General features: G+C 37.6%; 15 protein-coding genes and 2 pseudogenes across 21 annotated transcripts; 10 read left to right on the forward strand and 7 right to left on the reverse strand.

The window, feature by feature from the left end:
- Nucleotides 1-42: 42 nt before the first annotated feature.
- On the forward strand, nt 43-3,338 carry LOC125186657 (uncharacterized). The gene is made up of 5 exons (XM_048083071.2): nt 43-416; nt 1,131-1,402; nt 2,281-2,517; nt 2,610-2,827; nt 2,940-3,338. Exons 2-5 carry the CDS (start codon nt 1,145-1,147, stop codon nt 3,196-3,198), a joined length of 972 nt encoding a protein of 323 aa, XP_047939028.1. The 5' UTR covers nt 43-416; nt 1,131-1,144; the 3' UTR covers nt 3,199-3,338.
- A 1,034-nt stretch (nt 3,339-4,372) lies between these two features.
- Nucleotides 4,373-12,626, forward strand: LOC125189221 (methionine S-methyltransferase-like). Of its 2 annotated transcripts, none has more exons than XM_048086508.2 (12): nt 4,373-4,721; nt 5,153-5,346; nt 5,467-5,673; nt 5,834-5,929; nt 6,644-6,832; nt 6,901-7,089; nt 7,186-7,422; nt 8,104-8,238; nt 8,755-9,072; nt 9,874-10,053; nt 11,088-12,053; nt 12,236-12,626. In XM_048086508.2, the coding sequence occupies exons 1-12, from the start codon at nt 4,493-4,495 to the stop codon at nt 12,530-12,532; spliced, it is 3,237 nt and encodes a 1,078-aa protein (XP_047942465.1). In that variant the 5' UTR covers nt 4,373-4,492; the 3' UTR covers nt 12,533-12,626. The 2 variants fall into 2 exon arrangements, with proteins under 2 accessions (XP_047942465.1, XP_047942464.1); XM_048086507.2 differs by having other exon boundaries at nt 4,374-4,721; nt 8,752-9,072.
- A 140-nt stretch (nt 12,627-12,766) lies between these two features.
- On the reverse strand, nt 12,767-16,165 carry GCD1 (ribosomal protein L20). The gene is made up of 4 exons (XM_048086511.2): nt 15,602-16,165; nt 15,069-15,304; nt 13,339-13,528; nt 12,767-13,227 (listed from the first exon to the last, which is right to left on the reverse strand). The coding sequence occupies exons 1-4, from the start codon at nt 16,070-16,072 to the stop codon at nt 13,009-13,011; spliced, it is 1,116 nt and encodes a 371-aa protein (XP_047942468.1). The 5' UTR covers nt 16,073-16,165; the 3' UTR covers nt 12,767-13,008.
- Nucleotides 16,166-23,209: 7,044 nt separating this feature from the next.
- On the forward strand, nt 23,210-25,676 carry LOC125189709 (cation/H(+) antiporter 25 pseudogene; annotated as a pseudogene).
- Nucleotides 25,677-38,058: 12,382 nt separating this feature from the next.
- On the forward strand, nt 38,059-40,456 carry LOC125188476 (exocyst complex component EXO70B1 pseudogene; annotated as a pseudogene).
- An 11,894-nt stretch (nt 40,457-52,350) lies between these two features.
- LOC125188882 (6,7-dimethyl-8-ribityllumazine synthase) lies at nt 52,351-53,178 on the forward strand. Its single transcript, XM_048085956.2, has one exon. The coding sequence runs from the start codon at nt 52,460-52,462 to the stop codon at nt 52,895-52,897; it is 438 nt and encodes a 145-aa protein (XP_047941913.1). The 5' UTR covers nt 52,351-52,459; the 3' UTR covers nt 52,898-53,178.
- Nucleotides 53,179-56,428: 3,250 nt separating this feature from the next.
- LOC125188880 (uncharacterized) lies at nt 56,429-59,697 on the reverse strand. Of its 2 annotated transcripts, none has more exons than XM_048085953.2 (2): nt 59,392-59,697; nt 56,429-58,131 (listed from the first exon to the last, which is right to left on the reverse strand). In XM_048085953.2, the coding sequence occupies exon 2, from the start codon at nt 58,063-58,065 to the stop codon at nt 56,626-56,628; it is 1,440 nt and encodes a 479-aa protein (XP_047941910.1). In that variant the 5' UTR covers nt 58,066-58,131; nt 59,392-59,697; the 3' UTR covers nt 56,429-56,625. The 2 variants fall into 2 exon arrangements, with proteins under 2 accessions (XP_047941910.1, XP_047941909.1); XM_048085952.2 differs by having other exon boundaries at nt 59,470-59,696.
- Nucleotides 59,698-60,888: 1,191 nt separating this feature from the next.
- Nucleotides 60,889-63,643, forward strand: CHX14 (cation/hydrogen exchanger 14). The gene is made up of 3 exons (XM_048084416.2): nt 60,889-61,260; nt 61,339-62,331; nt 62,399-63,643. The coding sequence occupies exons 1-3, from the start codon at nt 61,024-61,026 to the stop codon at nt 63,563-63,565; spliced, it is 2,397 nt and encodes a 798-aa protein (XP_047940373.2). The 5' UTR covers nt 60,889-61,023; the 3' UTR covers nt 63,566-63,643.
- Nucleotides 63,644-68,621: 4,978 nt separating this feature from the next.
- LOC125186184 (putative WRKY transcription factor 26) lies at nt 68,622-70,690 on the reverse strand. The gene is made up of 5 exons (XM_048082532.2): nt 70,352-70,690; nt 70,123-70,269; nt 69,454-70,037; nt 69,223-69,384; nt 68,622-69,154 (listed from the first exon to the last, which is right to left on the reverse strand). The coding sequence occupies exons 1-5, from the start codon at nt 70,607-70,609 to the stop codon at nt 68,845-68,847; spliced, it is 1,461 nt and encodes a 486-aa protein (XP_047938489.1). The 5' UTR covers nt 70,610-70,690; the 3' UTR covers nt 68,622-68,844.
- A 2,189-nt stretch (nt 70,691-72,879) lies between these two features.
- On the forward strand, nt 72,880-78,830 carry LOC125190274 (mitochondrial 28S ribosomal protein S29-like protein). Of its 2 annotated transcripts, XM_089059606.1 has the most exons (8): nt 72,882-73,420; nt 73,830-73,993; nt 74,233-74,444; nt 74,824-75,078; nt 75,182-75,268; nt 75,371-75,451; nt 76,847-77,019; nt 78,367-78,830. In XM_089059606.1, exons 1-8 carry the CDS (start codon nt 73,035-73,037, stop codon nt 78,476-78,478), a joined length of 1,470 nt encoding a protein of 489 aa, XP_088915732.1. In that variant the 5' UTR covers nt 72,882-73,034; the 3' UTR covers nt 78,479-78,830. The 2 variants fall into 2 exon arrangements, with proteins under 2 accessions (XP_047943493.1, XP_088915732.1); XM_048087536.2 differs by lacking the exon at nt 75,371-75,451 and having other exon boundaries at nt 72,880-73,420.
- Nucleotides 78,831-79,634: 804 nt separating this feature from the next.
- Nucleotides 79,635-82,189, reverse strand: LOC125187138 (protein NUCLEAR FUSION DEFECTIVE 4-like). The gene is made up of 2 exons (XM_048083669.2): nt 81,025-82,189; nt 79,635-80,182 (listed from the first exon to the last, which is right to left on the reverse strand). The coding sequence occupies exons 1-2, from the start codon at nt 82,116-82,118 to the stop codon at nt 79,738-79,740; spliced, it is 1,539 nt and encodes a 512-aa protein (XP_047939626.2). The 5' UTR covers nt 82,119-82,189; the 3' UTR covers nt 79,635-79,737.
- A 7,527-nt stretch (nt 82,190-89,716) lies between these two features.
- On the forward strand, nt 89,717-97,475 carry TIC110 (translocon at the inner envelope membrane of chloroplasts 110). Its single transcript, XM_048084724.2, has 15 exons — nt 89,717-90,342; nt 90,897-90,956; nt 91,056-91,179; nt 91,830-91,898; nt 91,992-92,090; nt 92,228-92,294; nt 92,734-92,798; nt 92,978-93,072; nt 93,336-93,454; nt 93,623-93,723; nt 94,992-95,208; nt 95,366-95,523; nt 95,708-95,833; nt 95,965-96,939; nt 97,027-97,475. The coding sequence occupies exons 1-15, from the start codon at nt 89,837-89,839 to the stop codon at nt 97,270-97,272; spliced, it is 3,027 nt and encodes a 1,008-aa protein (XP_047940681.2). The 5' UTR covers nt 89,717-89,836; the 3' UTR covers nt 97,273-97,475.
- A 3,151-nt stretch (nt 97,476-100,626) lies between these two features.
- On the forward strand, nt 100,627-102,346 carry LOC125186884 (cationic peroxidase 1-like). The gene is made up of 4 exons (XM_048083368.2): nt 100,627-100,898; nt 100,973-101,164; nt 101,244-101,409; nt 101,755-102,346. Exons 1-4 carry the CDS (start codon nt 100,680-100,682, stop codon nt 102,141-102,143), a joined length of 966 nt encoding a protein of 321 aa, XP_047939325.1. The 5' UTR covers nt 100,627-100,679; the 3' UTR covers nt 102,144-102,346.
- Nucleotides 102,347-103,172: 826 nt separating this feature from the next.
- On the forward strand, nt 103,173-106,246 carry LOC125186882 (SOS3-interacting protein 1). Of its 2 annotated transcripts, none has more exons than XM_048083365.2 (2): nt 103,173-103,441; nt 104,350-106,246. In XM_048083365.2, exon 2 carries the CDS (start codon nt 104,703-104,705, stop codon nt 106,125-106,127), a length of 1,425 nt encoding a protein of 474 aa, XP_047939322.2. In that variant the 5' UTR covers nt 103,173-103,441; nt 104,350-104,702; the 3' UTR covers nt 106,128-106,246. The 2 variants fall into 2 exon arrangements, with proteins under 2 accessions (XP_047939322.2, XP_047939321.2); XM_048083364.2 differs by having other exon boundaries at nt 104,369-106,246.
- Nucleotides 106,247-106,408: 162 nt separating this feature from the next.
- On the reverse strand, nt 106,409-108,263 carry LOC125186883 (Excinuclease ABC, C subunit, N-terminal). The gene is made up of 4 exons (XM_048083367.2): nt 108,047-108,263; nt 107,812-107,950; nt 107,323-107,456; nt 106,409-107,235 (listed from the first exon to the last, which is right to left on the reverse strand). Exons 1-4 carry the CDS (start codon nt 108,217-108,219, stop codon nt 106,515-106,517), a joined length of 1,167 nt encoding a protein of 388 aa, XP_047939324.2. The 5' UTR covers nt 108,220-108,263; the 3' UTR covers nt 106,409-106,514.
- A 22,282-nt stretch (nt 108,264-130,545) lies between these two features.
- LOC125190428 (uncharacterized) lies at nt 130,546-131,383 on the reverse strand. The gene is made up of 2 exons (XM_048087744.2): nt 131,151-131,383; nt 130,546-130,931 (listed from the first exon to the last, which is right to left on the reverse strand). Exons 1-2 carry the CDS (start codon nt 131,298-131,300, stop codon nt 130,812-130,814), a joined length of 270 nt encoding a protein of 89 aa, XP_047943701.1. The 5' UTR covers nt 131,301-131,383; the 3' UTR covers nt 130,546-130,811.
- A 3,729-nt stretch (nt 131,384-135,112) lies between these two features.
- LOC125191344 (P-loop containing nucleoside triphosphate hydrolases superfamily protein) lies at nt 135,113-140,421 on the reverse strand. 3 transcript variants are annotated; one of them, XM_048088885.2, is made up of 11 exons: nt 140,210-140,421; nt 138,866-139,868; nt 138,209-138,324; nt 137,983-138,102; nt 137,537-137,624; nt 137,145-137,236; nt 136,964-137,068; nt 135,987-136,096; nt 135,623-135,710; nt 135,505-135,540; nt 135,113-135,420 (listed from the first exon to the last, which is right to left on the reverse strand). In XM_048088885.2, exons 2-11 carry the CDS (start codon nt 139,851-139,853, stop codon nt 135,337-135,339), a joined length of 1,827 nt encoding a protein of 608 aa, XP_047944842.1. In that variant the 5' UTR covers nt 139,854-139,868; nt 140,210-140,421; the 3' UTR covers nt 135,113-135,336. The 3 variants fall into 3 exon arrangements, with proteins under 3 accessions (XP_047944842.1, XP_047944841.1, XP_047944843.1); XM_048088884.2 differs by having other exon boundaries at nt 140,132-140,421; XM_048088886.2 differs by lacking the exon at nt 137,983-138,102 and having other exon boundaries at nt 140,132-140,421.
- Nucleotides 140,422-140,888: the final 467 nt, after the last annotated feature.

The following is a 140,888-nucleotide window of genomic DNA, read 5'->3' on the forward strand; positions in this document are numbered from 1 at the left end:
TATCTGGAAGAATATTTATTAATCTATTTAATGTCGAAGAGAAATTTCAAGCGTCAAGTTGGGTGGGCTTGATTTTGATTTTTGATTCTATTGCATTTGTCAAAGCGCGATGGTTGAAAAACAGATCCTCAAATTTTTGAATAAGGAAGAGTAATTGTGAAGCAAAAGCACCACCCTGCTATAAGCTATTGCTCACCACCTACAGCCTACCACTACAATTTCTCCAACGTTTTCAAATTACTTTTTCTCTGTAGCAACAAATTCAACTACCTCCTTCGCCCTCTAACGTGTTTTTTGGGTCATCATCATCTCCAACCAAAACAGAATTTGAAAGAAAACGATCTCACCTGAAAAAAGGTGGAAAAAATTAAATTAATCGGAGTCCAGTTATCCCAGTAGTGGCTCTTCTTTTTCAGGTAGGTCTTTTTTTTTCTCTCTGCGTTCTGTTTTCAAATTTTCAAATTCTTAAATTATGTGCTGGCGTTTCCCTTTAATTTTGTTTCTGTTGATCGTTATGATTAATTGTTTTCTAGTGTAAGTGTATAGTTTGAATCGTAGATATTAATTGACTTATGCTTGGGTGTTTAAATTTCTCGTGTTCTCTCTTTATCTCTCTCCTGTTTGTTTAATTTGAACTTTCTGTTGTTTTTATGTTGATATCGTTGTGTTTTTATGCATTTAGATTACTGAATTTTTCTGGTTTAATTTAAGGGTGGAAAAATCTGATTTTGTTAAGAAGCAACTAAAGTAGGTGCAGAGTGTTGCCTTTTCAATTGTGGTGGTTACTAATATGCTTTAAATTGTGCACCGAGTTTATGAATGAGGAGATAGCTGGAGATTTAATTATTGATGGGAATATGAAGGTTTTATTTATTGAAGCAGAATGTTTCTTTTTGGAGAATATATGTTCTTGTTGCTTTATATGACTATATGTTGCTGGAATCCATCTTTAATCGCACAAAATTAATTTGGGGCTAGCTAAATTAAAAAATTGCCAGAAAAATTGCATCTTTACTTTTTTATAAAAAAATTATTTTAAGGCGTTGGTATACTGCATGGATGCACTGGTATTAAAGATTACAGCTATGATAATGCAATTACATTGGTGCTTATTTTGTTGTCTTTGGCAGATTCTGGTGTCTCAATGAAGATGCCAGATTTGACTGAGGAGCCAGAGAAAATAAAACAGAATGAGAGTAAAGCTCAAGGGAAGGAAGACAGTGAGTATGTGAGATTGGTTGTTCCCGATGAATTAAGGACGCATGAAACATATACAGTATCTCAAACCCCACCAAGAAAAAGATCTTTTGCATGGTGGATCAGGGCCATAATATGGTTTTCACTTACCATGATTTTGCTCCTTGTGTTCGTTAAGTATGGAGTGCCGTTTCTTGTGGAAAAGGTACTTCAGTTTCCACACATTCTGGTGAAATATCTTTCAGCGTTTACTTCTCAAACTTGAAAGCAGCATTAAGGACTTATTTTCTGATTAAATGAAAATTTGATCTAAAGATTTGAAATTCTCCGATGCATAATAGCAATGAACTAATTCAAAGATGAGTTGCATCTGTTCATTGGCTTTGTCACGTGTGATAAACTTTTTTTCATTTTTTTCCCTGTTCTCTCTGTGTGTGTTAGCGGACAACGCCGTGGCACACTTATATGAGAGGAGCAAGGGCTGTGGTGGATTACAGAGGCTGAGGAGTTTTTGTTGGCTGGAGTTATTTAGTTTCTTATAGAGTCAGTCTGCTTATTTGTGTATCGGCTTTCGTTAGGTTCAGGGTTTCCTTTTAGTATTTAGTGGAGTACGTAGGTGTGCAATATCATGCTTTCAAAAATATTGTTGAATACAGCTTCTCGCTGTTGGCATCAATAGAGGAGTTCAGTTAATATATTCCATTCATCGTTCTTTTTCATCTTTCACCTTTACACTACCGCTCCTTTTTCTGATTAGAAAATTACTCTGTCCACAACTTCTCTGCAACTTCAAAAGATTAATGCTAGAGGGGAAGCTTCCAACTGCAGACCTTTCTGTTCGGAGCTCATTATTCTTTGTTTACCATTAACTATTAAGTGGTTTAAAGTTGATAAGTGACGGTGCTTCTGAATTTCCTTGATGGAATTGCACTATTGTTGGCTATTATCTGTTGGAATAAATTTGCACTTGTATATCCAGACAGTTTTACTTTGTCCAATCTCATTTAACGCTAACTAATAATTTACAGAATCTTATGACTTCCATGCTTATTATCTTACCTGCAACTCTTTGTTTCTGGTTAGGTTCTTTTCCCACTCTTGCAATGGGAAGCCACTGCATTTGGCCGTCCGTTGCTGGCGCTTGTAATTGTAGCTTCTTTGGCTTTGTTCCCTGTTTTCCTAATTCCTTCTGGTCCATCCATGTGGCTAGCCGGGATGATTTTTGGATATGGGCTGGGTTTCATCATAATTATGGTGGGAACAACGATTGGGATGGTCCTGCCGTATTTAATTGGTTTAATCTTTCGCGACAGAATTCATGTAAGTCAGAAACTCTCTCTTTGTGAAAGGAAAATATATTTTTAGCTTTCTCTTCCATGTACGTCATTCAGTAAAGTATTTGTTATCCGCAGCAATGGTTGAAAAGATGGCCCCAAAAAGCTGCTATGATAAGGTTGGCCGGAGAAGGAAGCTGGTTCCATCAGTTTAAAGTCGTTGCACTGTTCCGGGTTTCACCATTCCCGTACACAATATTCAATTACGCAGTTGTGGTCACAAGTATGCGATTCTGGCCCTATCTATGGGGTTCAGTCGCAGGCATGATTCCCGAGGCATTCATCTACATCTACAGGTTCTCCCTTCCTCTCTCAGCTGTGCTATAAATATTTATATTTATATGTGTCGTTTTTGCGCAAGGATCATGGCAATCGTCTCAATCTTCTCTGTACGATTGTTTTCTGCAGTGGTCGGCTTATAAGGACGTTGGCAGACGTCCAATATAGGAACTATCATCTCACTCCAGTGGAGATCATTTACAATGTCTTCTCCTTCATAGTTGCAATCATCACTACAGTTGCTTTCACCGTGTACGCTAGAAGAACTTTGGACGAGCTCAAAGCTGCAGAAGCCAGCGGCGAAGATTCAGCTACCAACAGTAGTAGCAGGTTTGAGATGCACAAGCTCCCACTTGAGAAATACAAGAATAGTTTTTCGTTGCCTTAGTCATAGCCTTTCTGATCTCTTGCTGTAAATGTGTTGGAGGATTTGATTTAAATAGGAAAAGGATTTGTCATTCACTTTATCATCTTTGTAAAAATAGACGCAACTGATCATATTGACCAATGTTCCTCTTAATATCTGAATTGGAGCTCAAAAGTACTCGATAGTTTACCAAGCACGACGTCGCTCATTAGCAGTCACAATTATCGACCATGCACTGAGCAACATGTAGCGTACTTGGTAGGTTCTGGCCCCAAATAATTCCCAGAAACGTTTCCAACACGTTACAGAGCAATGTGAGCGCAGTAATGAGTGCTCGGGGTTGTATTTATATTTTTCTGAAAAAAATAAAATTGAAGGGTAAATTATCAAAAAATTATTACTGTCAAGTTTGGTTAAATTCTTGTCAATGGTGCAATTTTCCAATTATGGATGGTTAGATAAGTTTATAAATTTTTTGGTGCAACATTTCTATGAAATAGTAGATGGTTTGAAAATTAAATGTCCATGTGCAAGAGTTGGCCACTTAGATGAAATTGATTGTGTTGTGGTGGTAATAATGGACCTTTTTTACAACTATGCGTCACCCATTAACCACAAAGTCAGTAGCTGTGCTTGTCATAAAGGAAATAGTTTGCTTGTAGCTTTCCGAGCTCAATGTTATAAATAACCATTTAATACAACACAATTTATTTACTTGAGTTTGACTCTTGGGGAAATTTCATCTTTTGATTGGGTATTGTGCAATTTTTTACCCTTATCACTAATACTAGTAATGCTAGTAATTAAATAAAAAGGAAAGTGTGACACTATAGGAGTATTTAAAGAATTGCAATTTGTGAAAATAGGATGAAGTAGAGAGAAATTGTAGAGAGAGCGGAGAGAATTTGAGAAGTTGAAATGATAAATCATTGTCAATAGTCGGTTCCAATTCTGATCTAGAATCCCTATCTAACAGTGCTAGATATATCCAAGTTTATCTTCTGTGTATCACTCTATTTATTCAATGTGATAAAATAAATAAGTATACTACTCCCTCCATTTTAATAGAGTCATTTTGTCATTTTAATACGTTCCATAGAAATAGAGTCAAGAAATACCTCGCGAATAGTAGAAAATAATTCAAAAAAAATTAAATTTGGATTGCTATAAAAAAGTGATGATCACATAACATGGGTTGTATCTGGAATGTCGTGCTTTCTACTATTTGTATAGCATTATCTTTTTGAAGGCGGCACACACTGCGCAAGCATTCCGAGTCCGACGCAGTAGTAGTAGAGCTCTTTTTTTCTTAGCAATGGGAGTTGTGATGGAAGATTTCCTGAAGCAGTGCCAACACTCAGGTGACGCAGCCTACACTGCCATCCGATCACTACTGGAGCGCCTCGAGGATCCGACTACTCGAACCGATGCCCGGATTTTCCTCTCTCAGCTCCACAAACGATTCCACTCCAAGGAAGCCTCCGAGTCCTGTCTGCAGACCTACCATTTTCAAATTCAGGACATATATCTTGAACAACATGAAGGTTAACTCGCAATTTCTGTTTCTGATTGTGTTTCCACGCTAAATTACTGAACTAGTCGACGCTAATTTGTTTGTTTTTTATGAGCTTAACTAGATCTCTTTGGTAGTTTGTGAGAATCCAGACTATTTCAAATCTCCATTTAACACTAGGGATATCACAATATGCTGTTTGATATTTCAAAGTTCCAAGTAACGTTGAGGAACATTTTGTAAATGACATGTTTCTATCTCTTTCCGTGATTACAAATTTCAAATTGGCTACCATATATGTATCTCCATCTTGTTTGTACTCTGCGTTGAGCTTTCTTGTTCTATTTGTTTCATGTAAATCAATCGATCAATGAAGTTTCACGTCACTTTCACTGCTTTGGTTAAGTTTCGTATATTTTCGTACAAACTAGCTGCATTTACAGCCTCTGTCATTGTTCACAGGTTTCCAGAAGAGGAGGAAACTCACCATGATGGTAATACCCAGTATCTTTATGCCAGAGGATTGGTCATTCACCTTTTATGAGGGGATCAACAGGCATCCGGATTCTATTTTTAAGGACAGGACAGTAGCAGAGCTTGGCTGTGGGAATGGATGGATATCCATAGCAATAGCTGACAAGTGTTCACCATTAAAGGTCCATGTCTTAAATCCTACTGCTGTTTATTTTTTACTGCTTTTTATTTGCTTCTAGTGTTCACTGCATGCTTGTGAATTATGTCCCTCTGTGCTGAACAATGTTTTTAACACACTGTAGGTCTACGGGCTTGATATTAATCCAAGAGCAGTTAAGATTTCCTGGATAAATCTGTATATGAATGCTTTGGATGAAAATGGCAACCCAATTTATGACGAGGAGAATAAAACTCTTCTTGACAGAGTTGAATTTCATGAATCTGATTTGCTGTCTTACTGCAGAGATAATAATATTGAACTTGAGCGAATTGTGGGGTGCATACCACAGGTATTATCACCAATTTAATGAATCATTTTGCAAATATTAGCTAATTAATATTCTCTTGTACATAGGCCATGCCAAATTTTTGTTTATATTGGGAGTACAATAACATTGCCATGTTAGACTTTTTCCGTGTTCTGATCATTCTTGTCATTTTCTTTTGCAGATACTTAATCCTAATCCAGATGCAATGTCCAAAATGGTTACTGAAAATGCCAGTGAAGAATTCTTACATTCGCTGAGCAACTATTGTGCTCTCCAGGTTCGATGGTAGTTCAACTTGGGTCATATCTAGATGTTGCAAACAGCATCTACTCTTTCATACTGAAGTATATATGCTTGCTGCGTTTATTTATGTAGCTAAATGTATATGAAATTAAAATGCAGTATGATTAGTCTTTAGCTATACTGGTAGTCTGGTAGCAAAATCTAAAGCAAGAAAAGTGAAAGGCAAACCACTATACTGATAGCTGATGTCTATATGATTTTTCTTATTCAAAATTTTCAAATGAAAGAAACAGCCTGGGACTGGATGTTTTGGTTTATACTTTTTTTGTTCTAACTATCTGGTTAAAAAGAAACCCTTTCACATGGATGAAAAGAATCCAGAACTCAAGTTTCTGTGAGAGGCGTATGGAGTTATAATATTTTAAAAGAACTGAGAAAATTTTTATTCAAATTGGATATTTATTGGTAGACATCGAAATCTTGAACAACTTTACTCTTTGCAACCTAACAAATTTTCTATTGATTGCATTTTCATTCACAATATAAAAATTGGTCCATCTTTCTACCTGTCTGTATTTCTTGCTGGTGGCTTAATACGGAGATAGTTTTTATCCTCTCTGGTATTAGTATTCAATGGTGTATCTGTTCATTCAACTGCAGAAGTTACTTGCCTTTTCTGCCTCTGCCTTGTTGATTATTTCTGGACCAGACTGCTTCTATCACTGTATTGATTCTCCCATGTCTTTAGGGATTTGTTGAAGACCAGTTTGGCTTAGGATTAATTGCTCGTGCAGTTGAAGAAGGTATATCTGTTATAAAACCTCTCGGGATTATGATTTTTAATATGGGAGGCCGCCCAGGACAAGCTGTTTGCAGACGTTTGTTTGAGCGTCGTGGTTTGCGTGTTGACCAGCTATGGCAGACTAAAGTTCTTCAGGTTCTATTACACGTATATTTGTTTGATAACATCCCAAAGTGTACTTTCTTAGATATCTTTCGGTGCAGGCTGCTGATACAGACATTTCAGCTTTGGTTGAAATTGAAAAGAATAGCCCACACCGTTTTGAGTTCTTCATGGGTCTAGCTGGAGACCAACCAATTTGTGCCCGGACAGCATGGGCCTATGCTAAGGCTGGCGGTCGTATTTCTCATGCTCTATCAGTATACAGTTGTCAGCTCCGTCAACCTAATCAGGTAAGACTTATTTGTTGGTACTTACATATGTACAAGGAAGCACATAACAGAAGAATGATAATAGAGGTGGAGCACTGATTACATCTGCTGCAACAGGTGAAAGAGATTTTTGAGTTTCTCAAAAATGGGTTCCATGACATCAGCAGCAGTTTAGATTTGTCATTTCAAGATGACTCTGTTGCTGATGAGAAAATTCCATTCCTAGCTTATCTTGCTAGTGTTCTGAAAAAGAATTCTTTTCTTCCATATGAACAACCAGCTGGAAGTAGACGATTCCGTAATCTTATCTCTGGTTTTATGAGAACATACCATCATATTCCACTAACAGCAGATGTAAGAATATTTTCTCTTCCAATTCCTTTTTATATTCATTTTTATGTTATTCAGTTTTCATAGTGAATTCATTAGCATTTTCGTGGTCTCTGCCTTTTGTATTTCTTTAATGAAACTTATGATAGTAGTAACACCAAGGTGAGAGTGAATGATAAATCACTAAATCAAAAGAAAACACACCCAAAAAGGGCACAGAGCTGAACAGCTCTGCACACAACCTAAGCCGCAAACATAATCCATAAACATAAATGTGACCTAGTGTTGAGAGTGCTTATTAATATTTCTAAGTCTAGCTTAAAGAATGCCAACCTTGTTGACATTAGTTAAATCGATAAAATGTTAGTATCCTTCTACTGAACACGGAAAGCGAATTTGAGGACAAAATTGGTAAAATACTTATAATTATGAACAGTTGATTTTGACATTTTCAGGTATTTTCTGTATTTAGTTATCAAGGAATATATGCCACAAGAGACAAGCCTGCAACACAATACCTCAGACTAGTCCGCTTACTCTATTTCTGTGCATTGCTATATCAACTTCCTAAATACACTGTAATCTTTGTTAATATGAAAGAATATCGCAATACTGTTGGATTTTCATAGAAATTTATAGTTTTCAGTACAAGGTCAAGTGCCTGACTCATCTAATTTGGATTCTTTTTCTCGTTTTCCTGGACAGAATGTTGTTGTATTTCCTTCGAGGACAGTGGCGATAGAAAGTTCTTTACGTCTGTTGTCTCCTCGCCTTGCCATTGTTGATGAGCAATTGTCTCGGAATCTACCAAAACAATGGTTGACATCGCTAAATGTTGGGGTATGGTAATTCTTATATTGTTGAGGTCCCTTTTATCACCTCTTAATCGTTTTCTTTTCTTACTTCTCCACATCTGAAATAGGAGTCCACTTTATAGCCATCACTGGAGTTTGGGACAATGTCAAACCTTCTTAACAGTTTTGTTATTAAGAGAAATACCTGAATAGCAATATTTATAATAATAAGTTAACAACTATGGAGGTTGGTCTTTTCTTCACTTGTAGTAAACCAACAAGATGGATAGTAATCAATATTATGATGACGTTTTATTTATTTATTTTCCTTCGCTTTTGTTTTTGTATGAAAAGAAATGAAGAAATGTACTGTACCAATTTGAAGAGAAGCAAGCAGTATACCTAATATCTACTGTGTTTTTCCCTTGTCCTAGGAGTTTGGCTTAAAAATTAGGACCCTGGGAGTTTTTTTTTTTATTTATTTTAAATTCCAGAAAACATTCAGTGGGAGACAGAAAGTGTACATAATTACTGTTGACAACTTGAATCTCATTTGCAGAAGACAGAAAGTGGGAAACATTCAGTGGGAGGTGTTGCAGTCATTGAAGCACCACGGCAGTCAGATTCAATGGTGGAGCTGATCAGAAAATTGAAGCCAGAGGTGGTAGTCACTGGGATGACTCAATTTGAGTCGGTCACCAGTTCAGCATTTGAGCGTCTTACAGATATCACGCGAGAAATTGGTTGTCGGTTGTTCGTAGATATATCAGACCACTTTGAGCTATCGAGCCTTCCAAGTTCCAACGGTGTCCTTAAATATCTTGCTGGGAATGTTCTTCCTTCACATGTAGCTATTGTATGTGGCTTGCTGAAAAATCAGGTATAATGGCCTAAAATCATTAAAGCTTTTCTAATATTATACTGTATTGTGCTTGGGCTTTGGATTGGGAATTTGACAGTGTGGATCGGAATCACCAGTCTATACCCACTCAAGCATTTCTTATTTGACCCTTGGGAATGGCCTGGTGGTGGCGTGGGTATTCTTGTGATTAACGGGTCGTTTACATTGAGTGATAAGATGGATTGATAAAAAATAATCCAAGCTAATCAACTGTCTGTATCTTTAAATATGCAAACCCATATTTTATCAATCAATCGTATCACTCAAAGTAAACGCCCCCTAAAGGTGTAAAGTTCAAGTCCCAATATCACACCAACACATTATAAGTTGATCATGTTGCCGGAGGTTTGCGTACTGTGGTTTTACCTCTCCTGTGTGGTTAGCTTTGGGGTTACCCAGTGCACACCTCAACTAGCAGCTCTGGCTTTTCCTCATCATCTGAAATTTCTGTTCTCTCTCTCTCTGTGGGTTGAAAATGTTTTGGCTCAAACACTCGCGCAATCTGTTTTAACATCTACATACCTACACAATATTATTCAGATTCCACTTCAATAAATTTATGAATTATTTTTTCCTATGAGTATGTAAAAATGAACTTGAAATGATGATTCAAATAGTCATCCAAACTGCAAAAAATGGATGTGAAATTCTTTCGCAAATACGCATTACTATATCCATTCATTTTGATTCCATGGGTATGGAATCGCTCAGTGCAGTTGGAACCTTAATGATTTCATCCTCTGTTTTATGCTCCCTAATACTCTTTTCTCTATATTCTAGGTTTATTCGGATTTGGAAGTGGCCTTTGTCATATCAGAAGAGGAGGCAATGTTTAAAGCATTATGCAAAACTGTTGAACTCTTACACGGGAACTCTTCAGTTATTAGCCAGTACTATTATGGCTGTCTTTTTCATGAGCTTCTAGCTTTCCAGCTTGCTGATCGGCACTCACTTCCTGAGGTTAGTCTGTATTAATTTTACATAGTGTCATTGCTCATGTCTTTGATGGTGTGCCACTGAGAAATTCAGAAAAGATAGACAATTTATGGAGTTTAGTCTAAACAGATTACCAAAGCAACCTACTTTCTAGTATGATTAAGATCGACATAATGATTTAAATTCTGAAGAAACTAAAATGAGAGTGTGCTCTTCATTCTTTATCAATCTAATTTTGGATATAGTTATTTTAGACCTTCGATTGAGTAAGTGGACTTGTCTTGAGTCATGTTTCTAATTATCATGAATTCAATAAGGTATCTGTCTCACTGTTGCCTTATGATGATATGCTTAAATTTTGCTTGTACTACCTATACTTCAAGTTGTTACTTCGAAGTTATCTTTAAAATTCTAGTAGATGGGCCTCGAGAGCTTGATTTCATGATTCTCTCAACAATAGAATATTTTGAGTCTGTTGCATTTTGCAATTAATGTTTCATAAATTTTATAAATGTCTGTATTAAGAAGACATAATAGATCTTGTTTTAGTGAAATAACTTATAGATGAATCAAAGGGACTCTTAATAGTGAGAATTAGAACTGGAAAAATACCCTTATTAAACTTAAGCTTTTGGCCCTTTTGCTATTCGTTGTTGGCAATGGAAATCCTACGTCTAGAAGCTGAGTTGGATTTTAAGAAAAGAATTATAAAATGAGTTGGCATCAAAACGATGTTGTCGTTTTGATGCAATATTATACAATTTAAAATTCACATCACTCAGTAAACATTTTATTTTTGGCATAAAAATTAACATTTTAATGGGTTAACATTTTGTCATATAAATGAGTTAACATTGTTGACTCATTTTATTTTATTTTTGTTAGCTCAATTTCCAGCATGCCGCATCATTTTTGTCTCTGAAAATCGGACCTCAGGACATTAATTGTTGAAAGATGGATAGTTTGGGTGTCTAACTTTCTTATTTTTTTCGGTAGGAATGTAATTGTGAAAAAAAGTCTTAACACTGAAATATCTTTATCTGATTCTCTCATTCCAGAGAAGTGTTGAGAAGACAAGAGCTTTTGAGGTCAATGGCTTCTCTAGTTCTGCTATCTCCAGACTTGATCATGCTGAGTTGGCAGTGAATGAATCTGATGAATTTCCTGTAGTACATATGGATGTCAACCAAATATTTTTGCCTATAACAACACCAGTCAAGGCTTCCATATTCGAGAGTTTTGCTAGACAGAATATTTCAGATTCTGAAACGGATATTACAAGTGGAATTAGAGAAATGATCAGCACCAGTTATGGCTTTCCATCAGACAGCAACTCTGAGTTCATCTATGCAGACAGTACCGTGGCACTTTTCAATAAGTTGGTACTTTGCTGCATCCAGGAGGGTGGGACATTGTGCTTTCCTACTGGCTCAAATGGAAACTATTTATCTGCTGCGAAATTTTTGAATGCAAAAATTGCAAACATTCCAACCAATCCAGAAGTAGGATACAAGCTGACTGAAAAAACACTTGCTGGCGCAGTCGAGAATATTAATAAACCTTGGGTTTACATCTCTGGTCCTACTATCAGTCCCACTGGCTTGCTTTACAGTAATGAAGAGATCAATAAATTATTATTAGTATGTGCTAAGTTTGGAGCAACGGTTATTCTAGATACTTCATTCTCAGGCGTTGAGTTTAACTCCAAGGGATTCGAGGGTTGGAATTTGACGGGTACCCTGGAGAAACTTTCATCTGCTCACCCAAACTTTTGCACGGCTCTTCTTGGGGGCCTATTCTCTAAGATGCTGACTGGCGGGATAAAATTTGGGTATCTGCTCATCAATCAGCCCTCTCTGATCGAAACATTCCACAGCTTTGCAGGATTAAGCAAACCTCATAGAACTATCAAATACACTGTTAAAAAGTTATTGGATCTTAAAGATCAGAGAACAGGGGATCTACTGAATTCCACTTATGAGCTCACAGAATTCTTGGCAGGCAGATATAAACAATTGAAAGAGGTAAATGAATGCATGTTATAGATGTTATTTAAAGTGTGCTGAAACATCCTGCTTGATTTGATTGTCCATCCGTATCATATGGGCATGTCTTTCCTATTGTATCCATCCTTTGAGTAATTGATGATTTGCTGTCAAGGAGTAACATTGCCTCACACTAATGTTTTTGTGCTCTTCCTGTACAGAGGTTGGAAGCCTGTGGCTGGGAGGTTCTTGAAGCCCAAGCGGGTGTATCCATCATCGCAAAGCCATCAACTCTCCTTGGCAAGACCTTCAAGATAAACAAAGGTGATAGCACTTGTGAGTTTAAGCTTGATGACTCAAATGTCCGAGAAGCCATGCTTAGGGCTACTGGTCTGTGCATCAATAGTGCTTCCTGGACTGGAATTCCTGGTTTTTGCTGTTTGACTATGGCCTTGGACGACAGTGATTTCGAGCGTTCACTAGAATGCATTTCTAACTTTAAAAGCTTGGTATGTTAAGCTTTGAATCACCCTTTGGTTTACTCGTGACTGATTCTGGAATAACATTTTCTTCAGATTGAAGTAATAATATTAGAGGTGTTGCATTGTATCACGAACTTGATTGGTCAGAGTTAATTTTGTTGGTCATATATGCATTGAAAATGCAGTATGAGATGTTGCACACACTGCAATTCCATAGAATCAACTTTATATCAAGTCTACTAAAATTGGAGCCTAAAAATCCACCATATCTAGATCTCAAAATGCATCGATTGACAAATGCGTTGCAAATTTTCGAGCTTCATCAATACAGAGAAGCAGCACAAAATAGACACTTTTATCAAAGCACTTGTCGATGTTCATTTCTAAGATTGCTCGTCTTCTATAAGGAAACCTAAAAATATGAAGGATGCCTCAATCCAGTGTAAAGCATGTAAGAACCACAAGAGATCCAGGCTAAAAAAGTCTAGTCAATTGTACTTATTTGTTGCCTATCATGGGAGGATCTTCCGGCGCCTCTGAGGAGTCTCCCTTTTCACAAACATTTTCTCGTCATCATTTAGAGGCCTGCTGGAGCCATCAGCTTGACTAATGAATTTCCAGCCACCCCCGTTTCCACGCTTGCTTCGTGAACCTAGCTTCTCCACCGTAAAATTCCAACCTTCAGATGGGCGTCTCCTGCTGTATTTGTGGCATTTCACCTTCTTCGCCAACTAAAGACGAGATTGATGATCACAGAGAGAAAAAAGTAATTATTTAAGTCAGTCTCTAAGATATTCTGAATATGATGGTGGTACATTACTAATGACGAACTGACTGGTTACCTTCATTTTGTTGAAATTCATCTTCTGAACAAATTCTTGGTACAACATCTCATCCTCTTTCATTGATATCTCATAGAGGACCTCATCAGGGTCCCGGGTGGTGCCATCCCAACCCTCTGGCATGACCCTGAAGTCTGGTTTATATGGCAGGGAAGCAACATGGAATTCTCTGTCATGAGAGACAAAAAACCTGCATGGCAGCAAGGAGGTATACTTGTCAAATAGAATTCCCTCAACATATCAGAAAGCAAATATTAAAAAAAGTTATGGACTCGTGGCCATAGAAACACCAGCTGATGAATAGGCCATCCAAACATACATCCCAATTAGAATCAAACATTCAACTATTGGACATAATCTGAAAGTTACCAACAAAGGGACAGTCCAGCTTTTAGAAGCACAGTTTGTTACGATCATTTTCTAACCTTAAGTTCTGATTCAATATTTAATCCAGACAACCAAAATTAAAGTGAACCAAAGCTAGACATGCACACAGATAGCACTCCCAAACCATTCAATGTACTCCTGTTGAATGAGAAATACATATTTCTAAGTGAATTCTCTCTTTTAACAGGGTATATGTCAGGCATTTTGTGCTCAAATAGTTTTTATTTTCATATATAAGCTAGCACGCTATGAGAGAAAAATAATGAGTTCAGTAACTATTAAAAGAGCCCCTGCCAAAAAGTAGTATGAACACATACAAGGGTACTCCAGTCAGAAAACATTTACAAATAAGAATTTTGTGATAGTAGTAAGATTGAATAGACAGAGAACAATTTAACCCTAATTCTGATTGGTTATCTGTCCTTGTCACCTTAAAGTGGAAAGAATGTAACTCCTTATTTGACCACGATTCCATGACAGACAGCGCAATTTAACACAAAACTAAGAAGAAAGGTAAACTTAATGAGGTATTCCAAATATATAGCTAAATTTGTGATTCAATCATTAACCACAAAATTCAAATATAATACAATGAGAATCTTACTGGTCCAAAAGAAGATATCAATCCAGCACAAGATTCTCAGAGCAGGTGTAGAAAAAGTTAACATCCACATGATATTATAAGATGAAGCATGGAAAACTCAATCAAGTAATCAACTAGGGTGAAAGTAAAATGAATTAATACATCAAGTGTCTTTCTAAAGACAACCACAACAGAAACTTAAACACAACAGAGGAATTCAGAAACGCCTAGTGCACATATTACAACCTTGTATGGAATGCTACAGGAAAGGGCAGCTGCAGCACATCTTAATTCACAACAATTCAGAATGCTTACCATGATAAAACTAAGCTAAGAAATTGCTCTTATTACTCATTAACAATGTCCATATAATTGGGTAAGAACCAACAAGAAATGCAATCACTTATTTCCAGTCACAGACTATGAGCAGTTCGGCTAGTTCAATATAATCTCTATGAATGGTAGCACTAACAGATAACAGCATGAAAATACAACCACATAGAGATGCAGACTTAGTAACACTTGTAAGTAAGAGAGGAATAGAACGCCCAATCTTGCAGATTATGTATAACTCTTAAAACCAATTTATATAACCCTCAAACCAATTTATGTACAACACACAATGCTATATAAGAACTGAAAAATCATGTGCTCACACACCCCTGCAAGTGTTAAACTACAAATCATATTGCAAGTAGTATAATATAAAATCAGAAAGTGAATGCATCAATCCTCTTACTCAGGGAATAAATCCACTCACTCGGGACAAGTATCAAGCAACATCTCGACAGAGTCATCCAGTGGCCCGTGCTTCTTCTCCTCTTCCTCTTCAAGTTCCTTCAGCCACAATATTGCGTGCACCCTCTGCCTCATAATCTTGTATTCCTTTGCTAACCTTTCCACAGTATACTCCTCTGGATTCTCCTTATGCTTTTTGTACATTTCTGCCTTCTCAGAATCCTTCAAGTACGACCCCCTGGCTCCAGGCTCCCGCACCTTCATTCAAAATATATTCAACCAAATCAAAATCTTAACTTCACTCATTCCTAATTGAAAAACTAAATAAACAGAAGAATTCAAGGATAAATGGATCATACATTAGGATATGCTAATACCCTGCTATGTCAATAATAAGACCACGGAACTTCTAATAACACATTTTGATAGCTGAAGATATTAATCACTCGATCAATTAATAAGTAGCTGAGAACTGGCATTAACAAAACCTACGAAATTCATATCATTTGGAATCTGTTTCATGACAAAAACAGTATGGTTAGCACCAATTCGTACCTGCTTCAGCAACATGGTCGTCTCGTGCATTTTATTATCCCAGCTATCAACAAATCCTTTACCCCAACGGTTCGCGGCCTCCAATTCCCTCATTCTCACGAGTTCATCATCCGTCCACCTTGCATCCGAATAAGCCGGGCGCTGAGTCCGGCCCGATGGGCGAGCGCGGGGCTGGGAATCGGTAGGATCCGGAGCACCCACCTTCTTCCCCACAACTTCACCGTCAAAATGTTCCTTGGTAAGACCAGTGGACCAGGACGAGGAGCCCTCATCCCAGCTCATAGGGTCGGGGCTAGAAGACCCGGCTCCGCCGAAATGGAGCGTCCAATCCGCATCTTTATCGCCACCACCGCCGCCTTGAGTGGAAAAGGGGTTCTGAAAAGTGAGCAGCGGGCGTGGATTGTAAAGCTGCGATGTCTTAGTGTTGGCATTGATGGAGAGCTGCGCGAATGTGCGAAGAAGGCCTCGCATTTTGTTGAGAGAGAAAGAGAGAGGGCGGAGGAGATACAGCTTTAATGGAGGCTCGATTCAAGGTTTTGGGATTTGGGAATTTGGGGGTTTAATCGTGGTACAAGCATTCCTGCACAGGGTACTAATGCTCTTTGGGACACAGAAATAGTCCTTAGAGCATCCCCATCCGTGCTCTTAGCTAAGAGCACGGAAGTAGGTCCGGACCCACTTTTACTCCTTATCCTTAGCTAAGAGCACAACACCCACCTCCGTGCTCTTAGCTAAGGACAAGCTCAAAGGTCCCACCATTCCATTATTCAATTTAAATACTCCAATTATTAAAAACATTTCTACATTATAAAAATACATTCAAAAATAAAAATTACATAATTAAAATCCTAAAAAATAAAAATTACATAATTAAAATCTTTAAAAATAAAAATACATAATTAAAATCCTAGAAAATAAAAAAAATACATAATTAAAATCCTACAAAGATGAGAATATGAGAAAAAAGATGAGAGAATGTAGATGATAAAAAAAAGATGAGAGAATGTGATTTTTTTTGTGTTGAAGTGGAGGTATTTATAGATGAAAATGTGAATTTTGGGGAAAAAAATTGAAAAATAAATTAAAAGTGGGTAGAAAACGAATATAATTTTTTGGGAAGTGGAAAAATATTTTTTTTTATTTAAAAACATTTTTTTAAATAAATTTTGAATTTTAAAAAAATAAAAATAAAAAATCGAATTAGCCGTTGGCCAATCAGACGTTGCCACGTATAGGTGCTCAGCGGCACGGACGTGCTCTTAGTCAATATAGGTAGCGTTCGGTTGCCATGACTAATTATTATGGGACTATCCATCTAGGATTAAGTTGCGAGATTATTTTAGTTGGAGGGGAGAGGCTATGACTAATTATCATGAGACTATCCATTTAGGATTAAGTTGAGGGGGTCAATCTTATGAACCAAACATGATACATATTTAATCATGAGATTTAGTCTTATCAACCGAACATCCCCTATAGGTTGTTATATTATGTCATTAAGTAGTAAATACGTAATTGTGTTTGGTTTATTAAATTAAATCTCATAATTTAGTTTAAGTGGATAATTATATGGTAATAGTGAGTTATAATTACTCTTTTTCAACTAAAAATCTCACAACTTAATTCTAGATTGATAATCGTTATTAGTCATAATAATCGAATGACACCATAATATACTCGCTCCGTCCCATAGAAATAGACCATTTAGGGTTGGTGCGAGTTTAATGTATAATTTGTAAAGTAAGAGAGAATGAGAAAATGTAGTTGAAATTGTAGTGAGGTCCGTAAGATAAAGTAAAAGACAAGAAGAAAAAAATTGTCATAAAAGACTATTTCTATGGAATAGATAAAAAAAGGAAATATGACCTATTTCTAGGCCTGCTTATTCGGCCGGTTCCGGTTCTACCCGGTCCGGTTGACCGGGTACCCGGTTGCAAAATCTCATGAATCTCGGAACCGGAACCGGATCCGGAACCGTCCGGTTCCGGTTTGGAACCGGCCGGTACCGGTTTCGAACCGGAACCGATTTGTAGTTTTAATTTTAATTTAAGTATACTAATTAACGAAAAGTTGTTTATTATTTAGCTAATTTTAATCTGACACTAAACTAGATTTAACTTATATATAACAACAATTACATTATCTCCACTTAGTATCAAGAAATATGATTCTCACGTTAGCCCACGAGTTGTCTGTGATGTCAAACCAGAATTACGGTGTATTCTTTCGCATGTTTCCTCAATTGGTAACCTCCACCTTGACTCCTCTAAGAGCTTTCATGATCTGTTAAAATTATTTTTGTTTAAAGAACTCAAAGTATAATGGTAAATAATGATCCAAACACAAATTGGAAAATTATATTGTCAAACCAAGAGTAGCATTTATTTTAAGCAATATCAAAGTAGCAAAGGAATACATTCAGTAATACTAAAGAATCAAAACCAACCTTGATAATAATAAATGAATTACCATTAATTACTATACTTCAATTTTAGTAAAAAAAAAATAAATTTAATATATATTATTCGGTTTCGGGTAGGAACCGGTCGGTTCCGGATAGAACCGGAACCGGAATTTATGAAAACATTAGAACCGGTACCAGAACCGGAACCGGATTCTTCAGTTCCGGTTCTTCAATTATCCGATCGGTTCCGGTTCCGATTCCGGATACCCGAGAACCGGAGAACCGGTTAAACAGGCCTACCTATTTCAATGGGACGGGAGAGTAATAATAGTAGTACTATGCACTGTCATAAGATGGACGGTTCTAATGAGAACTTTTTAAAATGAATATTTAAAAATTAAAAAATTATACTGCTCTCTAAAATATTAGTATAAGTTTACTTTACAAAACATATTAAATACTAGTAATAATAAATTAAAAATTAATATTCCCTCCGTCCCATGCTACTCGAACTTTTCATTTTAGGCCGTAAATTTGAGATTGATTTTTTGTGTAATTAAATTAGAATTTTAAGTGTAATGAGACGTCACTTAATAAAGGACCTCTTAACTTAAACTAACATATTAATTAAATGCATTAATTCTAACTTAAACTATAAATAACGTAAGGAGTTTGTGACGTGCCGAAAAGTAAAAGTGCAAGTAACATGGGACGAAGGGAGTATGTTTTATTGTGTCAACTGATATTAATATATTGACAAAGGAATACAGGTCTCTAATATCCAACAAAATTGTGATACGGGTTGAAACTCGAGGGTTATAACATTTTGAAATAAATTGAAGAGTACAGACCAAAACTAGTCCTGAACATATGACCATTTTACGATTTTGGTCCTAAACTTTATCTTTTGAATTTTTTGGTACTGCACATTTCAAATCAGATCATAATTGGTCCTCCGTTTACAATTCCGTTAATTTTATAACGGTCAACGGATTTAACTCAATTTTGACCAATTTAAGCATTTTAATTATTTAATAATCAAAATTATTTTCTGTTAAAAATAAATTGAATTTGGTGACATGAGGGTAAATCCAAGTCCAACGACGGTGTAACGCCAACGCCACCGAGCACACCTTCTGGAGTCCTCAAGCGGAACACTTCCGAGAAGTGGCGGCCGCCTGTTGGTACGGCGGGAAGCGTTGGCAGCCCTACCCCCAAATCCGACGCTATAAAGGTGAAACTCCATAACCAAGCACAATTTGTTCATGCCGATGAGGTATCTACTCCCAATTCGGCTAAGCAACAGAAATCAGATAACGATCAGGATTTCCTTGCTACCAGGGTCAGGCTGAGGAGTGTCAACAACAAAGAAAAACTAAATAATTGAATCCAATAGTTTAGGAATTAGTAGGATTTTGTTTTGTTTTTTTCCTTTTGATTCAGTGTTTTTTGGTTCTTGTAATTTCAATTCCTTTTTGCTGAATTCCAAATTGCGATTGAAGCATCGTAAAAAAAATGGAAATTGTACTTTTTTTTGTGTGTGTAATTGAATTGTGAAATGTGAATGTGAAAAACCGCACCGGGGCTCCGCCGCCTGCCTCAACTTCGCCGACTCCGTCTCGCGCCTTCGCATCCCCTTGTAGAAAGACGCCAAGGACCTCAGGAAGGCCGCCGCAGCCACCGCTGAGGCGTTCCGGCTGAGGGAGGGTTTTGCGGGGAAGGGCGCAACGGAGTTCTCGGGGGTGTGCGAGGTGTCGGGAGTGGCGGGGCTGGCGGAGGCGGTTCTTATGTCGCCGCCGCCGTTGTTGGGTGGCGATTCAGCTGGGATGAGGTGGAGAGAGATGCTTAGGACTTAGGAGTAATAAATTAGAATAATAATTAATGATATAATTAGTGAGTTAAAAATAATAATTAAGAGCTTTAATCGGTCAAAATTGAGTTAAATACTTTGACCGTTATAAATTTAACGGAATTGTAAACGGAGGACCAATTGTGATCCGATTTGAAATGTACAGGACCAAAAAATCCAAAAGATAAAGTTTAGGACCAAAATCGTAAAATGGTCATATGTTCAGGACTAGTTTTAGCCTTTACTCTAAATTGAAGTACAATAATAATTTGACACCGTTATAATTTAGTAAGTGGAGTAATATTTTATGAAATTAACACCAAACCAGACATTCCCTAAGCAGTGGGACTGGTAACTTTTAGCACGACACGATAATCTAACTTGAACACGCACAAAATTAATAAGTTTGGGTCATTATCAGGTCTACCCAATAAGAACCCGATGATTTTGAATTAGGTTAGGGATGGATGCAGATTATTCATAAGAGTAAAGGTCTTTTTTGATCCTTAACATATGTCGATTTTTTGATTTTGGCCCATAACATTATCTTTTGAATTATTTGGTCCTTAACAAATAAAAATCAGTCACATTTGGTCCGAATTGGACGAAAATGGTTAAATCTAACGGTCAACTAATATTAATTGAATTTTGACAGGATTAATATTCAATTAACTGTTTTTTTTATTAATATTCAATCAACTATGGCAATGCGCCACCCCTTTCTGGTTCGCCGGCACCGTACCCTCAAATCCCTGAGATTCCAAAACACAATCTCCGGCACACATTCTCCATATCCCTTCCATGGCTCCTCGCTCTATTCCGACACCAAAATCCCTAGCGCCACCGATACCTTCATCGGAGTCCCATACATACTCCATGAAACATTGTCATCAAAATCCCTAGCGGCACAAGCAGTGTGATTCTGTCAAACGACGAATACAGAGAGGGGCACCATTTCGCGGCGAGGCTAATTCGGTTCAATTTCCCCAATTTCAACATCTCCATGTCCAATCTCAACCGATCAGCGAAGAGGTCGGAAATGCAATCGTGCAGAAACCTGAAATCGGCGTCGTGATTGACCGCTCTCCTCGCTATTGCTGAATATTAATTGATTTGTAAAAATAAAAAAACAGTTAATTGAATATTAATCCGGTCAAAATTCAAGTAATATTCGTTGACCGTTAGATTTAACCATTTCCATCCATTTCGGACCAAATGTGATCGATTTTTATTTGTTAAGGACCAAATAATTCAAAAGATAATGTTATGGACCAAAATCAAAAAATCGTCATATGTTAAGGACCAAAAAGGACCTTTACTCTATTCATAAAGGAATAAAATTATTCCCTCCGTCCCCAAAGAGTATGAACTTAGGGTTGAGCACGAGTTTTAATGCATTATTGGTAAAGTAAGAGAGAGGTAGATAGGGAAATTTTTTAAGTATTGTTAGTGGAAAATGAGACCTACCTCATTAGAGAGAAGAGAGTTTCCAAAGTTGGAATGCTCATACTCTTTGGCGACGGACGAAAAAGTAAATAATGCATACTCTTCAGGGACAGAGGAAGTATTATTTTTTATTATTAAATATTACTATACTTTAAATTTAAATCGTGATAAGGTTTTAATCATATTATATTAAGTTTTGATTAAGGTTGAGACCTGATAAGAACCTACCAATTTTTTATGTTGGGTTAGAGTTTGTCCTTAATTATTAGGTTGGGTTGATTTTGTGTTGACTTAATAGTGAACCAATCTGCACGATTTGTCAACCCTGCCTAAGCCTAAAAGGGATTATATAAATTATTAATTCTATAAATTGTTACTAAACACGATTGTTTCAAATTGATTGTTACATTTTATTCCACCAGTCCACAATTACAAGACCAAGTTTGACCGGATATAGATTTTAAGAAATATTTAGGGATGTCAATCGGGCCAGCTCACCGGGTTCAGGGCCAACTCTGCTCGAGTTGCGGTCAATCGGGTGCAGACTAATCGGGTTGTGATTTTTTTTTTGTTATAAAAATTCAACACTAACCCTAAAAGCTCGGGTTTCGGGTTAGCCCATCGGGTTAATCGGGTTGCTACCGATAAAATTAACATGCGATCAATTCAATAAATAATGACAAAAGTTAGTTACATTTGTAAAATATAAAATATTTAATTATGATAAATTTGAGATATATACTTAAACTCAAACACAAATATGATCAAATACAAATATTTGAGATTTGTGCAAAATAAAATATAAATTTAAATATTTTAAAGCATGTTTTAGAAATTTAAATATTTTTTAATGAATTTGAAGTTTCTAATTTATTTATTTACTATTATATTAATAAAAACTTAATATATAATTTATATAATTAATATAAAATTGAAAGTTATTTTATCTAGTTATCTATATTATAAAAATAATCAATGAAGGTGTCCAATTAGGAGTCAAACAAATAGAATAATAAAAATTTTATCGGGTTTTCGGACCAACCCATCGGGTTTTCGGTCAGGCCCTAACGGGTTGCGGGTTAATCGGGTGCGGGCTAATCGGGCTGTGATTTTATTGGGCTACAAATTTTCAACCCTAACCCTATAAATTTTGCGGGCTATTCGGGCCAATCCACGGGTTGCGGACTGCATTGACATCCCTAGAAATACTATAGGAGAAAGTAGGTGGAACAAGTTAGTAGAATATTCATCCTACTTTTATATAGTATTAGTTTTATAGTGATTAGTGAGTGGAATAAAGTTAGTGGAGCGTTGGGTCTATTACCAAAAGTAGAAGCGAAAAACAAATGAGATATTTATTGATAAACGGATGAAAATAGCAAAATGAGACGATTCTTGGTAAACAAAGGGAGTAAATTATTTATAAATAATTATCTTCATACTTATGGTATTATTAAAGATTTTAATTTAAAATTCTTGATAATTTCAACCACGCAGGTTTTCATCAAATCAACTTATCACAATATATCAAAAATCTATTGTTGGTTTAACTTGATTTCTTTTGGGACATAATATATAATAATATTTGCAAAGGAATTCCAAATCCAATTTTTGCAGATTTGAATAATCATTTCAAATTAGGGTTGTTACATTTCGTTTCATATAGTAATACGCAAATAATAAATTTGTTTAATCATTCAAAAACTAAAATGTAATGTATGGTTATTGTGCTAGTATATCAATTAGTCTGTTATAGAGTAAATGTATTTTGAGGTTGTGTGTGATGATATAAATAGCGAAGGAAACGTAATTAAGAGCAAAAAAAATGGCATTTCCAAATGTAGAAGTCTAGAGTTCCGGGTGTCCAAGCTTTGATGTTGTTGTTGATTTGTGGAATATTGCATGAGCGATGACGTCCAACGTTAACCTAACGGAGCCACCTGAGCTGATCAAGAAAGGTCTGGTGATATGCCGGGAGACCCACACCTATCACACCTTCGGCATTTTCTACGGCCAAAATCCCCTGGATTTCTCGTTTCCCCTTTTCCTCCTACAGATTTCCACTCTCCTTCTCATTACTCGCCTCGTCCGTTTCCTCCTCAAGCCCCTCCGCCAGCCCAATGTCGTCTCCGAGATCCTGGGCGGCATCATCTTAGGGCCTTCCGTGTTGAGCCGCAACGACAAGCTACACGCCTATATCTTCCCGCCTGAATACAACTATGTGATCAAGAATGTGGGCTTGCTGGGTCTAATCTATTTCGTCTTCGTCTCCTCCGTCAAAATGGACGTCATGGAATTCAAAAGATCAGACCGAAAAAATTGGTACATTGCCGTCTTCGGGATGTTTGTCCCCCTTTTTTGCAGTGTCACTGTGGGCATGCTCCAAAAGAATTCCTTACATGCAGGCCTTGGAACCTTCTCCGCAATTTGGGGTATCAGCATGAACCTGTCCATCGCCGCTTTCCCCGTCGTCTACCCCATCGTCAAGGAGCTCAATCTTCTCAGCTCCGGCATTGGCCGCATGGCCCTTACAACCACCATGATCTCCGACTTCGTCGGCTTCCATGTGCTCATCGTCTTTGAGATGCTCGTTCAGGGCCAACGCAAGCCCATTTTCTCCCTTTGGTTCTTCCTCTCCTTCATCGGTGTCGCTGTGGCCTGCCTTTCTGGAGCTAAGCAATTTATGGACTGGATCGTTAGAAGCACCCCAGAGGAAAAGCCGGTGGACGAGGCCTATGTCACTGCAATTCTCGTGGCCGTCATAGCGGCCGCGTTTGTCACTGACACTTTCGGGATGTCTGTGGCAAACGGACCCATGTGGATGGGCCTGGTTGTCCCAACAGGGCCTCCTTTGGGGACGGCTTTAGTGCAGAAGATAGAGACCATTGTCACAAACATCCTAATGCCATTTATCTTTATGTACATTGGTTTGGTTTTCGACTTTACCTCCGTCTCCGGGCAATGGTCTCATATGCGCCCGCTCATGCTCATGTTGATCTCCGCTTATACCATGAAGATTCTCTCCACTTTCATAGCTTCGCGCTTTAACCACATGACCATCAGAGACAGCCTCACGCTTACTCTTCTACTTGGGTTGAAGGGCCAAGTGGATTTCCTCATGCTTGTCCGTTTAAATGATTTGAAGATACTTGACACCCCTCATTTCACGGCCATGGCGCTCTCAGCCACCACCATGACCGCCCTGGTGACGCCGCTCATCAGTATCCTCTACGACCCCAGGCGGCCCTACCTGCTCGACAAGAGGAGAAACATCCAGCATTCTTTGCCCAATGCTCAGCTCCATATTCTGGCTTGCATCCACTCCCAAGAGAATCTCTCCGGGCTAATGAGGTTGATCCAGGTCACCAACCCTACAGCATTGACTCCTCTATCGGTCGACGCCCTCTGCCTGGAGGACCTCATTGGCTCCAACCCTGTCCTCATCGACCACCAGGCAGAGGGTGAGGAAGAAACACCCGACAAATCCAACGTCCACAGCGCCTTGAAGACGTTTCAAGACGCCATGGGCGATGACTGCCTCACCATACACTCTTACACCACCATCACCTCAAGGACGAGCATGTACCAGGACATCTGCCAGATGGCGCTCGCAAACAACGCCAGCCTGGTCGTCCTTCCTTCTAGGGACAGCAACCAGTCCCTCAATAACCAGGTGTTGGTCCATGCGCCGTGCTCGGTGGCAATCATCATGGACAAAAGCCCGCACCAAACGCTCGTCCACGGCGCCCTAAGGAGCCCCATGCAGCAACTGGCGATGCTCTTCCTCGGAGGGGCGGATGCAAGAGAGGCTCTGGCATATGCTGACCGCATGGTCGGGAACCCAGATGTGTCTCTGACCGTGGTGCGATTCCTCCCGGGGAACACCAACACCAACACCAACACCAGCGAGGGCGATAATGATATGGAAAAGAAGCTGGATGACGGGCTGGTGACACAGTTCTGGCTCAAGTGTGAAGGGAAGGAGCGGATCTCGTATCGGGAGGTGGTGGTGAACAACGGGGAGGAAACTATTGCTGCTATACAGGCCATGGATAAACAAGTCTACGATTTGTGGATTGTGGGGAGGAAGCATGGTATAAATCCAGTCCTTTTGAGCGGATTGTCAGGTTGGAGCGAGGAGAACGAGTTGGGAGTTATCGGAGAGTATGTCGCCTCTGCAGATTTCAATAGCACGGCTTCTGTTCTCGCTGTGCAACAACAGATTTTACGAGGCCAACAAAAGGTTTCTGCTACTAGTTTCTTTAAAACCTTTCCCTTCTCTACATGTAGGAACAACTTACAATCTCTACATAATTAATTAGTTTGAATTTTTTTATTACATGAGATCAAATATTCTACTTTGAAAGTGAGTGCAAAAATTGAAAATTGATGTATCATTGTTATTCTATTTTTATATATAAATAGGCCAAGTTTGACTGTGTATGAATTTGGTGCGACTACTTGTTCTCAATAATAGTACTATGAGATTCATATAGGCCACCCAATTTAAATAAATAATCATTCTGACGAGAAAAATAAATTAAATATATAAATTTGCTCGTAGAAATTTCGTGGAATTGCATGAGGCCATGAGCTTATCTTGGTTCAAGAATTGAATTATTTATTGCATTCTTTGCCCATGTACGAACTTGGAAGTTGTGCTTACATTGGATGTTCAAAATCGTGGCACGCTAGAGAGAATTTACTTTGGCGATATTCGAATTTTGAGTGAATTTAGAAATAATATTTCCGTAAATAAGAATTTCTTTTGCATTGTGTGAAAGAGGGACACGCCACAGGTATTTAAAGAAAAACATATCAATATTATTGATGCATTCAAATTTTATTTTTAAATGAAACACGTTAATAACTTTGATGTCTTTTTCTTTTAAAGACGCTAATAAATTTGACGTTTTCCCTTTCACAAACAAAAAAGATCATTAAGGCAATCTTTTACCTAAAATCATCCCAACTTTTAAATTTTACTCTACTTTTTTTTTGTTCGATTGTACGATATGATCCGTAAAAAAGTTTATTTAATTAAATACTATTTGATGCATGCTTTCTTCCCACATTTTAAATTTTCTTGTATTGAGTAAAATACGAGATAGATAGATTTTTTGTCAAAAAAGTAAACGATTCAATTATCTTAGAATAATTCAACTAGTTTGAAACTGAGAGAGTATGAAAGACTGAAAGGAATTACTTAAGGTCACAGTTCTCATATTATTTGGCTCTCTTCTACTTCCAACAAAAATCATTACTCTAGTAATCTTAAAATAAATTGGTTTTGTATAGTAAAGTGTTTTTTAAAAAGGTAAGATGATAGCTCTCACGATAAAAGTGTACTTTAAATAGATTTCGGTGTGGATGGAGATTGATTTCTGCTACTAATATTTGTGTGGCGCAAAGAACATTCACATGATATTTTTAAGGTATGATTTCAATATTTAGTGGACTCATCACTCGATGTGGATGTATCCATAATCCATGCATATGCTTACGAAATTATTTTTGAAACCCTGCTAGTATTATTTAGTTACTTTAAGTATTCTTGCCTTTTGTTTCTACTTTCTAGGCTTCAATGTCCCACCTACTTTCTCCGTTTCAGTAGTGGAGATTTGACACATAAATTAAAAAAAATATGTATAGTATATTAAATAAAAAGATAGTAGTAAAGTAGGAGAGATAAAAATATAGAGAAAATAAAGTAGGAGAAAATAAAAAGAAAGAATGAAAAAATGTATTATTTTTTATTAAAAAAGAAAATGAATCTACTATTATAAAATGCCTAAAATGAAAATGACTCCACTATGGAACGAAGGGAGTATAGCATAACACGTCAATTACTTATTTATTTTAAGTTTGGGAGGTCAATATTTTCTTAATTGTATAAATGTTTTATGATTTAAACTCCATTCAGTAGGCTTTTGATTCTTAATGCTAAGGTACGTGTATATAGAAAAACATGTATATAGGACTTGTATTTTAAAATTTTTACTTTTTAGTTTATGAAAATAAATTATCTATATAATATGATTTGCCTTTTATTATTACTAAGTAAATAAAAAATAATAAATAAACTGAATAAACAAATCATTCTTGTAAAGATGTAGAGACTAATCGGTATATCACAGATTCACAGCTTGTTACATAAGATATTTCAGTTGGTTTCTTATAAAAGTAAGATTAAGCATCCCAACCTATATAGTGCGTACAATCTATCATAAACGGTTTAAGTTATTTCATCTTGGATAGTTGATTACATTGGAGGGTGGTAAAGCATTGAATATGATTACGTTGAGATAAATACTTCTTGTTGGATAAACCATGTAACGACCCGCCCATCTAGGGTATAATAAATGCGGCGAGCGTTAACTAGGCAGACTTAAATGCATCAAAAATCATAGGCTAGGGTTCAATTTAAAAATGGATTTAACCAAAGCATTAAATGAACAATTAAGTAGAGGAAGAATAATGCCTTAGCGAAGAAAATCAATAAAAGGCTATCGCAATAAATGCTCATCAGAGTTTCCAAAATAATTCCAACTATTTCATATCCAAAATATTCCCACGAAATAAAAGCATTCATCCCAACCAAAAGATAACAATTTTTCATAAAATATAGCGGAAGCGACCAAGAAAGAAGTGAGGCTATGTATGGAGACACAACGACACTTTAAGTACCAACTGATCATCTTATTATTTCCTACTCAACACCGCCGCCCGCTCGTCACCGCTCAACCTGCACATAGGGAAAACACATGCAGGGCTGAGTACTATAAACATACTCAGTGGACTCATGCCGAAAACAGTTTTATCACAATTATAGTTATCATGCCATTTTCAAGTGTCCATCGGGGTTTTAACTTTAGAAAGACCCGAGGCACCAAAATATATTCTTTCTCAAATATCACGGTCGCGCAACCATTTTTCTCATCGACGTTTACCATATCTCATTCTACATGACAAGGACTGCGGCCGCAATCCAGGTCACTAGACCGGCCGACCCGTACGCCAGCACTCGGTCTAACATTGGTGTACACTAATCCAAGTAGAGTTTGCGGCTCTACAAGGATCCGAATTCGATTAAATCAATAGTGGCATAGCCACGAGGGATAGGCACGACAAAACAAATCAAGGCATGATAACACATATCTCATTCTCATCAATATCAGTTTAGGACAATGTCCTTATTTTAAAAGAAAGCCCACCTCGTCGGCTTAGCTCGAAAGTATTCTCTTCTCCCGTTTATCACGCTGAGAGCGCGAAGTATCACCTTTAAATTAGGCGTATCACAAATCAGTTTCAATCATTGATTTCAAAATCATGCATGTTCCCATGTTTCCCTTTTTTTTCCCATCGATAAATCTTTAATATCATCATCCAAAGTCAAGGTATGATTAGCATATTGTTTTTATTCAAATAACAACTCCAAATTCACCATTAAATCGTGCCACGCGTGAGTGTTCCACACACACAACACACGCACACACCGCACACATGCACGCACGCCGAGGCGTGCACGCACACGCATACACGGCCACACACACACGGCCACACACACACACACATCCATGCATCCCAAAATTCATCAATTTATTTCCCCTTCACTCAATCTAAATGCATGTGGACTCAAGAACACCGATTAATCGGTAGAAGAAGAGGAGATCAAAATTAAAGTACCTTTTTCCAAAAGACAATCGGTAGAAACAAGTTATAGCCTTGATTCTTCAATAAACTCTTGAATTTCAACTTGAATTCTTCTCAATTGATGAAGAAATCTTGGAGAAAAGATGAAGAAAATTTGGAGAGAGTGGGGAGAGAGTGAGAGACGGTTTTTGATAGTGGGAGGAGGCGTGATTTATGATCTAGGGTTTTGGTCTTCTCTCTTATTTATAGAGTGCCAAAATAATATCCAATAATTAAATAAATCAAGATTTGAAAGATTTGTTGGTTGGATGTTGGCGTGAAGTAGAGAGAAATAAGGGGAATTCGAAAATTATAGGCTATTTAATTAGCCTATAATTAAATTCAAATATTTTACGGAGTAGAATATTATATCACGGAGCAAGAATATATAATTAAATCTCCCCAAATAATAGGAAAAGTGGCGTGACTTTTGATTCCTTAGAAGGAATTTAATATAAATCCTAATTAAATTAGGATATGGCAATATCTTCTTAGATATGGCAAGATATGGTAGGATAATCTAGCATATTTATATTTATTCATGGAATAGAATAAATAAGAGATCAAATAATATAATAAATAATTTCTCCCTCCCTTCTAGATGAGATTTTCGAAAATCTCATGGATATCAAAGGTGGTGTTTTCGAAAATCCCATGATGGAATTAACGTATAATTGGACTTTGGATTTAATTTGGATAATCATCCCAAACAAATAATTAAATCCAAGAAAAATAGGATTTCTTCTCCAAATAAAAATAGGAGAGACCGAAAATTCCACATGCTTAAATAATGCTCCTATTTAATTCTCACTCATCCATTAGGAAAATAATCCACCACAATTATATTACTCCGCATCAAATATTCACACCAAGTCAATCATTTCTTTACTTCCTCTTCTTTTTCTCAACGCATTGACCTTTCAACGGCCACGTCATATTTTCCACATCTTTGACTATTCAATAGCCACGTCATAATTTCAACATGTTGACTATTCAACTCAATCTCAATTCTCATACGCAATTAGGTCACAAAGACACCATGTAATTAATCACTCATCAATTAATTCGCATATCATAGCATTTAAGGCATTTAATGCAAAAATTTTATAACCCGAAAATTAGGGTTTGAAAAAGTGGGGCGTTACAAACCAAGTATGAGATCTTGGTGATGATTTACTTTAAATTAATCTATATAAATAACATAAAACAATACAATGTTAGTTATACAATACCATGACTTATTTATATGTACATTTGAATTTTTCGTAATCCAATAATCATTACATCTTAGAGCATCAGCAATGGAGGACGTCCCGGCGGACGTCTGCCATTAGGCGAGCAAGAGGCGGACGCGGACGTCGCTTGCGGACACCGCAGATCCGCGGCTTTCCGAAGACGTCCGTCATTGCGGTGCCACGACGGACGTCCCTATTTTTTATTTTTGACTTTTTTTAAAACTCTATATATACGGCTCGTTGCAAACTCTATATATACGACTCGTTACAAACTCTATATATTCGGCTAGTGGCAGACTATAGAGATTCAAGGCATAACATGTATTTTGTTTGAATTGATTTTTGGTTTGGGATGGTTTTTTTAAATTTAAATATGTATGCTTTTTTAAAAAAAAATATCGTTGCATTTTCTCCGTATTCGTATCGAAATTTTAGTTCCGTAAATTGCATATTTGTGAATTTGTGAATTTTTATTATTGTGGATGTCCTTGGGAATGTCTGCAATTGTGCAGTGGGATGTCCTTATGACGTGGCATTGCAGTGGGAAGTCCTTATGATATGTGGCAGAAGGTGTTTTTGAAAAGTCTGTCATTCGTCCCACCGTGGATGCTCTTAGTATCAGTATGTTGCATACAAGAAGAGTTAATTGTGTAATTATGTAGAATCGCGTTTCGGTGTGCTAAAGGAGAAAAAATTCAGTGGTCTCGGAATACCACGGTGGAAAGCATATGTGGTATACCCTACCAATAGTATTTTGACAAATAGATATGCATATTGGTTTCACCTCCAACTAGAATGACACATAGACACATACAATTATAGAAATTTCTCATGTGCATAGATAGATAATATAGATCCATATACACACATATATGCACATTAATTACCATCCAATTACCATCCAATTAGTTAACAGCAAAAAATTGATTTGATATGAATACTCATTAACTACGAGAAAATCTTTCGCGACAATTGAATAGCCGCCATTTCTACCATTGTGGAGAACAAAATTACACTCCAAATCATATAAGCACCAATAACACGTAACTTGATTAAATACATTGTACACAATATTTAATAGAATTATTTTTCTATATGAATGATAATATTGTATACTTCTTATTTTATTTTTCTGTATCATGTTAAGAGCATCCCCATCCGTGCTCTTAGTTAAGAGCACGGAAGTGGGCCCGGACCCTCTTTTACTGCTTGTCCTTAGCTAAGAGCACAACACCCACATCCTTGCTCTTAGCTAAGGACAAGCTCAAGGGTCCCACCATTCTATTATTCAATTTAAATAAAAACATTTTCACAATATTAAAATGCATTAAAATATCCGAAATACTATTACAAATTACAAAATAATTAAAAATTACATAATTAAAATCCTAAAAATTAAAAATTACACAAATAAAATCCTAAAAATTAAAAATTACACTACTCGTTGCCGAATTTCGCCCAAATGTGATTGATTAGATCTTTTTGTAGCTCAGTGTGGGCTCTTGTATCGCGCATTGTGTGTCTTCTTTCCATCCTCTCGTTCACCGTCGTATGCACACCTCGACGTGGGGGAGACCTCACGGTTGAGCTTCCGGCTTCATCCTCGTCGTAAAAGTTACCCGCCATCGGTCCTTCGTCAGCTATAATCATGTTGTGCAAGATAATGCACGTGTACATGATGTCGGCGATATTCTTAACGTACCAAAGCCGAGAAGGGGACTTCACAATGTTGAATCGGCCTTGAAGGACACCAAAAGCTCTTTCGACGTCTTTCCGAGCAGACTCTTGACGCTGTGCAAAAAGAATCCGTCTCGGCTCTTGTGGATTGCTGAACGACTTCACGAAAGTCGACCACCTTGGGTAGATACCATCGGCGAGATAGTAACCCATGTGGTATGCATTTCCGTTGACGGTGAAGTCGATCGCCGGTGCTACACCATTCAAAACATCATCGAAGAGTGGTGAAGAATATAGCACGTTCAAGTCGTTGTTGGATCCGGCAACACCGAAATATGCATGCCAAATCCATAGGCGGTAGTCGGCGACCGCTTCAAGGATAAGCGTTGGGCCGCCACCTTTGTGGCCGCTTAAGTGTTGCCCCCTCCAAGCAGTCGGGCAATTCTTACACTTCCAATGCATGCAGTCAATGCTGCCTAGCATACCGGGAAAACCGTGGACTGTTTCGTGAAGACGAAGCAACCGTTGACAATCGTCGATGGTGGGTGCCCGAAGGAATTCCTCGCCGAAAGCAGAACGAACGCCGTCGCAAAAACTCTTGAGGCATAGGATTCCAGTTGACTCACCGACATGCAAATACTCGTCGAAGAGGTCAGCCGTTTGCCCAGTAGCAAGTTGTCGGATGGCACAAGTACACTTTTGCAACGCCGTGAGACTTTGCCGACCGGTTGCGTCTGCACCTTCTTGAAAGTATTCAACGCGGGTGGACAATGTGGTGACAATACGCATAAACAACCGTTTTGACATGCGAAAACGGCGCCGAAAGTAATCTTGTGGATACCGCGGCTGGTCGGAAAAATAGTCGGCAAAGAGCCTTTCATGGGCTCCCTCTCGATCACGAGGGATGTAGCGACGTTTTGCTCTAGTTGGTTGAGGAGGAGGGGCGTTGGCGGCGACATAGGCTTCATAGGCGGCACGATATTGTTCATAATATTCTTGTTCTTCGCGCTCCGCTTCCGCAATGAGATTGGTGAAATCCATTTTTGAATTTTTTAGAAAGATTTTGGAAGATGTAGATGATTTAGTATGAAAAAGTATGAATGAGAGATAATTTGATGTGAAAAGTGGATGATGAATGTGTGTATTTATAGATGATTTTGGGATTAAAAAAAAAAAAAAATTCACAAAAATCCAAAAAAAACGTCTATAAACGGCTCTATTTTTTTGGGAATCCAAAAATATTTTTTTTTATTTTTTGGTATTATTTTGAATTAATTATGAATTTTTAAAAAAGAAATTAAAAATCGAATTTGCCAACGGCAAAGCCGTTGGCCAATAAAAACACGCCACGTATGGCTGCTCAGCGGCACGGACGTGCTCTTAGCTAAGAGCAGCGCCGTGCCGCTGGCACGGACGGACGAGCTCTGTCCAGCGGCACGGACGGACAAGGCGACGGACGAGCACTGCTGCGGATGCTCTAAATATGAATGGTAATATAGTATAATTCTTATTTTATTTTTCTATAGCACGTTAACTTAATAATTGTTGTATTTTATGTTAAAATATAAAGCAATGAGTACTAATAATAATAACATGATCCAAAATAATATTTTTACTATATTAAAAATTTGCCAGTACACCATAAAAACTCTAGAAACAAAATAGATTCTAAGCTTGTCGTAATAAATAGCAATTAAAATATAAAAATAAATAAAACTATGATACTCAAATTGATCACCAATAATAAAGTTTAATCCTATCAAAAGTACTCAATAGTTAATATATAAAGATTTTCTCGTAGTTAATAGTATATATTGGGCTCTCGAAATTTTCATATCAAATCAAATTTTTGCCGTTAACTAATTGGATGGTAATTAATGTGCATATATGTGTATATGGAGGAGCTATATTATTTATGTATGCACATGAGAAATTTCCATAATTGTGTGTGTCTATGTGTCATTCTAGTTGGAGGTGAAACCAATATGCATATCTATTTGTCAAAATACTATTGGTAGGATATACCACGTATGCTTTCCACCGTGGTATTCCGAGACCACTGAATTTTTTCTCGTGCTAAAGGTAATAGTGTCCCAAGAAAGGTTTAGAACGAGATTTTATTGTAAAACGGTTAGTTGGGGTTTATTTCAGACAATAAATACTGATCTTCTATATATACTATTATCACTTAGATAAAGAATTTGAACAAAATCAATATACCATTAAAACTTGAATAAAAAATGAACATTTAATATCTTAAACATAAAAATAAATTAAATTTGAAATGTATACGGATTTGATAATCTGAATTTGGAAGGGAAGTTAATACTGATCATGATAGTGACTCTAATCAATTACTTTTTAAGTTGGCTTTAATTGGATTAAACTAAGTATGGTAAAGTTAAGTCTTTATGTTGAGGTCTATCTAGATATTCTTAAATCACTGACACTTTATAAATTGTGAAAAGAGAATCATATTAGAGCATCTCCAATGGTCGGCTAGCGACCGGCTAGTCGATTCTTCGCGCTGGCCGATCGGCTAGCCGAACCATTGGAGGCGGCGAGCGGCTAACCGGCGAGCCGATCGGCGTGGGCTGGCCGATTGGTGGGCGCTGGCCGATGCGCTGGCCGCCATTGTGGCGGCCCGATCGGCCAGCGCCGAATATTCTTTTTTTTTTTTTTTTAAAAACCCTATATAAACGCGATTTTAGTTTCATTTTCATTTGCACCATTTGTTTTAACGATTTTTCTCTCTATCTAACTTTCTGTACAAGAGCATCATTGAGCGATGAGTAACGCGGGTGGTAGCGGTGGTGGTAGTGGTGGTTGTGGTGGGGATGCTGAGGAGTACGAACGGAGGATGAACGAGGCTATGAATGCCTACATGAACCGCGGGATGGAGCGGTACATGCGTAGGGTGGAACAGCAGGCGATACCTCGCCCTCCACGGGTTATCCACCGCCGAGCAGTGATTGATCGGGATCACGCCGCTGCACATCAGCGGCTGTACGACGACTACTTTTCAGAGAACCCGCGGTTTCCCGCCAACATGTTCCGGCGGCGTTTTAGGATGCGCAGGGAGTTGTTTATGCGCATCGTTGGCGCATTAGAGCGTCGATATCTGTGTTTTCGCTTCAGGCACGATGCGGCTGGCAGACCCGGCCACACCCCTATTCAAAAGTGCACGGCGGCAATCAGGCAGTTGGCCTACGGAGGCGCGGCAGACATGTGGGATGAGTACCTCCACATCGGTGAGTCGAAAGCCCTGGAATGTCTGAAGGATTTCTGTGGGGGCGTGATAAACGTTTTCGGTGAGCAGTACCTTCGAAGCCCTACTCCCGAAGATTGTCAGAATTTGATGCAGATGCACGGGGGGAAGCATGGGTTCCCCGGGATGTTAGGCAGCATAGATTATGCATTGGGAGTGGAAGAACTGTCCGACTGCCTGGAAGGGGGCCTACACGACCGGCTACAAGTCAAAGAATCCCACGATAATCCTCGAGGCCGTAGCTGATTACCGGCTGTGGATCTGGCATGCGTATTTTGGGGTAGTCGGGTCGAACAACGACCTCAACGTCCTGAACTCATCTCGCCTCTTCAACGAGAAGTGTCAGGGCGTCGGTCCAGCCGTCTCATTTGTGGCCAACGGCAACCGGTATGATATGGGCTACTACTTGGCGGATGGGATATACCCTCGGTGGCCGGTCTTTGTGAAGACGATCAGGCAAACAAGTGATGAAAGGAAGGCCTACTTTGCGGAACGGCAGGAGTCGGCGCGCAAGGACGTGGAGCGCGCATTTGGTGTGCTCCAGTCTCGATGGGCGGCAATTAAGGGTCCAACGCGTTTGTGGGATGTCGGATGCATTTCCCAGATAATGTACGCCTGCATTATCCTGCACAACATGATCGTCGAAGACGAAGGCGTACAACTGACTAGTTGGGCCAATGATGATGAAGTCGGTCCAAGCCACGGAACGGCCACCCCTAGTGTACGACGTGGGGTACCTCTCGATGAAGCCGGCCGCCTCAAGGAATTTGCCAACATGCGCCAAGTGGATGCTCATATTCAACTCCAAAAGGATATAATTGAAGAGTTGTGGGCACGGAGGATTGCACGGCGATAGTTTTTTTTCTTTATTATGTACCTTTTTAAATGTAATTTTTTTTTTTATCTATGTACCTTTTTTAAATGCAATTAATGAATTTTCCCGTATATGTCTCGTAAATTTAATTCCGTAATTTAATCGTAATTTTAATTCCGTAAATGTTGTATTTTTTGAATTATTTTTATTGCGGCTGGCCTAAATCTGATGTGGCAGGTGGATTTTTAGTGCTGCTGACGTGGCAGGGGGAGAAACTGCTGGCCGATTTCTTGCCGAAGTACCATTGAAGATGCTCTAAATAAGTTGCACAGTTGCACTTCATAGACATTTTGAAATCCATTTATCAAATTACTCCATGTTTCTCTGTAGGGTTTTGTTTTTGTCCACGTGATACTGAAACCTTAGTGCAAGTAATTGGTGGTTCGAATCAAGTAGTGGAGTGATAGGAGCTAGAATCAAACATTCATCTATAAAAAAATGTAATAAAAGGTATATAAGAGTATGCCTAAGATCCTTTATTCAGATATATTGAATAATTGAATGTCTAGATAATTTCATGAATTAAACATGTAGTTTGGAAAGTAATCATATGAGAATCAAGGATATTCAATATACCTTCAGCACTTAAAATTACAAATTGGTTCATTTTAGCCCAAAAATGACGGAATCATTAAATTATAAAAATTAATTTAAGTAAGAGAAAGAACGATAGAATAAAGTAAAAATTAAAATAATATTTTTTATGGCTCATTTATTTTGAAATAATTCAAAAAATTATGATTTGACTACATTGAGACATGGAATTAGCAGTAAGTACAATATATAATATGAATACACCAAATAATAAAACAAGGGAATGCCAACCACAAATATAAGATGACTCTACCCACACGAGTAGGGAATATACAAATAGCAAGCTCAGCTAAATCACTTCATTCACTTGAAGAGCCATGTATATATCCCAATTGTTCACTAAAGTTAAACATAAGAAAAACTACTAATTAAACCAATTTTATTATCACACCAAACTAATTAAACAATAGAATCGAAAAATAGTAAGCAAAATCATTTTTTTAATTTGAAAAAAATTCGAAGAGAAATGAAAGAAAGTAGAGAAGAGACTTGTACTTAGAAAGAAAAGCTGAATTGACTTAGTTTGGATCCTCTGTCCCAATAGTTTGTGTTAGGTTTATTTAAAAATATACAATACTAATTACTTATGGAAATTTTACTGTGATCCTTAACTGAGACATACTGTTAGTATTAAACTTCAGTCGTAAGAAAAATATCCTAATAATTAGTTATCAACTAAAAAATGAAGCTTAGGTCGGATAGCCAGTTGATTTTTTGGAGTAGTTCTTTAAAAGCAAAATAAAAAGTTTAAAACCATTAGCGGTGGCGGAAATAAAGGTGGAGTATGAAAGTGTAGTCAATGGAAATATTTGTAATCAGGATTTGTTCAACCAAAGGATGCTTGTAGGGTCCACAGTAGTTGGGTCCAACAATTGTATTTTGTATACGATACTCTATTTTAACATTCACACCTATTAAAAAGGAAATAGTTATTGTAAGAGAAATATGTTATTCTTTATTTCTAAACATACATAGTTTAAATGGATATTAATTATTGCAAGAGAAATAGATCATAGTAGTACATTTGTAGCTCAAATAAGTGTATCATGTTTAAGCAACGGGCACATGATTTATAATCTTTAATGCGAGAAAAAGGCTGAATTATGATTAGTGCCTTATCAATAAAGTAGTGATTATAACATAAAGATATTATGCTATAAAGTAATTTCTCCAATTGAAATTATTAAGCTTTTAAATGACATCGAAAGAAAAGATACATTTGTGAATCCCTTTTCCGTCTTAAGGATATCATTATTCTTTGAATTGTCTATGCATTATTATGATTTTAGCCTTATAAATAAAGTATAAAACAAAAAAAATTCACAATTAGAGAAAACGGCGCTATCAGTGGTAAGTAATTAAAATTGAGATTGTTGGTATCTTATAGCAATTTGCATAAGCATCTTTGTATTCCAATTGAAGCAAACAGGAATTTATTTGAATATCTGTTTTGAACCATGGAGATTTTAACTGAAGAAGAAGCTTCCATTCCAACCACCAAAATTTGATCTTGTTCAGTAATTATCTCTTCTTCCCATAGAAATATTTAATGGTTTTACCAATCCTCCTCGTTCCCATTCATTCACATTCACACTAGAGGAAACCGCGTTTTCCCGATGACTTATCTATGGGGCTGGGCCCATTTTCTCCTCTCCCACCTTCCTCGACGGCGCCCATCGCCCTAATCTTCCCACCACACTTGCATTTACTTCACTTCAATTTCTCCAATCTCCAATTATTCAGATGGCGGATAACGGCGAGGAGAAGCTCATTGCGGTTGCCCGCCACATCGCTAAAACCCTAGGCCACACCGACTCTATGACCGACGATATTCTTAAGATTTTCAGCAATTTCGACGGTAGATTGCGCGATAAGCTCTCCGACGATGGAATCGAGCAGACGCTCAAGTCCCTCGACCGCCGCCTCTCCCGTTATATCTCCCTCGACGCCCCGATTTGGTCCAATTCGGTCGATGTCTCCTCCTTCCTCCACGCCGTTGACCAATTGATCGCCGCTGTCCGCGATTGGGCGCCCCTGGCCGCACACAAGCGCGTCGCTGCTTGCCTCGCCCGCGCTGAGGATTTGCTGCAGCAGACGATGCTGCGGTTGGAGGACGAGTTCAGAGCGTTGATCGAGAGCGGCGGCGGCGGATCGACTGACTCTACCCGTCACCACCCCGATTACTCCGACGACGACGGATCGATCGAGGAGGATGAGGATACATCCATCCCCGTAGCGGAGCCGGTGGCGGATTACGACGACCTCTTAATCGACGCGCTCCCGCCGGGTACGGTGGGCGACCTGCACGAGATCGCGAAGCGGATGGCGGCGGCGGGGTACGAGAAGGAGTGCTGCGCCGCGTACGGCGCGTGCCGGAGGGAGTATCTGGAGCAGAGCCTCTCGCGGCTAGGGCTGCCGAAGCTGAGCATCCACGAGGTGCAGAGAATGCAGTGGAGTCAGCTGGAAGATGAAATTGAGAGATGGATCAAAGCAATCAACGTCACTCTTCGCGTCCTTCTCCCGAGCGAGCGCCGCCTCTGCGACCGCGTTTTCTCCGGCTTCCCGTCCGATGCGGACCTTTCCTTCACGGAGGTATGCAAGGGCTCGATTATCCAGCTTTTGAATTTCGCAGACGCGGTAGCGATCAGCAGCCGATCGCCTGAGCGGTTGTTCAAGGTGCTGGATGTTTACGAGGCAATTAGGGATTTAATGCCTGAATTTGAGCTGCTGTTTATCGATGAATTCTGCTTGCCTTTGAGGAATGAAGCGATTACTGTTTGGAAGAGATTAGGGGAAGTGATTAGGGGCATTTTTTTAGAGCTCGATAATCTGATCCGCCGTGATCCGGCCAAGTCAGCAGTCCCCGGCGGCGGATTGCATCCGATCACTCGCTACGTGATGAATTACCTCTGCGCCGCGTGCAGGTCACGGCTAACATTGGAGCAGGTGTTTGAGGAAAGTGGTGATGCTGATTACGGAAAGGGGGAGACTGTTTCGCCTTCGTCTCTATCAGCGCAGTTAGCGTGGATCATGGAGCTGTTGGACAGCAATTTGGAGGCGAAATCTAGGGTTTACAAAGATGCTGCATTGGGCTCTGTTTTCATGATGAACAACGGTCGATACATCGTGCAGAAGGTGAAGGACAACGAGCTGGGAGCGCTGCTGGGAGACGACTGGATCAGGAAAAACATGGCGAAAGTGAGGCAGTATCATGTCAAGTATCAACGGAGTTGTTGGGGGAAGCTCCTGAGCTATCTCAAGGTTGATCACAGCAACTCTGCATCGTCGAATGGGACCTCGTCCAAGGCTTTGAGAGAACAGCTGAAGCTGTTCAACGCATCCTTTGAGGAGATATGCAGGAATCAGTCGTCGTGGGTGATCTTTGACGAGCAGTTGAAGGAGGAGCTGAAGATATCTGTGTCGGGGCACTTGACTCCAGCATACCGCAACTTCATTGGGAGATTGCAGGGGTGTGCGGATCTGGGGAGGCACACTGATAGGTACATTAGGTATAGCTTGGAGGACGTTGAGGCGCGGATCAACGGCTTGTTCCAAGGGACTGCTGCTGGGGCTGGAAGGAAGTGAAGTGGAATGTAGAGTGTTTGTTGTATCTCATTCACACACACACACACATAACACATTATATGTATACATTAGTGTAGCTATAGTGAAGATTGGTTTGTGTGTTTTGTACCTGTACATTCTTTTACTGGTGACTTGCATCCTCTAGTTGTTGTAAGTTGTAACCATGCCTGTGATTGTCATGTGTATATTTTTGAGATATACTACTCCATATGATTATATACTGTTTTGAAATTCCTCTTTTCATGCAACACCACCAGCAATTACATTTCAATTCTGTATATGTAACATAGATGTTGAAAGCTTACCATATTTGAGTGTGTGGTTGATCATGTCCATGATAGGATTGTAGACGTCCGCGTACAGGATCCTTCTTTCTGCAAGCTCCTTGAGCAATTAGTAGTGTGCTCTACCTCTGAAGCATGGTGTTGCAGGTCGTTGAGCATGCGACGCTCTCACGTTGCAGCGTGTAAGACCCCAACAATCAGAGTCTGTCATGCGCCATTAATTTAATTTTTACTCCACTTCATACTCTCTTATTTCACTCATTTTCCTTTTTGGGATGTCGTACTCTAAATGACACATTTTTAAATATAGAAACATCACTCTCTCTATTTTTTTTTCATCCCTCTTACTTTATTTTTTCCACTTTACTCATAAAACAAAACTACATATAATCTCATGCCGTATTAGAAACTATGTACTTAGAGTTGGACGGAGGGAGTAGTACTTTAGAGTTGTGGATAGTAATACTTATGCCAATCGTGTAAATCCTGATGAACTGTTTATCCATCCTAATTGGGGTTTATCAATCACAATTAAAATTAATAATGTTGGATGTACCAAAGTAATATAGTGTACAGATCTGGCCCAAGTTTTTCAGTTAACATACTCTAAAATAATTCAACAAATATGCATCAAAGTGACTTGAGCTAAGCCCACATAATGGCAATAGCTCTGAAGGTCCATCAATGGATATTGGTTCAAAAGCCCATATAACTTTTAATTGTTTTTTTTTAATTTTTTCACTGAACCTACTCATATAGTCAGATTACATTACTCGTAGACTAATAACTTGCCCATATTAATAATTTCTCAAATCTAAACTTGGGTTAACTGAGCAATTTAATAATTTCAGTATATAAATAAGAAAATATTTTAAAAGAACTTTATATTAGTAATGTAATCTCATTTTCCAAGCTACCCCGAAGTTACTCAATGACCACTCAGGATATATTTAAAAATAAATAAATAAATAAATAAATAGAAGCTTCACTTGCATTAGATGGAAATTCTTTAAAAGGAGCTTTAATTGCATTAGATGGAAATTCTTATCAAATTTTTTTTTTTTTGCACTTTTAAAAATGCTGGCTCTGAGTTCGTAAATCATTGATTTTTCAACTAAATGATAATTCTCTAAAATAATACTCACGTCTCGACAATATTACATTATTTAAATTTTAAAGTATGGGATTTATACAACGTTTGGAATCATTGCTGGAATTCTGTGCGTTACTTTTATAAACCATTATGGAAAACGACAAGTAAAATAAAATGCAAAAATCTTAATCTTTCAACTCAATAGTATACTTTGTAAATGTAAACAACAATGTATATTTATCGACGGGAGAGTCGAACTCAAGTAGTAAAACTTGATATTAAATAATCTAATAATAATAATAATAATGACAATATCCAGCACATCTGAACTCCAAACACGCTAATCGAGTCATAAATAAAAAATTTGCATTTGTTGCCATGTTAGGCAATTTATTCACACCGGTTTCAAGAAGTTGACCATTCTACGACTTGTACGAAAACCATTTAATTTCCACATTATTAGTAAATGATAAAATCGATGCAAAAAATTTGCACTATCAAAAGTATCAACGTACGGATATGCATACGGTCTCGTCTACAAATTATACCAACTATACATTTGAATATTATTATTGTACTTTCATTAATTGCTTATAAGGAGTATTAATCAACACTCAAATCTGGAAGTTTTGCAGCAGCATTGAGCATACCACGTTCCAAACAACAAGGACAACTATTGCGTTTGTGATTTCTGAAACAACAAAATTTTATATTGGGAAAACTAAATTACCAGTTTAATGGTTATGTTAGTAACGAAGTGATGGAATATTTGGGAAATAATTGAGTCAGACTGCTACTTATATTTAAAAATAAATAATAATAATTGAACGAGCTGAGATAGCGGTGCGATATAAATGTCTTAGATGTTTTCCTATATCAAAATTATGTTTATTTTATGAGAAAAGATAAATTTACATAAATTGTACTAGTATGTACATAATGCCACTTTATTATAAATACATAAAATTCATTTGTTACTATTAAATTTAGAAATTATCTTCTATAGCAATATAATAATGGAGTATTATCGGAATTAATTGTACTCCTAAATTAACACATAGACGACGAATAAATATTTTGATCTGGTTTGGAGTTGAAACTAAATAATTATACAGAAACAATGATAGAACCAAGTACTTTTATGAAAAATATGCAAAACCAAGTACATACAAATTGACAAAAAGGTACGGTAAAGTGAATTAAGAAGTACTAGTAAGGTTATCCGCAACACTATCTCTTATCCGTCTCTTAACCGTCTCATCTCTTCACTATTCATGGATCCTACTGTACTTTTCAGCTCATCTCTTAACTAAGAGACATCACCTGCATCCCTCCATCTCTTAACCATCTCTTAACTATTCATTCAATTTCATTTTTTATTTTTAATTCCAACAAATTCAATTAATAAAAAACACACTTCATTATAAATAAAATAAAATTACAATTTAAATGCCTAAAAAAATAAAAAAGACATAATTAAAAAACTAGAAATTATAAATTGCACACTTAAACTCAAATAAAAAAAAGGAGGCAAAGAAGCAGAAGAAGGAGTTCTCTAGTGACGATCATCTAACGGTTGCCAAATTTTGCTCAAATGTGCTCCATTAGATCCTCCTGGAGTTGGGCGTGGGCGGTAGAATCACGTGTCCTTGCCCGAATAGACAACCGCTCTTGCAAAGACGGATGCACTCCCGTTCGAGGCGGACTACTTGTGGTTGAGCTTCCCGGGGTTTCAGGGTCGAACCAATTTCCCACCTCAGGTCCTTCGTCGGCGACAATCATGTTGTGCAAGATTATGCACGTATACATGATGTCGACCATATTCTCCATAAACCACTGTCGAGCCGGGGCTTTGATAATGTTCCATCGAGCTTGGAGAACCCCGAACGCTCTCTCCACATCCTTGCGAGCAGACTCTTGCTTCTGCGCAAAAAGAGACTGCTTTTCGTCCGCAGGCCTGTTGAACGTCTTCACGAAGGTTGGCCACTTCGGATAGATGTCGTCGGCAAGATAGTACCCCATTTTATACTGGCGATTGTTAGCGACGAAGTTGATGGCCGGCGCTTTACCATTCAGAACTTCAGCGAAGAGGTCGGAGTTGTTGAGCACGTTGACGTCGTTGTTCGAGCCGGGGACCCCGAAATACGCATGCCAAATACATAGCCGGTAGTCGGCGACGGCCTCGAGTATAACGGTGGGGTGGGTGCCTTTGTGGCCGCTCGTGTATGACCCCCTCAACGCCACAGGGCAATTCTTCCATTGCCAATGCATGCAATCGACACTCCCGAGCATCCCAGGGAATCCGTGCACTTGTTCGTGAAGACGGAGCAGAAACTGACAATCTGCGGTGGTTGGCTTCTTCAGAAATTCGGCGGTGAAGGCTGCCCGGGCGCCTTTGCAGAAGTTCAACAAACAAAGTCGCCCAGTGGATTCTCCGACGTGCAGGTATTCGTCGAACGCATCCGCCGTTTGTCCCGTAGCAAGCTGACGGATCGCCGCAGTACATTTCTGGAGCGTCGTGTGGCTAGGACGGCCAACAGCGTCGAACCCTTCTCTGAAGAACTCTTCCCGTGCCGCCAATGTACTCGCGATATGCAAAAATAGCGGGCGTGACTAGGGATGTCAATCTAGCCCGAAACCCACGGGTCGACCCGAGTTACCCGCTAAAATCATAGGGTTAGGGCCGGAAAATCGCAGCCCATATTCAGAAGCGGGCTATACGGGTTAACCCATTCGGGTCGGCGGGTTATACGGGCTGGCCCGGGTGGGTTGCGGATTAGCCCGCGGGTTGAGCATTTAATATAAAATATAATAAAATTTTTGGATTATATACTTATATGAAGTATATTTGGTAATATCAATATTAAATATAGTACAACATTTGATATGAAGAATGTATGGTAATTATGTCTTCTCTCTCAAATTAACTTAGGGTTATATGAAATACATGATTTCCATTTAATTGTAGTCAGATTCATGTGTGATATTAATTAAACGATATGTTTATCTATTTTGTTTCAATTTTCAATTGGTATTATTTTCTTTCTCTTGATCACTTTGATAATACTTTACTATTTGCGACAATCTACTTTTTAATAATTTAGAATATTGGATTGGATAGAAAGTAACATATAAGATTACTATTGACCCGAATAGCCCGTGGGTTAGCTCTAAACTCGAAAAATTTAGGGTTAGGGCCGAAAATTTACAACCTGAAAAATTCACAGCCCGAACAACCCGCACCCAAATAGCCCGACACCCCGAGTGGATTGGCCCGAACCCGAGCGGGTTAGCCCAATTGACATCCCTAGGCGTGACATACGGAAACGGTGACGGAAGTAGATATCTCCCCACACCGGGTTCGGACTGAAGTAATCACGTTCCAACCTTGCGGCGGCTTCCTCCCGGTTACGGTGGATGTATGTCCGGCGTCGCCTAGGAGGCGCGGCGGCTTCCTCCTCCCTACGTCGATCTTCTTGTAGCGATTCTTCCATTATTCGACGCATTTGCTCAAATGGGTCCATAATTGATTAAATTTGGGAGAAGAAAAAAATAAAGGAATGATTTTATAGAAGTGATTGGAGAGGAAAGAAAGAGAGATGAGAGAATAGATGTGTGTTTGTGTGTAAAATGGAGAATGGAGAGAGTATATATAGAATATAAAATAAAATAAAAAAAATTTAAAAATACGACCGTTCAACGGTCATATTACCGTTTTTTTTTTATTTTTTTTTTCGAAAAATCTGATTTTTTTAAAAAAAATTGAATTATGACGTCATAAATCCGACGCCCACTCGCGGGTCGGCGAGTGGGCGTCACGCCAGCCGCCCGCGCGCGCCACGTGGCGCCGGGCACGTGTGCCTCGCTGGGACGCGTCGGGCGTCGAGACATCTCGACGAGACGGGAGCCGCAACGCTGTCTCGATGCCATCTCGTCTCGTCGTACTTCACAAACCTAATTAACTTCAAATATTCTACGCTCGTGTTTGAAGTCATTTTTATAATTCTAAAATTTGGATTCAAATGATACGTAAAAAATTATTCTCACCAATGACATAGTTTTTGCAAAACCAATCTCCACTAAGAAATCTTAGGTGTAGTGTAGTAGTACTATTTGTCAATATATTTCTATTGCTACTTGGAATATTAGAGCATCCGCAACGCTGCCTCGTTGCGGTCTCGGTCTCGTCGAGGCGGTCGTCTCGACGAGACCGAGACCGCAACGAGGCAGCGTTGCGGATGCTCTAATATTCCAAGTAGCAATAGAAATATATTGACAAATAGTACTACTACACTACACCTAAGATTTCTTAGTGGAGATTGGTTTTGAAAAACTATGTCATTGGTGAGAATAATTTTTTACGTATCATTTGAATCCAAATTTTAGAATTATAAAAATGACTTCAAACACGAGCGTAGAATATTTGAAGTTAATTAGGTTTGTGAAGTTTATTTCAATGGATATCTAAAATGTGTTTTAGAATTGAAACCCCACAAACACTATATATAGGTTTGGTTTAATGTTGGTACATTTCCAAATTAAAACGATGATGATAAATAAGGCTGGGCTTGCTGAGCTGTATAAGACAAGAGCTAATAATTGAAATTTGGATTTAGAATCTGAGCTCGTGCTATTAATTCCTTGAATAATTATTTCCTTAGATTTAAATTTTTTGTGTTTTCTTTTTAATAAAGAAATTGATGCCTAATGATGAGTCCTCTGGTCGGTGCGCCGGCAGCCTAATTGCTACGAAGCTTCATGGAATTGATAATTACATACTCCAAATTTATATCCTTGATTAATAAATTAAGATGAATATATTTCACTAACTCGTACATTTAATTCGTTTTTCTTTATATTATATTTTCAGTCTGCCTTTCCCCTGGCCTGTCAATTAAACGAAATTATGAATCATAATGATTTATGAATCTTCACATCAAAATGAAGTTACCCTAGTGAGTACACAGATACATGAATACAAATATATCATACTCCATAAAACATCTTGGAAATTTTGGGTATTTCAAATGACAAATTTGTAGCATATTCAAGACTAAGTTACATTGTGCTAACTGAACAAACGCCGCAAAGATAACGAGACACCAAATGAAATTTACATGGAAAATATGGTTGGTTTATAATCACATTAGGAGAGGGAGGGAATTTGAAAGTTCTATAAATGGTGTTCTAACTTTAGTTAGTTTAATATCTTTTAAAAGTGGCTTAAAACTAAATTTTTGCAGGCTAACTTAGCCCAAAATGAACAATATTAAACTAATGTGCAGTCGACAGTCCTAACTAATGGTATCAAACTGTCTCCAATGGTATACTAAAACTTAAAATGAGGTAGGCAATGCGCCAACGATACCTTAAATCAATCCCATTTTTTATTTTTGAGTAAAAAATGTACTCCCTATATTTAGGTTTACACTAAAACAAAACCTTATTATTTTCAAATTTTGTGAGTAAAAGAGGCATAATATGGAGAATATTTTTTCAAAAGTTTGAGTTTAGTGTAAATGGTTGGAGTAAAATCATCGTATTTGATTTAACATTTACACTAAAATGGGTTTGAGTTTAGACAATTTGGTTGGAGATGCTCTCACGGCCAAGGAGGCTTGGATCGAGCCCTGAATGACGCATGTTCGAGTTGAGTCCATGATGACTCAATTTCAAGTCGGGTCTGTAATGTTTCTATGGCATACTTGATGTGGGACAAGTTTGTTGATTACAAACACATCCCACGTCGGATGAGTGAGAGAAGATATAAATTAATTTGCTTTCTTTTGAGAGCGACCCAAATACAAATTTATGCGGACTTTGCTCAATACGGACGTTAACAAATAAATGTGTAGTCGACTATCCTAATAGTTATAACTTAGTCCGTATGTAGATCTCAAAGTGTTTAATTTGGGAAATAAATTGTAGTATGACATCCAAACTCTATTCTCAAAATATAGTCCCCAATTTAGATTCTTGAATCAAATGACTAAATTTATAACTAGAAATAATGAGTAGATCTAGAATAGATATTTAGTCAGATAGAGAGAAGAGGGGACAGTACAAACTGGATGATTCTATAGGAAACCCACGATTCGCGATGCCACTAATATTTATAAACAATAAATTTTAGTTTCTTGAGTTTGTTGGCAGAAAGGATGAATGTAGCCATAACTTTTTAAATTACTTGATTCAATAGTTTTGTAGTTCACTTTAAAATAAGACCATCAAAATCATTATTTTTTGCAACATTGGTACATGCAACTATAAAACGAACAAACCTCCATTATTAAATTGGGGTTGGATTCAAAGACAGCTGGAAGCTTTGGAACTACGCATATAGATTAACAAGTGCATTACTTGGGGAATTCTACCCCTAACCCCTCCAATCCAATCATTTATGGACCACAATTACCAATTATTTATATATTATGCAAGTTTTTCTAATCAACCTCATTTATTGTCACAATTTTTGGGGAGACTCAAGTGTTTGTATTATATATATCTCCATACATTGATTAAATGATTTTTATTTTTTCTAATGCTTTATTGTATTTCTCTTTATCTCACTATATATCTTTTATCATTTTTCTAGATTTTTGAGTTTATTATTAAGTCCATTTGTTCGTTCAAAGTAATTTCTACTACTAGAGTCTAGAGATACACAACGCAACACCCAATTAAGGAGCACTTCTGACCATAATCTTGAATTTTTGATTGAGTAATGCTATGCAGCCACATTATGGCTACCCACACAAGGGTATAATGGTACTAAACACTATTAAAATATTAGAAAAACTAAGCTTAGTTGTTAGTGCATAAGTATTTTACCTAATGGCCCTTTCCCTTTAAAACTTTATATTTCTTCAATATAAAACTAATAATTCGTACCAAATTCTTTAAGCAAAGGAGATTAGTTTGACTAAGAACGATAATTTATATAGTTTGAATTAATGATGATTTATAGATTCGGATATAATTTAAACGATTGATAATAGTAATAATGTTAATAATAATAATGATATAATTATTACTATTATCATTAGATTATAACACACCTTTAAATTATTAATTTATAAAATATAATAGGATTATTATACTTTTATATATTAATATTATTCAATATTATAAATGTAATATGTTATACTTATAGTTTTGTAAATTAATATATGTAGTACGGAGTACTAATTATTATTTACGATATAAGGCTATAACCGTATAAGTATAACATGTTTAAATTATTATATTTTAAAGTTATTAATCAACTGAATTTAAATTTTTTTCAATTCATATATTGGACCTCAATTAATATTTAGAGATTTTATTTTTTATTCAATTGAATTGAACAATTTATGATTTAGTATTGATTCTAAACACGATGCATAACTTAAAGATAAAGTACACACCAATAATTAACTTATTATAATTAATACAAAACACAAATGTTTAAAAATTAAGTTTTAATATCAAGATTATTAATAATGTAACTTCAAAACTGATTTCACGTAATAAATACTAAATAAAAGTACATATAGATAAAACAATAAAAACATAAATACATATACAATATATAAACTGAAACTCCAAGTTATTTAATTGAAATGAATATCAATTGAATAAAAATTACAATGAACTAAATTACAAACTTATGATTAAAAATAGAGTATTAATTTTCCCATCAAAATAAAAATAATAAATTAAAAAAATACTAAAAAGTAAATAAATATTCATTTTCAATCAAATATATTAATGATCATACTTTTAATTGGAAACACCTTAGTATTTTATTATTCCGTTTCTACATTCTTATGTATATTAAGTCACCTCAAGAAACAATACTATGACTAAAACGTATTTTATGGGATTATTCGGTTTTTAAAATTATAGTTCGGAATTAAATATATATTGTATTTGGTTCATGAGATTGAATCTCACAACTCAATTCTAGATGAATAATTATTTGATAATTAGTCAGAGTCACCCTCTTTCAACTAAAATAATCCCACAACTCAATCCTACACAACGATAAGAGAGTAAAGTAGATGTTTTATTTTTTGTCAAAAATGAAAATGACTCAACTTTGTTGAACGTCCCAAAAAAGAATACTATGACTCAACTTAGTTGGAACGGGGGAAGTAATAATAATTATTATTACTAATTAATCTTTTAATATTGTCATTATTTAGACTTTATTACAATGTCGTAACATTATTTTTTAAATTATCATTAACTTCAAATGTTAACTCTGTATTTTATTTTATATCACTATATTTATATTACAATTTATTAGTATTATTATACTCCCTCCGTCCCAAGATAAGTGACCTACTTCTTTTGGGCACGGGATTTAAGGAATGGTATTTAAATAAGTTAAAGTGGAGAAATTAAAGTATGAGAGAGGGAAAAGTAGAGGAGAGAAGAGAAAATAAAGTAGGTGGAGAATAAAGTAAGAGAGATGACTTTTTGCTAAAAATGGAAATAGGTCACTTATAGTGAGAAACCCCAAAAAGGAATACAAGTCACTTATCTTGGGGCGGAGGGAGTATAATTTATTAGTGTAAAACATGACACTACACTATAGCATGTACAGTAAAAAAAATTAAAATTTTATTATAATATTATACTATAGTATACTTACTTAATATTGTAAATTCTTATTATAAAAATCTGAGAAAATATGAAAAGAAAGTATGCGTATATCTTATAGAAAATTAAGGAAAATATTTGTTGATGAATTAAGGCAGAGGGTAGAATAGTCCTGGAAATTTTGATACTTTCTAAGTGTATTAAATTTGATTGAAATGAGCATTAAAAATCTGATTATGTCAGCCATAATGTGGCCATTTAACATCACTCTTTTTTATTAGCCTTAATTTTCCTAACAAAAAATATATAAATGCGACTCAAACTACAAGCATTATTATTGAATGGGGTCTATTTATTTCCATTGATTAATGGATGAAATAAATAATCCAGAATAATATGGGAAACTTAGTCATAATATTAGTATATTAAATAAGAACTGTCGATTCGAAGTCGATATAAATTAAATATGATAAGTCAAGATTCCAAGCTCTTCTCTGGCTATTTGGTTAGGATGGCATCGTCAACAATTTGCCGCACTTAATTTCTTATGACTATTATAACATAGAATTAAACTTTTATTAGGATGCCAAAAAGCAGTATATGTATGTTTGTGGGGTAGTGATATAATACAAACTCTAATTATTGTACAAATTTCAAACTATGATCTGTACCGAAAAATGTCAACAGATGACAAATAATAGCAATAAGAAATGTCAAACACAGTGTCAACATAATGTCAACAGAGCATCAACCGTTGACATTTTGTATTGCTATTATTTTATCATCTGTTGATATTTTCCAACAGTTTAGAGCGTAGTTTGGAGTCTGTATAATATTAAGAGTTTACATTTAATTACATCCTTTCTGTGTGTATAATTATATTACTACTACATCCTTTGTGTGTGTATAATTATATTACTACTACATAAAAAGTTACATGATGAGCGAATGAACAAATAATGGTAGAAAAGTTGACTCAACTTTTGGCCGTCAATGAGCCCTAAACTTTCAAATACTTTAAGAAAAAGTCTCATCTTTTCTTTCATTTTAGTTAATCCCCAAATAATTAACTATTTATATGGCAAGCACCACACAGATTGAAAGATTGAACATAACACATTTCAAATTATTTAATCATATAACAAGTAAATATATATTGTTATCATAGATGTTTTAAATAAACATAAACCGCTAAATACTTCATTAGACATATTTTACCGTGTAAGATGTACGATTGCACCATGTTTGAAGCTAAACAATTTCGAGAAGAAAATTAAATTAACATATAAGTTATGCTAATCCCAACAGTTTATTAGTTGCTAAACTAATAATTCAAGTACATTAATTACTTCCGATCTCCTCAAACTAGCCGCCATGTTTTAAATTTACAAGTAAGCGGTACAATTGATCTTAAATATTACTCCAAACTATAGACGAATTATGGTATTCATCGCAAACTTTAAAAGTGTACTTAAAAATCACAAAAATTTAGATCGATGTCAATATTCCAATGCGGGTCATTCTTCAAACTTAACATATCTGCGAGACACATTTTTATCTTATCAGACATGTATTATTCAACGTTGATTCAACAATTAGAGCATCAATATGACATCAGTTCATGCACTATAATTTAGACTAAGCTAGATAGGTTATGCAGCTAGTCACATAGGACAAAAATATGCCGAAATTGGACCGTGCTTGGAAAATTGCTCGCATTAAAAGTTTATGATATTTAACACCACTTTTAGAGTTCACAAAATATCAAAATTTGCTCGATTTTATAATTTTTAAAACCAATATTCCTATATGTACAAACATCAAATGTTAGTAATAATCCAAATGGCAAATGCTAGACGAATCTTTTTACATGGAGTGCATGTTAAAGTTCACGTACCTATGAATCAAAGAAGCATATTTTATTTAGCCATGGATCATAAATTAACAAGTAAAACAAGTTCAAAGCATGACCTAAGACGACAAACTGCCGAAAACATGCTTAACACCTAAACGTGGGGGCCTTTTCCACATTTGTACTTCCCTTAATTCATCTACATTATTAATATAATAAATCTCATCATAAGTTAATCAACCACTAATCTAATAACAAATTAATCTTTTGGGCCTCACCTCCTATATATAAACTCCATTCCACAATCACATCCAATTCCAAACTCTTATTACAAATCAAACAAGTCTAGTGAGTGAGAAAGAGAGAAAGAGAGGGTTAATAATCATTAATCAATCTCATCCAATTTTGAAAAATCAAAGATGGGAAACAGCCTAAGGTGTTGTTTGGCATGCGTTCTTCCATGCGGGGCGCTAGACTTGATCCGGATAGTGCACTTAAACGGGTCGGTTGACGAGATCACGGGTCGGGTCACGGCCGGAGAGATCCTAAAAAACAACCCGAATCACGTCCTCACAAAGCCTTCCTCCCAAGGCATGGCCCGCCGGATCCTCATCCTCTCGCCCGAATCCGAGCTCAAACGGGGCTCCATTTATTTCCTCATCCCCTCTTCTTCGCTTCCCGCCGACAAAACCAATAAAATTCTCAAAAAACTCAGCCCCTGCCGGAAAAAGTCGCCGGAGGTCGCCGCCGTGAAGATGCCGGAGAAGAAGCAGTCGTCGAGGCGACACCACCACCGGAGCAGGAGCAACGCCGGAGTTGCTTGGACGCCTTATCTTGAGAGCATTTCTGAGGACTAGTTTTTTTAACTTCTATATTTGGAAACAAATTTTTTTACCCCTTTATTATTTGTTGGGGGTTTATTTTTCTCTTAATTTGGTTCATAAAATGTGGATAGTTGATCATCTCTCTTTTCTTCTTTCTTGTTTGATTTTTTTTTTTTGGGGAAAAGGTTATTTCTTAATTTTTACCTCAACAAGAATCCATAAAATGTTGAGGTGTGTACGTACCTGTAATGTGGAGTAACTTTTAAGAATAATATTTTCCCTCTTTCATATAAAAATCCTAGATGTTTTGTGTATTTTGGTTATAAGTCTAAGGGTGACACGAGTATTATACAATTTACTTATGTTTTCTCTTTGATTTTATGTAATAAAATATCTTAGATACAAAAACCACAGATCTTTACTACTAGTATTAAGATATGAAGTAAGATCATTTCTACTAGTTATACTAAACTCAAATTCATTTTTGAGTATATGTCACACAGTTTTACTCTAATCATTTACACCATATTTAAAATTTACATTTTTGGGTATTTGTCTCATAAAAATTTTGAAGTAACATCAAATATGGTGCTATTCCATTGAAAAATTCAAAAATGGGTTTTAGTTTAATGTATGGTTGGGGAAATTGTCTACACCAAGAATGAGTTTTGGTGTATGATTGGAGATGGTCTAATACTACAGATTTAATTTTATTTACAGTTTGATTATGTGACTAAGGACACTTGGTTACTTAATTACTTAAGTAGTGATTACTATGCTTCTAGCCAATCGGCGAACCATACAAATTTATATAAGGAAGTACGATGAATCTACATAAGACTCAATCATTATATGATCCAATTTATGTATGTGTTGTCTGTAATTTCTAAAAAAAATGACTAGTATTGGCTAAAATTGTTAGTTGACAAAAAAATCTAATATAGATTGTAGTTCCAAACCTTATCATACAAACGAACCCAACATAGATGATCTGTAACAATTATCAAAAGGAAAAATAAATTACAGTATGATGAAAAAGACAATGTATGTAGCAAAAGAAATATTATTGAAATAAAATAGACTAGGGGGGAAGTATAGAGTTTGTGAATTAAAAGTAAATTTTATTTTGGAAGTTTAAAATAGGAGTTGTGTTTTGGGATGTAGGAGCAAACAAAAACATTAATAATGGTGTCCCTAATTAATATGACTTCTTACACGGAAAGTAATCATGGTTTAGCTGGCACTTATCTCAAATAATCATTCATCACATATGTTTGATCGGAGCATTAGCCGCCGATGATAGCTCTACAACTGTGCAGTTATTAATTTTCAAATTATTGTCTTCAATCACCTAAAATAATTATATTCATCAATTAATCGAAGAAATATATCTTACCACAGTGTATGATAGAATAATATACTCCAATTAAAAAATAATAATAAATAAATAAATATAATATAATACTATTATTTTTTAATGTGCAACCTGAATCTAGTCTAGAATTATTGAATTTTTAACGGATTAACCCGATAAGAACACAAACCCAATAAAACTTTACTTAAAACTCATTAATTTTGTGTGTTCATGTCAGATTTTTATATGTTGTCGAAAATTGTAAGCCAGTCATATTATACTTTGATGAACACCTTGCCTATATTAAATGGTAATTTAAATATTATGTTAAATTTTAGCAATATAGTGGCAGTTCGGTTAATGAAATAAAATTATCTTGAGATGCAGTTTAAGATACACTAAAATAGACCTTGACTAGGATTAAATTAGTCTCATGCATGGTTGTAGAGTAGGATGGAGAGGAGAATAATGAGGATAGCGAGATGGACAAATTAGTAGGAGGGGATGAAGTGAGATGGTTAGTCATGAGATTAGGGGAAAAGGAGTCCATTCAAATGGGCAGAAACAGCTCCAAATCTACAATTGTTAGCTAAGATTTGGTTGAAAGTGTGAATGGAGAAGATAAAAGTTATCTTGGGAACCGAACTGGCACATAGAAAACTTCAAATTATTGGCGTGATCCTTGATTTTAGTGAAGAAAAAGCTAAAACTGATCGTACCTATATTTTATAGTTTAGCATCTATTGGTATTAAGTACTCCCTCCGTCCCAAGGAAGATGACCCCTTCCTTGGGCGGCACGGGATTTTATGCAACTTTATTTTATGTGTTGAGAGAAAAAAGTAAAGTAAGAGATAGAATAAAGTAGAGATAAATGTGTTTCCATTTTAAGTAATGGGTCATCTTGATTGAGACAAACTAAAAAGGAAAGTGAGTTATCTTCAATGGGACGGAGGGAGTATTACTTACTATTGAGTGATGCTAACGAGTAGCCCACTTCAAATAATAACTATAGTCTATATACATTGGATTTTTGATTTAAGTTCTTGGAAGTGAGGGCCAGGTTAGACATGGAATTACGATAAGTTAAACCATTAATAACATTGCCGGGACCAAAATATGTGGTAATACTTGGAAAGTACAATGTTGAAAATGGTCGAACTAAATGTATGTGGTAATAAATTAAGTTTTGGATGGAAGAATTTGGTTGAACACGATTATTAGCCGGTATAATGTAATGACCTGTATAAATTCGATTTAATATGAAGTTGTATATTCAATTGAAACCCTTTCACCAAATCAAATTATGTAAACGTACTACCCTTTATTGATATTGAGCACAATAGTCAATGTTTGTACCAAAATCAGGTACGCGATGGAGAGAAACCATAGATATTTATATGTTTTTATTTTATGTCATTAATAACTTGAAAGAGATTGAAAAATGATAATGAAGAGCTGGCAATTCATTGATTCACATAATTGTGTTTGGCACATGTCATGTCAAGTTTCCTCTGTATAAATAAATTGACTAAACCAGACGTCCCTTTCTCACACTCCAACCTCAGCTTAATTTGGATCACACGCTTTCTTCTTTTGTACTACCTTTCTTTCATGGGTTTTTGTTTTCGGTGATATTGATGGTCATCGGTGGTGCACACCACCTGAACTTTACATTAGTATGATATTGTTCGCTTTGAGCAAAGCCATCATAGTTTTGCTCTTGGAGTACTCCCCAAAATGCTTCATACTAATAGAGTTGAAATAACTCATATATATGCTTGCAACTCTTGTTCATTCTCCAATGTGAAGTATTATTTGCCCTCACAGTTATTTCTTCAACTTTTTGGTAACTCAGCACCTAAAGAATATGCTCACTTATAGATACATTACAGTAACCAATGTATTCTAGTTTGCTTTATGCTCCATATAATAGTCACTTACAAGATTGTCTTACTATTGTTTGGGGGTGAAACTGTTTGCTAAGTAACATACTCCCTCCGTCCCAAGGAAGATGACCCCTTTCTTGGACGGCACAGGATTTTATGCAACTTTATTTTGTGTGTTAAGTGGAGAGGGTAAAGTAAGAGAGAAGGAATAAAGTAGAGATAAAGGGGTTTCCATTTTAAGCAATGGGTCATCTTGATTGGGACAAACCAAAAAGGAAAGTGAGTCATCTTCAATGGGACGAGTACTTGGTAAGATACGATGATGAAGTGCAAATTTATTGGTGCAGCATTTTACCTTCGACTGATAAGGAGGGGGTTTAAGTCATCTTGGCTGCGTGAGCAAGAGATGGCTGAGAATTATGCTAAATGGACTTACAAATATAACTTGAGCATTAGAACTACAGAACAATTTGGGCTTCAGTTCCCTTGACTGTATAAATGACCTACTGAGCAACCGCGGCTAACGTGGCCTTGACCTACTCTTTATTTTCCTCATCAAGTATTCCTCCAAGCCAGCACCAGCATCTACTAATCTAGTATCAGACTTGATCTCCACCTTCACAGCCTGTTTTAACGCTTCTTCTAATGCTTCTGCATCTTCTTCCTCACAGATCCGCGCTACAATTTCAGCCCAAGTGTCGGTATGTGGAACGCTCCCATGCCTCAACAACTCACTCAACACTTCACAAGCATCCTCTAGTTTACCAAGTTTACAGAAGCCTTGTACAAGCATATGTATAACCGAAAAATGAGGATGAAATTCCTTGGACAACATTACCTTAATATACCTCTTGGCCTCGTCGTACATGCCCTGATTGCACAAGCCCCCCACTATATTTTGATATGATAACAAATTTGGTAAGCACCCATTTGAAGACATGTCATCAAGAACCTTACAGGCATCAGCAGCACACCCTACTTTGCAATAACCTGAGATAACTGTATTATAATGGACAATATCAGGATTGCATCCCTTTATTTTCATCCGACAAAGAAGCTTGTACGCCTCCTTCAGCTTTTTCTTCCTGCACAAGCTATTCAAAAGAGTAGTGTAGCTTAAACTGTCGGGCACAAACCCTTTGTTTAGCATGTCCTCCAGTAAATCAACAGCTTTATTCACCTGACTCTTCCTGCACAGTGCTTGCATTAGAATCCGATATGACTCTACATCAGGAAGAACATCACGCTTAAACATGTGATTGAACAAAGTATATGCAATGCTCAAGTCGCCATTCAGGCAAAAGGCTCGCATCATTATTTTGTAGGAATTTGTGTTGGGGGAGACTCCATATCTGTGGGCAGCCCGGAACAGGTCAAATGCAGCGCGGAGGAAGTTACTGTTAGCAACAAGGATTTCGAGGATGCAGTTGAGGTGTTTCTGACGGGGCTTAATATTGAATTCAAGAATTGTATAGAATGTTTTGAGAGCTTTCTCCGGTTGGTTTGCATCACCATATATTTGGATGATGTGGGTAAAGAGAGAAGGGGAAATGGAATAATCAAGAGACTTGAGGCTTGAGATAACCGCATTCATGAGAGAGAAATGGCGAGAGCGGCCCAGTTTGAGAATAAGGGTGTGATAGGTAGCATAGGAATGGCGGAAGTTGGGCTGACGTGAAGCCAAGTCAAAGATTTCCTTTGCCAGAAGTGGATCTGTTTGAGAAGCTATCAACTTTTGGATTCGAGCTGGAGAACCAATAGAAGGTTCTGCTTTCTCCTTTGGCTCACGGTCGTATTGTCTGTATCCATACTCTCGTTCATCTTCTTGATTACGATTAATGGGTGCTGATGAGTATGAACAAGAAGCTTTTGGAGTTTCAACAACAATGAAGATCGAGGAGATGCTAGGTGCATATCTCTGCAACTGCCGGATGTAATTGCAGAAAATGGCATTCGCCATTCTGCAAGTATCACATATGGAATTCTTACTGGTTTCTATCCCTCAAGTGAATTTAGAATTATAATCCTGAAAGGTAGAAATGTGAGCAAGGTTAGATTATGATTACATGACAATAACGCAAAATTTGCATGCATACATTTATGATCTTGTGTAATCGACAATTCTGCTTGCTATTATCATAGCATGTAAGGACCAAGCATATCATACATGTAACACCCTTAATTAATTAAATCGAATAAGTGGTGTCGCGTTTAACGTTTTGATGCACTTAACTTCTTATTAAAAACATGTCTTTCTACCGTGTACATTTTTTTAAAGCATAACAACTCTTGCACACTATTAAATAATTCACCAAACCTGCTAGCAATAAAAACCTACCAACTACACATAAAAAAAACCTCAACTAAGCATGCCACGTGTAACACTTCAACTTTGCCGGCAAAAGAGATAATAACTTGACACGCACAGTTGCCCAACAAGTGAGATATCTCACCACTTTACTCAGCAAAGGGACAGATAGGGGGTGAGAAGCTCGTAATGTAATCACATTACAGAATAATGTCATTACATCACATATAAGTTAAAGTATTTCCAAATTCTTCATGTCAATAAGAAAGAAAGTAGTTCAATTTTAACTAAATAAGAAATCCCAGAAAAACTGAGTTCTCACGGCTGTCCCAAATAATAGTAATCTCAAGGTTCATTCTTTTCATCATAATTCATACTCCTACTTGTTTTATATAAAGAAGGTGATTCCCAAGCCAAATTAATAAGCCAAAGCACAATTTTCAACATTAATCCAAACATGTAGGTTGTCCGGAAAGTCCTCTGTAATCAACGAATATTTCATCTTCAAAGTAACCACATAATATTGCATTGACAACGCAGCCCCAACTTGATATTATCCTAAATTCCATCAAGAAGATAACTTTCTTTATTTAAAATTACTCTATGATTTCACAAGCTACTACATAGTGTTTAAAACAACTTCATGCTCCCATTTTTAGTGGCTAAAATAGATTTTTCAGATTCACAAAATCAGTTTTTCAACAAATTAATAAACAATCTCTCAGTTTAAGTCATAAGCTTATGGCTCCAATTGCATAATTTCAATGTTAAATTACATAAATTTATCACAAATATAAAATCCCCAATTCAAAGAACCCTAGTTTTTTATTTTATCACAAACTGAAATTAAATGCTATTTTCATGATTAATCATGCTAGAAATTCATTCTACAGTCATTTCCATCAAAAAGAATCAGCCAACAATTTGAAAATTGAAGTGAGAAAATTGACAGCTTTTCAATATTGTTCTTACTCATACCTAGAGTCCAAATCGCCCACTGTAAGGCTCAATACTAGTTTTAAAAGCAAGAACAAGAAGTTGGAAGGAAACTCAAACCTTCAATATGAATTTATGAGGGTGGATGAATTGAATGGGATTTAGGGAGGAGACTGATGGTGTGGGCTGGCGGTGGCTGGACAGTGAGAACAGAGGCGGAGGCGGAGGTGGAGCTTTAGAAACTGGTGTGGAGAGAAAAGGTGAGAAGAGAGAGATACTGCTCTATTTTCCCTTCCTTTTCCTTCTTACTTTTCTGTCAAAACATTATTCAAATTTAGTTCTTTTTTCTCCTTATTTTCATTTTCTAATCTAATTAATTAATGCATACAACTATAAATTCTAAATCTGATTTATACTTCTATCTTCAGCTACTTTTCTCAAGTTCAACTGAAATTACATCTCTGAGCCGGCTTTTTCTATCACAAACAACCAAATTTCAGCTTTTTCACCACATAACTACAATTAAATATTTAACCGTTCTTGAAAAAACTAAAAAAAGAAAATAGAATTTCCTTTCAACAAATTAAAATAGGTTGAGCGCGACATAAATCCATACTATTTCAGGATGTTAAGGTAGCCAAAAAAGATCAGTACAGCAGCATGTTTGCAAGTAGTTTCATAGCCACAGCCACTTAACCATCCACACATAACTTCTATTTCACCATTCATGCTTAATAGTAAAAAAATATCATATATCTATAGCTATTATAAACTCACGAATCAAAAGATTTACCTATCTTTTAACATTACTTCAATATCCCAAAAGAATTGAATTTAGAAGTCAAAATCCTAACAAATTTGGGGAGATTAAAACTTCTATTTAAGGGGGCTCTGGGTCCTATATCAATCTTCCACCACAAGCCACAATATCTTCCTTTCATCATAAATACTCAATCAATGTAACAAAATAAATATATTGGAAAGAGTTCTTAACGAAATTTGCCGAAAAAGAAGACGGGAAAAGCTTGGGTTTCAACCTTAATTCATTCTTAAAACAAATTTAAATAGTGCGCTACCATTAATTTTCAACAAGTTTTAAAACACATTAATTTAATAATAATGGGATAATTTGTCATATTTCATAAAAATTTTGCAGTAGCACCCTATTTGGTGTTGTACCCCAAATTTGATATTGTTCCGTAAAAAACATTCAAAAATAGGTTTGGGTTTGGTGTATGGTTGAAGATGTCTTATATACAAAAAATGAGTTTTAGTGTATGGTTAGATATGTTCCTGGTGCTGCATAACTTCTAAACAAATTCAGAATTTTGGCATCTTGTTATTATTGGGTTTCTAAATAAATAATTAAACAACTAGGTTAAAAATAACAAAAAATCTTGCAGGAAAATCAGATTTTTCTATTATTTTGTGAAGACTAATAATAGTAGAACCAAATGATTTTTCACGTCCACAATTTGACGATAGATAGAGAGAATTTTTGTAGGTATTTTTTCCTTGTCTCATGCATGTCCATCCTTACTCCATACTATAAAACTTAGTGAAAATTAATCAAGTTAGCTGTTTTGAGAAAATAGTATGCCAACAAACTTCATTCTTCTCTCTCAGATTTGATAGCATATTTTTCCTTAGAAGATAAAAAAGAATTCATGAAAAATGCCAGCTTCATCTACATTAGGACATGTGGAGGGACCAGATGGGGGTGAAGAAATGTTGATATGTCAATTTATCCACATGACAAATTCACAGGGAAGCACATGGTTTGGGGGAGATCCCTTCTCCTACACCGTTCCACTTCTCCTAGCGCAGCTTATTCTCATCTTCATCGTCACAAGCCTCATCTGGCTCTTCCTCAGACCTTTTAAGCAAGGCATGATCAGCGCACAACTCATCGTAAGAATTATAAAACCCCCGGTCTTCCTTTCATCTCCATGTCCATATCAATATCATATGTTTGATCATCTGAATCAGGGAGGCATCATCATGGGAAGGTCTTGTCTCGGGCGGATCAGAGCTTACAGCGATAAGATATTTCCCACGTCAGGAAGACAAATTCTAGAAACTTCCGCAGACTTAGGGTTCATCTTGTATTTGTTTATAATAGGAGTTCACGTAGATCTAAACTTAGTGAAGAAGGTGGAAAGATATGCAGTGGTGATTGGAGTTTCATGCTTCATTGCCCCTCTGACTATTGGCTTGGGTGTTATTTTTCTGGTGACCAACACCATGGACCTCGACCCCGAGACCGTTTCATGTCTTCCTTTTGTCGCGAGTTTAACAGCTATATCTTCCTTCCCGGTGATCACCAGCTTGCTCACTGATCTCAACATTCTGAATTCAGAGATTGGGAGGATGGCCACCCTGGCTTCAGTGGTGAGCGACATGTGCAACTACGGCTCCTCACTGATTTTTGGTGGATTGGTTGTTTATTTGATGACCAAGCAGTTCGCAGTGATTATGTCGGTCATCTGTGCCATTTTATTTTTCATGATCATCTTATTTATACTTCGTCCCATGATCACATTCGTAGCTAAGCGTGTTCCTGAGGGGCATCAGATCAAGGAGTCGCATTTTGTTGTGGTGGTGGTGGTGGTCTTAATATGTGGGTTGGGCTCGGAGATTTTGGGGCAACCCGCGGGGCTTGGGACGTTTATCTTGGGTGTTTTGATTCCGGATGGTGGGAGTTTGTTTGCGAATAAGATGGAGACATTCAGCATTGGGTTGCTTGTTCCCGCTAAATTTGTTATTAGTGGTCTCATACTGGATATTTCATCTATCCACGCTTTGTCCGGATTTGCATATGGAATAGTTCTTCTCGTTTGCTACACTTGCAAGTTCCTTTCAGTTTTCATTATTTCCCTCTACTACAAGTTGCCCACTCGAGACGCTTGCGCCCTCGCTCTCATCATGTGCTGCAAAGGCGCAATCGAAGCGGCTCTCTACATCACCTTGTTCGAGGATGGGGTCATTCACTCTACTTTTCTCTTCTCTACTCATTCGATAATTGGTTAATGTTGTTTTTGTTGTACAGGTCATAGGACGTCAAGCATACGCCATGTTACTACTGTCATCATTGTTGATGACCGGAATAGCCAGACCTCTAATAGCACACCTTTACGACCCATCATCTCGATACCTAGGCCTTTGCAAGAACTCCATCATGTTAAACCAGCCCAACGAAGAGCTACGGATGTTGCTCTGTATCCACGATGCAGACAACATTCCCACCATCCTTAGCTTCATTGATGCTATGCATGGCAACAGGCCCATCGCCCTCTTCGCCCTCAACCTCACGGAGCTCAAGGGCAGAGGCGCTGCGGTCCTTGAACAAACCACCGACATCACTTCTAACCAAGCTGCCAAAGCCCTCAACTCACTAGCAGACAGGATCGCTGGCCACTTGGTCGTCCGCCACTTCACCTCCGTCTCCCCTTATGCCAGTATGCACGACGACGTATGCACCCTCGCGGCCGACCAGGTTGCCAACATTGCCATCCTCCCATTCCACAAGCAATACACCATGGATGGAGCCGTGGGGCTATCCTCCCCTTCCATAAGGATGGTGAACCAAAATGTGATGGATAAGTCCCCCTGCTCCGTGGCCATCCTAGTCGACCGCGGCCAGTTCCTCACCAACCATAAGTCGAATCAAAGTTTCCACGTGTGCCTCCTCTTCCTAGGTGGCATGGATGACTGTGAGGCCCTTGCTTTATGCACCGGCTTCATCCACAACCATAACGTCACCATCACCTTCCTTTGGATACGGTCGTGGGACCACGCCAAGTACACCCAACAAAACATGGAGATTGAGATGGTGAACCAATTCAAGGCGAAGACGATGGGTTACCATAGGATCAACTATAAAGAGGAGCTTGTGAAGGACGCTATAGACACCACCAGGATTATTGGATCGCTCAAGGACTACGATTTTGATCTATGCGTGGTGGGAAGGTCCCACGATGCCGAGTCAGAGATGTTGGCCGGGATTAATGAATGGAGCGAGTGTCCAGAGCTTGGGGTCATTGGAGACATGCTGGCTAATCCTGATTTCCACTTTTCTGTGCTCGTTGTACAACAGCAGCCGGCGGGGGCGGATGTCTTCAAGTATGCCAACGTCCAACCCGTTGCTAGCGGATATATTTCATCGTCGCGTTATAGCGATTGCAAAGATGACTTCGACTCGTTTCATCGTGTCTAGTGTAAGTGTATGGATGATCATCTGTAAATGTCTATTTTCGTTAATTCACTTCTTATAATTTATTGAACATTTCGTCTTTGAGTTTGAAACTAAACAAAGATGATGAGATTGCAACATATTCTATTTGACATAATAATTTCCAGGTATGACTTGCACATCAAATGTTCACTTTTATCCATCAAATTTGCATATTTTTCTTTATGAATTCAAGTTATATGGCATGTGATTTGTGAATGTGAATTCAATTTAAGCATGTGAAAACAAAATAAAGATTTTGAAAAAGATAAAAGAAACATTAAAGGAATTTTTAGTACATCCAATGTGAGAAAATATTTTGTCCCATTTATTTACTGGGATTGTGCTTTCTCAAAAGTAATCTCATTATCAATTATTATATTTTGTGTTATGAAAATAAGGAAAGTAATTTTATATTTAAAAATAGAAAGATTTATGCAAAATTTCAAATAGTGGCGGGATAGAAGAATAAAATGGGAGGGTGGAATGACCACTAGTACAAAGGCTCCATCCCTGGTGTCACAGAAACTCGGTTTAAAAGAACTAAATATTAATATGTCATCTTTTGATGCACTATAATTTCTTTTAAGTATGTTGTTATCATAACTAGAACATTATTAATGAAATTATTAAAGAAAATATTATTCCTTCATGACGTTGGGTGTAAATATGGCATACTAAGATAGTAAGATGCCACATCCATTTTTTCGTTTATTTTAAAACTATATATCACACTAAATTTTTAAATCTAAGAAAAACTTTATTGTAAATAAATCCAATTCACTAATTTCTCTCGCGATTAAGTATTAAGTTAAAATTAGTAAGACTATCAAGCTCTATATAAATGACATGATTAGTTATCAGTTTGTGTTAGATAATACTAATTGGATAACTAAATGAATTGTATAAATACATTAAAACAAAATAAAACATTATGAATTTTTAGACAGTGGTTACTTTGTATGTTTTAGATGAGTATAACATTTAGAGCATGTCCAACTATGCCTTAGCTAAGAGCGAGCTCGTGCAATTGTTACGGCAAGCCCGCGAGCTCACCATTGGGCTCTCCCAGCAAAAAGGGTATTGCTCCACTCTTTGGATTAGGGCATCCTTAACTCAAAGTTGTTTGCATCAATGTGAGGATCCTCGGGGGTAGTTATCAAGTTATCATGGTTGAACATTTGCATCACGGGTACTAGCTCCTTATTTTTCCTTTCTTGCTCCTCCTTGGCGGCCTTCTCCGCAGCTTTGTCATCTAATAGTTCTTGTATTTGTCTTCGCAAAAATGCGATCTTTTCTCGTGTATTGTCTCTCATCTTACTTTGACCACTCTTAATTTTCCTACGAGTCTTCTCGATCTCCGGATCAACGGGAGCTAAGATCTCCTTCCTAGAACGTGTTCGCATGCACAACCTATAGAAAACAAAACCAAAATAAAACAAAAATTAAAAACAGAAAGCAATTAAATCCAAATTGGCGAAATAATTTGTTGAAAGATATCAATCACAAAACGTGAACATTTCCCCAGCAACGGCGCCAAAAACTTGATGCACTTTTTATTAGCACTAAATAAACCTACAAGTATACAGAGTAGATCTAGTATAGCTAATGGTCAGTATCGAATATCGAACACAAGAAAAACGATCACAGACTGACTATCTCTTACTAAGCATTTTTCACTATTTGGAGACACGGTTGGTTTTGATGACAAATAATAAATAAAAAGGAAAGCAAGTGAGCAATTGCAATAAGTATTGTCCATGCGGCACAAAGTAAATCACACACTAGGATTGCAATCTAAAAGCACATAAGACTCATATTGTTCTCGCTCTCAATTAAAAGTACCGTTTTAAGGGGAATTAATTGTAGCGTCAGCTAAACTCTATAAACATGCAAATCCTCTCTCGATTACTTTGCAAGTCAATAAATCATCACATAATGTATTGCTCAAACATGAAGCATCATCCCACACTTAGAATGAAATAAATGATGAACAAAACGGATATTAAATAAATATAAACTATATAAATCAAAGTCGTTACCAATACATCCTAGAATTGTATGAATTTAGCTACTCATGGACAAATAAACTAAACCCATAGTTTGTAGGAAAAACATAGAAAACATAAGAACTACGATAATAAAATCCAAAGGTTGAATCCCGTAGCCTTGATATTCCTGAATACACACTTCAAACTCCTTCATTGGTTGAAAACGATGATGAAAAGTGGAAGAAACTCTCAAATATTATTCTCCGGTGTAATATGCAGCAAAAGGTTCCTTTCATGAAGCCTTAGGGCGTATTTATAGCCTCCAAGTCATGCACAATGATATGACAATTCTTCAGCATACTATGGTAATTCTTGGAGAGAAAATATGGCGAATTCCATGTGCCGCTGGATAAAGTCCAGCGGTCGCTGGCCAACATTCTGTAGCTTATGGACTCTGATGAGCGGTCGATGTGCACAGTCCAGCGGTCGCTGGGCGTATTCTCCTTTTCAGCTCAAATTTCCGAGATGGGCCGCTGTAGGGACAACGATCGATGGGCGCCAGCAGCCGTTGAGTAAGGTCCATCGGACAACTGGCTGGCTCGAATGCTCAAGACTTCCAATTTTGACTTTTTGCTATCTTTTTAGGTTATATTTTGCACATTTCTCATAAAACACGTCAAAATACCAAAATATATAAAATATGCAAATAATTGACATGTAATGCAACTTTGACACTTAAAACGGACCAAACAGTGATCTCAAAACAGTGCAAAATGCGAGCGTGTCAACAAATTTTGGAAGAAGATTGTTATGACATACAATCGGACGAAGCCCGTATGGGCACGTGTGCGTGATTTGGACCATCTTCTGAAGCATTGGGGCAGGTTGATGGAGGAGGAACGTGGCCACTTGAAAAAAAAAATTAGTTTTAGTTTTTATGTTTAAACTAGTGTAGTAATTGTTATTTGAAAGTAATATAAAATTATTTTTAAATGATTTTATAAAATTAAATTGAAATTGATTACACTGTAATTTTTAGGATGGAACTAAAAAAACTAGTGTAATAGCTGAAAAAGCTGGATTTTAGGAAGAGCATGGCGGATGGCCTTATTCAATTCCTCCGTCCTCTTTTCACGCCCCTATGTACAGATGTATAAATATAAAAAAGAGTGAACTATATAAATGGTATTCCCTCTGTCCGCGAATAAGAGTCTCATTTTTTCATTTTAGTCCGTTCGCGAATAGGAGTCCCAGTTCACTTTTACCATAAACGGTAATAGGGTCTCACCTTCCACTAACTCATTTTACTCACATTTCATTTAAAATTAATATATACAAGTGAGAACCTTATTCCACTAACTTTTTTCCACCCACTTTTCTTAACATTTCTTAAAACTCATGCCGCCCATAAATGAGACTCCTAATGGCGGACGGAGGGAGTATCTGATATTTCACTTTCGCATATAAATGATACATGATCTTTATTTTATACTAGTATTATTTTTGGTACTCGTGACAAATATGATTGGCTATATTGGATATGATTGGAAATTTCAATTAAATAGTACCTCCTCCGTCCCATTATAGATGTCACACTTTCCTTTTTAGTTTGTCCCATAAAATATGTCACATTTTCTTTTGTGGAAAAAACTCCTTCTCACATTAATAAAAATATATTATTTTCTCACTTCACCTAATACACAAAACAACATCACCTAAAATCTCGTGTCAATTCCCAAGTGTGCCATCTACTATAGGACTGAGGGAGTACCAAACATGTGATTTTTTTTTCCTTTCTTATTTCTTTTTTTCTTCTTTAGTTTCCTCTTGTTTCTTTTTTCTTCATTAGTTTCTTCTTCTTTCTTTTTTTTTCATTTTCTTCTTTCTTTTTAGTATTTTATCTTCCTTTCTTTTTTTCTTAGTTTATGTTTCCTCTTTTTTTCTCTTCTTTTTCTTCTTTCTTTTTAGTGCTTTGTACACACATCTAATTGCATTCATAATATAAATCAAAAACAAAACATCTAATTAAATTAATTATTTAAAGTAACTAACTCAATTGAATATTTTTTATTAAATTATTTTATGCTCATTTTAGGGTTGAAACACCTAACTAAAAATATTCAACTCTTTATATAATTATGAATACAATTCAAAATTTTAAATTTTTACTAAGACTATATTGATTAGTTATTAAAATAATATAAAATAACAATAATAATAACTATTATATAATATTATATGATTCATAATTTAAATAATTATTACTAGTCTTTAACAATAATTATTATTATTATAATTAAATATAATTATAACTATAATTATAATTAAGTATATTTGCATAACATTAAAAAATAAATTAATTTATAATTTATAATATTAATATAACAATATTAATATTGATTAATAATAATAGTATAAACAGAGGAGAATAATAGAAGATATTATAATATTACTTTTGGTACTAGTTTTTTGTATGTTCAAATTATCTTCTATGACACAAATGAAAAAATATACTGATTTATTTACAAGATATTTTAGAATGAAAATTAGATCAGTTATAAAAAATGTAATTTATAAATATAAAAAATAATATAAAATAAAGATCAGTTCACTCGTATAAAAAACTAAAGTTATTGACATAGAAGCTTCTATTGAGCTCTCTCTCGCTAGGGCGACAATGTGACATTGACCCACCCACCACCACCGTGCGCGCGAAGTAACTCCTAATAAAATTTTGACCCATTCAAATTAGACTGCTATTACTTTCGTGTCTGATTTTTCTTTTCTTATCCATAGTTATCCTGCAAATTTTGGTAACAAAAATTCTGATTCAGTTTTAAGATGAATGTGGACCACCACAAAATATCCAGTTTTCTAATATCTCTTCATCAAAGTCAAGTCGGCATATAATGTAAATAAAATTGATTAGTTCATAGTCTAGGATTGGGTTTACTTATCACATTACTTTAATCATTGATTTGAGCCACAGATCATTTTATTTATTTATTAATTTTAAAAATTATAACGGACCAGAATTAAAAATGAAATCCTTGTGAAAATTGCGGAGTAATACTATATCTCTCGGGATGTACAAGAAATAAATAATATGTATGTGCATTACAAACAAATATCAAGAACCCAAAAAATGAACAATCAACAATTCGAAACCTACACCTAATAAAGCAGACACCCTCTCAAAACCCAAATTGTGTAAGGCCATCAGTTCAATACTTTTCTTCTGCAGACAACAACAAACACTGATCTGATCTCAATTCAGCACAACAATGAATCGAGAAACAAGTCATCTTTAGGCTCATCTTTGGCTCTTGAAAACGGTGTAGTGTTGTCGTAGGTTCCAAAACTCGAGTAGCCATAGCTTCCCATGTCATAGCCATCGATCATGGGCTTATTTGGCAATGGGGTCGGCCTGCCATTACCATTACCACTACCACTACCACGAGCAGCAGGGATGTCGTGGTTGTGCTTCCCTTCGTACGTTGTTATCACCGACCGGGGATCCTGAGATGCCCGCTCCACATGCTTCCTCACCGCGCACTCTGGAGTCGTGCACTTGTAGTAGCTCCTAGAATCACCAACAACTCAATATCAACAAAAATGCAAATTCCTCACAAATTATACAAATTTTGTTACCTAGGATTTGGATTCCCCTTCACCACTTTCTGGCCATACTTTCTCCATCGGTAGCCATCGTCGAGAATATCAATGTCGCTAGTCGTTTGAACTACCACTCTGGGTTCTCTCACAGCCTTGCTTCCAACTGCAGAAACGCATTCGCTCTCACTCTCGCATTTCCTGCCAAACACACCATCAAAATTAGCCTAATTAAATATAAACCCTAATTGCAATTGGGGATTTACATACCATCTCTTGGTACGAGGCTCTTCATCGTCGATCTCATCTCCACCGGACCTACTCTTGTGCGAGCTCTGCTCCAGCTCATCATCCCCAATCGAAATCGTCGAGTTGTCGGGAGTTGCGACGGAAGAATCGATCCTCTCCTGGCCGTACGATTGCTCGGAGATTTGTGCAGAGTAGGACTTGGGGTGTACGGATGAAGAAGACAGCGACGATCTTCGAGTGGGCTGAGGCTTGGGATGGTTGTGATTGCCTTTGTAGACGATCTCAGTGATCCGTCCGTCTAAATCCGTTTCCACTTTCTTCTTCATCGAGCAATTCGCGAAGGTGCACTTGTAATAGCTTCTCGGATTTTCGCTCCCCTTCACCTGCTTCTGCCCGTATTTCCTCCAGTTGTAGCCATCATCCGACTTCCGATTCTGCGACCATGATTTATTCTGATTGTATTCTATTTGCGCGCTTTGATCGTTTCCTTGGATCGCAGCCATTTCTGGCGAGTAGCTCGGCGTTTGATCGATTTCCGATTTCGCGCCTGGTTTGTCTTGATCGTTTGGATTGGCGGATTGCTGGTAATTCCATCTCTCTTCTCCCTGATTCAACAGTTTTTTGGTAAGATTATGAGAAGAGAGATCAATCGAGCACCAAACAAACAAAAATTGAAGAAATTAGACGTACCAAATTATAAGACGGCAAAGGCGTTTGGGTTTGGAAAGAGAATTCTGAGAAGTTGTTGTGTTCGAGCTTGATGTCGTTTCTATTGGAACTACTCTTCCAACCGAAATCCTGAATCGGAAAAGTCCCGGTGGTCGGAGACGGCAAAATCTGCATTTACAAACAGTAAAAACTCAGGTAAACATAAAAAGCTAGGAAACGCATGAGAAATAAGGAATAATCAGGAACTGACATTGGAAGCGGGAAGAAGAATCGGAGAATCGAGAAGCTCGGCGGGGCTGAGGCCCGGTGGAATAGCGAACCAGGAAGAAGGCGAGGCGGCGGAGAGGGGAGTTATCGGCAGCGAAGGCGGCGGCAGGGACTTGAATTTGGGAACACCAGAGCCAGTCCTCTCAGCTATCCGATCACCGAGGCCTCTGCTCACGGTGGAGGAGGTGGTGGTGGAGTGGTGGTCGGAGGTGAGGAGGCTGGTGAAAGAGGCAGAAGACATGAATAGTTGCAGAGGAGAAAATGGATTATTGGGCGATGAATTGATTGTGTGGGAACACCAGACTTAAAATGTCATCATTTTCTCTTCTCTCTCTGGCTATATATTGTCTTTTAATTTCAGCCTTTTTTATCTTTGCACTGTATTTTCAAATTAATTTATCCTCTTATTTTGCATTCACACTCGTGAAAAATATGCATTTCTCCTCACTATTGTGCTACCTGATAATTATTGGGCTAACCTATAAACCAAATGGGCCACGAGTAATTAAATTGGAATGAGCTCTTTCTCAAAGTTATATGTATTTAAATTGAGCCACCAATGAAATATTAATTTATAATCCTTCATCAGACTAAATTTTTTATAGATAGATTTTCAATTTTCACTTTTAATGTGACTTCGATCGTGGGATGAATGGTAGTTTAATAGATAGGTTTTCAACTTCAAACTTTTTTATAATTTCGATAAAAGACAATTAGTTTCACACTTTAAAGAGAGTTTTTGTTACTTTATGTAAAGCTTTGTTTGATTTCAATATAAAATCTATATTAAGCCTAATGGTAAATGTGTTTTAAAAACTTTAGAGGTATGGGTTCAAGCCCCAAACTCAACTTTTTGTTTTTAATTTTGACTTTTATTATACTTTTCTCATTTTATTCGATTGTTTTTTGTTTATACTTTTTTCCTATAAGCATGTTTATATTTTTGTGATAATGTAAATTTAATTTAATTAATGTAAGTGTTTTTTTCAACTAATGTAAGTTTCCTATAAGCATGTTTATATTTTTATGGTAATGTAAATTTAATTTAAGTAATGTAAGTGTTTTTTTCAACTAATGTAAGTTAAATTTGTTGTGTGTTTATAGTACTCTCTCCGTCCCATAAAAAATGTCATACTTTTATTTTTAATTTGTCCCACAAAATATGTCACATTTCCTTTTTTGGAAACAACTCTCTTTCACACACTTAATTATAGAGTATGTCACAAAAACTTTATTTTAGATTTCTAAACATTTTTTTGGAATAGTTTTAGCCCTCAATTGAAACCCTACTACAAAATCCAATCATAAAAATGAGCTCTCTTTTTAAATTAAAAAAAAACTTATAAATTCTAATTTACAGTAATCCCTAAAACAAAACAATTATCTAAATGAAATAAAAAATTTGTGAAATAAACTTATAAATGGTATAGTGGAGTATATAAAAATGAACCTGACTCAAAAAATAAATCAAGTAATCAAGTAATGGTATGTGCTTAATGCTTTAGAACCTGTGTTTGAATTAAATAAAGAGTGAACTATATAAATGGTACAAGATCTTTTACTTTCGCACGTAAATGATATCTGATCTTTATTTTATATCTCTTTTGGTACTTATAAATCACATTTTTGGTACCTGATGCAATTTTCTTCCCAAAATATCCTCTAAACAAATACATTTTCTCATTTATGCCATAAAGGATATTTTAGGTAAACATAAAATTAGTACCAAAAGTGATATTTTAATATTTTCTCTCATTCTCCGCCCTCTTTATACTATTATTATTAATCAATATTAATATTATTATTTTGATGTTATAAATTAATAATTAATTTATTTTTAATATCATTCAAATATAGTTAATTACAATTATAGTTATAATTATATGTAATTATTATAAAAATATTATTGTTATAATACTAAAAACTTGTAGTAATTAATAAATAATTATAGTATAATTATATAAATTATGAACCATATAATATTATGTAATAAAAGTTGTGAATTGTATTCATAATGATATAAATAATTAATTTAATTAGACATTTTATTCTGATATAAATAATTAATTTAATTAGACATTTTGTCCTTGATTTTTATTATGAATGCAATTGATGTATGTATAAAAAACTAAAAGGAAAGAAGAAAAAGAAGATAAAAGAAAAAAGAAAGAAGAAGAAATATAAATTAAGGAGAAAAAAAGAGAGAAAAAGAAAGATAAAATACTATAAAAAGTAGAAAATGAAGAAAAAAGAATGAAGAAGAAACTAAAAAGAAAATAAGAAAGGAAGAAAAAATAATCACATATTTAGTACTATTCAATTGAAATTTCTAAAAATATCCTCCGTAACAAAAAAAATTTACATATTTGGTACCTTAGATTATTTTTATCACATGGTACTAAAACCAATATCAAATAAAGATCAGGTACCATTTATGTGCAAAATGATCGTGTACTTATTTACGCAGTTTCCTCTTAAATAAAATGGCCTGGGTTTGATGCAGTGTTTTTAAGCTCAGTAGGGTATACACTCCCGAGAATACCCTTCGTCTCTACAATCTACACCACTCTCTGTTTCTAATAAACCCCAAACGGCCAAACCTTGAAACCGAAAACCCCAACTACAGCTTATTCGTAACAAAAAAAAAAAAAAATCAACAAGTAAATATGTTGCTCCGATCACTCCTCCGAGCAACCACCGGCGCCGCCTCACCACTCCGGCAATATCAGTGGCAGCTCACCAATTGCCGGAACATGGCCTCTAAAACCCCTAAAGCTAAAGGTGGTTCCACCAAAGGAAAGAAAACCCAGCCAAAATTCGATAAGAAAACACAGACCAAATCCGATCTAAAGGATAAGAAGCCTGAAGAAGTGCTGGTGGCGAGCCCCGACTCTATTGCTAAACAAGATGCGGAGCTCCGCCGCCGCCTGCTAGCGGAGGATGAGAAGAACCCCGCCCTCGACGTGGGCCCCAATGGCCGCTCTCTCTTCACTTCCGCTCCGTCTCTCTCGTCCCTCACCGATAATGATGTCAACCATTACTTTCGATTCAGGTAGTGCATTGCTGATTAAATAACTCAAAATCGTTTATTGCTTCCAATGTAGGTTTGAGAATTTGCTGCTCTTAACTGATTTCATTTTGTTATTTGCCGTCGGGAAATTTATTTTAATCGCGTCTGAGCTGACCTAAAAGGTGAATTAGCGGTTTGTATATTCGGCATTGATATGTAGCTTTCGCTTGATGAATTTTTTTTTGGATTAAGCCGTTTCTTTGGTTTACTAAAACTCTGATATGTGGTGATATGCGAGTGAATGATTATCTCATTGACTTGCAAAGTGTGGCCATGGCATTTTCTTTATGATCAGTTCCAATATGTCATTTGCTGTTTACACATTGCCCGTGTGGATGTGAAGTAGCAAAATTTGATTGTTAGATGCAAATATATTTGATATGTTTTGTAGCATGAAGGAGTTAAACGAGGTTTTGCCAGAGGGGCTTCCATTGGGAATGGTGAAGGAATTTGAGGAATCATGCAGGAGTGCCTTGTTGGTGCGGCGGTGTTTCATTGAACTTCGGGATAATTTCAGGCAGGCTGCTGATCCTTCATTAGCAGCTAAGTCTAAAGGTCATTTTCCCCCTTCTTTGTTTACTGTCATGAGTATTTTCTAATTACATTGCAGAGATTTTTCTTCATGATTAGTTCAATGTTATGTGTGTACACAGTCACTTGTGGTGTACTTTATGTATGAAGTTGTTCTTATCGACTGTTTTTTATTCTTTCAAATAGAAGAACTACTAAAACTTTTTTGGTGCTCTAGTTTCATTTGAAAATGAGTAAGTAATTTCCATGATCTTAAATAGCAGGTCATAAAGTAAGAAAGCAAATTGTACTAGATGGCCTTTTGAGTTGTGGGAAGAGTACTGTACTTGCAATGCTTGTTAACTGGGCCCGCAAGGAAGGTTGGCTTGTGCTTTATGTCCCTCGAGGCCGAGACTGGACACATGGTGGATTATTCTATAAAAATCCTGAGACTAATCTGTGGGATACCCCTGTGCAGGCTTTAAACATTCTACAAGTAAGAAATCTTAAAACTTAATTTCACTTTTCTTACAGATGACACTGTTTCACTATAATTCATTTTTTAATTGCATTTTTTATGTTGCATACGATTCTTTACTTGCTTACATCAGGTTGCTTTTACAAACATTTCATCGGTTAAAAGCCACAAGACTTCAAAATTAGGCCTTTCAGTAGCATCTCTACCTTACAATGATTTTGTTGTCATGACTCTGTCCAGTTTATAGTTATTCCTGCAGTTTCTTAATCACAGAACTTTCCTCTTCAGTTGAAGTCATTTAATAATATTTGTGTTTGTTTCTTTTATTAAAAATGATCGTGTTTGACTCCATTTCTTGTATTAATATCGACTCTGGTTTCTTGGCTGTTTATTGCAGGATTTCTTGAAGTTCAATAAGTCTTTATTGGAAGGTATAACTTGCAAAATACTTGATCCTATTCCTTTGGGAGAGGGTGCTGGTGTTGGCTGGCCAAAGGGTAGGGATAAGATGCAAATTCTTGAAGGGACAACTCTTTCCCAGCTAGTTGAGGCTGGAGTTAAAGACTCACATGCTGCTGTTGGAGTGGTGGTTAGATTGAGGAAGGAATTATCTAAAGTGACTAGCGTCCCCGTTCTTATTGCAATTGATCAAGTGAGGATTCTTTCAACTTCATATTTCTGTTCACAGAGTGACTGTTTGCATTTTGGAATCTCTTTGCATCTTCTACTAACTGGCTGCTGTTGCATTTGAACAGTATAATAATTGGTTCACATTTACTGACTTTGAGGAGCCAGTGACGGATCGTTCTGTTCGACCCATTCATGCTAGAGAAGTTGCTACTGTAAGTTGTGATTTATAAATATATAATTGGAAATTTTCAATTTGTTGTGTGGTTATTTTGTCTGGATATTTGAATGCTAGCTGTGTATATATTTCAATTTAGTGGACCAGGAAGAGACAACTTTGGGGACTTTGTTTCCCTTTCTCAAGTAGAGATGTACTATTATATGGTCCGGGACACTATGTTTGAACTGAATCACCTTTTGGAATACTCTACTGTGTTAAATCTTGGGCTGTTTAAGCTATGATACTTGGTTTTTCGCTATATAATTACGATGATCCCTTTTTTACGTTTGAATCTTCATATTTCTGCAAGAGGAAAAGAAGGTAACTTTTGGTCTTTGGTGACAATTTAATAGATCCTGGCAAGATAATTAATTCATTCATAGGCTGCATGTTGTAATACTGAACATTTTATTTTATGTCAGATGAAATTCATTCCATATATTTGAAATCAGGTTTTAGAATTGCAAGCGACATAGATAAATAGATCCTCTTGTACAGTAGGACCTGCTGAGATGCTGCTTCTTAATTTTGAACTTTTGGATATTATACTGCATCGCCTCACAGTATTACCTGATTTTGTCTTACCGTACACGTTTATAGAAATGTTACTACTACACTACTACTGCTATAGATTATGTTAATAGAATAAGTATCCCACATAGGTTATGTGACCTACTCTAGCTTAGTCTCATGTATTATACGTGCTTAATAACGTTCTATAACATATTCTATAATAACTACTATTGCCATACAATATTATTTAAACTGGCGTCCTTTGATTATTTATTTGTACAAGAAGCAACTTGAAAAGAATGGAGCTTATAGGGATGGGGAACCTCATAGGCAAAAACAGTCCAAGTACAATCACATTGTCAATTTCCTAATTATCTAAATGACCTTAAGAGTCAGTAGGTTTGGGACCAATTATATAAAGATGACTGTATCACACAATTGACACCTCTGAACAATCTTCTTCATTCTAAATAAATTCTATTATTCACTTTCCAGCCATTAAGAACAAAGGGCTGGAACAATTAAACCCTGTATGACACTGCCTTTTCTACAAATAAAACTACAAATACTGGAAAAAAATAGATCATGGATCAACTGTGGCACTGTGGTCAAGTCCAGCATACACCACTCATTGAACACTCTATACAAAGTCCGAGAGTGAAGTGGCACCTTTGTTTTTACTTCATACAATATTATGTTTTCTTCATCACTTTCTTAATCTTCTCAGAGTGTCCCCTTGTATATTTGTCTGAAACTCCTATAGGTGATACCGTGATATTGTGGTGTACACAGTACCACAAGGTCTTAGAATCTGGCTTACGTGGGACTTGGGAGGAATGGATTTGAAGTGTTTTAAAAAATAATGAATCTTTTTTCTTTCCTATTTCTCATGCTGGACTGGATGAGAAGTTCCTACTTAATTTGGGTGCAATTAAGAATTCATTAAATTCCCAAAGAGTGTTTCACTCCAACACATGCACACCTATCGTTTACTTTAGATGTGGACAACCTGATTTACTTTTCACTTTACACGATGTTTTTTGTCAACATTTCCCTCTAGGTCAATGCATTCAGGTCAATGATGCATGATGATATGATGGTGGGCGCCTTTTCTCATTCAACTGCCGTTGGAAAATTGCGTCAAGAATTGCCAGATGTTCCTACTGATGCTCGAATCATTCTCCCTCGGTACAATTTGGATGAGGCCGCTACCGTCTGCCATTACTATCTCAGGTTTGCTCCTCTTCACTTGTAATTGAGCATAACTGTATAAATATATAAAAACTTATGTTGTCTCATTTACAAGTTGAAGTAACTGCATATAGATGCATCTATCCTTACTCTTTCTTGTGCAAGATCATGCATGATAGTTTTAGTTAAGCTAGCGCTATGTAGTCCTGGGATTCGGGAACTTTAACTCAAAAACACATACTCATCCCCTACTTTTAAGCTTCCCTATATAACAATCATCATTAATTTAGAAAGTCAAAATGCTTGGATCCTATAAGTTGAAAAGATAATGAGGGACTTTTTTTTCTTCCTTCAATCCTTACTCTCTCTTGTCTTGGGCAAGATCATGCGTGCTAGTTTTAGTTAAGCTAGTGCTAGGTAGTTCTGGGATGCAGGAACTTACTATAACTCAAGCAAACACATTCCCATCCCTTAATTTTTAGCTTCCCTATATGACGGTCATCATTTATTTAGAAAAATCAAAATGCTTGGATCCTATATGTTGAAAAGAATAACGGGAGAATTTTTTTTCTCTTCCATCAATCAAATAATTTTGTGGAAGACAATATATTACTACAGTATACATACTGTAGAAAGTTAAGTGGTCAAAGGAAAATTAGAACAATGTAGCGAAAAATTCATTGGCAAATTTTCCCACTACACCTTGGTATTTGCAATCACCAGTCACTCCAAAAGTTTCAATCAACAATACTCAGATGATATTAGTTGACAGTTAATAAAGACCTTTTTCATATAAATTAGAAAGGATATTCAAGTACAGGTGGTAAACAGTCACTGACTAAACATGAGATTGTACATAGAATTACTAGAATTGATTGACAGCGTCACATGCATGTATTCATCTCATCTAAGCCAAATTTTAGATATTAAGTGTTGCAGTTGCTACTCCAGTTTGGACCGACATATTTGAGGGTACATAATGTTCTATTTAAGTAGTATATTCTTGGTAACTGCAGATCCTTGCTACTTCAAGTAATTGTGATGGGTCGATTTTTAACTAATAGTATCTATGTTCATTTCCTTGATGTCTAAGATAATTGTGGGCATGAATAACCTGTATTATTAATTTTTATGTTGGGGGAAGAGCTTGAGGTTAAATAGCTATAATTTGGGTTCGTCGCAACCCTTGCAATTCAGCAGAATTATGGGGACGTATACTCTTGACTCTACCATAAAGTATGGCATGTTTAGTTTACAATATGGGATTATGTATAACTGAAATTCCAACATTTGTAAAGCCTTCAGGGATGGAAAATTTGTTTCCCTCTTTTCCTTGATTTACCTGAAACAAAGAATATGACGTGTTGCAAATAACACTCTGTTCAACAGGCAAAGACTAGCGAAGCATGATGCATTTACGGAGGAAAACTGGAAAAAGATCTTCTACTTGTCTCATGGAAATGGAACAGAAATGAGATATTTAGTTCCTTTCATGCGGTGACACACATCAACTCTCAAAAGACAAATGCTAAAATTTTCACGGTCCCAGCAGTCAGAAGAAGGTTGGGAGCATGCTGCCTTACACCAGAGAACCAACTTCAAAAATGTTGTGTTTTGTTTGAGATAGGATACCGCCATTTCAGGTTAATGTGTTTGGACATACTAGTATAATGCCCTGAATTTTTTTGGGGGGTTGGGATTATTAACAATCTAGGATTTTGGGTACAATTGAATTATTGATGTCATGCCTAGTCTCCCATGTTTTATTTTGGATATAATATTTTCCGCTTGTAATGAATAAGGCTGTCATTACATACAGGTTGGTGCTACTATGCAACAAGTATTTATATTTATATTTTTCTATGTTATCAATATTTTCGAATAATTGAACATAAGATATATGGAGTACTACATATTATTGTAAATTAGATTTTTTTAAATTTTTTTAATTAAGAGTTAACTTCTACTACTACGTTTTAGGTGTCCGGATAATTGCGTTAAAACCTTTACAGTCCCCAATAAATTTTAATATCATTATAGAGTTTTTTATCCACCAGAATTGTTCATATATTACAGCCGCTAATATATGTGACATTTAGAGGATACAAGTGAAGAGAAAGAGATCCAAATAAAAATATGATTGGAGTGAGAACGTGATAACCGATCGATTGAATTAAATATGGAGTATGTGCATTGTGACAAAATTAAGTTGTTGCATGACTAATAAAGTTGTACTCGTTTCTAAGCTCAATGCAGAATTTGTATATTCGGTCATTCGGTGCAAGTCATTTATTGATCCAACACACTAAATACTATAGTAAATACTGGAGTAGTATGTTTTTATTATTAGTACTCTGATTATCGTCAGTATAATTCACTGCTATGCACATAATTGATTACACTGTAAACATTGACACATTCAAAGTGTGAATCTAGATAAATTTCATGTCTTTGCAGGTGCAATAAATTACACGACCATATCATTAAATTTATTGGGAAGATTCATTAATAATAAGGGGACGAATCAGTAATTTCATTTTCATCTTGCTGCCAACACAGTAATCTAATGTTCGTTTTTGTGTAACAGTACATATATCTTTACCTTTTTATAATGTAATCAAATAAATAGTACTTCTAAATTGTGTTGAACCGTCACATATCGAACATCAATATTCAATATTTGATCATATCTATCATTTACATTGACCAATAAAATAGATTAGAAAACTAAGTGCCTATATGTGTTACAAAATCTGATCACTAAGCTACGCTCTGTGTAGTATGCTTAGGTGAGCATAATAATTTCTTGGTTCGTAAATGGAGGACAAAAGCCAAAAAAGTCCCAAAACAACACAAAGAACCCCATAAAATAAAAGTGGTGTTGTAGCAATTTTGTCCCATGCAAAGTGATGAATTATGATTTCTTGCTTTATTGTAGAGAAGTGCAGCAAAATCTCCAAACAAGAAGGAACCTATTGGAATATTTGACACAAGAATATTGTGATTCACTCCGAAATTCTTAGTTCCAAACAATTCTGCAGTTGTCGAAACAGAAATTGATGTAATCGCGCCTGTGCATATGCCTATAACGCCCGTGCCCACATATAAAGACACGTCTTGTCCATTCAATAGCAGGAAAAAAGCTCCGCACATTGGACCCATCATCACTCCCATGGCTCCGGCTCTACTCACCAACCGCTTACTCCTACATTAATTCATCACCACTCATCATAACTCATGTACAAGAATATGTATCTGCTAACATAAATTATGTCATAAATCTTTATCTTGAAACAGAGAGGCTAGTAGTCGATATATTTGACTTTTCATTTCCCTCAAGGTGGTGGAACCACACACATACAACCAAATAAATTGGCTCAATTAATTTACCAACTAACTCATGCTGACACATTGAGCATTTAAACCTAGAATTTGGCACCAATATACTATGTTTCGAAGAATAATTTTATATGATAATATAGCCTAGAAATAATTGGGCTTTTTATAAATTCAGATTTTGTGTACATAATCAAGTCAATTTAAGTAATATGCGGCTATTATGGCGTATTAAGAAAGGAAGAGAAGGAACATGCGTATACTACTCCTTAATTTGTGTTTATAATCAATCACACGTGGACAGAATATGAGGCAGTAGTTGATTCATTTACTCCATTTTTCATCATTGCATGTGTCTAAAATGAAACGCATTTATATAAAAAAAATGACAGATTGTCAAATAAATTATGATAGATAGGTTAAAGTCTTAACCATTCTTTACACATTTGAATAGGTGGATGTATTATACTCCCATCTTATGTTAATTTACTTTTGTATGGTGATATATGTTTATGTAGTGTGTAACGTGTTTAAAATCAGCTGATATACTTTTGCATATTTCATAAAATATAGATATAAGATAATTGTGATATTTCCATCTTTCTTAATTCAATTATCAGATTTTGAGAAGTATGTGACTGACAAGAATTCGAGATATTTTTCGTGATTTATTTGGCAATTTACCATAAAAAACGGGAATATGTAAAATACCTAGGAAAAAAGTAGTCGAGGAAGGACGGAAGGAGACGGCCGAAGAAGCTGAAGGCGGCCGAGAGCGAGACCAACGACGAAGTCCCCGAACACCCTCTCGACTCCGCAATTTGCGCTAAATTATTAACAAACACCAAACCCAGCGTGGCTCCAAACAAATACACAAAAAAATACAACCAAAATTCAAGCCTTCTCACCATCACCAACGGCCCAATCTCATCCACAACCCCCACACCTTCCACATTAGCATCACTCTCCACATCCTTCTCCACCACCGCCTCTCCTCCTCCGTCGTGGTGGTGCACCGCAATCAAGCACCTCCTCCGCACCGTCTCCGTGACCTTCTCCCCCGCCGGCACCACCAGCGGCAGGAGCAAAATGACCACCATCCCCGCGAGGATCGCGTAGCTCGGGATCAGGCTAGTCACCACCGCCTTCAGGCTCGTCACCACCGCAAACACTCCCGTCACCATCGAGATGACGAACATGGCGAAGAAGCCTCTGGAGAGCCTCTTCGACTTCCCGACCACCGCGCCGCGAGCGAGCGGCGCCACCGCGAGGCAGACGAGGAGAGGGAGGGCGGAGTTGAGGAGGAGGAAGGCCTTGGCGCGAGCGGAGGGGGAATTGGAATCGGCGATGACGTCGACGATGTCGGTGTAGAGCTTGGCGCTGAGGCCGATGTAGCTGGTGGATAGGCCGACGGCGATCTGGCGGTCGAGGGGGAAGTTGCGGATGGTGATGAGGTAGCAGACGGTGTTGATCCAGCAGATGCCGTTGCCGGCGAGGGCGGTGAGGAGGAAGACGAGGGGGTAGGAGAGGGAGGTGAGGAAGAGGAATTGGAGGCCGTAGCCGAGGAGGCCGAGGAGGGAGCCGATGAGGAGGACGAGCCAGAGGGGGAGGTGATCGGCGGCGACGCCGGAGATCCACCCGAAGAGCTTGCCGGCGTCGTTGGCGGAGGCGAGGTTGTTGAGGTTGAGCTGGGAGGCGGAGAGGATGCGTTTGAGCTCGGAGGAGTAGGCGGGGAAATTGGAGTTGGTGCCATTGATGGATTGGAGCCAGATTGCGGCCACTAGGGTTAGCCATTCTATGGCCATTGCTCACTCACACTTGCACTTCAATGCATGGATTTATTTCTATTTCTATGTTTGTGGCCTGCTTTTCTTTTATTTATACACGTTAAATACAAATGAAATTTGCTTCATTTTAAGTGTATATATACGTAATTAATGATGTCAATAATGTTTCTCTTTCAATTTCTATTTCTATGTTTCTGGCTTGTTTTTTTTTCTTTGATAGAGTGGTGTATGCATAGGGGAATTCATTTTGATTCTTTTTTGTTTCATTTTTCGTGTATATACGTAATTAGTGATGTCAATAGTATGTTTTATCCATAGACAATCCAAAATGGTAAAACTAGTCTACTTTTATGAACAGAAGTAGTGCTATATTTCATGTAAGAGTTCGTGCAGTCGATGCTGACGACGCCAAAAATGTTTTACGTGCGAAATGACTTGAATTTGGCTATCTAACATTGCTAAGGGGGCGAAAAACACAATTATCTATATATCTAGGCTTATTTATAATTTTTGTTTTATTTCATTTCTGGTCCTTGGGATTTTCTAACCGATTACGAATAGCCGGCGTCTCTATTTCGAATGCAAGTTTTCAAGAAACTAAAGATTCTGTAGTTACTTACTAGCTCAGTTATTCCGAGAAAGTTAAACCCATAACAAAAATTCTTTTATTCTTATAGTAATACTATTATTGAATAGGAGTAATATTTTAAGTAAATTACTATGCAAAAATCACAATAATCAAAATAAATCATAATAAAATTTTCCTTCCATAATTTTAAATATAGTACTAAATATACATACAGCCCCACCAACAACAAATTATACCTGCATGATTATGCCTATCTTGCTCTAGTAGTCAGCTATATTTTGTTGAATTTGTTCCTTTTGAATTTCTAACTCTAGTAATTAATTTGTTTGATTTTATATTTTTTAATTATGATTGTTAATTTAGTTAAGATTTATAATTTTTTATATGTATTTATTACGTACGTATCTAATTATTTGTAGCACGATAATATTACTTTAAGATTAATTGACTAGAGGATTCAAATTTTTTCAGTGTTAACCATGATAAGCAATGGAGAATTGCATACTCATATTTTATCAAGTACTATCAACTCCGAAAATTTAATAAAATAAGTAGAACCGATTTGATTGGGATCCCTAAATTTATTGAAATGTTTACTAATTATGGAAACGAAAAGATTGGTTCTAATAAGTCTCAACTTAATTATCAAGTGGGTTGTTGATATAAATATGTGAGGGGTGATTTTTTGGCGTTTAATGAAACCAAAAGGTCGGACATGAAAATTACATATAGAGAAACGAAGAAATTAACTACTAAGGGAAATAACTTTTTTTTTGAATAACAGAGTTACTAGAACTTAAAAGAAATTAATTTGGAGAAGACTATAGATGAGCAACCCGATTGATTGATTATTTAAAGAAAAAACTCCCATGACCGCTCGCGTACCTAATTAAAATCCATCAAAGGTAAATCAAATTATTAGTTGGAATTTGATTAAAAGCCACGCTAACATGTCATGGACCGGTGCCATAAATAACCAACCATTAGTGACCACTGAATCAGTAATTTTGTGGTTACTAATGGCTGGTCATTTATGATAGTAATTCAGTGGTCACTAATGGCTGGTTATTTATGGCACCGGTTAATGACACGTTAGAGTGGCTTTTAATCAAATTCTAATTTGATTTACCTTCGATTTATCCCATCTCTTCTTTGAGTATGAAAGAAAAGTTAATTGTTTTAATGTTTTTATAAGATAACCAAATATCAACATGCATATGCAATCACGTGTATAGGATTTTTAACAAAATAAGAAATGATCTTAATACAAAACGCATGCCAAATCTTGATAATCGGATTTTCCAATCTGAGGTAAAAAAAAAATTATGCATTTTATATGGGTGTAATTATTAGTCAGTTTTTAGGTTATTTAAAAAAAATCCAAATTTAAGGTTATTTTAAATTCATTTTAGGTCATTCTTATAAAATTATCTAAAATTAAACTAACAATAACCTAAGCGATACCTAAAAATTATCTTCGTATTTTGGTTTAATGTTCTGCAATAAGATTGAGTTGATACATGCAACTCCTATCTCCACATGTATAGGGGGTGCGTTAGAGTGACACCACTCTTAAAGTGACACTTAGGCAAGCAATCTGCGATATGAAATCTGAGATAACAAGCAATCTGGGATACATAGGCAAACAAGTCTGTCACGTAACAAACTAAGATTGAATATGCTCTAAATCTAAGGATTCTCACTGATGATAGGGTGTCATTTTAATACAATTATATTCATATATATATATAGTTTATGAAATACCAATAGTATATCATACCAGTACTCTAGTTACGTATGTTGCTTGTTTGCATGTGATGGTGCTACACAAAATATACTATGTTTATTCGTTCAATAAATTAAATCAAGCTGGATACAATAATCCAGTCGATGTCCCATTCTTACACACTTGACGCTATTTCCGAAAAACGACATCGACCTAATATATTTAATTCATTAAAGTGGGTGAGCTCATACATTTGAATATCATAGAAATCAACATGAAAACCGAGCCAGATTTTTCCATGTAACATGTGCTAGTATATTTTAGTACTTCATTAATCTGTGTTACACGTATGAGACAAGCTCATTTGTACACAACACATTACTTTAACATGAAAATACTACATAAGAAAAATATCCAAATGACCAAAAATGCATGCATGTTTTTAGAGATTTAAGGGTTTGTGAATTAATTATGATTTGTTAGAGTCAATTTAATACTTGGAAATCGACGCGTGTATAATTTAAACTTAAAAAATAGAGATATTAATTAAGTAGCAGCCCAATATAGAGTAATTAAGATGCCATGGCATAAATATAAAACAATAGGTAGGGTGGTAACATGGAAGATGTTGAGCCCAACATATGATATGCATCTAATAAATTTGTGGTGTGTAGTAAAGAAGTGTGGAGTTGTAGCGGCCACCAGCCTTTGCCATTAATGGTAGTATTGTGGCGAATTAAGACAAGATTTATTGTTATTGGTTGTGAACACTAATTAAGTTGGATTAGTGGGAGATGTAACGTCCACATAAACCAACACGTATTCTTACCGTTTCATGTGTCCATCATTTTGTGCCGTGCTAGGCTGACTATTTTCCATCTAACCTTTCCTTTCACACCTTTGTAAATTAGGAAATCTCTAATTTCTATCTACATTAATCTAGCTCATTTTTAGCGGCAGCGGGAAAATCATGTTGTTATGCAATTGCCTACAAATCATATAGTTTGACTTAGTGATATGCGAACATATGCACCTTGAAACTTGCAACATCGACTGTAGTACTACTTCGACATGTAAATAGTTTAAAACTTGAGGATATAAAAGCGCACTGACTAAAATAAAATCAATTTTAATGTAAATACTAATATTTTGACCACAATGCTAGTCAACAAACTTGTGGTTAAATTCACATGTTTGAAAAAATTATTAAATGCAACAAATGCTATTTTTTTCTATTAGACCGTCTCCAACCATTTACACCAAACTCAAACTCATTTTTAAGTATACATTACATCAGAAAATAGTTTTACTCCAATCATTTACATCAAATTCAAAATTTATGCCATTTTTGAGTTTTTGTCTCACAAAATTTTTGCAGTAACACCATAATTGGTGTTGTTTCACAAAAAAAGACCAAAAATGATTTGAGTTTGGTGCATGGTTGGAGAAGATTTCTTTTACACCAAAATATTAGAAATGGGCCACTTACCCCTTAAAAAGCCTCATAAGGGGGAGGGTTATCCACACTTATATAGATTAGATTGGATCATCACCAAGTCGATGTGGGACAGAATTTAGAGAATTTAACACGCCCCCTCACGTGTGGGCCGGAAAGGACATCGGTCTTCCATCACGTGGGTAGGCAATGCTAGAGATAAGAGAACCATCATCGATGTGGGCCGGAAAGGACATCGGTCTTCCACTCGTGAGGTAGATAAGAGATAAAGAGAAAACTGATATACTTGCATTTTACATGGTTTTAGAGGGTGGTTATGTATGAATTTGATCATATTTTGTCTATTATTGGACATGTTTATATATACTTCTCTATTATATTGGTATGTTGACCATTTTGTTAAGAATGTGTAGAAAAAGGTACTCTCTCTGTTCCATTAGAAATGAAACGTTTTCCTTTTTGGTCTGTCCCATTAAAAATGAAACGTTTCTAAAAATGGAAACAATACTCTCTCTACTTTTTCATCTCTCTTACTTTACTCTCTCTTCATTACTCACAAAACAACACTACATAAAATCACGTGCCGAAAAGCAAATGTTGCATATTTACTGGGACGGAGGGAGTACAAAATATGTGGATGTGCAACAGCCTTGCTTTGAGACAATATTTACTGGATATTTTGAAGTCCAATCAGCCCATAATGCATATCAATCTCTTCGTCTTCGAAAGAGCTTCGCGTGGGTATCTTACACGCCTCAATCGGAGTTCGGTAGAAGAAGTTATGGCCATTACAAGAACACTGCGCTATCCAGAAACTTACACCCGGCCGGGTGAATTATTACACTATAAATTCACCTGGCCGGGTACTGTAATTCTGCGGGAAATGGACAAAAAGGGGTCGAAAATGACCACCAGGTTGGGTGAATTTTTCTCTTTATAATTCCACCCGGCCGGGTACGCTATTTTGGCGTATTCTTTTGGCAAAAACGCGATTTTTGATGGAAGATTAAAGGAAAACCGCCTAGGGTTCACATCCATTCAACATCTACTGCCTCCAACACTCACACACACCCCCAAGAACACCTTTGAGAGAGAGAATTGAAGATTGAAGACTTCCAATCGGAAGATTGAAGTTGCAATTCCATAGATTCATTCTCACATGAGTATCTTAATCTTTTCTCCATGTATTTCATTGAATCTTGTGTTTTAAACATGGTTTTTGTGAAGAACATGAGTAGCTAAACACCTTTTTGTAGAATTCTTGGTGAAGATGCATTAATTTCATAGTTTTTATCCAATTGATTTTGTTCTTACCTTGCTCTTGTAGTTATTTGATTATTTTTGGGTTTATTCCTTTCAATTGCTTGATCACCATTTGATTGTGTAGGATTAATTAGATTAATCGGGAGATGAAATAATTAATCTGGAAATAAGAATAATTCACACCTTAATGCAATAAAACTCGGGAGAGTTGAGGTTTTGAGTGAGGTCTTTGACCTAATCGAGCTTTGGGAGTTAGGGGTTTTAGGATTAGAAGGGGACTTCAATCCTAGCACCTAATCTACAAGTTTCTCACCTCGGGAGGGGGTTTAATCTATAATTGTGGTCGACTTAGTAATTCTAGAGACACCAAAAGGTAAGGCAATTTGATTGGATAAGAGCTTGGAGTTGTGCATCGGATCCTTGAGTTCTACAATTTTCTCCATATATCTTTTCACTCCGTGTTTACTTGCTTTTATTTATCTATTCGTTCATTATATGCTTTCCATAGTGTTAGAACAAAACCAAACCTTTCCCGATTCTCTAGATAGTAGTCAATATTTATTCGTGGTAGTTAAGTTGATACAAATTAGTCTCTGTGGGATACGATACTCTTGCTTGCTAATTGCTACACTAGCCCCGTACACTTGCGGGTATCACTTGTGTTAAAATAAGTCGAGTCAAAAACCATCATCGACTTAGGCCCGCTCTGATACCATATTAGAAATGAGCCACTCACCCCTTAAAATGCCTCATAAGGGGGAGGGTTATCCATCCTTATATAGAAGAGATAGGATCATCACCAAACCGATGTGGGACAAGATATTAGAATTTTAAAACGCCTCCTCACGTGTGGGCCGGAAAGGACATCGGTCTTCCATCACGTGGGTAAGCAATGCAAGAGATAAGAGAGAACCATCATCGATGTGGACCGGAAAGGACATCGGTCTTCCACGCGTGAGGAAGATAAGAAATAAAGAGAAATTCATCATCGACTTGGGCCCGCTCTGATACCATATTAGAAATGGGCCACTCACCCCTTAAAAGGCCTCATAAGGGGGAGGGTTATCCACACTTATATAGATTAGATTGGATCATCACCAAGTCGATGTGTGACAGAATTTAGAGAATTTAACATAAAACTCATTTTGGAGTATGATTGGAGACGGTGTTATGCAAAACAAATGCTATTTTTTTAATCTAACATGCCCGAATAAAATTGTGTGCTACACTAAAATGATTGAATTTCATTGGCAATGTAAATCACGATGATTTCAACTCATATTTCAGCCCATTTAATGAAGGGCGACAAAGGGTTTTTAAGCTCAACATTCATTCTTCAAAATTCCTTTGATGCTCGACCATGGAAGCAGATGCTGCCGATGAATTTTTCAGGAAAAGCTAGCGCTTGAGTTTTCGTAAACGATGGTTTTTCTCATCAATATTTTTAACACTATTAATTAAAATGCTTAAATATGCAGTGTTAAAATAATAATAAAAAATTATTAATAATTTCTAGTCAAACGCTTAAATATGGAGTATTGATTAATGTTTTAATTTTTTGGTTATACAATAAAAGTGAAATAATTTTAAAATTTCAAAATCTTCGGAATTCAGCCCCGAAACACTAACTTTCAGTTGTATTGTCAACCACTACCTCTATTATGGCCATCTTGACATGGTCTAACGATTGCGCATTCACCAATTCAAGGTAGTGCGATGTGGCCATTTTTGACGAGTGTCATCTTGTGTACATCTTGTCTCATTCAAAATCCGTTGCCAATGTGCGACATGGCCGAGCATCAAAGAGAGTTCAGAAGATCATTGGATGATGGCCTTTAAAATGCCTTACATTTTGCCGCCATTCGTATCATGAATGAAACTCTGTCACTGTCATAGTTTAACAACTCCACCAATTATTTAAAATATAGATCTATTCATAATATTTTGGGATATTAGTCTCTAAAACCATCAACTTTACCCAAAATTTGGTATTTCCCATGAACTTTAAAATTGGTTTAGAATATCACAAGCTTTGCACTTTGTTTGGTATTTTCCACGGCATGTCTACGACCATATTTGACTAACTTACAAGGTTTTTTTATTTTTTTTATTTATCATACTTGACATACAATGTCGTTTTCTACGTGACTTTTTATCCTACTAGTTATGAACTTAAAAAGTGGTTTAAAATACCAAGGTTGCTCACGTTAAATGAGATTTTGATGAAAATATCACATTTAGGTCAGTTTGAGAAATACCAAACAAAGTGCAAATTTTATGATATTCTAGATCAATTTTGAACAAAGTTCATGATTTAAGAGCGACATAGTATTCTTGGGATCAAGGGCGACATTATGAGCAAAACATGAAGTCCAACGTAAAAGGTGTGTTAAGAGTCACTTAAGACTTAAGTGAGTATTCCGGCCAACAAAATAGGCCCAGATCATCCAACACACCCTCCCTACCTGAACATTTCGGATCTGGACTCGCTCCAGCCCGGCCCAATTAGCCTTTCAAACTCGTAGAAAACGGGTCGGATCGCAGGTTTCCAAATTGAGTTTTATCTTCTTCTCCGCCTCCTATCTCTTTACACTCTCCACTCTTCTCTTCACTTAATCTAAAACCCTATGAACTACTCTCAGCTCTCTCTCACCATTTCAAGGAATTAGCTAGGTTAAGAGGCACATACTAATCAATTTACCATGAATCCATCAATTCTGCTCACAACAGCTCCTCCCTCGCCCTGCCCCAACACCCCCCTTCTCTCCCCCTTTCTATCCACCACCGCCCACCTCCGTTTCTCATCAGTTAATCTCCGCCGCCATCGCTATAAAATCTGCGATATCCGCTGCTCTACCGACCAATCCTCGACTCCCGCGGTCAAACCTGATTTAGTCGGGGAGAAGCGGCAGCTCAACGCCGTCCAGTCCGTCGTCGATGCGCTGCCTCCGCCCGTCCGAATTGCCAGCTCCGTGCTGATCGTGGCTGCCGCGGCTGCTGCTGGATACGGTCTCGGCTCGAGGTTCGGTGGCTCTCGCAATGCCGCCATCGGTGGTGCCGTGGCGGTTGGTGCTGCCGGCGCTGGGGCGGCCTATGCGTTGAATTCGTGTGTGCCGGAGGTTGCGGCCACTAGCTTGCATAATTATGTGGTGGAATGTGGTGGTCCTGGAGCCGTTAAGAAGGAAGATGTAGACACCATTGCGAAAAAGTAATTGAATTTCTGTTTGCGCTTTTTCTGTTAGGTTTTTAAAATGGTTGATTTTCTGAGTTTATGCGCTTAATGATATGCTAATTTTTGTTGCAACTGGCTAAAAATTTTGGTAGAGATATTTACTCTCGCAATTGGTTGTATAACTCGTGAAATCTATTCGGATATATTGTCAATGGAAATTGTACCTAGGAGCAATGTAATGATGTCCAGTAGCTGTAAAGCACCTGTGGTAACTAGATAATGGGTACATTGTCGTTGCTGCTTGCTTTTGTAAGTACTTATTGAAGGCTATTTATTCCTAATCATATGGATACTTGATGTAGTACTGGGTTTGAGGTTGGACGTGATATAGAATCAAGCATGCTCACATGTCAGGTTTTCAACATAGTCTTGCATAAGAGTATGGAAACTGATTGATATGAAACTTGGTTTGTGTCTGTTCTCTCTTTCTTTTCATCCTTGTCTCCTTGCTCAGTTTGGCTTCTGAGATTTATTATATTATTTCTGATCTTACTTCTGTTCTGATTATTTATACTTCTGAAATATTCCAGATATGGTGTTAGCAAACAGAATGAGTCTTTCAATGCAGAGCTTTGTGATATTTATTGTCGGTAAGCAATAGTATTTGCTCATTATGATGCACACAGAGCAGTCTGTCAGTAGACTCAGTACCCGTATAAAAGCTTATTGATCAAAATTTTATGTTGTAGATTTGTAACATCTGTCCTTCCTCCTGGAAATGAAGATCTCAAAGGTGACGAAGTTGAGACCATTATTAACTACAAAAACTCATTGGGCATTGATGACCCGGATGCGGCAGCCATGCACATGGAGGTAGTGTTTCATCTAGTGCTATTTAGAACGCCCTATGCTTAATTATGGCTGCGAATGAGCCGAGCTACTTGTAAAGCTTCAGTTTAGAACATTGTTTGATCTTGTATAATGAAGTTTGTTAACATAAATAAGTCAAGTGTGGCTTGACATTCTTTGGCTTGTTAGCTCACCACTAAGCTCATTAATTACTCACAAGCTAGCTCACTTGGCTTGACATTCTTTGGGTTGTTAGCTCACCACTAAGCTCATTAATTACTCACGAGCTAGCTCAAAATATAAATATAATCTGAATCATCTAATATTTATTTTATGTATTTCTGTACTTTTGTAATGAGAATATTACTGTATAAGAAAGTTATTTATGATGAAGTGATGATTTTTTAGTATATATGTATGTTTTGAAGAACAACTCAAATGTTTTGAATATAGGATAATAGGAAGAATGTCTAGTTTGAGTATAATTTGCCAAAGTTTAGGCTTGAATAACTTGACAAACTCATTAGCTGAATATATTTGATAGATTAATCTTGGATCTGGTTTGGTAGTAATAGATTAGCCAAGCTTGAACTTACCAACATCGGTTCAATTGATGCTTCTTAATTGGAAATGGAGATTTAATTGTTCTGTGGTGTTAATCCACTGTTTCTCAGATTGGTAGGCGGATTTTCAGGCAAAGACTTGAAACTGGGGATCGTGATGATGATATGGAACAACGTCGGGTATGGTGTTGTTAGTCTCTTCAATATAACATTTGTAATGATTCTTTGAATTTGCAAGGGTAGAGCTTGATCATTTAAATGTTTCTAGTGCAGGCCTTTCAGAAGCTGGTTTATGTCTCAAATCTTGTGTTTGGAGAAGCATCTGGTTTCTTGTTACCTTGGAAACGTGTGTTCAAGGTCACTGATTCTCAGGTAGCATCTATTTTCATTATTTTTTTATTGCCAATTGTCTACACTGTGACTTGTCATGTCTTTACTGCTTGACCACAGTTGTTTAAAACTTGTTGCTCGTGTTTTATATCCTATAACCTCAAATTCTTGTCTATCAGGTAGAGGTTGCTGTCCGGGACAATGCCCAAAGATTGTATGCTTTCAAGCTTGCACCAATTTCCCAAGGTAGCACACTGTTAAATATGGTTTGCAGATCTCTGACAATGTCAATAAGTAAAAAACTTTTATTAGTTTTTTCTGTAGTCTGCTTTATAAGCCTTTGTTTGCTCTTGATTTTTCTCAAGTTTCTAGATTATGCTGACATGACTATTGCGATAAGCAGCATATCGAAAAACATATACTCCTTTGTGGGATACCTTTGTTTACACACCCTGAAGATTTTCTGATAATTAAGGCATTCTATGTAGATCCTATTCAACTGGGTAGTTCTATACATTTGTTATTATTGTTATCTATTCACAGTGTAGTTTATTTTTTCTCGCCATGACCTCTTAAAACTGTATATTGTTCCACTTCGGTCTCCTTTTTGTTGGCTGTGTTACATACTTAAGAATAAGTACTAAGCTAATGATTGCACCAATTGATGGCTTGAATTGTTTTCTAGATGTTGATGAGAGCCAGCTGATAAGCCTTAGGGAAGCGCAACTCCTTTATCGATTATCTGATCAGGTACTTTCTTCTATGATGCCATTCTCCACATCTTTGATCACATCTCTGATTCTTTATTATAGATGCAAAAGATTGAGTGCCAAATGGTGAGATCCAAATTATTCGATGTTTAACATGTCATGATTTATGTACTGTATCTCTGTGTTGTTTCACTATTAGTTCTTTCTTCTGTTTTGTAGCTTGCTGAAGACTTGTTTAGGGAGCATACAAGAAAACTTGTGGAGAAAAGTATTTCAGCAGCTGTCAGCATATTGAAGTCCAGAACTAAAGCTGTGTATGAACAATCTTATATACTTTGAAATTTGAACTCCACAAATCTGAATATTTATTGGTGATGCAAATTTTCTTCTAGTGGGTTAGGTTGGTTAACAGTCTTATTTACGCTAAATCCTTGTAGTGGTGGTGGAAGCTGTCTAATGATTATATTCATAAGGAGTACTATGTTAGCCTTGTATGAATATAAATAACTTTGATGGTTGGTCACTGTACACAAAATTTCAAAACATGTTTTGCTAACTGAGTGTGTGTATTTAACAGGAAACCTGTGATTGAGGAGCTTGATAAAATACTAGCTTTTAATAATAAGTTGGTCTCTCTTAAGAACCATCCTGATGCCAGTCGCTTTGCTCGTGGGGTTGGTGCCATATCTTTAATAGGTTTGTCTAAGATATTTTTTTACATCCCCTCTCTAATGCCATTGTTTTATGCTTTTCTGTTATCCATCACTTGATATGCTTTAATGAGAACCCTTTAGTTCAATGTGATAGTGACAGTCTTTTTCCTATTGGAAGTGTTGAACTATAGCTTATGTGTATTTCATTCAGGTGGGGAGTATGATGGTGACCGGAAAATGGATGACTTGAAGCTTCTGTACAAAGCATATGTGTCAGATGCTTTATCAGGGGGACGCATGGAAGATGAAAAGGTGCATAGGCTCCTAAAAGCCATATAAAAAGATAAATAAGTATCACATCTATTTTCTTGCTGTTATACTTGATTCTCAAAGACTTTCTCAACTAAGTGCACCATCATTTGACTAACCCCATATTTCTCATACTAACAATTTCCAATTTAGTGACGGTCTCCAGTGCAACAAGATGAGAATGAGAATGTCCATCTAGAAGTTCCTTAATTAGATTTTCAAGAGTGTCCTTTAGGATCCTGAAAAGGTACACATAGGAGGATAAGGATACATTAAAATATTCATTACTGCCAAAACCAAAGTTAGTCTTCCTGTGCAAGACAAAAGTGCTCTTTTCTACCCTTTGCATTTGATCTCTTCGGCTGCCTCTTTGATATCTCTCTCCTAAATTATTACGCAAAAGTACACTTCCATTCATGTTTATTTGAAGCCCTGATCTTTACCAAAACAAGTCTAAGATCTTTAATCAGCCGTCTTAAATGAGTCACACTGGAATTAGTAAAAATAGAGTATAATCAGCAACTTGAAGAGCAGAGGTTTACACTCCATCCCTACCCTAAGTGAAACCTCTTATAAGGAAAGAGGTATAGCCTTACCAACTAGTCCGCTCAACACATCAAGCTACCAAATTAGAAAAAGACATGGGATGGAAAGATAAACAATCAGGTGCATATGAGAGAAAGTAAACTGAATAATCATAATTGCTGGAGGGAGAATAGCCTGGATTCTTGTGATACTATACCGGTGATGAGCACACTGTCACAGCTTCATGCGGGATTATACATTATAGTGTTGGAATTTCGGGCTTTGCCTGGCCCTCGGTGTACTTCTCATATTTCCCTTCTCTTATTTGCTGGATTGGAAAGAAGCTATGATGCAGTAACAAACCATTGGCTGACTCAGTATACTTGGGCTACTTGGGTCACTTGATTTGAGTTCGTATATTTCATATTTGAACTAACATACTTTCTGATGTTAGTTAGTGTCTCATATTATCTCAGAAAATTGTAAAATTTGTTTATGCATGGTGAAGGATATGGTGGTGCATTTATTAAGTTCAATAAAACCTGAACTTGGAAGAGAAACTTGCTAATGTTCACTGTTCTGTATTTACAGCCATAATTGCTGTGTAAGCAGCTGCCTGCTGTTATGATTATACTGTTGATTTTAGATTCATATGTTCTGGGTATAAACATTGTACATGCAATACTCATTTTCAAATTTGTTGTTTTACCTGTCTATTGACCTCATCTTTTTTGTTCTTTTTATAGCTTGCTGCACTGAATCAATTGAAGAATATATTTGGTTTAGGAAGACGAGAAGCAGAGTCAATAACTCTAGAAGTTACAATCCAAGTTTATCGTAGACGTCTTCAGCAGGCCGTATCCAGTGGTGATCTGATGGAGGCGGATAGTAAAGCTGCCTATCTTCAGAATCTTTGTGAAGAGCTGCACTTTGATCCAGAGAAGGCCATAGAGATACATGAAGGTTTAATTATATTGAGTTTTAATAGTAAATGGCATTATAGTTTAGTCTCTCATCATTTTTAGTTGATTAATATAACTTGTGAAAGTAATGTACTCCTTTGTTATACAAGTTCTGTTAACAACTTGGTTTTGAAAGGATTTATCTTCTTTACCTGTAGAAATTTACCGGAGAAAACTTCAGCAACTGGTAGCTGATAAAGGTGAACTCAGTGACGATGATGTAAAAACTTTGGAGCAGATACAGATTATGTTCTGCATTCCAAAGCAAACAGTCGAAGCAGCTCATGCAGATATCTGTGGTGGTGTATTTGAGAAGGTGATTTCTCTTTATTCATTTCCTTCAGTTCTTCTTAAAAGTCTGCAAAATTTGGATTCACTAATAAATTATGATATCCAGCAACACTTTGTGGCGTTAAGTAATTGTTCAATGCGATTCTATGTTGCCAATTCTTGGATGTCACAATTTTCTACTTTTTTTGACGGCTGCATGAATATTACAGCTCGTCAAGGAGGCAATTGCTTCTGGTGTAGATGGATATGATGCGGAGACTAAGAAGGCTGTCAGGAAAGCTGCCTTTGGTTTGCGCTTGACTAGGGAGGTTGCAATGTCAATTGCCGGTAAAGCAGTAAGTGTCCATGATCCTTGGTGCTGCGAACTATTTTTGGGAGCATGATGTCTTCTCAAAAGATTTCTTGAGTCTTAACCATACATAGTGGAATGTCTCTGATGTGGTCTATGTTAATTGGTTACATTCAGGTCCGCAGGATTTTCATCAACTACATTCAACGGGCAAGGGCTGCTGGTAGCCGCACTGAGTCTGCAAAAGAACTAAAGAAGATGATAGCTTTCAATACTTTGGTTGTCACCGAACTAGTTGCGGATATTAAAGGGGAGCAGACGGAGTCTGCTGATAGTCCACCTGAAGACCCAACTACGAAGGAGGAACAACAGACAGAGGATGATGAGGAATGGGAATCCTTGCAGTCACTCCGAAAAGCACGACCAAGCAAGGAGAACACTGCTGGGAAAGCTAGTCAGAAGGAGATAAATCTTAGAGATGACCTTCCTGAAAGGGATAGAAACGACCTTTACAAAACATACTTAATGTATTGTCTAACAGGTGAAGTTACCAGGATTCCATTTGGAGCTCAAATCACTACGAAGAAGGATGATTCAGAGTATGTTTTGTTAAACCAACTCGGTGGGATACTTGGTTTGACTGACAAGGAGATTGTTGATGTTCATCGCGGTTTAGCTGAACAGGCTTTCAGGCAGGAAGCTGAGGTTATTTTGGCCGATGGACAATTGACCAAAAATAGGATTGAGCAACTTAACGAGTTGCAGAAGAATGTCGGTTTGCCACCTCAGTATGCACAAAAGATCATAAAAAATATAACCACAACAAAACTGTCAGCAGCTCTTGAAACTGCTGTTGGCCGGGGACGGCTTAGCATAAAGGAAATCAGAGAACTGAAAGAAAATGGAGTTGATGTGGACAACATGATCACTGGAAGTTTACGGGAGAATCTCTTCAAAAAGACTATTGATGCTATCTTCTCATCTGGTACTGGAGAGTTTGACGATGAGGAAGTGTATGAGAAAATCCCGAAGGATCTCAACATCGATGCTGAGAAGGCCAGACAAGTTGTTCATGAACTTGCTCAGGCTAGATTATCGAATTCTCTTGTTCAAGCAGTAGCGCTGCTTAGACAGAGAAACAATCAAGGAGTGGTAAGTGGCACAAGTTTAGTTACATTCTGCTGTGTTACAATAGTCTCAACACGAGTGTTGCTCTACTAAATTTCTGTCTCATTGCAGGTTAATTCTCTGAACGACTTGTTAGCCTGCGACAAGGCTGTACCCGCAACCCCCGTTTCATGGGAGGTGCCTGAGGAACTGGCAGACCTCTTCCTCGTGTACTTGAAAAGCGATCAGGCGCCTGAGAAAGTAGCAAGAGTACAGTATCTACTGAACATCAGCGACTCGACAGCAGAATCTTTACGAGCTATGAAAGACAAGGGATCATCAAATGGATCAGCTGAGCAGGAGGAGTTCGTATTTTGATTTGAAAATGTCACTTTTTAGCATTAATAGTTTGCCAGTCGAAGTTTGATGCAAAATGCTGCTAATGGTTGCCAATTTTGTCTCATATTGTTAGAGCATAGAACACGGTGAGCAGGATGATGATGTTGAGTGGAATTCTTTGTATTTTATAGATGTTGTACCAGTAAAATAAGTTACATAATGCAAACCCTCATTTTAAAGAAGTGATTAAAATTTCTGCTCTTGCTAAGAATGAATGTATCTGCTTCCCTATTTCATTTGATATACTGTAAGTTTTAGTGGCAATTGGTAGCTGATTAATATTTGCATTCACTTCCACTATCCATGGCAGAGTTTGACAAACTTGTTAGTACTTTATTATCAAGATAGAGTTGGATACCATTAACGCCATTTTCAACGTAATTAGTTCCTCTCCAACTTCAACTTCAACTTCGAATACTGTTCTTTTCAATGTGAACTTTTTGGACCTTTTTCCGTTGTCTTTATAATTTAATATAAATATCAGAATGTATGACTAGTTTCACTCCCCCACCCGCCCCACAAACTTGCGAGAATAGTAATAGTACTTAAAATACCACCAGTTTAGAGAGAAGATGAACACTTGAATTGTTTTTCCTTTTTTTCATGTTCATGCACTAGAACTGATTTTCCTTGCACAGAATCATATTTAACCAAAACACTTTAAATAATTATTTCGTAAATAATTGGCGTGGGTTGCCCCTTTTGTTGGATCGAGCTAGAAAATAACAACTTCTTTCTTTCTTTATTTTTATTGAGCAAAGGGTACAATTGAAGGAATGCCTTAATACCAGAAAAAGGAAACCATATATCTCATATTTAAAGGATTATCTGGAGAGAAGGAAAATCTAAATGAACCTGATCAAACTTGGTTGTCGTAAGTAGTAACCAAATTGATATGATTAACATAAGGTTAACCTATAACTTATGTGGAGAAATTAATTCTACATAACCAAATTAATCAATAGTAATATACTACCCCCCTCCGTCCCATAAAAATAGGCTGAATTTTCTTTTTCGTCCGCCTCATAGAAATAGTCCATATTGGAAACATTTATCTCCTTTTTTACTTTATCATTTTATGGATCATATCATCCACTATATTACTACTTCAACTATTTTTTTTCTTCTTACTTTATCAATTACGCATTAAAATTCGTGCAATCCACAATTAGCCTATTTCTGTCGGAGCGGATGGAATATATAAATTGCTTAGCCTCATATTAGATGCGTCCAGAGTCGGGGGAATTTCACAATTGTAGAGTAGAAAGAGACAAGGAATAGTATTCAGTAATATAATGATCAGATTCCTGAGGACATCTTGTTCACATTGAATAGTCAAACGCTACTATTTTTTTAGCACTTTCAGTTATAATTATTCAAGAATTGTTTTGGGCTCCACTAACCATACAATTTGGGAGGGGATCTTTCATAAAATTAGGTTTTCCACGCATTAACTACATAGTACATCAAAGAGAAATATGCATGCTCACCTACTATTCAATATTCCTGTTTTGATTTTAATTTTCACTAATTGTAATCACGCAAATGTATTAATTTTTCACTGTTTGTCACCATGCATGCTTGCAAATCTACTACAAGGACAATAAATATTACTAATGTGTTTACACGGCTGATACCTGTAGTTAGTATTTCTATATTAAATCAGTAGCTAATTCACTCATGGGATTGAAATAGTCATTATAAAATCTCTTGTGTATTATATATAACAATATAATGATCTCCAACTAATTAAAGTAAAAGACGAATGTATCATGTAATTTACAACATGAGAAAATTTTAGGCAGAAAGTACGATGTATATAATGTATAGTCAAAATATGAAAACGACATCCACCACCACCACCACCACCATTTTATGGTTTGCAGTTTCAAACTTGATAACGCATCTATAGATTGGGCGGTATTTATTTTATTATTATATTCTAATTAGAAAATTGTTGTTAAGTAACTAGTTATTTAATTTACACATAACTAGGATCCCATAATCATCTCATCCTAACTCTGTCGACCCACGGTACTCCCATCCAAAGGGGAGTGTTTTCTATCCGATCAGTTTTTATAAAATGTTATTTTGTGAATTAAGGTGTTGTTATGTTGTCATGACTAATTATTAGTATGAGATAATCCATCTATGATTGAGTTGTGAAATTATTTTAGTTAGAGGGGTGTGACTATCACTAATTATCACATGATTATTCATCTAAAATTAAGTTGTAAGATTCAATGTCATGAACTAAACACAATAGATATTTAATCTCGGGATATAAATCTTGCCACTACAACAAAAAAAATGAATAAGGACACTTTTTAGTGCTATTATACCAGCAACGCTTCGTAAACTGTGTTTAAAATTATGGGTCACAAATAAAAGCTTCCTAAAAAAGCAAAAGATTAAGATACTCTTCCCTTAACCTACGGACGTTTTCTTTTGCATCCTAAATTATTATTTTTATTAATAAAATATTTTCGAACGCTAGTAATTGTGTCTTAATTTTTATGTCTTTAAAAGATAAGTTTTTTTTGTAGTGTGCCGAACAACCCCTAAGTGAATAGAGATTAAAATGGAGAAAATGATATTTTCATTTAAGAGGAAACATGTAAATTAAAATGTGACTACATAAAATGAAAAATGTACTATCACTTTGAATGAGATAGAAATCCTTGTAACTTTTTTTTTTCAAGCTTACCATAAAAATCATAAATCCTTATATTCATCTCAAAAATCATAATCGGGACAAAGGAAATATAGTAGATTTCAGAATTAATTATCTATGAATACAAATTTAGCTATTGACCAATGAAATTTGGTGTTATGCCAAATTCTAAAAAATATAAAAGAAAACCATGCATGATTCTTTCACCTAGAAATAGAGTGGATTAAAAATCAGAATATTAATTCACGTATTAATAAATATTAGTAGTAATACATAATTTTGGCTCCAGTTTAGTAATCATATATAATACTCCTAGTAATACTGCAGTTGAACATGTCAAAGTTAATTCCACATTCTGCCACAAAATAAACGTATCTTGGAGTTGCTTATATCAGCCTGCTAAGCAAATGAAACTTGTTAATTAAATTACGAGTATAAACCATAGTTTAGTAATTTGTGGGATAATTATAACCTGGTATATGAAAGTCAAAGTAATAAATTGGAAAAAAATGGAAAAATTTAAATGATAGTCAGTTCTACTAATCCCAAACTAATTACTAATGAAATTAATGCCTCGCTAATGTAGTAGTAGTAGTATATGATAAGAAATGGGAGGATGGCCGCAACTACTACTATATATAGGCCATGTTGGAGTAAGATTCAGCACCACAAAATATCCATCAATTTATAGGTAGTAGTTTAAGAATCAAGCATGGCAATGAAGCGTTGGTCAGTAATGATAGCGATGATGTTAGTTTTGCAGCAGCAGATGTTGATATGTAGAGCCCAACTATCCTCACACAACCCCTACGCCACATCTTGCCCCAAAGCTCTCACCACCATCAAAGCTGCTGTCTACTCAGCTATTCTCAAGGACCGCGGCATCGGAGCTTCCTTGCTCCGCCTCCATTTCCACGACTGCTTCGTCAATGCACGCTCTCTCTCCCTCTCTCTAATTGCCAAGTTAATCCATGCATTAACTAACTACATCGAATAAATCAACAGGGATGCGATGCATCGGTTCTTCTAGATGACACCCACAGTTTCACCGGAGAGAAAACCGCAGGCCCCAATAACAACTCGCTGAGGGGCTTTGAGGTCATCGACTCCATCAAGTCCCAGCTCGAAGCCATCTGCCCTCAACTCGTTTCTTGTGCCGATATATTGGCCCTTGCTGCCCGCGATTCTGTTGTCGCGGTACCTATCTATCTATCTATCTAGTATAAGTTTCCTCGCACAACATAACTAACTCTCTATATATGTATGTATTTTGCAGTTGAGTGGACCTTCTTGGGCTGTTCAGCTAGGGCGGAGGGATTCCACCACCGCCAGTTACGACGCTGCCAACTCAGAAATCCCGTCTCCATCCTTGGATGTAGCCGACCTCATCTCCGCCTTCTCCAACAAAGGCTTTACACCCAAAGAACTGGTTGCCCTTTCAGGTAACAACAAACTATCTTAATAAATATACAAAATTTGAGACGCAATTACTTGCGTTGAAAAATGTAAATAAAATTGAGAGCGCAAAACACTTTTTTTTAAAAACGTAGATGGTATATTCAAAAACACATAGTAGTACTTAACATCCTAAATTGACCAAAAAAATTGTCTTTAGTTATAAAATATTGAAATATTTGCATGTAAAGAGATATCAACTTAATACCTAATGAGCCACTCTTTTTATGACTAATTAAATTTGAGATGTTGGTTGATCTCTCCTTCACGTATCAGATACACTTTAATGAATGAGACCGCTTTATAGATAATGATGTATGGAAATGCAACAGGCGCTCACACAATAGGGCAAGCAAGATGCTCGGTGTTCCGAGGGCGCATCTACAACGAGAGCAACATCTACGCCTCATTCGCCACCTCCCTCAAATCCAACTGCCCCTTAAACGGCAGCGACGACACTCTCTCCCCCCTCGACTCCACCAGCCCGGTCTCGTTCGACACTTCCTACTTCAAGAATCTGCAGGCCAACCGTGGCTTACTGCACTCCGACCAGGAGCTCTTCAGCGGTAGCGCTTCCACCGACACTCACGTCACCGCCTACACTAATAATCCGCCGGCATTCTTCGCCGATTTCGCCACTGCCATGATCAAGATGGGGGGCCTCAGCCCTCTCACAGGAACCGACGGTCAGATCCGAACCAACTGCAGGAAAATCAACTAATCAGATTTAATTACCAACTCAATTATATCATAATTATAAAAATAAGGGATTTGAATGAGTGAAGAGTGATTTTAATCTTATATATGTAGTGAAGCCGGAAGCTCAAGAAAGCAACAATTTGTATTATAGTTATGCTTGTTAATTGTTATAGTATTATGTACTTGTGGTTTGATTTATGAGAAGGTTTCTCATTCAATGATTTATGCAAAGCCCAGCGGAAAAGCCCAATAAGTTTGGGCCTATGTTACATGGCCCAGCCCAAGTCAGGTGTTATCTAAGTTGGGTGAGAGTGACACCAATGTATACATGTGTACATTGTGTATGACTATTGACAAAGACTTAGATTTATTTCCTTTTCCTTTTTATATGAGTTGAATAGCATAACATGTGGCCTTATTTGTTTAAATAAGAGCTGCACCATAAAGACTATAACTATGTGGCATCTATATACTCTGACACCTTTCAGAAGTACCATTTTTTTAAGGATTAATGATTTCATAGGAGTATTATTTATAAAAATTATACCTATGGTGAAAAAAATGATCTGACATCGGTAACTTTGAAACTTTAGAGTTACCTATTTTTGGTCTATATATTCCGGTAGAAATAGAATAATACTCACCAGTCCCATAGATGTCACACTTTCTTTTTTAGTGTATCCCGTAAAATATGTTGTATTTATCTTTTTAGAAAAAGTTCTCATTCATATAAATATAAAAATTATATTTTCTCTCTTCATTTAACACACAGAACAAAATTTTCTAAAATCTCGTGTCGTTCAACAAATGTGACATCTTTCCTTGGAGTAGAGGGATTACTACAGGTCTACAATAATTTTGCATAGGCCACACAAGTACGCATGTATATACTATTTTGTCGTTTTGTTAGCTTCAAAATCTACCATGGAAAATTGGAAATGGAATCATAAAAGTCAAGATCTTCCTCGAACTCAAATTCGCCTAATTTGGTCACATATTCTTCACATCATTAATAATGAATCTTTGTAATAATATTTAATTTCCGATATTTTAATTTGCAAATCAATGATTATTCGAATTCAATAAATCAAATTATGATAAACACAAGCTTTAATTGTATAAAACATTTTGAATTTTAGAAATAACTTGTACAAGAGATCGTTTAATTGGTGGCGTCCACAGTTCTGGGGACACAATACCGAACTCAGATTCGATCTTCTTTTATTTGCAATCACAACTCACAGCGTAGCTTTACACCAACATCACGAGCTCTCTCTCTCTCCCTCTCTCTCTCTCTGCGCGGGGAAAACACAAATCAAGGTAACCAATTATTGATTCTTCTTGATTCCTTACCAATCTATGGATGCGATCGAATGATTGATTTTAGCTCGCCAATGGCGCCTCTGTTTTTTTTGATATCTGCCTCTTCTTTTGGGTGTTTTCTGATATTTTCTGTTAAATGGTATGTAATTTTGTCTTATTTTTGAGTGAATTTTGTGTTTTCATTTTCACTTTCTTTTCATGTTTTTGGTCGGCATTCGTTGTTCATACTCAATAATGGGAAAAGTCTAGCCTTTTTCTTGATCGTCTCAAAACTGAATCATATCTTCTTTCTTTTTAATTCTAGTTGCAGCATATGAGAATAACTATTAAAATCGTGGTGATTGGAAAATTTGGAATCCCCTTAACACCATGATGATTTAGGTATTTCTTGTCAGTGGTGATTGCCCCAAATTCATTTCTGAATAAGAAATTGGGTGGGAGGAAAATGTGGAGTTAGAAATTGAATATGGGCATTAGTAGAAAAAAAACTAGTTTGAGGACTTTCTTCAATTCATACATACATTCGATTGTTTAAAGGTATAATGAGTGAAAATTATTGCATAGTATTTCTTCCATTTCAGAATCGAGTTTACCATTTTCAGATTAGCATGTAATTATGTAAGGCACTTTGATGTTGTTAACGTTTTAAATGATAACAGTATAGCTTCTTCACATTATTTAGATTTGGTTGGTTTTCAAGAAGAGTCACTAGCTATGTTTCTAAGTAGTATAAATGATTCTTGATCAGGATCTGTGCTTTTATTATCAATACAATCAATCTTTTTCCACCTCTTGCATACTTTAAATCTTCATAATGTTCTCCAATTTCATGTTTTTCCTGTCTATGCTTAGCTTAACTGATTCTGTGAAATTCCTCTTCTAACAACATGGTACCGTTGATTAAGTTATCACCGAACTTTTCAGTTTCTCCCTTACTGGTCTTCTGAAAGAGAGGAGTTGGGGTATGCTGAAAAATGTTCTTGCAGAACTGGACTCATAATTCCAAGGATTACAAAGACTTGGCCTTATATGAGTTGCTGTTCGTTCACGTGGACGAGAGTGAAGAAGATAGAGTTTACAGCGTGCATGCTTTTTATTCAAGATCATTGTCAACTACTGAACTCCCCGCTTCTTTGATAGGAATCTTGGGTGAAGATGGTTGAGCCCTTCATCACGTTCCACGGCCTTCATAATTTAACTCTTCAAAGGCGAATAAGGAATAGATTATTATAGTGTTTTTTTTCTGTAGTTTCTCAGTATGGATAGTAAGAGTAATGTGTTGATGCATAGATATGAGTTAGGAAGGTTATTAGGGCAAGGCACATTTGGAAAAGTTTATTACGCAAGGAGTCTACAAACGGGACAGAGTGTAGCCATTAAAGTTATAGACAAGGAAAAGATTACAAAGGTGGGGATCATAAATCAAATCAAGAGGGAGATATCGATTATGAGATTGGTCCGGCATCCTTACATTATTCATCTTTACGAGGTGATGGCTACCAAGACAAAGATCTACTTCGTGATGGAATACGCTAAAGGAGGCGAGCTATTCAACAAAGTCGCGAAAGGGAGGCTAAAGGAAGATCTAGCACGGAAATATTTCCATCAGTTGATAAATGCAGTCGACTTCTGCCATAGCAGGGGCGTCTACCACCGGGATTTGAAGCCTGAAAACATATTGTTGGACGAGAATGAGAATCTGAAGATCTCCGATTTTGGTTTGAGCGCGCTAGCAGAATCAAGGCGCCAAGACGGTCTTCTCCACACGACGTGTGGGACACCTGCCTACGTCGCCCCTGAAGTGATCAGCAGGAAGGGCTATGATGGCACCAGATCCGATATCTGGTCTTGTGGGGTGATTCTTTTTGTTTTGCTGTCTGGATATCTTCCATTTCATAGCTCAAATTTGATGGAGCTGTACAGAAAGATCGGGAAGGCCGACTTCAAATGCCCTAAATGGATCTCTCCCGAAGCGCGAAGGCTGCTTTTAAGAATATTGGATCCGAATCCAATGACTCGGGCTTCAATTGCGAAGATCAAGGAAAGCACTTGGTTCAAGATGGGATTGAGCTCTAACTTAGAAGGCAACGATGCTGAAAGCAGCACGTCCACGAGCCAGCACGACAGTACATCCCCAGACAACAGACTCGCGAACCTTAATGCGTTCGATATCATATCCCTCTCAGCTGGATTCGACCTATCCAGACTGTTTGAGGAGCCTTCAGTAAAGAAAGAAGCTAGATTCATTTCACTGAAGCCCGCCTCTGTCATCATATCGAAGCTGGAAGAACTCGCCAAGCGCATGAAGCTCAAGATAAGTAAAAAGGACGCTGGGTTGTTCAAGTTTGAAGGAACCGAAGAAGGTAGAAAGGGGTATTTGTCGATTGATGCAGAGATCTTCATGCTCACACCAGCCTTTCATATGGTTGAGATCAAGAAAACCAGTGGAGATTCGCTGGAGTATCAGAATATGTTTGACGAGTCTATTAGACCTGGCCTGCAAGACATTGTTTGGGCTTGGCAAGGCGAACCACAGCCTCACCCCGAGCCCAACCGGCAACAGGACGAGCTCCTACTGCCATCATCATCGTCATCATCATCGCAGGAGCAACATTCGGAGCAGCAGCCAAATCAAGATCACTTACAGCAGCAGCTGTTGCTGCTGCAAGAACAACTGCCTTGATCTTCTCCAACTGGCAAGTTTCTTGGCATTCTCCTACTTTATTTTTTTTATTCGAATGTAGCATTCAGGTAACTATTGAGTATTGGAATGATTTTTTTTGTTTAACACATAAATCATGATCCTGTGCATAACTTGAATTTTTGTTGCTAAGTGTAGTTTTATTTATGAGATCGAATTTTGTTAAAAACCATATTATTAATTCACCAAAAAAGTGGTAAGGTTGGTCACATCTCATATGCTATTGGACTAATTAACAATCTAATTTTGAACAAGAAGAGAAATATACGAACTGTGATACCATTTCAAGTTTTCAACAACAAATCATGCTTATTGAAATACAACCTTAATGAATAATACATTATGTTTATGGATTTACATCATCACTAATTATACAAAGATGGGAGAATTAGTCAAGTCAATCACCTCAGGGCCCAGATTCGGCCGCCTTCTCCTCTTCTTGCTGCCTGACTTTTCCATATAACAAGGTGAAGGCGTGAAAAGATCAATGACCTCCACGTCGTGGCCACTGATGTCAGTACTGATCAACACTCGATATCCGTCAGTTTGTGGCTCATCTGATACTGTAGTTGGCTTGCCTAACCCTGGACTCTGTTTCTCTTCAGCAAACAAGGAGCTAGAAGGTGAACACAATTTTCTGGCAGGGGACGAATTGGATTGAGATCCCACCCATGTTCTTGCCTGACATCCACTTGATTCAGGACTAGCATGATTTACCTGATGGTTGAAGTTTTCTTCAGAAACATGATATCTAGGAGAATAGTGAAGTCGTTGTTCTCTCATTGCTCCAGTTGATTCAGGACTAGCATGGTTTATCTGCTGGTTAAAGTTTTCTTCAGAAACATGATAGCTAGGAGAATTGTGAACTTCTTGTTCCCTCATTGCTCCAGTTGATTCTTTTTCTTTCAGTTCATGCAAAATGCACTCACTTTCAAAATCATCCCATTCATCGTTTATACATACATTTTCATTGTAACATGGCAACTCGTCCATGGAACTGACTTTGGTCTTCATCTGCTCGGGCAAGGCTGGACAGCCGGAGGTATGCAGTCGGTATTTTGTTGAGAATAGGTTCACCGTGAGGTCCAAACTGACAAAGTGAAACAAAAACCATAGAAAATTGAGATTACAGACGGGATTAAAAACAAAAACAAAGAACACTCGCAAGTATTCACACCTTTGCCAGGGAGGAAGGGTTAGCATTGTATAGGCCAGTTTAATCTTGTTTGCAAGTCCAGATATCGATTTGAAACCTGCAGCCGCCTTCCTGACCGCTAGAGATTCTAACGGGTGTTGCCACGCCCACTCGAACTGCCACAAAACAGATTTTCATCAATTCAAATTCATTTAGTAGTGCTGTTACTTCAAATGCTTGTAGCAGATAAGCAGGCATGTATATTGTGCAACAGATCATTAGATTACATATAAATACCCTTGCAAAAACCTTCAACAAATAAATTAATGGATTACAAAATGATCAGTTTATGCATCAAGAAATATCAGACTGTTGTTTGAAACAAAATCACTCGCGATTTGTATATGGAAACAACTAAATTAACCAATTTGGAAAGCTTATAAACGGAAAGAGGACCAAACCCCCAAACTCCGCTTTAATATTTTATTTTTAATTTCAGAAACAAAATCTCCAAAGATAAAGAAGAAGAACCTGAAGAGCCGCGATATTAGTAGGGAAGCCGTAGATGCAGAGCACCATTTCCCAGGGGCGCTTCCTCTTGGTGCGGCACGCGCCGCTCCCTATTTCGCCGTTATGCTGACGAATTCTCCGTCGTGGATTGACAGTATATCTGTAGAATCAGAATTAAATCGACAAAATTATGTTTGAAGCTTAGATAATCGATAGATTGAATTGGGCGGAATCGGAATCGAAATCGGAATCCTACCCGATGTATGTTTGGCCTTTGAAGCGGGGACAGAGAGAAGTGAGCAAGTAGCAGGCGAAGAAGCCCGATCCCTTATCATCATCATCATCTTCTTCTTCTTCTTCTTCACCATTTCTGCCGATTTGATCCGCCGCAGGGATTTGGGGCTCTTTTGCCTTTCTTCTTCGCCCCATGCCTTACTGTCCAACTCATCCGATCGATACCCTCATTTCTATCGTAAAAAAATATGACCGTTGCAATATAAATATTTACTATATTTTCTTTTCTGTTTTTCAGTTTATTGAATTTGAATTTTGAATCGGGCTTTTTTGGAGAGGTTGTTAAAATGAGTAGTACAAATAATTAAATTGGCAGACCACGTCATGTTCTTATACAAATTTGTGGTTTATTAAATTTTTTTACTAATGTGTTTTGTTTCATTGGATCTTTTTACAATTTTTTTTTATTTCATTAGGTTCTTATACTAATACATTTTGATTTAAGAGATTCTTTGATTATATCCTTATTTAACAGACTTCAAAACTTAACTAAAATTTATTTTTTCTTATTTATTTGAATTGCAATACCAATTCAAAAATCATTACAAAGTTGATTATGCGCAATATCAATAACTATTTTATTTTTATTCAATGATTTTTGAATTGAAATTGCAGCTGATTTAATTTTAAAAATATATATGACTAAAAAGAAAAATAAATAAATATAATTGACATAGAAAAATTAATTAAATTATGAAGTTCATTAAATAAAGATCCAACTAAATTAAAAATATAAATATAAATTTTTTTAAATATAAATGCATTTATATAAGTACCTAATAAAACAAAAAAATGTAAAAGAATCTAATGAAATCAATGCATTAGTACAAGGACCTAATTAGCCAAAAATTTATAAAATATTCTAATAGTAGAAGGACCTCTAGATGAGTTTTGCCTAATTAAATTCTATCTTTACTCTGTATATAATTTTCCATCTTTATTGTCTATCTCCCCATTCAATTCAATTAACCAATAATAATTTAGAATCGAATACCTAAGCCATGCGATAATTAACGAATAATAATATAAAATCGAAAAGATAAACCATGAGGTTAGTCTAGTCGTCAACTAATGCACAAACCTTAGAAATGTTTTACTGAGGGTAACTCCGGTGGCGCCCCTCCCACTCGCCCCTCACTAGTCCTTCCCACAAAAACTGCATGTCACGTCAGCACTAGCCCTTCCTATTCCATTGCCACATCACTAGCCCTTCCCACTGCACTAGCCCTTCCACTAACCCTTCCCACAATTAAATTAATTCCCAATTAAAATTAAAATTCACGGAATTAAATTCGACACAAATACGAACGAGAAATACGAATATTTCATAAAAAAAAAACATACGTCATTCAAAAAAAAAAATTACATAGTAGATAGAAAAAAAAAAAACAACCACATCAGTGTCCACCCCTCCGCGTCCAAACCTCTTCGATGATATCCTCCTAAAGTCGAATATGGGCATTTCTTTGCTGCATGTCGGCAAATGCGCGCAACCTCTCAACCTTTCCATGAGGTACCCCCATGTTCACATTCGTGGTGGCCACGCCGTGGCTTAGACCGGCACCCGTGTCATCTTCGCTGGTCCACTGAGTCAGTTCGTCCCCTTCACTTTCGACAATCATGTTGTGCAAAATGATACAAGCGTACATGATGTCGCCGATGTTGGGAATATACCACTGCCGTGCCGGACCCCTCACCATCGCCCATCGACTCTGGAGCGCACCAAATGCGCGCTCAACATCCTTGCGCGCTGCCTCATGCCGGGTCGCAAAGTAGGACTTCTTTGGCCCGATCGCATGCTTGATCGACTTCACAAAGACGGGCCAGTTTGGGTATATCCCATCCGCCAAATAGTATCCCATGTTGTGCTGGTTGCCGTTGGCAACGAAACTGATGGCGGGACCAACGCCATTGCACTGATCGTTGAACAGGGGCGACGACTGGAGGACGTTGATGTCGTTGTTCGACCTGGCCACTCCAAAATAAGCATGCCATATCCACAGCCGGTAGTCAGCTACAGCTTCAAGGATCATCGTGGGATGCTTGGCTTTGAAGCCGGAAGTGTGTATCCCCTTCCAGGCGGCGGGGCAGTTCCTCCACTCCCAATGCATACAATCGATGCTGCCCAACATCCCAGGGAACCCGTGCACCGACCCGTGCATATTAATTAGCCGCTGGCAGTCTTCGGGGCTCGGACGCCGAAGATACCTCTCCCCGAATATCGCTCTAACGCCCGCGCAAAACTCCAACAGATACTTGACGGCTGAAGACTCCCCAATGTGGAGGTACTCGTCAAACATGTCGGCCGGGCCTTCGTACGCCAGTTGCCTGATTGCGGCCGTACACTTCTGTATTGGCGTGTGTCCGGGTTTGCCAGCCGCATCCTCCCTGATCCTGAAAAACTCGTACCTTCTCTCTAATGCACCAACGATATGCATAAACAGAGGGCGATGCATCCTAAAACGTCGGCGGAATAAGGCATCCCCAAAACGCGGATGCGGAGCAAAGTAGTCCTCATACAACCGAATATGTGCAGCAATGTGGTCCCGGGGTACATGCCGTCTGAAAGGTTTAAGTTTCGTGTTCTATGTGTTCAAATAGGAAATAGCAGGTTCCCTAGATCCAGCAAGTCCACCAGATCACTCGGTCTAGGAACTCGTGGGTCGCGAGGAATCCCGGTCGTCGGACACACAAAGCACTTTTCCTTTCAAAAACCCTCAACCACTTTACTAAACCTAGTATAGGGAAGTAGGGATCGATCCCACAGGGAAGGATGCGTAATACTCATGTTCAAGGATTTGGGAGTTTTTTTTTTTTTGGTGTTGGCTGCTGCCACGCATTTTCTTGGGTTGAGGAAAAACAAAATTAACTTGACTTGGAAAATTTTAAAAAAATCTTAAACTAACAGCTAGACCTAGGCAAAATCATGAAAGAGCATAGTAGAGGAAATTTAACTATCCGACACTTGATCTAAGAAAACCTCTACACTACTAGACCTAGGAAATAAAGCTACTGTGGGGACCATGTCTGAAAAAGCAAGGTACAAATGAAAAGTTGGCAGAATAACTAACTCTCGTACTAACTGACAGTGACATCGTCTTCTACAACCAAATTTGCGTAAAACTTCTTAAGAAAAACAGCATGAGCAAAATAAAAACAAAGCAACTGACTTGAAATCAAATTAATGTATAACAAATAAAGAACTTAACAGATATGCATACTCTAGACGAAGTAAAATAGAAATCAAGAAGAAAAACAGAATCTATCGAACAACTATCTTTCCACACGTTGAATCCAACCTCAGACGCTAAATCCACTCCGGATCCAAGCGTCCGACATGAACTCCAAACAACAGAAACCCTCCATCACGTCAGATTTAAGCCAGGAACTCCGAATACTCAAACAACCACAGATCTGTCACCAAATTCCACATCAAACACCTAAACATCAAAATAAACAGAGATCGACATAACAATTGAAGAAATAAGCTAACAGCAGAGAGATCTATGCAAAATGACTTGAAATTTAACCACTAAACGCAGATCCACGAACGATAAAACAATTAAACATCATCAACATCAAGGTCGACTCCCAAAAGTGAAGTTCGACGGTGAAAACACGCAAAACAACTGAAATTAAAGGTAATTGTATCTTCGCCCTCACTCGGACGGTGTTGCCAAACACGAGATTTTGCTAGAAAGTACCCCTCCGATCACGACTACCCCAGATCCATTCCCAAGTGTGTGTGTAAAGTGTGTGAGCTAAGAAGAGTGAAAAAATAAAAACTGTGTATCTCCCTCTTGCGTTGCATGCTCTTCTCTATATATAGGCGTTTGAGTGGGCCCAGCGAGGTATAGATAATGACTTTGTTGCCCTCAGCTGTAGACTCCTCTGTCACGCCAATTTTCCTTGTAAATCCTGCTCATTTCGTTCCTTTCTCTCGCTAGACCATCTCCTTCATTACTTCCTTGATCTAGCGATTTTCTTCACACACCTGGCTTAGGAAGCGTGTTAGAACCAGCAAATTATAACATTTTTCGCACATTACCGATGCATGAAATTAGCCTTATCAAACTGCTCACACTTAAACCATAAAATGTCCTCAAGTATGAAGACAAGAAAAGATAAGGCAAATTTCAGGCGAGGTTATCTCTTGACCGACTCCTAGACCTAGACAAAAGAAAAACTAAGAAAATATAAGAAAATCATACAAACACGTAAAACACATATACATGAGCTAGTTTCAATTTTAGGCATCTGTCCCCACAAGATTAAGGTCAATCCAATAGTTTGCACTCCTCCAAATAGGCCATTTCCCTTCCTTTACCTAGTCAATCTGTCAGCTTGTCAAGATAGCTTTCTACTTACCCAATTGTTGGGTTCACTCGATCACTCATTCCTCACCAGGGATGTTAGGATCGATTCTCTTTTAAGTTAATGCTACACCACTGAAGCGTTGGGTTATGAGAGTTTTCTCCTTCCTGGGTCAGGCTATTATCATTCCTGTTTTTAGACCATTTCTCCCCCCTGGACTTCGTCCAGCTTATTCCTCCTCTTTTATTTTTTTATTTTTTTTATTTTTTTTATTTTTATTTTAAATTTTCCTCTGGACTTTGTCCAGCTTATTCCTCCATTTCTCCTTTCTTCTGGACTTCGTCCAGCTTATAACGCCTTTCCCTGCACTTCGTCCAGCTTATACCTTCATAACCCAATTCCTAATTTTTTCTCCTTCATAGCTCTTCTCCCTAAGCATTCAGTGGTGGCCCTTAAACATGTGTTAGCTCAAAGTTATCTGAGGTTTATAACTCACTATATAGTAGGGCTTCACAATTAAGTAAGTAGAGGCATTCTCCATCGTTCTTGCTTCATTCAAATTAACTAGGCTTATTTAAGGAAAAAGCTTCTAAGTTGAAATGCCTCCTATCTTCAATTACTTTCACTAAGGGGATCATGCCGTATTATATCCACTGGCTCATGTGACAACACTTAAGACTAATAGACTCTTAATATGCAACACGGGTAATGCATTGACTCCTCTCCCCCTCTCACTTCACTCAATCTTGTCCCTAAGCCATCGTCGTGAAGGGGGGAACAGAGAGATCAATGCAAAATAATAAAACAAAATAATAAAACTTCTCACACTTAGACCAAGCAATGGGCTAAGTGGGAGAAGAAACACAGAAAACAAAGGAAAACAAACATAACAACAGAAAACACAAACTTCTCACACTTAGACCACGCAGTGGGCTAAGTGGGAGAAGATATAACAAATATTAAACACATATATAACAGGTAAATAATAATAAAAAAAACGAAAATAACGACAATTAAAAGTTACTTGGTCAAGAGATGATTGATCACTTCTGGGGCTGGCTCCCTCGAGAGCACGACTGGGGTGGGATTCCGGGTCGGGTCACTTTCACCTTCTTCTTAGCTGGCTGCTCCAGCTCTTCTTCCTCCTGTGTTGTTTGTTTAGGTACTGGCTTTCTCACGATAGACTTTGGTTTTGGTGGGGCTGGAACTTGCACGGGAATGGTCAGGGAGATCAACTGGAGTGACTGCTGTGATCGCTTGACGGAGGGACTGCTCTGAGTGGGCTGCCTGACTTCACTGCTGGACCCAGGAGTTGTCCTCGACTGGGTCAAGGGGAGCGTCTGCTGCATCCGCTTCAACATTTTCATTGAAAGCTCCACCGCTTCCGTCATCCTATCATTCTGTTTAGCACACTTCACCGCCAAATCAGCAATATTTCCCCTCAGGGTCTGTACTTCCTCCCGATTCCCCCTCAATTCCTTCCTTATCCCACTGAGCTCCTTTATCATTTCTCTCCTCATCATCTGCATCTCCTTTTTCACGTCTTGGACTTCCTTGCGCAGCTCTTCAACCTCTTCACTCGGCATGGCTTCCTCGGCTTCCTCCAGCTCTGCCTTCACCTTGTCTCCCAACGAATAGAAGAGAGTTTTGGTGCCTTGAGTCTGCAGCAACCCCTTGTTGAAGAAATAATCAACACTAAACACCTCTGGAGATTCGCACATGACTACTAGCGGAGCGGCCTTGGCAATTCTCATGTCTATATTCCTCTGGAGGTAAGCGCCGATGAGGTGGCAGGTGTACATATGACGCCCCGGGTTGCTCGTCATTTGGTGGCACGCCTGCGCCAACCAGTATCCGAGGTGTACCTTAACACCCTTCGCCATGCACCATGTGAAGTAGAGATCGGTAGTAGTGAGAGCTGAATTTGCACTGCCATCAAATTATAGCTGACAAATGTTTGAGCAAAACGGAGGACCCGGTCTTCGATGTGGGAGGCTTTGGAGTAGCTGGATTTAAACGCCCCTGATTTAGAGTGCGTGACCAGTTCCCATGCTGTCTGTACTTTGAAACCAGGCGTGTTCTTTGGCATCCCGACCATCATGTCGTTCCATGCCCCCTCTTCATCTTCTGCCTGGGTGAACAACCCCCCGCAAAGACCACTCCCTAATGCTCAACTCGTGCTCCTGATTAAAAAGTCTGAATGTGATAGAATCCGCGTCCAGGTCAGTGGTATTCTTCAACCGAAAAGTAGAGAAGAACTCCCTTGCTAAATCCACTGGTACCCTCTCCTGGCTGTGCTGCAACAGCCACTCAAATCCTATTGCTCGGATATAGGTGCGGAATTCTTTGTCACAAGCGATCATTTTGAGCTCCCTTGAGCTGTACTGCTTTCCTGACTTAGCCATCTTCCCGGCGCTACATCGTTCCTTATACACTGCGATCCTCTTCTGGTCGTCAAACTGCCTCATCTCCTCCAACAAGTCTTTAGTTAGCCAAACTACCGGTCGTCCGGGAACAGGCTCTTCTTCCATTTCCTTAGAGTTATAGCTGGGCTCAGGGATGGGCTCGTCGTGCTCCTCGACAGAGGTTTCCTCGGTCACAGGGGAAAGGGTCTCCTCGACCTCCTGGACGGAGGGAGCTTTCCTTGACCGGGTGGATGTAGTCGCCAGCGCCTTTCCTTTTCTTGCCTTTTCCTTGGCCAAGCGTGCCTCTGCCTCTGTTGTGTCAGGTATAAAGTCATCGACTTCATCAAGGAGGCTTCTCCTGGTGCGCCTCCTTTCTGCCCTCTCATCAACCTTGGGCTCACTTCCTTCCTGGTCATCAACCAGGTCCACGATCAGTTTCAGTCCTTCTTCGGGCTCCGGTAATTCCGTTGAATGTAGATCTGACTCCGCCAAAAGCTTTTCTGGGGTTTCCCCCTCTCCAACCAACATTGGGGTTGCCCCCTCGATATAAATGGGGTTCTCCCCCCTGACATCTCCTGGGGTTGCCCCCTCCTCCACGAACTCAGTGGTTGCACCCCTGAAATCAACCGGGGTACCATCCCCCGTCTCCAGAATAGGGGTTTCCCCCTCAGCGATTCTCTCCAAAGTAGGGGGTTTCCCCCTCAGTAGTCTTTTCAAACATAGGGGTTTTCCCCTCAGCAATTTCAACAGAAATAGGGGTTTCCCCCTCACACATTTCCCTACCCTCAAGATTAGGGCTCTCAGTCTCTTTCCCTTCTGTCTCCACCAAGGTCTCGTCGTGAGTCGGTTCACCATCCTCCGACTGTTTGTGTAATGCCTCCTCTTCTTCCGCCTCTTGCGAAACGATTTCTGCATGCGGTGGTGCGGCGACTCGCGATCCTTCTTCAGAGAGACTCGCCGATTTCGCAGCCGAATCTGCCGGAATTGTCAGTGACGGTGCAGTCGGCGCAGACGGCATTAGACTGGCGGCGAATAGGGCATACACCTCCTTTGCTTTCTCTATACTTCCCACCTTCTGCGTCAAATCGGCCAACAAGGTTGGGTTATACTCAGTGCCCTTGGTGGAATCCATCGGTGTAGATCTGAAAAAAAAAAAAATGAAAATGAACTGGGCGATTTTTGGTTAGGGTTTCGTCCGTTTTTAGAGAGAGAAAATGAATTAAGAGAGAAGGAAGAGCAAACACAAATTTTTGTCTAATTGGGAATGACTGGAGAGAGAAGGACGACGGTTGCTTTTCTGGTGAAAAGATGGTGCGGTTGCAGGCGTGATGTAAGCAACCGTACGTCTCCCATAATTATCGGCCAGAATTTGAAATTCGAAATATCTTTTCCCTCCTTGACTCCTTCCTTCAGATTCTCCTCCTGGCTAATTCCCTCGATCATGCCTTACAAAATAAAGAAAATGAAGGTTCCAGACCCCTAGGTCGAGGTGAGGGCATAAAATATCGATTCCCCTTAGAGTCTGGTGCTTCGAAAATATTTTTTTTTAAAGGAAAACAATTAAACTATTTACATCCGTGTTGTATTTCCGAGATTCCCTGGTTCAGTTTTGAATTTTCAAAATCATTAACTTACTCCTTGACCCAGGAATTCATCGGAAATTACCCCCGTCTTTTTAGGCAATAATAGGGAGTGTGTGTAGTGGAATCTCGTCCACAACACACAACTCGGAATTATCCCTATAGACTTTCACTCTATGACCGTTTACAAGGAAAGGAACAGAGTTTGGAGCACTTCCCTGGATCTCCACTGCTCCATTTGCTCGGATGCCAACGATGGTGTATGGGCCGATCCATTTAGACTTCAGTTTCCCTGGCATTAGCTTAAGCCAAGACTGAAAAAGGAGCACCTTCTGTCCCACATGAAGTTCCTTGACCCGGAGGTTTTTATCATGCCATAACTTCGTTCTTTCTTTGTACCACATGGCAGACTCAAACGACTCCAGCCGAAGTTCCTCCAACTCTTGCAATTGTAACTTCCTTTCTTCTTCGCAAGCTATCGGCTTCATGTTCATTTCTTTCACTGCCCAGTACGCCTTGTGTTCAATACCCACAGGTAAGTGACACATCTTACCAAACACAAGTCTGTAAGGTGACATTCCAATAGGTGTTTTAAAAGCAGTCCTGTAGGCCCACAATGCATCCCCGAGTCTTTTGCTCCAGTCCTTCCTTGACGGATTAACTGTTTTCTCCAATATCGCCTTGATCTCGCGATTAGAAATCTCTGCCTGGCCATTAGACTGAGGATGGTAAGGAGTTGACACTCGATGGTGTACATCATATTTCTTCATCAAAACCTCGATGGTGCGATTACAGAAATGTGTTCCTTGGTCTGAGATGATGGCTCTAGGAACTCCGTATCTATTGAAAATATTATCCTTGAGAAATTTCGCCACCTCCTTCGATTCGCAAGTTGTGGTGGCCTTAGCTTCTATCCACTTAGATACATAATCTACTGCAACCAATATGTAAGTATTCCCACAGGATGACGGAAACGGTCCCATAAAGTCCATTCCCCACACATCAAAAATTTCGCACACGATCACTGGGATCAGAGACATCTCATCTCTCCTTGAAATTCCCCCTGTTTGCTGGCATCTCTCACAACACTGTTAGAACTCAAAAGCATCCTTATTCAATGTTGGCCAATAAAATCCGCTGTCTAGAACCTTCCTCGCTGTTTTCCTTGGCCCAAAGTGGCCTCCACATGCTAACGTGTGGCAATGATTTAACACATCTCTTTGTTCCCATTCGGGAATGCAGCGCCTAATCACTTGATCTGAGCACATTTTCCACAGGTAAGGATCATCCCAAAAATAAAATTTGGATTCACTTCTAATCTTCATCCTCTGGGCCCGGGAAACTTCTTCTGAAATTGGCATCTCTCCCGTGACCAAGTAGTTGGCTAGATCAGCAAACCACGGTTCTGCATTCAGCGTGCGCTTCCCCTTATCCGATTCCCCTAGACCGGTCAAGGCCAAAACTGCTTCCCAGTCAGGTGGTCTAGGAAATTTCTCCAAAAGGTACATATGTTCCTCGGGAAAGGCATCGAGTATGGCCTCTTCTGTTTCTCCTTGGAAGATTCTACTCAAATGATCTGCCACCCTATTCTCCGTTCCTCTTTTATCTCGTACTTCCCAATCAAACTCTTGTAAAAGTAACACCCAACGGATTAACCTTGGCTTCGACTCCTTCTTAGCCAGTAAGTACTTTATCGCTGCGTGATCTGTGAAGACCATAACCCTTGACCCAAGAAGGTAAGGTCGGAATTTTTCAAAGGAATACACGATGGTTAACATTTCCTTCTCCGTGGTGTCATAATTCTTCTGAGCTTGATTTAGTGTTTTGGAAGCATAGAAAATCACATAGCTTTTTCCATCAATTTTTTTGTCCTAAGACGGCTCCCACAGCGAAATCGCTTGCATCACACATTATCTCGAAAGGATGGTTCCAGTCTGGTGCCCTGATTATTGGTGCTGATACTAACCTGTCCTTAAGCAGCTGGAACGCCCTCTCGCATCCTTCGTCAAAGACGAATTCCACATCATTTTGTAACAACCGAGTGAGTGGTTGAGCGATTTTTGCAAAATCCTTTATGAACCTCCTATAAAACCCTGCATGGCCTAGGAATCCTCTTACCTCTTTTTGGTTCGTGGGGTATGGTAATTTTGATATCACATCCACCTTTGTCTTGTCTACCTGGATACCCCTCTCAGAAACCACGTGACCCAGGACAATGCCTTTAGTCACCATGAAGTGGCACTTCTCGAAGTTCAACACTAAATGCTTTTCCTGGCATCTCTGCAACACTAGATCAAGGCTGGCTAAACAAGTATCAAATGAGTTCCCATAAACGGTGAAATCGTCCACGAATATCTCAATGCATACTTCCAGCAGATCCGAGAAAATGCTCATCATACATCGTTGAAAAGTCCCCGGTGCATTACACAATCCAAATGGCATTCTTCGGTATGCATATGTGCCAAAAGGGCACGTGAATGTGGTCTTCTCTTGATCCTCTGGATTAACGTAGATTTGGAAATAGCCGTTGTATCCATCAAGGAAAAAAAATACTGTTTGCCTGCCAATCTCTCCAGCATCTGATCAATGAAAGGTAAAGGAAAATGATCCTTCTTTGTGGCTTCGTTCAACTTCCTGTAGTCGATGCACATCCTCCATCCTGTCACTAATCTGGTGGGTACCAATTCATTCTTCTCATTTTTGACAACTTGTATCCCAAACTTCTTTGGCACCATATGGACAGGGCTGACCCACTCACTGTCAGGAATGGAGTAAATGATTCCTAAAGCAAGCAACTTCAATACCTCCTTTAGGACCTCCTCTCGCATGTTCGGGTTCAGCTTCCGTTGTGCATCTCGATGAGCCTTTGCACTTTCTTCTAGACGGATGTGGTGCATGCAAAGATCCGGACTTATTCCCACCAAATCTGAGAGAGTCCATCCTATTGCCTTTTTGTTCCTTTTGATTACCTCCAAAAACTCCTTCTCTTGTTCCTTGGTCAAGTTGCTGTTGACTATTACTGGAAATGTCTCGTCCTCCTCCAAGTAAGCGTACTTAAGGCCTGGTGGAAGTGTTTTCAGCTCTTTTTTCGTTCCATTCACCTCCTGGGGCAAGGGATTTTTGTCTGAAATTTCCGGTAAAGTCTCTTTCCCCGACCCAGGAGATTTTTCCAAGCTGGCCACATAAGCTGATCCCTTTGACCTAGCTGATTCCGGGCTTCTGCAGAATTCCATAATGGCCTCTGTGAGCTCTTCATCTGTCAATTCTTCTGTGTTCACTGCTGCACACCATCCCACAACTTCTTTGTCAATCGAATGGCTCAACTCCGAGTTGCCGATTTGTTCCTGTATCAATTCTGTCTCAAGATATTCTTGGACTAAAGGGTTAATAACATCAATAGCGTAGAGATTCTCAACATCTAAAGGCCTTTTCATCCCCTCATCTATGCTAAAGGTATATTTTTCCCCATTATAGTCCAAGCAAATTGTTCCGTCAAACACATCGATAATGGTCTTAGCCGTACGCAAAAATGGTCTCCCTAAAAGTACCCCACTAGACTCAGCAGACTCATTATCATTCATCTTGATCACGTAAAAATCAGCAAGATATAGAAATTCATGCACTTTGACTATAATATTTTCCAACACTCCTTCAAGGCAAATGCAAGTTCTATCTGCTAGCTGGATCACTACCTTGGTAGCAACCATTCTTACCCCAGTTAACTTCTTATAGATCGAAAGTGGCAAAACATTTATTGACGCCCCTAGATCACACATGGCATGCTCAACTTTGATATCCCCTAAAGAGATGGGTAATGTGAACATACCTGGGTCGGTGCATTTCGAGGGCATCCTTCTTTTCTGTATCACAGCAGACACAGTTTCTCCAATCACAATCTTCCCATCTAGCTTGGTTTTCCCTGCAATAAACTCCTTGATGAACTTACTGAAGGCGGGCATTTTCAAGGCTTGCAAGAATGGCAAGTTGATTTCCAACTTGCTGAAAATCTCCATGAGATCCTCTGTATCATCCTTTTTCTTCTTCGCCTCCCCACGGTATGGAAATGGTTTTGCCCGCTTCACTGCATTTGTGGAAGTCCCAGCCTGGGTTTCATCAGCTCCCTTGTTTCCTTCCTTACTTACTTCTTCAGGTTCGGGGTCTAGGAAGAACGGGTCCCTTGATCGAGGTAGAGATCCCCCTAAATCTTCCTTCTGGAGGTCTCTCTGAACAATGATCTCCCTCGGTCCAGCGCCTTCCTTTTGCTGTTTCTGACTTTGTTTCCCTTCTTTAGCTTGCATAGGCACTTCCTCATCAGTTTCCAACGTCGGCCCTTCGTAACCCCGCCCAGATCTCAAGGTGATTTGACTAATGTTTGCTCGGTCTGGCGGTTTGACGGTAGCAGGAAGTTTGCCTTCATTCCCTCGCATCTCATTCAAGGAAACTGCGATCTGGGAAAGTTGTTTTGCCATCATGTCCATGGCGGCTTTATGTTAAGACTGAGCATCTTGTAACTTGTGCACCATGTCATTGTTGGAGTGTAGGTTACCTTGCATGAACTGCTGTGAATTCACCAGATCATGGACCATGTCATCCAAACTCCGCTGTGGACTGAAGTGAAATTGACCAGAATTTTGTCCTTGACCTTGGTTCTGTCGATAGTTGCCTTGATGATTGTTGTATTGGTTATTCGACCCCTGATTTCCCTGATGGTTATTGTACTGGCCACCCGACCCTTGATTCCCTTGATGATTCGGTTGGGAGTTCTGGTAGTTTCCTTGATTGTTTCTCTGATGAGGTGGCACATAGGAGCTTCCTGGGTTGTTCTGATTTTTGTTTCCCCAATTAGCTTGGTCCTGATTCCTATACCCCAGCTGTAATTGTCCTTCTTGACCTTTCCCTGACCAGTTGGACTGCCTCTCCGGAGGGTGTGCAAAATTCGTGAGCTGCAAAGGAGGTGGCTGGCTTTGATCATGGTCAGTCCATCTAAAGTTTGGGTGAGTCCTCCATGGAGCGTCCCTCTGTCTTCCTTGATTCCAACTTCCATCGGGATTCCAACTTCCCATCGAATTTGCTTGAGCTTGGCACTCCCCTTCGCAGGGCTGACTGTAGTATGGTTGCAGTTGCCTTTCCTCTTGACCAGGGGATTTCTCAATTTCCACTGGAGCATGCGGATTGTATTTCTCGATTGCATTCAGCAAGGCCTTTTCCAGTTTATCGATCCTATCTTCCACCTTCTTGTCTTCTTGATCCATTACTGCATTAGCTGATCCTCTCCTCAATATGTTTCGCGGGTTATCATAGGCCTTCTTTGCCTCGATCAGCCTCCCCAAGGTTTCCCGAGCTTCGCTTGCCTTATTCTTGGTAAAATTTCCCCCGCTCGAGGAGTTCATCAAGTATTTCGATTCAGGGTTTGCACCTTCGTAGAACAGATAGTACGTCTCCGCTTCTATCATCCTGTGGTTTGGACAAGCATCCAGCAGCCCCTTGAAACGGGACCAATAAGAACTCAGAGACTCATCGTATTCTTGTTTGCACTCCTGAATCTCCTTCTTCAAGGCATTCGTCTAGTTGGATGGAAAAAAGTAATCCAGAAATTCCAGTTTAAAATCTTTCCACGTGTTAATCGAGTCCGGTGGAAGCCTCAGCAGCCAAGTGTTCGCCTCCCCTTTGAGAGCAAACGGAATTGCTCGAAGACGGTAGTCCTCTTCTGTTGCCTCGTTGGGTCGCTTCTGAATGCTGCATAGTTTGCCGAACTCGTTCAAAAATTCATAGGGGCATTCGTTCCTACGCCCAGAGAAAGTAGGTAGAACTCCAAGTACATTCGTCTTGATGTCGATCGACCTCCGTCGTGGGTTCGAGACTATAGCATGAGCGGATTCGCCATCAAGATGTGCGGTGAGCGACCCTATTTCCGGATCGGGGTCTAGTAGATGAGCCATATCTGGGTCCTCCTCCTCCTCGGTCTCGGAATGCTCTGGTTCGGTTGATGTCCCTGGGTTCTCCTCTGTCGATGAATTCCACTCCTTTTCACTCTCTGACTCGAACGGGAATGGATCCTCCGTTCTCAATCCTGATCTAGTGGTGATGGTAGATGTAGATTCCTTGATTCGCCACTCGTACTGGCCACTCCCTGATCCAGATGAGCTTGCCCAACTTCCAGATTGGAAGCCTGCTTTCATAAACTACCAGGGAGAAAGAAAATAACAGAAATCAAAATTTTATTTCCAAATCCTTAAATGAAATAACAACAAACGCCATCCATCCCCGGCAACGGCGCCACTTGAAAGGTTTAAGTTTCGTGTTCTACGTGTTTAAATAGGAAATAGCAGGTTCCCTAGATCCAGCAAGTCCACCAGATCACTCGGTCTAGGAACTCGTGGGTCGCGAGGAATCCCGGTCGTCGGACACACAAAGCACTTTTCCTTTCAAAAACCCTCAACCACTTTACTAAACCTAGTATAGGGAAGTAGGGATCGATCCCACAGGGAAGGATGCGTAATACTCATGTTCAAGGATTTGGGAGTTTTTTTTTTTTTGGTGTTGGTGTTGGAACATATATACTAAAAAGCATTTTTCGAGTTTTTGAATTTGATAAATTGCTTGTATATTGTAAACTTTCTTCATTTAATGAGAATAATAAATGTTTTCTTCACACTGTGTATTTTACTTTAATGGGTATTGACCGTATTTAATTATATATTAAATTATATAATTAAAACGCCGGAAAGTAAAATCAGTCTAAGTCTTCTACATTGAAGGTTGGGTCGTGGAACAAGTCATCACAGTAGGTGGCCCAACCGGTACCTTGTAGAAGTAAAACTTTTTCACAACCTAGATAGGCTTTGGCTACCTATCGTGAAAGGTTGCAGTGTCCATCCGAAAGTCGTCTTTACCTTGAGAATGACTAGTGACACTGATGTGGTATAGCATTGAATGGATCTAAAGTATAGACACGTCTTTGTTGCTATCTACTGTAAGACGATGTCTTGGAGATTTAATATTTCCTAATCTTTGTAATAATATAGGACACACGTTATTTAATCATACGCTGCTTTGACTTATCAATAGGTGCGGGTTTTTTCGTAACCCAATATTCCTGATATCTTGGGTAGTAGTAATTAATAACTAGAATGGTGTCAGTTTTATTATTACATTGAATCGTGTGCCTGCGCGGTTTGACTATATCCCCAAGAGGTGTTCGAGAGAAATTCTATTATTTGGAAACCCGGCCGGTTTGGATTTAATCCAAGAATAAATAGAAAAGGAAAAGTATATTTTTAATATACATCTCGTACTAGACAAACTCTTGGAAATAAAGATATTAATTAATTTAAAGTCTATAGCAGACTACAAATTAATTAATGGATATAGAAAGTCTTAGACACGGGAAATAATATATTAAAGAGGTTAACCCGGATTGCTTGTAATCACGGATTGGATGGGCGGTCAATATTTCTTCTATAGTGGCACAAGAAATATTCCATTGGCCTTATATTAAATTATGGGTTATAATTTAATTAGTAAAGAAGGTCCAATTGGGGAGGCCCAATCCAAGCCCCATAGATCCCTAACCTAGCCCATCATAAACTCTATAAATAAGAATGTAAGGAGGAGACACATATGTTATCACAAACCCTAGCCTCCACACTTGGCTTTCTTGTCTTCTCCTTCAAGATTCTTATAATTTCTAAGAGATTCCTCCCACAAGGAATTTAGATCTATAGAGTTAAGGGTCATAGGTTAGAAGATCTTTGGTCTTGCATTCACAATCAAGCTTCAAGATCTACACGTGGAGAAGTAGCAAGCCACTTCGATTCTTTGGAGAATCTTTGTTGTAAGTATTCAACAACATAATTTAAATTAAATTATGTGATTAATTGCGCAATTATATGTCTCTACATGTTCAAGCATGAAATTGAATCGACCCACATAATCACCTAAATAGATTCTTATGTGGATTTATTTGTTTTGCATTTTCCGCTGCGATTATCCCCAACAGTTGGCTATTGCCACGCATTTTCTTGGGTTGAGGAAAAACAAAATTAACTTGACTTGGAAAATTTTAAAAAAATCTTAAACTAACAGCTAGACCTAGGCAAAATCATGAAAGAGCGTAGTAGAGGAAATTTAACTATCCGACACTTGATCTAAGAAAACCTCTACACTACTAGACCTAGGAAATAAAGCTACTGTGGGGACCATGTCTGAAAAAGCAAGGTACAAATGAAAAGTTGGCAGAATAACTAACTCTCGTACTAACTGACAGTGACATCGTCTTCTACAACCAAATTTGCGTAAAACTTCTTAAGAAAAACAACATGAGCCAAATAAAAATAGAGCAACTGACTTGAAATCAAATTAATGCATAACAAATAAAGAACTTAACAGATCTGCATACTCTAGACGAAGTAAAATAGAAATCAAGAAGAAAAACAGAATCTATCGAACAACTATCTTTCCACACGTTGAATCCAACCTCAGACGCTAAATCCACTCCGGATCCAAGTGTCCGACATGAACTCCAAACAACAGAAACCCTCCATCACGTCAGATTTAAGCCAGGAACTCCGAATACTCAAACAACCACAGATCTGTCACCAAATTCCACATCAAACACCTCAACATCAAAATAAACAGAGATCGACATAACAATTGAAGAAATAAGCTAACAGCAGAGAGATCTATGCAAAATGACTTGAAATTTAACCACTAAACGCAGATCCACGAACGATAAAACAATTAAACATCATCAACATCAAGGTCGACTCCCAAAAGTGAAGTTCGACGGTGAAAACACGCAAAACAACTGAAATTAAAGGTAATTGTATCTTCGCCCTCACTCGGACGGTGTTGCCAAACACGAGATTTTGCTAGAAAGTACCCCTCCGATCACGACTACCCCAGATCCATTCCCAAGTGTGTGTGTAAAGTGTGTGAGCTAAGAAGAGTGAAAAAAAAAAAACTGTGTATCTCCCTCTTGCGTTGCATGCTCTTCTCTATATATAGGCGTTTGAGTGGGCCCAGCGAGGTATAGATAATGACTTTGTTGCCCTCAGCTGTAGACTCCTCTGTCACGCCAATTTTCCTTGTAAATCCTGCTCATTTCGTTCCTTTCTCTCGCTAGACCATCTCCTTCATTACTTCCTTGATCTAGCGATTTTCTTCACACATCTGGCTTAGGAAGCGTGTTAGACCCAGCAAATTATAACATTTTTCGCACATTACCGATGCATGAAATTAGCCTTATCACCGTCGGCGATGGATCGGCTGAGGCACGGCCGCCGTCGCCTGCTGCCGCCGCTGCTGCCTCTGCCGGAGCCGTCGATCAATCGCCTCTTGCACAGCGAGATCCAATTCATCATCACTATAACCATCACTATCACTAGCGCCTCCGTCATTACCACCCGCACGACTACTCGCCATTATAGATAATTGAAAAAAGAGGTTAGAGAGAGAAACTTGTCAACACAAGTGGTGTGAATGAAATGAAGTTGGGGGAGCTCTATTTATAGAGTTTTTTTTTTTATTTTTTAAATTAAAAGTTCCGGACGTCCGATCGGGACGTCCGACCTTCGCCACAGTGGCGGACGTCCGGTCGGACGTCGACGCGAGGGGCGAGCACATCACAGGGGCACTCAGGACGGGCGTGGGCGCCCTTCCCGCTCCATACGGCGGACGTCCGGTCGGACGTCGCCGACGGGTGACTGGGAGGGACGCCGGTGGAGATACCCTAATCTTGTCTCGTTCCAAATTATTCCAAAATTAAATGCCTTAGAAATGTTGCATCTCGTCAAAAATCATTACAAAATTAAATGCCTCCAATATTATTAACCGACCACGAACACTTCACTGATCCAACAATATGATATGATGACTATGTAGATTGTAGACCCACGCCCACTTTAGCGACAGATCACAGATCCAATGATTCATGCTACATACTCCTATGCAGACTACCGTAGCATTGAGTTTTATTTGAAATAGTAATATGGGAATTGGAACGATGTGTAAAAACAATCCAAGAATTTTCATCTTCACCAAATGTATTGACGTAGTTTGTATTCGTCTCTTTAGAGCATCCGCAGCGTCCGCCAATGCAGCTTGTCCGTCCGTGCCAGCGGGACGGTACTGCTCTTAAATAAAAGCACGTCTGTGCCGCTGAGTAGCCTTATGTGGCAGCTCCTATGCCGTTGGCAAATTGATTTTTTTCTTTTTAAAAAAAATCAAAATTAATTAAAAAAATGTTTTTAAATAAAATAAATATTTTCCCACTTTCAAATAAATTATATCCATTTTCTACACACTTTTAATTTATCTTCCAATGTTTTCCCCAAAATTCACATTTTCATCTATAAATACCCTCACTTCAAGTCTTCAACACAAAAAAATTCCTGCCACACTACACAATTCCCATATATTCTCTCATCTAAATTCTCTCATCAGTTCTCATCTATTCTCTCATCTTTTTTCTCATATTCTCTTATTCACACTACACATGTCCGGCTCCGACGATCACCCCTCCGGCTCCCGCGGTTGGAACCACGATTGGTTCGACTCCGAGCCATTCCCTAGTTTGGAAACGAAATTTTCGGCCCCTCCTCAAACCCAAGGTTCTCAAGTTCCGGGTGGCTACCTGCCTTACCCGATAGGTCTAGCATGACTCCCGACCAACTTGTAACACTTGTGGCAATTATACGGGGTCTCCAAATTAGAGGACTAGTCTTTCACGGGGTATTTTTTAGTCTTTAATTATGTAATTTTTAATTTGTAGGATTTTAATTATGTAATTTTTATTTTTTAATGTATTTTTATATTGTAGAAATATTTTTAGTAATTAAAGTATTTGAATTGAATAATAGAATGGTGGGACCCTTGAGCTTATCCTTACCGAAGAGCATGGACGTGGGTGTTGTGCTCTTACCTAAGGACAAGGAGTAAAAGTGGGTCCGGACCCACCTCCGTGCTCTTATTTAAGAGCACAGATGGAGATCCTCTTATGTTTGTTATCGCAAAAGCAACATGTCAGAAGTCAGATGTATCAATAACTTTATAGCAAAATTCAGCCATAAAAAGACAACTAAAAATTAAGAGTAAGAACATCCACATCCGTGCTCTTGCCCCTTTTACTCCCTGCTCTTAGGCAAGAGCACAACACCCACATCCATGCTTTTCCGCAAGGATAAGCTCAAGGGTCCCACCATTCTATTATTCAATTTAAATAAAAACATTTTCACAATATTAAAAATGCATTAAAAATACTCAGAATACTATTACAAATTAAGAAAAATTAAAAATCACATAACTAAAATCCTAAAAATTAAAAATTACATTAATTAAAATCCTAAAAATTAAAAATTACCTAATTAAATTCATAAAATTAAAAAAACCCACTACTCGTTGCTGAATTTCGTCCAAATGTATTTGATTAGGTCTTCTTGTAGCTCATTGTAGATTCTGTTATCGCGCATTGTGTGTCTTGTTTCGATCTTCTCGCCCACCGTCGTATGCACACTTCAGCATGGGGGGGACCTCGCGGTTGAGCTTCCGGCTTCATCCTCGTCGTTAAAGTTAGCCGCCCTCGGAACTTCGTCAGCTATAATCATATTGTGCAAAATAATACACGTGTACATGATGTCAGCAATATTCTTAACGTACCATAGCCGAGACGAGACCTTTACAATGTTGAATCGGGCTTGAAGGACCCAAAAGCTCTTTCGACGTCTTTCCAAGAAGACTCTTGACGCTGCGCAAAAAGAATCCGTCTCAGGTCTTGCGGATTGCTGAACGTCTTCACGAAAGTCGACCACTGTGGGTAGATACCATCGGCTAGATAGTAACCCATGTGGTATGCATTTCCGTTGACGGTGAAGTCGATCGTCGGTGCTACACCATTCAAAACATCATTGAAGAGTGATGAAAAATAGAGCAAATTCAAGTCGTTGTTGGATCCGGCAACACTGAAATATGCATGCCAAATCCAATGGCGGTAGTCGGCGACCGCTTCAAGGATAAACGTTGGGCCGTCACCTTTGTGGCCGCTTAAGTATTGCCCCCTCCAAGCAGTCAGGCAATTCTTCCACTTCCAATGCATGCAGTCAATGCGACCTAACATACCAGAAAAACCATGGATTGTTTCGTGAAGATGAAGCAACCGTTGACAATCTTCGGTGGTGGGTGCCCGAAGGAATTCCTCGCCGAAAGCAGAACGAACGCCGTCACAAAAAATTTTGAGGCATAGGATTCCAGTTGACTCACCCACATGCAAATACTCGTCGAAGAGGTCAGTCTTTTGCCCAGTAGCAAGTTGTCGGATGACACAAGTACACTTTTGCAACGCCGAGAGACTTTGCCTACCGATTGCGTTTATACCTGATTGAGAGTATTCAACACGGGCGGACAATGTGTTGACAATACGCATAAACAACCATTTTGACATGCGAAAACGGCGCCGAAAGTAATCTTCTGGAAACCGCGGCTGGTCGGAAAAATGATCGGCAACGAGCCTTTCGTTGGCTCCCTTCCGATCACGATGGATGTAGCGACGAGTTGATCTAGTTGGTCGAGGAGGAGGGGCAAGGGTATTGGCGGCGACATAGGCTGCACGATATTGTTCATAGTATTCTTGTTCTTCGCGCTCCGCTTCCGCAATGATATCGGTGAAATCCATTTTTGAATTTAAAGAGGGTTTGAGTGAGTGAGGAAGATGTAGATGAGTTTTATGAAATGGATGATGAATGTGAGTATTTATAGATGTTTTTGGGATAAAAAAAAATTAAAAAACGGGTAATAAACAGCTATATATTTTTGGGAATCCAATTTTTTATTTTTTATTTTTATTTTTGGTATTATTTTCGATTTTTTTAAAAAAATAAGGAAATCCAACAGCCGTTGGCGAATAGAATTGCGCCACGTCAGTGTGCTCGATGCATCGAGCAGCAGCCAGCGAGCACCAATGCTCTAACATAATATTATCATTTCATTTAAATTCCAATTATTACCCCATCCGTTCAAAAATAATAATCGCATTTACCCTTTTGCATCTTAATTACATTAGCCTCATACTAAATACTAGAAAGTTACTATCAATTTATTACTCTTTTTGGGCAATGATCATTTAAATCATAAATTTGGACAAACTCTGGTATGTCCGATCCCTTTTGAAATTGGAATATTAAATAAGAAAAAATTCTCAGCCACATTACAACACTAATATCCATATAGAAGGAAATTAAGCAGAACACATGAGTCCAGCATTTCCAACATAGAAGCTAAAAATGAAAATATACCTCGAACATGGATCAGTAGTATAGCTGTTAATAACTAGCCTAACAATTTTTTCATCACAATTGCAAAAACAGTAACATGCAATCCAAAGTAGCAAGGTTTAATGTAGACTCAGACCATAACAAAGAGAGAGAGAGAGAGAGTCCAGAACCAAAAATCAGCAAGTAGATCAATCAATGCTTAAGCTTCTCAGATAATCCCCACCATGACACAGTTACTTCATAAGAGTGTTTTGTACCGATCAATTCAAAAATAATTTTAGAAACCTATTCATATCAAGCATCCTTGTCAATGACACCTGAATTGCAAAACATCCTTAAAAAAACCGTGTCCCGCAGTTTCATGTGGTAGAGGACCGAATATAATTGTTGCTCACATAACAACCTATTATATGCAGTCTGCTCAAAGGGCTTTCTCCGTAAATGAAGAAGACACACTACAGCAAGATTATAGGTTGATTCAAGGCAAAAGATTGAATCAACTTTACAATCTATTGCTTGGCAAGAAGTGTATCCTCAATTACAGCATTATTTCTCACTTTCAAACTCATAATGGATAACAATTAACAAATACTTCAAACTGCACATACCTTCTAGTTCTAAACATATACTTTCGAATTAGAGCACATAAATACGTTTAGCTCTGACTCAGTCGATTCACTATTAATTTCCAATGCTTGGACATGGATAACAAGTGTGTGTATGAGTATGTGCTTGAGCGAGAATCGCCACGTTCCTTAGCAAGAGAAGGTCTTACTCAAGAAGATAGTAAATTTAAACAAGGAACATAAAACAGAAAGCAGTAGGAGTCCATTGTCATATTTTAACATAAGCATAAAAAGATCATCTTTGTAACACAGAAAGAACTTCACTCGCAAATACCACAAAATGTATTCTACATTTCGAATATGAATAAAAGTGGGAAGGAATAAGAAAGGGATATACATTGTATACACTAAAACTATACAAATAATCATTATTTCATACCATCAGCACAGTGGTAGTACGTTATATGAGCTCTCTATATAAAAAATTACTCGTGTATAAATTTTGAAGGGTTCATCATCGAGAATCAACACACCGTCACAAGAAATGACCACAACAGAATCACCTCTATGGCCAATTTTACAACATTACCAATTGAATTAATCGGCAGCAAGCTTGGCCGTTGTCGAAGATCTCGATGAAACCAAATTCCTCCACAGGTACCTGCCGCTTGCCATGTCCACGCAAGTCCAAAATCCCTTCCCAAACGCCGTGCAAACCTAATTATAGCACATGAAATCAGCTTTACGCATATGAAAAATAGCAATACTGGGCATAACAGAGCTCAATTTCCATGGCATTTTCATTTTTTTACTTTGTAATTGCGTACAGATAGTGCGCAAATCACCAACCTCAGAAGACAATTTTGTTGATTCTAGCAATTGAATGAGAAAAAAGTGAAATTTGGAGATTGGATTGAGAAAATAGAGGTTGTGTACCTTGGAAGAGAGAGGGGTGGAGTCAGAGGAGTCGGATTCTTCTTCGACGGCGTCGTTTGAAAGGTCAGGCGAGGAGTTGAGGTTTCTGAGAACGAAGAATCCGGCGAGGGTTGCAGAGAGGAAGATCAAAATAATTCTGAGCGGACACATTTCCGAATCCTCTTTCTGTTTCCCTCTCTTCTGGTTTTAGAGAGAGAAAGTTGTGGTTGATTGTGAATGGGTGAAGAAAAGAATATGAATTGAAATAGTGGTATTATTATATGATTGGTGGTAGTAGGTCATCTAATTTTCAATAATCATCTTCTCCTAATTATTGTTTTTAACTAATCTCTTTTGGGGAAAAATTAAGTCAAATTAATCTTGATCTTTATGTTTAGATTCTATTTGTAGGGAGACGAGTCAAATCCTATGTGTCGGAATTAATACAAATAGGCAGAAAAGTATAGACTGTTTCTAGATAAAATACAGACAATTGATCAACTGATTTGAACTTTTCTATTGCAATAGTTTACTCGATCAAGAATTCCCTCTGCTCTACCCACTACTTTTTGCTTAAATTTAAGTAATAAAGCTTATTCAATTAATCTCATTTTGTCTACTAAAATGAGAATAATTAATTGAAACGAATTGATTACCGACTATTGATTTTAATCTTAAAAAACATTCTATCCATTTTAGATATTATCTATTTTACTACTCCCTCCGTCCCAGAGAAGTTGACATACTTTGAAAATGGCACGGGATTTTAGGAGGTTTTGTTTTGTGTGTTAAATGGAGAGAGAAAATATAATATTTATATTCATGTGAAAGAAAACTTTTTCCAAAAAGGGAAATGTGACATCTTTTGTGGGACAAACTAAAAAGGAAAGTGTGCCAACTTCTCTGGGACGGAGGGAGTACTATTTTATTAAGTGCGTGGGATGCGTGTAAAAAGATTTAAGTAAACCAATATTTTTAATGTATTGTACTCTTTCGTTTCATAGTAATAGAGTCATTTTGCCATTTTGATACGTTCCACAGTAATAGAGTCATTTACCTTTTTAGTAAAAGTCAACACATTTTTCCACACTTACTTTACTCTCTCTTACTTTTTTCTCTCTTTATCTCTTGGCCTTTTTCATTTTCCACTTTATTCTTCCTCTACTTAACTCATCTGACACATTTTTTCTTAATCTCTGTGCGGAAAGAAACGCCTCCATTACTATGGAACGGAGGGAGTACAAAATTAATCACAACAATGACATTTTCAACACACAGAAACATCACTGGTGAATATATTTGATATGCTCAAAGTCATCTTTATTACCAAGTCTCGTAAGAGAATGTGTCACAGATAGTAATTAGGTATCAAACAAACCAGGTCTTTAATTATCTTGTAACGTTTACAAGATATTTAGAAATGATACTGCTTAGTCATTTAATATTTAGGCAGACATAAAAATGTGAATTTAATTAATTAGTACTACTAGTTGTTCGTGTGTTATTAGTTCAAGCACGGCCACTAAAGTGGGCACATTTATACATTGCTCAAGTGCCAAAATGAAGTTGAACCTCCTATTAAATTTTTATCGTCTTCTTGTTTTTGATAAAATGTAGTGTGTTCCATGTCAATTGTCATTGTCTAGTTAATTACATATTGTCCAATTTTATGACTAATGATGTAGAGGTTATAACCACCACATCACAAATAAAGAATAAAGAAAGAAAAGTCAAAGCTCATCCACTAAACATTGCAAGGAGAATGTGCGAAATGTCAAGCACACCACACCTAATGATTTATCAATTCAACTTTATGTAGCTGTCACAAAACATGATCAACGAAGCTATCCACATTATTTTAAGTGAAACGAATAATCACATTATTGGTTGATTAAGTGCTTTCTGTGCTTCCCCATCTTAGTAACTTGTTTATATGAGGAAGTATAAAAACTGTTCAATTTGAATTTTATATGCCCAACATCTCATTTAGCATAATTAATTTACATACTTTGAAATTAAGGTTAATTTGTATGTACAATTCTATTTTTATCTGTCCTTATAATTAAAACCTTTTTATTTTTTTTCTCTCTAATGTGGTACTTCTTAGAACATATTCTTCACTATCTATGCTTCAATTATTTTTTCTTTCGATCTCTCTCTTATTTTTATTAGTGCGTATTAAAATTCATGTCATTTCAAGAATTTGTACTTTTAAAAATGGAGGTATTAGTACTATAGAAATTGTTCATATTGAATTTTACATAGTTATAAGTGATTTTGTTTATTGACCATTTGTGGAGGTAATATTAGTTTTGTAATTGGATTCAATTACTTCAATATTATAAAAATATTGAAAAATAGTGGAGTAGCACTTCTAGAATTGTAAACGCGTGTTAATAAAGAAATTATATTGACTTGTAACCTTAGCAAAGCAGAATGACATGATGTATAATGAGTTGTATTGCATTAGTGTTTCTTTTTTTCAGTTTGGCTTCCCACTTTGTTTTGGCTGCAAGCGGAATTAGTCAAAATCATTTCCGCATTTCCTTTTTACTTTGTTGTAAAAATACCTAATCCATTTTATTTTCTATTAATTTTTTTTATCTATTGCTATAGTATTTTATAATGAAAGTATATGTGGGGAGTGACTATATCATTCATTACGTCGTTCTCAATTAGTGGATATATGCAATACACGAAAATACATATGACAAGTTCAAATATTATTTCAACAATAGCACTATGCAACTAAAATTACCTCATATAAGACAAGTTCAAGAGTATTTTAAAGTTTATTTCAGAAATATCCTAAAATTACCGAATTTCTCTATTGTAAACATATTTCAAATATTATTTCAACATTAGCACTATGCAACTAAAATAGTTCTATATGATATCATTGCTTATAATAGCATATATTTATGTTATTATCGAATGCATATTATGTGATTTCCACACCTAAACTCAGCAAAATTTAGAAATAAAACTCAATACTTTAGAAGGAATATTCGGACTCCAAGATTAAGTGGCGAATTTAAAAAGAAAAATAAGAAAAAACCTAACCTTACCAAGTGGTGGCAAAATGCGTAGCGGGTAATGGGTAATTTCCATCTCGACCCGCTACCCGCCGGGAATTGGGTACCCGCTACCTGACGATAACGGGAAACGGGGCGGGATCGGGTAGTGTGTTTTAGAGTTTTGCGGATAGCGGGTATACCCACTACCCGCGCGGGTATACCCGTTAGTCCCGATAATACCCGTTATTATTAGTATTAGCCATATTCTATCTTTTAATACTCTCTCCGTTCAATATTAACCGTTCCATATTAATAAAGATGTTTAAATTGTTAAAGTGGAGAAAAAAAGTAAATAGTTAAAAAATATTTACTTAATAGCCATATACGCACTCATTTTAAAAAATTAAAAATAAATAGTTAGAATGGAGAAAAAATAAAGTTAGAGAGATAATAATGTAGAGAAGAGTATTTCTATTATTATATTTTCAAAATGAGTGAAGAAATTGAAATGCCTCTATTAAGGAGAAATAATGGAAATACTTTATATAATCTAAGAGTTCTTTTAAAATATTTTTATATTCCAACGAACATACAATTGAAAACTCACCGGAATTAGCTATAAAGTGTCCCCTCACTTTTATTCTCAATCTATTCAACATTACCATCAATATTAATAAAGTAAATTAGGGAACGTTGACGGTTATTATGGTTTTCAAAATTTTTATTAGGATTTTGGGTCGGGTACGGGTACCCGCAATGTCGGGTACGGGATACCCGACACGGGTATTGGGTAATCCCGGTATGCCGCGGGGCGGGTATTGGGACAACAAATTTGGCTAAAATGGGTACGGGTACCCGCGGGTAACCCGTTTCGCCACTCCTATTACCAACTACACAGCGACTTTGATGATGAAAAATTCAACTCACATGAAGCACTCATAACAAAAGTCATATAGTGATGAAAGATTAAGTTGGAATAGTGAATAAATGCATTCATCCTCTTTGATTTTTAAATCTTCACGCACCTCCAAATCACAACCTCGTCAAATACAAGACTTACCATCTTCTATGACTATAAAAGTGTTATAGCATCTCAAATTTTTTTAAAAAAATTGTTAACTCGACCCACAAATAGACGGGGTGACTAAGTCTAAATCCAGCATGAGCAAATACCTTTGAAAAAGCGCCTTCTAGCGTGGCACAAACCGGGCAACATTAGCTAGTACTGTCCTTAAGCTTCGAATACCAGCCCCCGTTTTTGAGCTTACCATCATCTGTAGTTAGAAAATATTATTGTAATTATGATTCATATTATAGATAAAACGACCAGTAAAGAGATTGATTATCGATGTCCATACCAAGGGTTGAACTGCAGATTTCTTTGCTTTGAGGTTCTGTAAGATCACAGATGTTGCTCCAGTCAGAAAAGTTTATATGGATGTGATTTCTATACAAATATACTCCTACAAGACTTACCTCTTCGATTTGCATTGCTCGTCGTGCCACATCAATTGGAAAAACCAAATCAGTTTTTGTTAAAACAATTTGGTACTTTGTTTCATACCTGCACATTTAAAATGGTGAAGGGTGGGTAATAAAAAATATTATTGGTGAAATTTACAAGAAACTAGAAGCAAAAAAAATGGAGTATTTCAGAACGATGCTCATCAAATCACTAAAACAATTGTACACAATCTATATATACATAATGTACTTATTTCGCAGTTGGCCTGTCTAGCATTGAAGACTATAATACCCAAGGCGAAATATAAAGAGTAAAGCAACTTTGGAACTAAAATTAAACTAACAGAGGCAGAGTTCGCGCAAATAATTTATTTACCTTTCCATCAGATCAATTAGTTCAAGATCCCTTGGCTTCATACCCCATTTTGTGTCTATAAGAAGGCATACTCGCTTTAGACCAACACGTGTCATGACATACTCTTTTACCTGCAAAGGATGCATGATTGGCCCCTATAAGAAACAGCGTGTAACCAACATCTTGACGACACATATCAAACAACGCAAAGAGAAACCACCAGCATATCCGACCAGACCACTAACAAAAGTTAAATCATTATGGTTGAAATCTTTTAATTACAAATTTGCAAAAGAGGCATATTGAGCATCCGTTGTAACTATGCTTATTTTGATTCTCCCTAAAACGTATAATGTGCATCCATTGTAACTTTTTTTCCCATGTTCAAGATGCTTTTTTATCAATTTTTTCATAGAACTAGATTAACTAATGACTAAATGAACAAAAATTATGCAAGGGAGGACCTCCAAACATCACAATTCTTTTTTATAAATATTATTCTATCCAAATTGGTTTCAAATACTGCAAATAAAGGTGCACTAAAGGATTTGTGCACTAACAATTTAAAACAAGGAGTGTGTGATTCGAATTTGCTTCTTGAGCTTGTTCTTACCATCACATACCTCACATAAATTTGAAGGACAAGAAGTCATATCATGCTATGACTACTGATCCATTCACCATTGACAGCCAGATCTAGATTCCCATTCCTTGATTTCCTTCTACTGATAATCGTGACTGACCACCATTATCATTAGCCTTTAGTTTCCCAAATAAATCCAGTTTAAAATGACTTCCCTTTCCTTTCACCTCTTTTTTTTAAGTTAGCTTTCAAGAAATTGACATGCCAGTTATCTTAACTAGATCTAGAAGTGGCCAAACGTCCGACTAGTCATCAACAAATTACAAGAAACCCAAAATGTCTGAAGGAAAATTAGTAACATAGACATATTATATGTGAATAGGAACAAAGTTGTAGTGCTTGTTAGAATACTCACGAGCTCCTCCCATGCTTCCTTCACCTCTTCTTTGGCATAAGCAAAACCATACCCAGGCAAATCCACCATACATAGCTTTGGTCCAAGATTAAAAAAATTGATACTCTGGAAAAGGATGATAAGATGTTAGAATGTATGCCAAATATATTTTGAGTATTAGTTGTAACAACACATGCAGCACCTGTGTGAGGCCTGGCTTGTCTGACGTCCGTACAACACCCCATTGCCTCGTTAATGCATTGAGCAATGATGACTTTCCCACATTTGACCGGCCTAACAGAGTAATCCAAAGTCCAAAGTAAGAACTAGCAACTTATTCTGAAATAAAGATGAACGTCTAACATTTCAAATCCGAATTATCTTGTAAGAAAGACAATGATACTAGAGCCCTAAGATGATTATCTTTTATCTATACTTTGGTTTTATACATCAATTTTCCTGTGCCAATACTAATTAAGAAGTACTATAAGAGCAACAAAATGGAGAACTTTGATCATGGAAATTCAAATTCGAAGAAACCAACTATTCACTCTATCTATATTGAAGGAAGGTGACTACTATTAACTATTCTACCTGCAAATGCAATCTCAGGAAGATCAGGAGGTGGAAATGATGAGGAAATCTTTGCAGCAGCAAAGAATTCTAATTTGTTTCTAAATGCCTGCAAGGTAATCAAATTAACAAGATTAAGGACTCAATGTAAGATCCAGTAACAGTTTTATACAACCACGTCAGATAGTCTTGCTTCAGGTATTTAAAATGAAAAAAAGGAGAATACATATTGCTATAAAAGCATAATATTGAATAGTATATCTTAATTTGTCTAGCAAGAGAAGTCCCAATTCTATGTTTAAGCAGATGATGGTAGGTATCAAGAATAATAGGAGGGACTGAAGAGTGATGATATTCCAGCCTTATATTCCAACAATCCATCATTATGTCCATTCAGCCTGTTAACTTCAATATCAAATATAAAAATGGTAAAAACAATTGAAAATAGAATCAGAGTAACTCCATACTGGTACTTCAATGCGTTCTCTTTCTGGAGTTGTTGAGAAGGGTATGTTGTCTAAAGGAGCAGGAAGCTCAATGTTGTAGCCAGCCCTCTTAAAATCAATTTCACGTCTACGTCCTAATAACTGGATTACAATTTTCCAGAAAAGAAAAAAAGAATCACGCAGTTAACAGTTGAGAATGAAACTGTGAGAGTTGCCAAGGACAAATATAGGTTAAATGGGTTATTACATTGTCCTGTACGAAGGAAAGGATGGAGGAGCTAGGACTGATGGCACGAAATTGCGCATTCTTTGAAATTTCAGACCCAACGCTTTCTGTCTCGTGTATTTTCACCTGTTTATTACCTGGATATCATGCACAGAAATCAACCTTAAGCAAAAGAGCCAAATGTTCATCTCGGGAGTTCATTAATGGTTTTGTACCAGAATACAGTTTGGCACAGTTCACTAAACTGAAAGTGCCAGCCCCAGATCTGGTGATGAATATATTTACAAAAGGGAAGCTAGTTATTTCTTCATTGATGTTATCCTTAATCTGCTACCATACCATTTAAACTATGATTTGTCTGGGCCTTTTAAATCCTAAATCACAAGCTTCTTTCTACGACAGTAGGAGCCGAGTAGTCATCTCTAAGTTTTATAGAATCCAGGGATAATTTTCTTTGCCTCGTGAATTTATAAATGATTAAAATCTCATGATAATGCAAGTCAAAATTCCACTGGTAAGCAAATATGATGTAACCTCCATGTTGCTAAATTCTGGAAAGTCAAAATCCTTTACCAAGGAAAACAAAGGAACAAGTATCAAAACACTATGCAATATAGAAATGATAGTAATGTATTAATACATAGATCATCTACCCTTCAACAGAAAAACCACACTGACCTTTATCAGATGCACTATCATCCAATCTCTTGTTGGATGTATCATAAGGGTCTATCCGGATACCTCGTTTTTTCTTCTTAGGTGGTCCCTCTGTTATAGACGAACCATTAATCAAGGCCTTCATTCTCTGATCCTTTCTACTGTAACGCTTGTCAACAGAACTAACTGCATTTATTCTCCGATTCAACTCCTTTTGTGTGTCCAAAGGCGCTTTCCTGTCATCACTTATCTTTGATTTTACATTCCCAATTGCATTGTCTCTAACATACTTCGGCTTATCAGCACGTCCCATCTTACCGTTCTGCCCTCTCTTATCAAGTGATACACTTGCCCTGAGTTTACCACTCTCTGTCACTGGCTTGTTCCTGCTGGACTCCTTAAACACATAATCCCTTCCACGTGATTCACCTCCCCTAAATTTACTACTCTCTGTCAATGACTTGTTCCTGCTAGAGTCTGTAGACTCACAATCCTTCCGTCTTGACAACTTCTTTCCATTATCCATACTTGAGTTGAGCACATTTGTTTTAGTTTGGGACTTCAACTTTCTATCATTACCATTGAATGTTCCTTCCTCAACTGATCTAGGATCAACACTGATTCTCTTCCTCTTCAGACCTAACTTCCCACCAACGAACGGTTCAAGCCCCTCGTTCCCACTCCTTGTTTTCCAATCTCGTTTTCCTCTGCCACGCACATCACTCAATCTTCCATTCCCACTGTGATACGGAGCAGCATCACTACCATTTCCCCTGCTTTGCAACCTTTTACTCCCTATCTTCTTACCCTCTCCAGTCCTAAGACCCCCACTTGACCCGTCCGACCCCTCAGTTGCAACTCTTGCTTTCCTGTGGCCTCTACCAACACCACTATCCCTTGACCGTGGGGTTCTGACTCCATCCTCCGAGCCTTTTGAGCTCCCTGTCCTAACCCTCGGTTTTCTACTAACTTTAAAAGAACCTTCATTTGAACTCCTTCTCACAGGCATTCGTTCGGGGGAGTACTATACACAAATAAACAAAAAATGTCATATGCCAGTTGACAAGCAGAAACACTATGTATATATCATCCTAGAACAGCAAACAAAAAAACATGATCAATAATCTGAGATATGTATATATAAACCCTAACAGTACGTGAAGCGAGCCAATTTGTATACATTTACACACGTTGATACGAAATGGTTAGGGGTGACGAGAAAAAAAAAACTCAATGTCATGAGAAATGCAGCACGATAACCAGAAAGAGAGAGTCTGAGTAGAACACCTTAAGCCAAATGATTGAATAGGGTGTTGGATTCAATTCAACTGGCAATTAGTAGAAGAAAGAAGAATGCACACTAACTGTTTGATGAATTGCGGGGAGCGCTAAAAATCCTCTCGGACTACTGTATATTATGTCTCCAATAAGGCCAGAAGAGGCGGGGCGCGGGTAATGTTGCCGCGTGCTACAGATTTAGGCGGGTGACGAGAAGTGGTGGAGGCGGTGGAAGCATGACCGAGCGGGGCACAAGTAGAATACAGAGAAGGGTGTATGTGACAGTGACTGATATTTTGATTTCTGGAAATAATAGTAGTAGCAGAAAAAATAAGGGAATAAAATATATACTTTGTCAAATTTTAAAATGGCCCAAAAAACTTACCCAAATCTAATTCTGCTATAACTATATTTAGTTTCCACATTTAATTTTTTTAAACTGTGCCTCCTAGTAAACTTATTTTTAATTTTTCTTTTAGTATTTACTCCACTTGTTTATAATTTAATATGAATTTTTTTAGGTAAAAATCATTTTAATATCTCTCTACGTATGATGAAATTATAGTACAGTAATAAATATTTTTTTATTTAAGCAAATATTATAGTAATTTTTTTATTAATTACCAAAATTTATTAATAGGAGTATGTGATAAATTGACATACCATAAATTGCAGTGACCGCCATAGAATTCCTGTAACATGATGATTTAGAAGAAAAAGAAAATTAAAGAGCGGAAGGAGAAGCTACACAATGGCAGATCCTGAA

This window comes from Salvia hispanica, chromosome 5 (genome assembly GCF_029641045.1).
Source record: "Salvia hispanica isolate PSC_SH4W2 chromosome 5, Shi_PSC_v1, whole genome shotgun sequence".
Classification (NCBI taxonomy): Eukaryota; Viridiplantae; Streptophyta; class Magnoliopsida; order Lamiales; family Lamiaceae; genus Salvia; species Salvia hispanica.

What these genes read in the sequence shown, in the direction of transcription:
- LOC125186657 (XM_048083071.2), top strand. Translation starts at nt 1,145, where the DNA reads ATGAAGATGCCAGATTTGACTGAGGAGCCAGAGAAAATAAAACAGAAT. An exon ending in TGCCGTTTCTTGTGGAAAAG is followed by an intron (nt 1,403 to 2,280) that starts GTACTTCAGTTT and finishes GTTTCTGGTTAG; the next exon opens with GTTCTTTTCCCACTCTTGCA. An exon ending in GCATTCATCTACATCTACAG is followed by an intron (nt 2,828 to 2,939) that starts GTTCTCCCTTCC and finishes TGTTTTCTGCAG; the next exon opens with TGGTCGGCTTATAAGGACGT.
- LOC125189221 (XM_048086507.2), top strand. Translation starts at nt 4,493, where the DNA reads ATGGGAGTTGTGATGGAAGATTTCCTGAAGCAGTGCCAACACTCAGGT. An exon ending in GGCAGACTAAAGTTCTTCAG is followed by an intron (nt 6,833 to 6,900) that starts GTTCTATTACAC and finishes CTTTCGGTGCAG; the next exon opens with GCTGCTGATACAGACATTTC. An exon ending in ATATTCCACTAACAGCAGAT is followed by an intron (nt 7,423 to 8,103) that starts GTAAGAATATTT and finishes TTTCCTGGACAG; the next exon opens with AATGTTGTTGTATTTCCTTC.
- GCD1 (XM_048086511.2), bottom strand. Translation starts at nt 16,072, where the DNA reads ATGCGAGGCCTTCTTCGCACATTCGCGCAGCTCTCCATCAATGCCAAC. An exon ending in CGACCATGTTGCTGAAGCAG is followed by an intron (nt 15,305 to 15,601) that starts GTACGAATTGGT and finishes TTTTGAATGAAG; the next exon opens with GTGCGGGAGCCTGGAGCCAG. An exon ending in TGAATTTCAACAAAATGAAG is followed by an intron (nt 13,228 to 13,338) that starts GTAACCAGTCAG and finishes TCTCGTCTTTAG; the next exon opens with TTGGCGAAGAAGGTGAAATG.
- LOC125188882 (XM_048085956.2), top strand. Translation starts at nt 52,460, where the DNA reads ATGGGAAACAGCCTAAGGTGTTGTTTGGCATGCGTTCTTCCATGCGGG.
- LOC125188880 (XM_048085953.2), bottom strand. Translation starts at nt 58,065, where the DNA reads ATGGCGAATGCCATTTTCTGCAATTACATCCGGCAGTTGCAGAGATAT.
- CHX14 (XM_048084416.2), top strand. Translation starts at nt 61,024, where the DNA reads ATGCCAGCTTCATCTACATTAGGACATGTGGAGGGACCAGATGGGGGT. An exon ending in TGATCAGCGCACAACTCATC is followed by an intron (nt 61,261 to 61,338) that starts GTAAGAATTATA and finishes CATCTGAATCAG; the next exon opens with GGAGGCATCATCATGGGAAG. An exon ending in TCACCTTGTTCGAGGATGGG is followed by an intron (nt 62,332 to 62,398) that starts GTCATTCACTCT and finishes TTTGTTGTACAG; the next exon opens with GTCATAGGACGTCAAGCATA.
- LOC125186184 (XM_048082532.2), bottom strand. Translation starts at nt 70,609, where the DNA reads ATGTCTTCTGCCTCTTTCACCAGCCTCCTCACCTCCGACCACCACTCC. An exon ending in TTCTTCTTCCCGCTTCCAAT is followed by an intron (nt 70,270 to 70,351) that starts GTCAGTTCCTGA and finishes TTGTAAATGCAG; the next exon opens with ATTTTGCCGTCTCCGACCAC. An exon ending in CTTTGCCGTCTTATAATTTG is followed by an intron (nt 70,038 to 70,122) that starts GTACGTCTAATT and finishes CTGTTGAATCAG; the next exon opens with GGAGAAGAGAGATGGAATTA.
- LOC125190274 (XM_089059606.1), top strand. Translation starts at nt 73,035, where the DNA reads ATGTTGCTCCGATCACTCCTCCGAGCAACCACCGGCGCCGCCTCACCA. An exon ending in AACCATTACTTTCGATTCAG is followed by an intron (nt 73,421 to 73,829) that starts GTAGTGCATTGC and finishes TATGTTTTGTAG; the next exon opens with CATGAAGGAGTTAAACGAGG. An exon ending in TATATGGTCCGGGACACTAT is followed by an intron (nt 75,452 to 76,846) that starts GTTTGAACTGAA and finishes ATTTCCCTCTAG; the next exon opens with GTCAATGCATTCAGGTCAAT.
- LOC125187138 (XM_048083669.2), bottom strand. Translation starts at nt 82,118, where the DNA reads ATGGCCATAGAATGGCTAACCCTAGTGGCCGCAATCTGGCTCCAATCC. An exon ending in CTCGACTACTTTTTTCCTAG is followed by an intron (nt 80,183 to 81,024) that starts GTATTTTACATA and finishes GAATTAATGTAG; the next exon opens with GAGTAAGCGGTTGGTGAGTA.
- TIC110 (XM_048084724.2), top strand. Translation starts at nt 89,837, where the DNA reads ATGAATCCATCAATTCTGCTCACAACAGCTCCTCCCTCGCCCTGCCCC. An exon ending in GTAGACACCATTGCGAAAAA is followed by an intron (nt 90,343 to 90,896) that starts GTAATTGAATTT and finishes GAAATATTCCAG; the next exon opens with ATATGGTGTTAGCAAACAGA. An exon ending in TGGTGCCATATCTTTAATAG is followed by an intron (nt 93,455 to 93,622) that starts GTTTGTCTAAGA and finishes TATTTCATTCAG; the next exon opens with GTGGGGAGTATGATGGTGAC.
- LOC125186884 (XM_048083368.2), top strand. Translation starts at nt 100,680, where the DNA reads ATGGCAATGAAGCGTTGGTCAGTAATGATAGCGATGATGTTAGTTTTG. An exon ending in CCCGCGATTCTGTTGTCGCG is followed by an intron (nt 101,165 to 101,243) that starts GTACCTATCTAT and finishes TGTATTTTGCAG; the next exon opens with TTGAGTGGACCTTCTTGGGC. An exon ending in AGAACTGGTTGCCCTTTCAG is followed by an intron (nt 101,410 to 101,754) that starts GTAACAACAAAC and finishes GAAATGCAACAG; the next exon opens with GCGCTCACACAATAGGGCAA.
- LOC125186882 (XM_048083365.2), top strand. Translation starts at nt 104,703, where the DNA reads ATGGATAGTAAGAGTAATGTGTTGATGCATAGATATGAGTTAGGAAGG.
- LOC125186883 (XM_048083367.2), bottom strand. Translation starts at nt 108,219, where the DNA reads ATGGGGCGAAGAAGAAAGGCAAAAGAGCCCCAAATCCCTGCGGCGGAT. An exon ending in AAAGGCCAAACATACATCGG is followed by an intron (nt 107,951 to 108,046) that starts GTAGGATTCCGA and finishes CTGATTCTACAG; the next exon opens with ATATACTGTCAATCCACGAC. An exon ending in CTAATATCGCGGCTCTTCAG is followed by an intron (nt 107,457 to 107,811) that starts GTTCTTCTTCTT and finishes GTTTTGTGGCAG; the next exon opens with TTCGAGTGGGCGTGGCAACA.
- LOC125190428 (XM_048087744.2), bottom strand. Translation starts at nt 131,300, where the DNA reads ATGTGTCCGCTCAGAATTATTTTGATCTTCCTCTCTGCAACCCTCGCC. An exon ending in CCACCCCTCTCTCTTCCAAG is followed by an intron (nt 130,932 to 131,150) that starts GTACACAACCTC and finishes TGCTATAATTAG; the next exon opens with GTTTGCACGGCGTTTGGGAA.
- LOC125191344 (XM_048088885.2), bottom strand. Translation starts at nt 139,853, where the DNA reads ATGCCTGTGAGAAGGAGTTCAAATGAAGGTTCTTTTAAAGTTAGTAGA. An exon ending in TCCTGAGATTGCATTTGCAG is followed by an intron (nt 137,237 to 137,536) that starts GTAGAATAGTTA and finishes TTACTCTGTTAG; the next exon opens with GCCGGTCAAATGTGGGAAAG. An exon ending in AATCTGCAGTTCAACCCTTG is followed by an intron (nt 135,421 to 135,504) that starts GTATGGACATCG and finishes TTCTAACTACAG; the next exon opens with ATGATGGTAAGCTCAAAAAC.